The sequence below is a fragment of the Aquarana catesbeiana genome, linkage group LG03 (genome assembly GCF_042186555.1).
Source record: "Aquarana catesbeiana isolate 2022-GZ linkage group LG03, ASM4218655v1, whole genome shotgun sequence".
NCBI lineage: Eukaryota > Metazoa > Chordata > Amphibia > Anura > Ranidae > Aquarana > Aquarana catesbeiana.
In genome coordinates, this window is record NC_133326.1 from 606,090,867 (window position 1) to 606,229,066 (window position 138,200).

Consider the following 138,200-nt stretch of genomic DNA (forward strand, 5'->3'; position numbering starts at 1 on the left):
TCACTGATAATAGCCAACATGACATGTAATGAACTGGTGCAGATCGTATAAAACAGCTTGTCAGGCTACAATATGTTACAAAAAAATGGCAACCAATCACATACAGGATGCCGGCTCACTGTGACCAAAACTAAACCAGTAATCTAAGACGGCTTCAGCTCTGCTCTTCACCCGCGTGGAAGGTCCCTCAGCCAAGTTTCACCCCCTAGTGGGCTTAAGTGTTGAGGCCTTAACAATTAATCACCCCTGCCAGTGTTAAGTGAATTAACTCAATCACGTAAATTATTACATTGTGCTGGAGAGTTTGTACTGTGAAAAATGATAAACTTGCTGGCCAGATCACCAGATAAAAAAAAAGAAGAAAGCTAAAAAAGGAACTAAAAAGATAATGTCTACCCCCCTAGTGACGCCACTGCAGTTAAGTTTGTTCTTCAAATAATCAGAGGAACCATCGACTGCTTCCAATATTTGGCTATAGTTATCCTCGCTGCCAAAAACATATATGTAATTAGTTTCACTGATTTTTTGGGGACCTCGTCAGGAAATTTTTGAAAAGGGGCTAGTTCTGGGGATCTATGGATATTGACTTCCATCACTGAATACATCAGATTAAATATTCAAATTCAAAATTTAGTGACTATGGGACACATGGGGGATGCAGACGGGTGCTATTAAATACCAACATAGGAGGGTTTTGTAGTTGGCTTCAGAGTGGTGTTAATAGATATTATAGATAAAGCATAGGCAATGTCTTTTGCTGTCTATGTGTAGTTCAAAAGTGGTATTCAAGTCCTGTTCCCATTGATTCATGTAAGGAAACTTAGTGGTCAGGTCAGGAAGGGTAGCATACACCATAGATACCAGTCCCCATAAGAAGCCCTTCGTTTGACAAGATAATTCACAAGTTGTGAGTGGAAGGGGTTCAGCTAACCAATGAAGTTTGGATCGTACAAAAGAAATACGTTGATTAAAAACCTAAACATTTCCCCGGAAGTCATCTGTAATGTTTCCTTGAAATATTTAAAGGAGTACGGTTGCTCTCTGTTGAGGTGGACATCCTTTTACTAATTATGTGACTTCTGAAGGTAATTGGTTGCACCGGAGCTTTTTATGGGCTTCATAACAAAGGGGGTGAATACATACGCATATTCCAATTATCAGTTTTTATTTCTGAAAATTAGTTTTATGTATATATTTTTCTAATTTTACTTCACCAACTTAGACTATTGCGTTCTGATCCATCACATATAATTCAGATTAAAAAAACATTGAACTAGGCTGTAATGTAACAAAATGGGTAAAAAGGGGGGTGAATACTTTTGCAAGGCACTGTATTTTAATTACCACTAGGGGGAAAACAGAAATCCAGTTCAGACAGGAGCCCCATATTATACATACCATACAAGAAAAAACACACACAATCAATGTCTACAACAAGTGTGTTGTGACACAATATAACAAATCTTCTATATGGTGAAAAATAAAAATCAAGTTTTTGAACTGTCTTCCAAAATTCGAATTTCAAAAAGAATAAATTTTAATAAAATTGTTTAGAATAGAATAGAAAAGAATAGAATAAAATAGAAAGAATATAACGGTCTTCCGAAATTCAAATTTTGACTAGAATACATTTGAACGCTGATTCCTGAATTCAGTCAAATTGAATTCAACCTGACCAAATTTGGAAAATTCTAATCAAATTCGAAAACGAATAAACGAAACATAACTAATTCAGAAAAAGAATAAAACTAATTTACCTAAAAAAAAAATATTTAAATAACGATACGAACCAAAACGAATTTGTTCGTTCTGCACATGTCTAGTTAAAGAGGTACCTGCTTCAATAGGAAAGAAATTTCATCGAGATTGAGCTTGAACTTTATTCTATGAGAAATGACTTGGCCACGGGGAGCATTGCTGATTTTAGAAATGTCTGGTCTGTATGTCCATTTGATTTCGGCGAGTGTAATCAGGCTCTTTGTGTCTGCATAACCTTTGTGAGTCAACATTTTCAAACATATATAATAAAAAATACCGCGCTGGAGCAATAGAATAGAGCAGCAGTAAACAGTGCGACAACACAAATCAACAATATTAAAAATAAACTGCGCTAAATGTCCTTTAGTGGATATTGACATAAATATGGAGTATAAATGGTATAGTCCAAATATCGCTTAGAGTGAGAGAAAACTCCCCAGATCCTCCAAGTGGTACAACTTGCGTGGGAATATTTAATAATCCAAAAAGATCACAACCATAAATTGCCCTTACCAGAGCGCAAAGTATATTAAGCAGACGGAACTTCAGATCGGATCTGAAGTTCCAGCACAGTAACCTGGACCTTCAAAGCGCATGTGACACTGACAGCGGTGGCTGCATGCAAGGTGAATATCTCATAAACAGTACAGGTTTAAGGGATATTCATTTTACCTACAGGATTTCCTAACAGCTACCAATCTCTCAGTGATATACAGCTCAATGAATACTAAAGCCTGAGAGTTGGTAAGCACAAACTACAGCTGTGGTGGTGGGTTATCACCTTTATCCCATATGCACAATAGGGTGTTGGTTTCAGGTGCATGCTTAACTTGATTGCAAACAATATTATACTATGGCAATCATTTTTGTTTCTCTTTCGGTGATGAACTGAGGGAATTACGCCTGAACTCTGACAGATCTGATCGGTCCTTGTCCCTAAAGGCCCTGGCTGGGTTTAAGCCGTCTGCTTAATATACTTTGCGCTCTGGTAAGGGCAATTTATGGTTGTGATCTTTTTGGATTATTAATTATTCCCACGCAAGTTGTACCACTTGGAGGATCTGGGGAGTTTTCTCTCACTCTAAGCGATATTTGGACTATACCATTTATACTCCATATTTATGTCAATATCCACTAAAGGACATTTAGCGCAGTTTATTTTTAATATTTTCAAACATATCACAGCAAAAAGTATCCCACAAGGAGTTCAAAAAGTCCTTTTTTATTAAAAATAGCTCTTTTATTTTCTCATCAACAAAGTAGCAGCACAGCATAAAATCTGAAAAAAGTTGATGTTTCGAGCCCACACTAGTTCTTATTTAAAGGGTTTGTAAACCCTGTTTTTTTTTTTTTTTTTAAATAACAAACATATCATACTTACCTCCACTGTGCAGTTCATTTTGCACAGAGTGGCCCCGGTCCTCCTCTTCTTGGGTTCGCTGGCGGCTCACGCGGCTCCTTCTCACATGGGTAAACCCCCTGGGAGAAGTGCTCTCCCGGGGGGGTTACCTTGCGGGCGCGCTCCCAAGTCCAGCATTTGCGTCTACAGTCACAGAATGCTGGACTCAGCCCCGCCCTCCGGTGCCTGCGTCATTGGATTTGATTGACAGCAGTGGGAGCCAATGGCTGCGCTACTATCAATCTATCCAATCAAGAGCCGAGAACCCCGGGCAGAGGGGAAGAGCGCATCTCAGCCGAGGGGTCCAAGGGTTTAGGTAAGTAAAACGGGGGTGGGGGGGTCACTGTCAGAAGTTTTTTCACCTTAATGAATAGGATGCATTAAGGTGAAAAAAGACAAAGGTTTACAACCCCTTTAAGCTGAACAGGTTCCAAATTGTCAGACATGAACCTTTATCAAGAACAAATACAGGAGCAATTGGACGGATGACTATCTAGACCAGTGATGGTGAACCTTAGCACCCCAGATGTTTTGGAACTACATTTCCCATGATGCTCATGCACCCTGCAGTGTTGTGGAGCATCATGGGAAATGTAGTTCCAAAACATCTGGGGTGCCAAGGCTCACCATCACTGCCCTAGACTCTTGCATCAGATTTGAATGCCAAGTTTTTCACTGAAACTTAAAATATTTTCATAGTGACATTTGTATTGTGTTTTTCTAAGTTTTCTTCAAACCTGCCTTACTTTTTGAGGTGGCACTGAAAGCAGAATTCCGGCCAAAAATGTTTTTTCCATATCCTTGTTGCTGATCTCCTACCTTCACCAACTTTGCCATCCATGTTCTTCTGAGCTCTGTAGTTCCTCTGTAATAGGCTGCTGAACTTGCTGAAAAACTGTTATTGCCCTTTGACTTCCTGTTTGTAAGACCGCTGGCTTCTATCAGCCAGCGGTCTGGCACGCCCCCTTATAGTCCTCTGAAAGTGCAGGGAGGAAGCAGACATGTTGTGGGCAGAGAGGGTCTCTCATAGCCCACGGTCTGTGCCGCCCATGGAGGAGGTGTCCTCCTTCTCCTCTGTTCCTGCCAGTCACTGGCCCTCCGCCCCCCTCCACTCTATCCCCACCGTACCGCTCCCCCGCACCGCTCTGCCCCCCCCCCCCGCCTGCTATCTCCGTGCAGAGCGAGGATCACTATCATCAGGAATCTCCCACTGTGTCAGGTATAGTATACGAGAAGGCCGATTGCTGTTGTCCCCCCCCCCCCCCGTTATCGGCACAGTGAGCTGTCAATCATAATAACAGCGGGTTGCAGGGCATCAGCGCTCGGCGTTCTCTTATACAATACCTGACACTGCGGGAGATCCTGATGTGTAATACAAGGGATTATTGATGATAATCATCCCTGCTCTGCACTGGTGGTCCCTGACATGCTGGTTCTATGGTGGCCCTATAGTGGTCCCCGACATGCTGGTCCCATGCTGCTCCTATGGTGGTCCCTGACATGGTGGTCCCTGATGAGCAGCACTGGTGGTCCCTGACATGGTGGTCCCTGACATTCGGCACTGGTGGTCCCTAACATGGTGGTCCCTGACGAGCGGCACTGGTGGTCCCTGACATGGTGGTCCCTGACATTCGGCACTGGTGGTCCCTGACATGGTGGTCCCTGACTGGTGGTCCCTGACATTCGGCACTGGTGGACACTGATAAGCTGCACTGGTTTGCATTTACAGTCAGGTCCATAAATATTGGGACATCGACACAATTCTAATCTTTTTGGCTCTATACACCACCACAATGGATTTGAAATGAAACAAACATGATGTGTTTTAACTGCAGACTTTCAGCTTTAATCTGAGAGTATTTACATCCAAATCAGGTGAACGGTGTAGGAATTACAACTGTTTTGTATATGTGCCTCCCATTTTTTAAGGGACCAAAAGTAATGGGACAGATTAACAATCATCCATCAAACTTTCACTCTTTAATACTTGGTTGCAAATCCTTTGCAGTCAATTACAGCCTGAAGTCTGGAATGCATAGACATCACCAGACGCTGGGTTTCATCCCTGATGATGCTCTGCCAGGCCTCTACCGCAACTGTATTCAGTTCCTGCTTGTTCTTGGGGCATTTTCCCTTCAGTTTTGTCTTCAGCAAGTAAAAAGCATGCTCAATCGGATTCAGGTCAGGTGATTGACTTGGCCATTGCATAACATTCCACTTCTTTCCCTTAAAACACTCGTTGGTTGCTTTCGCAGTATGCTTCGGGTCATTGTCCATCTGCACTGGTGGTAGTAGTGTCATGGCATGGGCATGTATGGCTGCCAATGGAACTGGTTCTCTTGTATTTATTGATGATGTGACTGCTGACAAAAGCAGCAGGATGAATTCTGAAGTGTTTTGGGCAATATTATCTTCTCATATTCAGCAAAATGCTTCAGAACTCATTGGAAGGCGCTTCACAGTGCAGAAGAAAGAACGGCAATCTGCCTTGTTTACACATGTAATCACAGTGTGATCACATGTGATCACAGCGGTAGTGGGCAGCCGGCGGCGTGCGTGCACACCCAAGACCCGGAAGTGTCTGGCACAGAGAGGCCGCCCTGCCGTAGTATATGTATGGTAGGTGGTCTGCAACTAGTTAACCACTTAAGGACCGGAAGGGTTTTCCCTTTAATGTAAGAAAGATAGGGGGCGCTAGATACCATAATATTCAAGTGCTCCAAAAAAAATATATATATATCTCCTGCATTGCCAAAAAAATGGAAATGTAAGAAAGCTAGGGGGCGCTAGATACCATACTATTCAAGTGCTCTAAATAAATATATCTCCTGTGTTACCAAAAAAATGAAAATCATAATATTGACAAATCATAGTTAGATTACACATTGAAGTGCCCACATTAGTGAAAACATATATAGTGATTGATTGTCCACATAAAAAAGTGATTGAAGTAGTTGAAGTGATATCTTTCAATATTATCCCAATCTTGTTGCTGTAAACAAAAAGTTTTCCATCACCAAAGAAACAAAAGAAAAGGAAAACACCTCGAAGTAGTAGATATCTGCTTACCAGATACCAATGACTCCTTTAGTTAAAAAGAGAGTCACTAGCGCTTGTGCAGGGTTGTGCCTGCTCACATGGATGGCCGGGCTGTGGTTGGTATTATAGGCATGGATCATTCCCGTCAGGCTCATTCAAGATAGGATAAGGATACATAGGAAACAAAAACAGTCTCCATAGCGTAAAACCATTTATTAAAAAAGTAAACAAATTAAAAAGCCAAATGGCCGCTTACATTGGTGGGTGCCTACCCGGCACTGGGGCTGCTTGCATGTCAGGGTGACTTCGCAGTCAGAAAAAGCCTTTCATGTCTCCTCCACGCTGGCGTGCGTTCCAGCTTACACAGGGGGGCAGCCAAAGGATCCGGATGTTGTTGGATGATAGGACATGTGACCACGTACCGCTCCGACGTATGTTTCGTAGTGAACGTCTTCACCAGGCCATTGATACGTCACTGCGTCGCTTTAACTGACAATTGCGTGGTCGTGCAATGCTGTACCCAAATAAAATTTATGTCCTTTTTTTCCCCACAAAGAGAGCTTTCTTTTGGTGGTATTTGATCACCTCTGCGTTTTTATTTTTTTGCGCTATAAACAAAAAAATAGCGCCAATTTTGAAAAAAAAAAGCAATATTTTTAACTTTTTGCTATAATAAATATCCCCCCCCCCCCCCCAAAAAAAATACAAAATTTCTTCCTCAGTTTAGGCCAATATATATTCTTCTACATATTTTTGGTAAAAAAAAGTGCAATAAGAGTATATTGATTGGTTTACGCATAAGTTTATATATTTATGTCATTTTTATTTATTTTTAAATTTTTTTTACCAGTAATGGCGGTGATCAGCGACAGACAGATCGGACACTTTTTTGGGACCAGTGACACTTATACAACGATCAGTGCTATAAAAATGTACTGATTACTATATAAATGGCACTGGCAGGGAAGGGGTAAGCACAAGGGGGCAATCAAGGGGTTAACTGTGTTCCCTGGGAGGTGTTTCTAACTGTGGGGGGAGTGGACTGACTGGAGGAGGAGAAAGATCGCTGTTTCTGATCACTAGGAACAGAAGATCACTCTCAGCTCCCCTGTCAGAATGGGGATCTGTTTGTTTACATTGACAGATCCCCATTCTGGCTCTACGTTGAGTGTTTGCGGGTGGCCAGCGGACATCGCGGCCACCGGCCACGCGCATCAGCGCCTTCCACGCGCCCACTGTATCTTTTGCACGAACCGACATACAGCTATGGCGATTCAGGCAATACAGCCAACCTGACGCAGTATGAGGGCAGCTGGTTGGCAAGTGGTTAAAGGTCTACAGCCTGTATTATCTGTTGATAGCAGCAGCTGTGCCCCAACATTCTCCTCTTAAATTTATTGTATTCTAAAGAAAAAACCTCTAAATTCTGTAGAAGGCTTTTAGTTACACATTTGGCCCAGTGAACTGCAAAATATGGCATTTGACATGCATGAATTAAGTTTCCGGGTCATTATTAATGCCAGATGGAGCAAGTGTCTACACTAATGGGTTGCTTCACTTGGTGCAAAGACTACAGTGAACTGAGTACAATTGCCCATATATAGTGCATATAGTAAATATGGGCAATGTCAATAATTACCATTTTTTCACCATCATCTATTAGACTCTAGGAAGATCTAATGCTTATTGTAATTATGCTATTACAACACATGTATTTTCACTTAACCCCGAGTATCCTCTCTGTACTGACACATGAACTTCTGAGGTCATAATCGGCTGGAACGGAACTGCAGTAAAGCAGAATTCCATGTGTTTAGCTCATATTTAAAGGGAAACTGACATTAATAAGCCATACGTTGTAATGTATTGTAGACTATTGTTCTGTGTTTTCTAAATTTACTTTTGCATTAATTCCATTCTTAGGAGATATAAAACTGCATGGAATATTTACTGCAAATATATTTACCCTTCTATAAGCTGCAGAACAAGGGTCCGTGTGACAGTACTGGCATTCTTATACCCCGTACACACAATCGAACATTCCGACAACAAAATCCTGGATTTATTTCAGACGGATGTTGGCTCAAACTTGTCTTGCATACACACGGTCACACAAATCTAGTCGGAAATTCTGAACGTCAAGAACGCGGTGACGTACGATGAGCCGAGAAAAATGAAGTTCAATAGCCAGTGCAGCTCTTCTGCTTGATTCCGAGCATGCGTGGAATTTTGTGCGTTGGAATTGTGTACACACGATTGGAATTTCCGACAACGGATTTTGTTGTCGGAAAATTTGAGAACCAGCTCTCAAATTTTTGTCAGAAATTCCGACAACAAAGGTCCGATGGAGCCTACACACGGTTGGAATTTCCGACAACAAGCTCCCATCGAACATTTGTTGTCGGAAATTCCGACCGTGTGTACACGAATTAGGATTCCCACTCCTATCTGCAGAATTGCATTTTGTGCACCGTGTTTCCTGTGCAATGACCAGCATTACCCATTTGTACACCTCCTCTTCCTCCTCTTCTTCATTCCTTAGTTGAATCTTCATGCTTGTTATAGCGTTGGTCCAGTCCTGGATCATCAGAGTGTACATCAGTCTCTTCCAGTCCCTGCGCTACAGGGGTGGAGTGTATGAGGAAGAAGCAGTACAAGGTGCCAATCAGTTAACATTCTAAAAAAACATGCTGATAGGAGGAGAAATCAAAGTGACAGAGAGACAAGCTCATCACTGTGCCGCTTTTCCTTATACTGTCCAGTAACAGACTGGGGGCAGGTCCTGGAAGACCTAGGCTCAGAGGTAGTGGAATGAGTGATGCTGTGCAAAAGACTGAGGACAGTTTGCAGTGGAAGAGAAATTCTGACAGGGAGAGTTCTGGAATAAAAAGTGAATATTGCAACAAAAGCTCCTTTTTATTTTATCTTTTAACGGACTATTAATTTGTATCTTGTTATTTTTGGCAGCAGTTTTGCTTTAACCACTTGCCCTCTGGAAGGTTTTACCCCCTTCATGACCAGGCCATGTTTTGCTACTCAGCACTGTGCTAATTTAATTGGCAATTAACTGACGACAGCAACACTTTACGCAAATTTTTTTTTTTTATGTAATTTTCTTCACACAAATAGAGCTTGCTTTTGGCGTTATTTGAGCACTACAGGTTTTTTTTTTTTTTAATTTCTTGCGCTATAACTGAAAAAAGACCCCCAAAAAAATATTTTTTTCTATCTGCTATAAAACATATCTAATAGAAAATGTAAAAAAATCGAATTTCTTCATGAATTTAGGCCAAAATGTATTCTGCTACATGTCTTTGGTAAAAAAAAAAAAAAAAATCCCAACAAGTTTATATTATTTGGTTTGCGTGAAAGTTATAGTTTACAAACTATCAGATACACTGTATACTGGGATGATTTTTATTTATTTATTTTTACTAGCAATTGCTGTGATCAGCGACTTATATTGGGACTGTGATAATGTTGCAGGCAATCTGACGCTAGCTGGGGGGTTCACTGACTGACCCTGACATCAAAAGTGATTCTAATACAGTGATCAGTGCTAACACTATAAACTGTCACTGTACCAACGACACTGGCTGGGAAGGGGTTAACATCTAGGGGCGATCAAGAGGGTTACCTGGCTGCCTAACAATGTGTAATATGTGTTGCTTTTACTAAGCGATCTTGTTTTTTTCCCCCTGCTTTTCAGGGAATAAAAATGACAGCAAGATTGCCTGTCAGTGTACAGAGCTCTGTGTTGTTTACAACACAGAGATCATCAGCCGGGACCCACTGATTGGCTTGTGCTGTAACAAATCACAGCACAGCCAGGGTGGCAGACGCAAACGCCTTACCCGGAAGCACCGATTACGTACCAGATACATGATCCAGCACACACCGTTCACCCTGCTGCAGTAGATGTACGTGGGGCGGTTGCTAAGCAGTTAGAAACAAATTTAAAGGGGTTGTAAAGTCTCAGCGTTTTTTACCTTAATGCATTCTAGGCATTGAGGTGAAAAACCTTCCGTGCTGCAGCAGCCCCCCCAGAGTCCCCCTTTTACTTACCTGAACCCAGTCTTTCCAGCGACGAGAACGAGCACAGCAGCTCCACCCGCTGTCTCAGGTCCTCATTGGATAGATTGATAGCATCTGGAGCCATTGGCTCTTGCTGCTGTCAATCAAATCCAGTGACACGGGGGGGGGGGGCCGAGTCCTGCTGTCTGTGTCAATGAACCCAGGAGCACTAGAGAGCGCGCCCTCATGAGTGCCCCCATGGAATGCGGCTCTCCGAGGGGGCACTCAAGAAGGAGGAGCCAGGAGCGCCGCTGGTGGGGCCCAGAAGAGTAGTATTGGGGGCCACTCTGTGCAAAACCCTTGCACAGAGCAGATTAAAAAAAAAGGTTATTTAAAAAAAAACAAAAACGAACCTTTAGTATCATTTAAAAAAAAAAAACAAAACAAAAAAACCCTGCACTTATAAAAAAAAACAAGAAACAACTTTCACTGTAAACACTCACCTTCGGCTCCTTTAACCCACTTGTGAGATCCACACCAGGCTGTCATCTGCCTAAGGACAGCTACGTGGACGAAACATGTAGAGGCGGGGCTTTGGCGCTGACGTCATCACACAGTTGCGCTCCCTTGGGTGGCATGCAGATCTGCTGCTAATATACAGGTCTTTCTGTAAGTACAATTCGCACAAACATTTTTTGGTATGTTGAGGTAATGTGCTATAGTTCCTCCATTCCACTTTTGCAGTACAACGGGGCTGGTGCTGGGGCTGGGAGTGGCACGAATTAGCATCCCATACTACTGATTTATGAGTGGTGGAAGAACTGAGGAGCTGGTGGTCCGTGCTGCAGTGTGACCTGGTGGATGTTGGGCTTATCCCACCCTCAAGCTCAGTTGACCATTTTATCATTTGTGGTCTGTGTCTGTGGTAAGCAGATTGAAGTTCATGTATGGTGGAGGAGCACAGGAATAAATAGGATTTTTCCTACAGCTTACCTGTAAAATTCTTTTCTTGGAGTACATCACAGGACACAGAGTTGGTTATTATAATAATAACTACTTGGGTTATACGCCACCTATAGGTGAATGGACACTGATAGATCAAACAGGAAGTCCTCCCCTATATAACCCCTCCTTCACAGGAAGAACATCAGTTTGGTAGCAAGCAATACATTCCCAAAAGAGGAACCTCTGTGTCCTGTGATGTACTCCAAGAAAGGGATTTTACAGGTAATCTGTAGGAAAAATCCTATTTTCTTTATCGTACATTACAGGACACAGAGCCAGTTATTATAACAACTACTTGGGACGTCCCAAAGCAATATCCTTGAGGGGAGGGGGACACCATCATAGAAACTGCTACCAGAGAAGGTCCTACTCTGCTATTTGTAATATGCTGAGGCCAAAGGCAGTATTCTTCTACGTGATTGACATCTACCTGGAAAAAATCCTGTAGATGTACAAACCAAAGACCAAATAGTGGTCTTGTACACCTGGGCCACTAACACGCGATGACGGATGGCCCAAGATACTCCCCCACACCTGGTGGAGAATCTCTCCCCAGAAAAAAAATGGGTTTTTGCCATTTAAACCATAGGCATCATTGATAAACTGGCCGATCCACTGCTAAATATTCAACCTGGATGCCGCCTGCCCTTCCTGGGCTCTTCTGGCAGCACAATGTTGGTTTACCGCTATGCAACCCCTTATGCAAGTATGCAGGTACCCAGGTATGCCATTATGTCAATACCTAGATATGCAAACATGCAGGTGTACAAGTATTACTGCAATTCCTGCATTTATGTAAGCAGTTCAAGGCCAATAAGCACATATGTATGTACCCTCAGGCAAACAAGCATATCTGCATGTAGTCCTAGGCCAGTGATGGCGAACCTTGGCACCCCAGATGTTTTGGAACTACATTTCCCATGATGCTCCACTACACTGCAGAGTGCATGAGCATCATGGGAATTGTAGTTCCAAAACATCTGGGGTGCCAAGGTTCGCCATCACTGTCCTAGGCAAATAAGCACATACTGTATGCATGCAGTCCTAGGCAAATAAGCACATATGTATGTAGTCTTAGGAAAATAAGCACATATGTATACAGCTTAATGTAAATAAACATATACAGTACAAATAAAAACATGCCAGCATGTGTTTAAGCAACATGCATCTATGGAAGCATGCGTTTAAGGAAGCATGTGCTTATGCAACTATGCATTTAGTCAAAACATGAAAGCGTGCGTCCCTGTAAAAACTCATTTATACAATACGTGCCCATGGAAACATGCATTTACGCAACCAGCAAGCATGCGTTTATGAAATGTGTTTATGCAACACACATCTATGCAGACATGTATAAACATGCATCTTTATGCAGACATGTAACTGTGCATTTCAGCAACCATGCGTTTTAGCTAGTTTGCAAGCATGCACCTGCTTAACTGCAGTTGGCCCCATACTAGGCCTGCAGGATTTAGCCAAGCTTATAAGCATCCAATGCAGCCTCTATGCAGTTTCAGAATAGCGAAAAATACCAAACGCACACTATACTGGAGACACAATCCCTTAAAGTGCTCCTATGCCCAATGTCTTTCCAAACGTGTATATTTAACCACTTGCCGACCGCCGCACGGCGATATATGTCAGCACAATGGCAGCGGTGGGCAAATGGGCGTACCTAGTGGGTGCGTGCCCACCGCATACATCGTGACCATGCCCGTGGGACCCGCGGACTCTATGTCCGCCGGTGTCCTGTGATCGTGTCACGGAGCCGCAGAACGAGGAGATGGCTATGTAAACAAGGCATTTCCCCGTTCTGCCTTGTGACATGACAGAGATCACCGCTCCCTGTCATCAGGAGCAGTGATCCCTGTCATGTGAGTGGTAGCCCATCCCCCCCCCCGTTAGAATCACGCCCTAGGACACACTTAACCCCCTGATCGCCCCCTAGTGTTTAACCCCTTCCCTGTCAGTGTCATTTACACAGTAATCAGTGCATTTTTTATAGCACTGATCGCTGTATAAACGACAATGGTCTCAAAATAGTCTCAGAAGTGTCCGATGTGTCCGCCATAATGTTGCAGTCACGATAAAAAAAAAATAAAATAATTCGCAGCTCGCCGCCATTACTAATAAAAAAAAATTAATAATAATAAAAATGCCATAAAACTAGGTTTACTGGTTTACTTATCCTTTAGGCCCCTTTCACACCGGTGGCTGTTCTGCTGCTGTTAAAAGCATGTTTCGTTATTTTGAAATTCAGAGAATCCTGGCACAGCGTTCACTTGCAGTTGTACATTGTGATTACGTGCAGCTGCGTTTAGCTGCATTGGAACATTCTTGTAATTTCTGATGTGCTTGCTGTTGTTTTTCTTTCTTTGTTTCCGCTGCTATCTGCAGGAGAAATAGTACACTGCGATTACCTGCAGTTATGTGCAGATAGCCGCACTAAATTGTTCCTGGACGCAGTCAACTTTTTTTTTTCTATCTGCACAAAACCGCATGTAATGAAACCGTTGCTAAATGCAGTGTGTGAATGGGGCCAAAGGAAAGAATTGTGTGCATTTAGCTGCAGTAGATAACTTCATCTGTCCGCAGCTAAAAGCACAATTCTATCCGCCCGTGTGAAAGGGGCCTTATACTGCAAGTTTGAAAGCCCGAGTCAGATACAGTGCCCCCTCTAGTGGTTAAACATAGAAATAAAAAATAATGCAACAAAATTATGCAATGATCGTAAAAAACAACGAACAAGCATTCAAAATTATGAGCAAGTCATATAAAATATATACTGTATCAAAATGTGTTCAGTGAAACTACACTAAGGGTCCTTTCACATGGGCGGTCCAATCAGGTCCACCTGTCAGTTTTTCAGGCGGACCTGATCGGACGCCCCATTCATCCCTATGGAGCGGCGGATGTCAGTGATGACATGTCCACTGACAAACCGCCGCTATCCGATCCAATCTTGTTTGCCAAATCCAGACGGATGGTGATCCTATCTTCCATCCGTCTGGAGGATTGGATAAGATTGGGTAAAAATGGACAGGCGGTCTGTTTTCACCCGATTTCTCCATGGGGACAGCAGGACTGTCAGTCTCCGCTCTGCACAGTGAGCGGATACGGACCTGTCACCCGCCTGTTCAGTGGGGATCAGCGTGCCCCCATGTCTGGGGAAAGCGATCGTGCCATCGGCCCACTCCCGCTGTATATTATACACAGTGGGAGATGATCAGCAGGTACCGTGGGGACTCAATGTCTGCCGACACCCGCCGATCCTTCTGTACAGTGGGAGAATGGCGGTCTGCCTATGTAAACAAGGCAGAACGCTGTTCTGTCAGTGCAGAAGGCATGGATCTTGTGTTCCTACAAAGCAGGTACATGGATTTATGCCTTACCCTAGTACAAGCACCTCCGTCACAGTAAGAAAACAACAGCTAGGCAAACAGTTAACACTTTGATCGCCCCTGATGTCTAACCCCTTCCCAGCCAGTGTCATTAGTACAATGGCAGTGCATATTTTTTAGCACTGATCACTGTATTAGTGTCACTGGTCCCCAAAAAGTGTCAAAAGTGTCAGTATCCAATTTGTCCGCCGCAGTCCTGCTATAAGTCGCTGATTACTTGTAAAAAATAAATAAATACAAATATCCCATAGTTTGTAGATGCTATAACTTTTGCGCAAACCAATCAATATACGCTTACTGGGATTTGTTTTTACCAAAAATATGTAGCAGAATACATATTGTCCTAAATTGATGAAGAAATTTGATTTTTAAAAAACATTTTTAATAGATGTTTAATAGTAGAAAGTAAAAAATACTGTTTCTTTTCTCTTCAAAATAGCGCAAAAAATAAAAACCACAGGAGGTGATCAAATACCACCAAAAAAAAGCTCTATTTGTGGGAAAAAAAGACATAAATGTTATTTGGGTGCAGCGTTGCACGGCCGCGCAATTGTCAGTTAACCACTTCAGACCCAAACCATTTGGCTGCCAAATGACCAGGTCACTTCTTGCGATTCGGCACTGCGTCGCTTTAACTGACAATTGCGCGGTCGTGCAACGTGGCTCCAAAACAAAATTGATGACCTTTTTTTTCCCACAAATAAAGCTTTCATTTGGTGGTATTTGATCACCTCTGCTGTTTTTATTTTTGGCGATATAAACAAAAATAGAGCGACAATTTTGAAAAAAAAACAATATTTTTTACTATAATAAATATCCACAAAAAAATATATAAAAATTTTTTTTAAACTTTTTTCCTCAGTTTAGGCCGATGCGTATTCTTCTACATATTTTTGATAAAAAAAAAAAAAAAGCGTTTATTGATTGGTTTGCGCAAAAGTTCTAGCGTGAACAAAATAGGGGATACTTTTATGGCATTTTTATTAATAATTTTTTTTTTTTTTTACTAGTAATGGTGGCGATCAGCGATTTTTGTCATGACTACGACATTATGGTGGACACATCGGACAATTTTGACACATTTTTGGGACCATTGGCATTAATATAGTGATCAATGCTATAAAATTGCATTGATTACTGTAAAAATGTCACTGGCAGTGAAGGGGTTGACCACTAGGGGGCAGGGAGGGGTTAAGTGTGTCCTAGGGAGTGATTCTAATTGGAGATGGGCTAGCAGTGACACGACACTGATCACTGCTCCCAATGAGAGGGAGCAGATGATCGGTGCCCTGTCACTAGGCAGAACGGGGAGATGCTGTGTTTACACTGGCATCTCCCCGTTCTTCAGCTCCATGACACGATTGCGGACATCCGGCGGAGTCCGCGGCCCCAGTCATGGAGCTCTCGGCAGGCGGCGCGCGCACGGCGGGAAATTCAAAGGGACGTACAGGTACGTTACTTTGCCCAGCCATGCCATTCTGCTGACGTATATCTACAGGAGGCGGTTGGCAAGCGGTTAAAGTAACGCAGTGCCTTATCACAAAAAATGGCCTGGTTATGGGGGGGACGGGACCTGGAAGCTGATTGATTCTATGCAGAGCTGCACCAGATTTTGCACCCTCCAGTTTTAGTAAATCAACCCACTACATTGTCTCTTTAATGTGCGATTCATACTCCATAATGAGTGAAAACAGGAGAAAAAAAAGGTTTTGTAAGACATTTTATTCTGGGAATGTGTACAAAGCTGCATTCATTTAAAGTAACATGCACAGATTCACTATTGCACATGCACAAATTACATAGCATCATGTTACTATGTCCATGTCCTACAGATCACATACAGCAAGTATTCCAAAATAATTTTACATTTAATTAAAACTCCATAACATTGTTCAAAAAATATTTTCCGGCTTTATGTTAAAAGCTCCTTTTAAACCTAAAATCTGGTCCCAATCCCTCTACCCCAAACAGCTATTTGTATAAAGTGCTTTTCTCTCATCTGCACCAAATAGTGACAGCTTACATTCTGATTGGTGGATTTAGGCTATATAATATTTATCACAAATAAAAAAAATGATACATTGATAAAAGACATTTGTGGCACAAGGGACACTACTGGAAATGTCCTATATTGAGCAGACGACAGGCATATGGTAGAAAGCTGGAGAAATAAATCAGATGGCGATGTTGTCTGCAATAACGAATCAGGTGTTCAATTTCACATTAAACAAGCCTTATGAGCTTTATTTCATTTAGAGATTTTAGGAGAACTGAAATGTAATGAGCCCCATAGCCTATTCCATTTTTGGCTTTACGTCACCTTCCAGCGACAGGAAATGACAATTGAAAGGAGAACACAAAAAATACAGCATATTTGTAACTATAAAACACATTCATTCTATTCACGGAAACACACTTCAAAATGACTGCTGGAATCTGATTGCTGTTGGTAAATACTCAGTTTTCCTTGAATCTTTTTTTCAGGCTTCCTGCCAAAGGAAGAACTGTTCTTGTTGTCCACTAACACCAATCAAATTATTCTCTTCATTTTCCTTCTACAGGTGAAAACTCTTTCAACAGACTGGACACACATACACAAACAACTAATTTTAGGCAACTGTGCCCAACTTTTGAACAATTAAACATGCAAACAACCGCCACTATCTAAAAAAAAACAAAAACAAATGGAAGCCACTGCCACACGTTGGTCATATAGCTGGAGGACTTCCATCTTTGTCCTCACAGCTCAACAGACACAGAACAGATTTTTTATTCTAACCCAGCACAGAAATACAAATCATTTCTGTTGATAACAGTACAGATTATTTTTGACCGATTTTAGCGAGAGTTGTATGTAGGAGGGCACAAAAGAAAAAAAATGGCTGCTCTAGAGAATTTGGCAATGTGTCATCAATATGGAAAAAAGTTTTAGTGCTTCCCAAAAATTAAATCCAGACATAACTCTAAAAAACATTAAAGGATTTAAAAGTAAGCTTAGTAGACTTCATCCTTATGCCACGTACACACGGTCGGATTTTCCGACGGGAAATGTTCGATGGGAGCTTATTGTCGGAAATTCCAACCCTGTGTAGGCTCCATCGGACATTTTCCGTCGGAATTTACGACAAACAAAATTTGAGATCTGGATCTCAAATTTTCCAACAACAAAATCTGTTGTCGGAAATTCTGATTGTGTGTACACAATTCCGACGCACAAAAATTCCACGCATGCTTGGAATCAAGCAGAAGAGCCGCACTGGCTATTGAACTTCATTTTGCTTGGCTCGTTGTATGTGTTGTACGTCACCGCGTTCTTGACGTTCGGAATTTTCGACAAGATTTGTGTGACCGTGTGTATGCAAGACAAGTTTGACATCCGTCGGAAAAAAAACATGGACTTTGTTGTCGGAATGTGCGATCGTGTGTACGCGGCATTAGAAAGGGGTTTTCCAAGATACAATATGGAAATTCCCTTTAGCTGGGCTCTATGCACACCAATGGTGCACAAGCTTGACTCAAACAGATCTAAGATAGAGGTCCTCTGCTGCTGGACACTGCTCACCGGATGGAGGCTCTTTCTATGTTTCAGTAGAAAACAGAGAAACTGTTGCAGAATAATTTCATGAAGTTACAAATGATAGTAGTGCAGTAGGTAGGTGTGATGGATGGTTTACAAATGATAGTAGTGCAGTAGGTAGGTGTGATGGATGGTTTACAAATGATAGTAGTGCAGTAGGTAGGTGTGATGTATGGTTTACAAATGATAGTAGTGCAGTAGGTAGGTGTGATGTATAGTTTACAAATGATAGTAGTGCAGTAGGTAGGTGTGATGTATAGTTTACAAAATGATAGTAGTGCAGTAGGTAGGTGTGATGGATGGTTTACAAATGATAGTAGTGCAGTAGGTAGGTGTGATGGATGGTTTACAAATGATAGTAGTGCAGTAGGTAGGTGTGATGGATGGTTTACAAATGATAGTAGTGCAGTAGGTAGGTGTGATGGATGGTTTACAAATGATAGTAGTGCAGTAGGTAGGTGTGATGTATAGTTTACAAATGATAGTAGTGCAGTAGGTAGGTGTGATGTATAGTTTACAAATGATAGTAGTGCAGTAGGTAGGTGTGATGGATAGTTTACAAATGATAGTAGTGCAGTAGGTAGGTGTGATGTATAGTTTACAAATGATAGTAGTGCAGTAGGTAGGTGTGATGAATAGTTTACAAATGATAGTAGTGCAGTAGGTAGGTGTGATGGATGGTTTACAAATGATAGTAGTGCAGTAGGTAGGTGTGATGGATGGTTTACACAGATCTTTAACAGGGAGAGAGCAGCCAAAACACAGCGGTACTATTATAGCACACTGACTCTGCTGTATAGAAATATCAAGCAACATTGTCAGCCCTGCCTTAGTTCTTCCCTTGGCCTACACGACCCTCCATAACATAAGGGGGAGGTATTCTGAAGTCCAGCAGGGGAGAACTAAGGCAGGACTGACAATCCTGCCTGATATTTCAGTGCAGCAAAGCAGTGTTGCTGGCTTAAGCCAGAGGTTAGGAGCTCACTGGATTTCTGGTGGGATCATCAGGTATTTTGTATGTACTTGCAGCACTAGGAAACAAAACATGAGGGATGTGCATGTATTAGAGGTATACAAAATAAATATTTTTGTTCCTGATTTTCCACTTTAAGCTCCTGAAATTCGCATCTCTGAGTTAATGTACACTTACTTTTCACACACACCTGCTCAGGCCTACAGTGTCAATGAGTAAATTTGGGCCCCTAAACCAGCAAATAGGACATACATTTATTCATACATTCAAGGTTTTCATCAACCCCCAGTTTTACTTTTCTTAAGGGACCTATTAAGTCCACTATAAAGGGGGCTTGCAATTCATTTTTGTTAAATGTGCAAAACAGACAAGCCTAACAGTCCCTCTAATTGTAAATTAGATTCCATTTAAAGAAGAACTCTGGGAATGCTAGATCCCTGGACCAGGGCACAGGCCATAATGATTTGACCTCATCTGAGATAGCTTTGCATGCAAGTTGCAGAGCCAGCAAACTTTTACTGCTTGTGCAGTGCTCTCCATTTAGCCAGAATTAGTTGTTGGCTCTACAGAAGTCTATACAGGATTTTCACAGCAACAGGCTAGCTGTAAATATGAGTGCAAGTAGCAGATGTGCGCCAGCTTGGGATAAAGATAACTAGGCTGCAATGCACATCGCTACCCTCATTGTGCCCAGATGTAGACGTCTGACTCATTCCGGAAGATCTTATTTAACTGGTAGACTTTGTCTTGACTACCGATTTTCCATCTGGACCTGTTTGTTACTCAAATCAAGTCCAAGTTAGGCTTAGGATATTTATACACCAAGGCTAATTAATTATTACAGAAATATACAAAAACTTGTAGCAGTCCTGATAGCATATGTAGCCAAATAATCATCCAAAGAACAAAAAGTACCAGAACTGATTGGCAGACTTGTAAAGTTTGGCTAAAGTTTTGGCCAATTCCCGTTTCCTGCTCATCTCTTGACTAGAGTTAAGTAAGAGTTACTCAAAGCCTAAGGGGAGACCACCTAACATACAATGAACTGTAAATTCGCACAGCAGGTGAAAAGAGGACTTCTAAGGATCCCATCTTTCCTGCACAGTTGATCAAAAGCTCTCATAGGTAGCTCTGTTTATCAGACTGGTCATATACCAACATGGACAGCATTATACTTCTCCAGCATTGACCCTCAACATTTAGCTGGGCCACACATGGGCTCATTTTTAATAAGATCTGAAAATGATTTAACATCTTGACATGAAAAGGATGATCTTTAGTGAACCAACAACAACAATTTGTGATCAGTTTATGTAACTTGTTGTTTTTAATTATCTGCACTGTCAACAGAGCCAGACATCTTAGATTACTTCTGGCTATTCATAACTTTATATACACACAACTGGCACCACATTGCATGCATTGACATGTCTCAAAAACTGCCTGCAGAGAATTGGACAATCGTTTTTATCGACATCCGCTAATAACAAGCTGTGTTACCTGTCCTGACTTCAAATGCATTTTTGGCTTCTTTGCACAACACAGGTAAATGCGTTCTGCACTAAAGCATGACATCATCAGTTACCATGTTAAATGCATGTTTAGGTACACTGCATGTATGTAGGTATGTGCTGCTAGTGTGACTGAGGCTTACTCTGCACTTGTTGTTTTGTAATGACAGGTTTGCTTTATTGAAGCTGTGCCACCCCGCTTTGTACATATTATGCTGTACAGAAGAGGGGGCACCTAGCTGATACCCTAGACACAGAAGAGGGGGCACTCAGCTGATACCCTAGACACAGAAGAGGGGGCACTCAGCTGATACCCTAGACACAGAAGAGGGGGCACTCAGCTGATACCCTAGACACAGAAGAGGGGGCACTCAGCTGATACCCTAGACACAGAAGGGGGGGAACCTAGCTGATACCCTAGACACAGAAGAGGGGGCACTCAGCTGATACCCTAGACACAGAAGAGGGGGCACTCAGATGATACCCTAGACACAGAAGAGGGGGAACCTAGCTGATACCCTAGACACAGAAGAGGGGGAACCTAGCTGCTACCCTAGACACAGAAGAGGGGGCACTCAGCTGATACCCTAGACACAGAAGAGGGGGAACCTAGCTGATACCCTAGACACAGAAGAAGGGGCACCTAGCTGATACCCTAGACACAGAAGAGGGGGCACTCAGCTGATACCCTAGACACAGAAGAGGGGGAACCTAGCTGATACCCTAGACACAGAAGAGGGGGCACTCAGCTGATACCCTAGACACAGAAGGGGGGGAACCTAGCTGATACCCTAGACACAGAAGAGGGGGCACCTAGCTGATACCCTAGACACAGAAGAGGGGGCACTCAGCTGATACCCTAGACACAGAAGAGGGGGCACTCAGATGATACCCTAGACACAGAAGAGGGGGCACTCAGATGATACCCTAGACACAGAAGAGGGGGAACCTAGCTGATACCCTAGACACAGAAGAGGGGGAACCTAGCTGCTACCCTAGACACAGAAGAGGGGGCACTCAGCTGATACCCTAGACACAGAAGAGGGGGAACCTAGCTGATACCCTAGACACAGAAGAGGGGGCACTCAGCTGATACCCTAGACACAGAAGAGGGGGAACCTAGCTGATACCCTAGACACAGAAGAAGGGGCACCTAGCTGATACCCTAGAGTACTGTGTCTTTAATCAAGCTTACATTCCGTCTGTTATAGGATTCTTAACTACAGCTCTAACGAATGCCTGTTGCTTAGAGCTTACAGACAAGAGAACTTGGGTAGCTTAGAATTGGAGTTCAGTAAAATGAAAACAGTACCACCTCCACCAATTATTTTTTGAGTGGTTTGTGCCATTCTGTAACAGGAAGCAAGGGAAGTGTTGCCATGTACAACCCTCTACCTGAATGGCTTGGCTATAGCATGCACCATACCCCAGGAATGCCAGCACACATGGTAGTATGACATGCATGGTCACTGGTTAATGTATTGTAAATGGCCTCAGTATTACTATTCACTGCTTGATCCATCACCACTCTCATATTAGCCTCGCTGCCTACACTATTAGCTTAGTTACTGATCTCCAGCTTCTATAATATATGCTGGCATCCTTGCTGTTTTCTTTGTGCCTAAATGTTGTTTCCATACTGGAATCAGCCTGGGTGATATGCCCTGAGCATATAACGTTAGTCACGTCAGACGTGATCTGCAGCTTAGGTTTTACATGTGGTACACATGAGCTATAAACTAGGCTCTATTTAAGCAGTACACAAATGGTGCTTTTTTATCTGCAGTCCACATTCCTGGCAGTCACACCCAATGCACAACATGGATGGCGCGTGGCTTACATAGCCAACATTGGTGATCACATACACCTTCATGCCTCCAGCATGCTCAGAGGTGGCTTCAAATGAGACGGTCCTCCTGCACCTGTTGCTCACACACCCCGGTGAAACACATCCCCCCAGCCTGTCCGTTACTGCCCTCATGGCTGGAGATCCGCTGCTCCGAGGAGTGCTGGGCCCAGATTTCCAGGGGTAGATCTTTAGGTAAAGGGCGCTCTTTGATATATGCCTCCAGCTGGCGTAAAAGATCTTTAGGTTTTCTCTTGGCAAATGTCTCAAGTTCTACAATAGAGAAAAATAGATGAAATGATAATGATGGTATTTTCTGTATGTACAGTCCTGGCCAAAAATATTGGCACCCCTGCATTTCTGTCAAATAATGCACCTCTTCACCCAGAAAAGTGTTGCAATAACAAATGTTTAGGCATTCTCGTGTTTATTTCTTTTTTTTGTATTGGTACGACACAAAAAAGTGGAGAAACAAACGGCCAAATCTGACACATTCCATGCAAAACTCCAAAAATTGACTGGACAAAATTATTGGCACCTTCTCAAAATGTAAGAAATAATTGCATTCCAAGTTTGTGATGCTCCCGTAATTTGTAATTAAGCTCACATGTATCAAGTAACAAGTGCTGACAATATAGAAATCACCCCGGCAACCAGTTCAAATGGTGAAAAACTGACTCAACCTTTCTGTTGTGTGTGTCTGTGTGCCACACAGAGCATGGAGAAGAGAAAGAGCAGCAAAGAATTGTCTGAGTATTTGAGAACAAAAATTGTGGAAAAGCATGGACAATCTCAAGGTTACAAGTTCATCTCTTAATGTTCCTGTGTCCACTGTGCATAACATTGCCAAGAAGTTTACAGCCCATGGCACTGTAGCTAATCTCCCTGGACGTGGACGAAAGAGAACAATTGATCAAAGATCGCAATGAAGGATTGTTCTAATGGTAAATAAAGAATCTCTATCAACTTCCAGACAAATTCAAGCTGACCTTCAGGTACAGGGTACAACTGTGTCAGGTCCCACTATATGTCGCCATTTGAATGAAAAGGGACGCTATGGTAGGAGACCCAGGAGGACCCCACTGCTCATACAAAAACATGAAAAAGCCAGATTGGAGTTTTGACAAAACTTACCTGAGGAAGCCAAAATCCTTTTGGGAGAATGTGCTGTGGACAGACGAAACAAAAAGACAGCTTTTTGGTAAAGCCCATCATTCTGCTGTTTTCAGAAAAAGAAATGAGGCTTTTAAAGAAAAGAATACAGTCAAACATGGTGGAGGTTCACTGATGCTTTGGGATTGCTTTGCTGCTGCTCCAGGCACTCGATATCTTGGTCGTGTGCATGACATTAGGAAATCTAAAGATTACCATTTTCTAGGGTGCAATATTGGGGACCAGTGTCGGAAAGTTGGGTCTCCATCAGAGGTCATGGGTCTTACAGTAGGACAATGACCCAAAGCACCCAGAAATAGTTTAGAACAAAGCACCGGAGAGTACTGAACTGGTCAGCAAGGAGTCCAGATCTAAATCTCATGGAGCACCTGTGGAGAAGTCTCAAAACAGCAGTTGGGAAAAGGAACCCTTCCAATCGAGAGACCTGGATCAGTTGGTGAAAGAAGAGTGGTCCAAAATTCCAGTAGAGAGGTGTAAGAAACTAATTGATGGTTATAGGAAGCGATTGATTTGAGTTATTTTTTTCCAAGAGGTATGCTACCAAATATTAAAAATTGAGGGTGTCAATAATTTTGTCCAGTCCATTTTTTGGAGTTTTGCATGGAATGTGTAAGGGTTGGCTTTTTGTTTCTCCACTTTTTTGTGTCATACCAATACAAACAAAAGAAATAAACATGAGAATGCCTAAACATTTGTAATTTCAACAATTTTCTTGGTGAAGTGGTGTGTTATCTGACAGAAATGCAGGGGTGTCAATATTATTGGCCATGACTGTAAGTTACATATACAGCAACGATATGGAGGATGAACATGTGTTACACCATTTACATAATCTGGCTTTTTATTTTGAGAACCTAATATACTGTAATATAGCCATACAGTGTTTTTTTGCAAGCAACAGGTTCTCTTGTAAGAACAACCTTCCACTTGGTAATACTCTCCTTTGCTTCACTACTCCATCAGAGTCAGAAGATGTAACTATGTGTAAGCTCCGTATCAGAGGTTACAAAGGATAAAATGACTTCCTCCCTATTCTCACTGTCCTAAAATAGTAATGGGTACATTTGGATAGGATGAAGGTCAGGGTAGGGGTTAATTTACCATGTGCCTACATTACATAGAACCCCAAAACATTATATTTTTTTTAGCAGAGACCCAAGAGAATAAAATGGCAGTCGTGAAAATTTTTTAGTGCGCACGGTATTTACACAGCAATTTTTCAAATGCTTTTTTTTTGAGGAAAAAAAAAAAACAGTTTCATGCTTTAAAAAAAAAAAAAAAAACAGTAAAGTTGGCCCAATTTTTTTTGCATAATGTGAAAGATGTTACAACGAGTAAATAAATACCCAACATGTCACTCTTCAAAATTGCACACGCTTGTGGAATGGCGCCAAACTTTGGTACTTAAAAATCCCCATAGGCGACGCTTTAAAATTTTTTTTACTGGTTACATGTTTTGAGTTACAGAGGTGGTCTAGGGCTAGAATTATTGCTCTCCTTCTAGCGTTCACGGTGATACCTCAAATATATGTGATTTGAACGACGTAACTTATGTAGAAGCGTTTGCTTCCGCGTGCAAGCACACGGGAACAGGGCCCTTTAAATTTTTTTTTTATTGTTAATTTTATTTTTCTAGTTTGACACTTTTTTTTGTATAACTTTTATTCCTATTACAAGGAATGTAAACATCTCTTGTAATAGGGATAAGCATGACAGGTCCTCTTTATAGTGAGATATGGGGTCAATAAGTCCCCACATCTCATCTCTAGGCTGGAAAGCCTGAAATCCCAAAAAAACAAAAAGAAAAAAACGATCTCAGCTTCGAATTCAGAGGCTGGGCGTGACGTTATAATATCGTGCCCGGCCTCCGAAGAACCATAGAGACTCCACCGGAAGTCAGCATCCGGGGCCGGCAGATCCCTTCTCCGGTTCGCCAATGGCAGCGGCGAGCCCGGAGAAGCACCGTAGGGTGGCAGGAAGGGGGGGGGGGGGGGCATTCCCTCTCGCCACCCGGAAGTACGATCAAGCAGCTGAACAGTAGGGAATCGCTGGCTGAAAAAGAAGATATCTGAATAATTTCTGTAACTGCAGACATCATTCAGATATCAACGCTCAAAGTCAAGGACGTCATATGACATGCGGCGGGCGAAAATCGCTTAAAGGATTAATGCTAACAGGGAGGATAGGGTGAGGAGTTATGTGTTCATTTTCAGAAATATTTTACAACTTATCTTAAAGTCCAATAGATCACTTAAGGCTGGGCCCCTTTTGCAGGTATAGCTATATAAAACATTAAAAATAGGTGGCTATACTGTTTAAAATCAGTCTCATCCTGCTCTGCACATGCTCAGTTGCTCTCTATTATTGGCACTGTGCGCAAAACCAGAGCCACTAGAGGCCAATCAGCTGACAGCTTTAAGATTTATTGCTCCTGAATCGGGAAGAAAGCAACAGGAATGACACAGACTATGCTGAGGGAACATAGATAAGGGAGGGAGAAAAGAAAAGCAGGAAAGGGAGCAGAGACAGGACAAACTCTGCTGCCAGGGAGATACAAAAGGGTTAATCGTACAAGGAGAGTGTATCATCTTATCTCCCTAATAGGGTCTCCTTTCACTGTCAGACTTCCTGTCTAACTGAGCCAAGATATACAATCAAGGCTGGAAATGCACACATTTTAATTACAGAAAGTAACATACTTTTTGATACCAAGGAGATTGCTCTGGGTTTCAACAAAATGGCGGCCTCCAGCAAGAAGAACAAGGAGCAATGCTGAAGGCAATTTACAGCACACATTTTGGTAGCATAATTATTAATGTGGAATGTAAGTTCTTTTGTTAAAGAATAATAATTCTTAAACGGTTATGGGTAAACTTCCACTTTTCATCTCTTAAGGAATAATGTCTAGGGCTGACTTAAAACAGAATTATACTCACCTCGGCTCTAGCGATGCAGCATTCCTGAGCTCCCTGCCCGGCCGCTGACATCTTCCAGGTTTCGATTGCCGGCTGCTTTCATTGGCCGGGCGGGGATGACGTCACTCCTGCCCATGCACTTGCTGCCCAATACATTCCACACACTTTCAGGTGCCATTGTAACAAGAAAGTCAATGTTATTCACTTTACCGCTCAGTGTTCATAATAATAATAATAATGTTATGGATGATAAGTGTATATTTTTCTGTAGACACTTACAAACTACACAGACATGTACCCCATCACAGAAAATACAGTACAATAAAACTCTCGTCACCTTTGAGGATGAAGCCGGAGTCACTGATGGTTTTGTTCTGTGTCTTCCACACATGGTAGAGGTGGTAGAAAATGGCCACATAGAGATCATTCAGTACAGCAAAGACTTGTTGTCTCCGGTTGCACTCCCTGTAAAATTAATTTCAGATATTCATACATACAAGTATAGAATGTGCCACACACAGTATCTCACAAAAGTGAGTACACCCCTCACATTTTTGTAAATATTTTATTACATCTTTTCATGTCACAACACTGAGGAAATGACATTTTGCTACAATGTAAAGTAGTGAGTGTACAGCTTGTATAACAGTGTAAATTTGCTGTCCCTTCAAAATAACTCAACACACAGCCATTAATGTCTAAACCACTGGCAACAAAAGTGAGTACACCTCTAAGTGAAAATGTCCAAATTGGGCCCAATTAGCCATTTTCCCTCCCCAGGGTCATGTGACTCGGTGTTACAAGGTTTCAGGTGTGAATGGGGAGCAGGTGTGTTAAATTTGGTGTTATCGCTCTCACTCTCTCATAATAACTGGAAGTTCACTGGAAATTTAACATGGCACCTCATGGTAAAGAACTCTCTGAGGATCTGAAAAAAAGAATTGTTGCTTTACATAAAGATGGCTTAGGCTATAAGAAGATTGCCAAGACCATACAGCGGTTTAACAGGACAGGTTCCACTCAGAACAGGCCTCACCATGGTCGACCAAAGAAGTTGAGTGCATGTGCTCAGCATCATATCCAGAGGTTGTCTTTAGGAAATAGACGTATGAGTGATGCCAGCATTGTTGCAGAGGTTGAAGGGGTGGGGGGGTCAGCCTGTCAATGCTCAGACCATACGCCTCACACTGCATCAAATTGGTCTGCATGGCTGTCATCCCAGAAGGAAGCCTCTTCTAAAGATGATGCACAAGAAAGCCCGCAAACAGTTTGCTGAAGACAAGCAGACTAAGGACATGGATTATTGGAACCATGTCCTGTGGTCTGATGAGACCAAGATAAACTTATTTGGTTCAGATGGTGTCAAGCGTGTGTGGCAGCAACCAGGTGAGGAGTACAAAAAAAGTGTGTCTTGCCTACAGTCAAGCATGGTGGTGGGAGTGTCAGGGTGTGGGGCTGCATGAGTGCTGCAGGCACTGGTGAGCTACAGTTAACAACCCCAAACACACCTCCAAGATGACCACTGCCTTGCTAAAGAAGCTGAGGGTAAAGGTGATGGACTGGTCAAGCATGTCTCCAGACCTAAACCCTATTGAGCATCTGTGGGGCATCCTCAAATGGAAGGTGGAGGAGCACAAGGTCTCTAACATCCACCAGCTCTGTGATGTCATCATGGAGGAGTGGAAGAGGACTCCAGTGGCAACCTGTGAAGCTCTGGTGAACTCCATGCCCAAGAGGGTTAAGCAGTGCTGGAAAATAATGGTGGCCATACAAAATATTAACACTTTGGGCCCAATTTGGACATTTTCTCTTAGGGGTGTACTCACTTTTGTTGCCAGCGGTTTAGACAGTAATGGCTGTGTGTTTAGTTATTTTGAGGGGACAGAAAATTTACACTGTTATACAAGCTGTACACTCACTACTTTACATTGTAGCAAAGTGTCATTTCTTCAGTGTTGTCACATGAAAAGATATAATAAAATATTTACAAAAATGTAAATATAAAAGACATGGTTTGAGGAGTTTGGTGTGGAGGAACTCGAATGGCCTGACTCCAACCCTGTTAAACACCTTTGGGATGTTTTGGAACGTCAATTGTGAGCCAGGTCTTCTCTCGCAACATCAGTACCTGACCTCACAACTGCTCTTTTGGCTGAATGGACACACATTTTTACAGATACACTCAAAAACATTACCAAATGGCCAAAGGCTGTTATAGCTGCATAAGGGGATGGGGGAAAGTTGGGGAGACTCCTTAATAATGCCAATAGTTTTGGAAGGGGGTCCCCACAAGCCCATGAACTGTATAAAGCCCCATTCATACTTGTGAATGGGACCGACACTGATTACATGCGAGAACCCCAATGGGGGTTCCCGGTGAATAGCTGTATGAGGCAGCCTCATTGAAAGCAATGGGAGGCTGCCGGCTTCTGCAGCTAATTGCAGCCACTTGCGTGTAATCGCTCATGGAGTGATCACCTGCGGGTAATCAGCCCTGGAAGCAGACTGTCTGTGTCCAGGGCCAAGCACTCACAGGTGATCACTCCAACATGCGAATGGTCACAATTAGCAGTGGGAGCCAGCAGCCTTCCATTGCTTTCAATAGGTCTGCCTCTCGCAGCTAACCGCCGAAGTTCGCGCATGTAATTGGTGACCGCTCCATCCGCAAGTGTGAATGAAGCCTGATGCACCCATATAAACCTGCTCACCTTGACACCCGCTCCTCTCTCAGGGTCTGTATACATATCCTGGTGATGTTTATGGACATTATACAGAAGGGAAAATTCTGGACAAGAGAGACAAGAGAGTTACACAAATAAGAATCATGTAGTACTAATGCACATTGTGTATTATCATTTTCTACATGATGCAAACATGAGGTGACAGTTGGCCAATCTGCTGTTTTTCTTACCATATGATCTGATATCTACACCACTGATTGACAGTTCACAGAGGAAATAATGACTTGACTGTGAATGCAACTGGTTCTTTAGGGATAAACTTTGCATCTTTAATAACTCAATTTAGCCAATAAAGGGGCTCACTTACACCTCAAACTTTCCGGGGTAAAAATACAAATGTTTAAAAACTGCAGTCAGACAAATGAACGAATAAAAAAACATGACGGTGACATCACGCTAGTAATATAATCAATCTCGTATTGATAACGGTACCTAAGTGCATGAGCATTGTGACCTCCATCTGCATTATTCATCATACTCAGTAACTGGGAACCACAATTCAGTTAGGTGGATCACACAAATCAGTGATCACTGTTCAATAAGATGTGCACAGTGCTATATACCTGCATAGATTTTGCCCCCATAATAAAACTGTGATCCCTCTTGCCATTTATATACACAAATCACTATGGCTTGGATAAAAAGAACAATATGTGAAAGCCCTGCTTTAGTAGTCATAGGCATTAATCAATATCCATGCACAGTAAGGACCATAGAGACCTGTGTGTGGTGCTGCGACAGCCGGAAGATATCATGTGCCAGGGGCAGTGTTTTTGGCTCCATCACCATGTACAGAAGATGCATCAGACCGAGCAGACCTGCAGCTCTTAAGTCTGTTCCAGGATCCATACCTGCAAGGGAAGAGTATGTACATGGTTACAGACTGACTGTTCACAGGAGCACATAGTGATGACATTTTCATAGCACTTCAATTCAAAAATAGCTGCCTAGAACACCTCCTTAATGTAGCGAACGAAAGTTTGTGTACCAAGCCTCCCTTGAAGATAGATTGGGATAACACAGAAAAACTTAATTCTATTGGATTGATTTCACAAATATGTATTCACCAATAGCAGACAATTCCCAGATTGCCCTCTTGCATTATCCACTCATCAACCTGAACTACTGGGTATTCAGTTATGCCAACTATACATTATATCATGGATCTAGAAAGTGTCCCCCCCCCCCTTTTTTTAATTGGGGCACCACTGTCAGAATGCCATAAAGAAGATTCTTATTTATTGGCTCAGAAAGTTGCCTCTCCCTCATCCAGTACAGGTGATTACAAGAGGATGATACCAAGAAAGAATAATAATAAATATATATATATATATACATATACATACATACATACACACACACACACACACACACACATATATATATATACACACATATATACATATATATATATATACACATATATATATATATATATATATATATATATATACACACATATATATACACACACACATATATACATATACACACACACACATATTTCTGTAATTATCTGTGTTTTCTGTAGCTGCATGGAGTTAACATTTATGAGATTTAAAGGACTGAATGGATGTTCAGGCAGTGGTCCATGAGCAGAGTTTCAAGTGTATGCATATGTTGTCATTACAGCCCCTCACTTTGTACAGCTCTACAGAAGACATTACCCCACTATATAAACCAATAAATAGAATAACTGCCGTTTCACCTTGGAATCCTAATTGCTCCCAGTGTGATCCATATAAAGGGCAGTCAAAGCGGGCGCCTGTCATCTTCTTGTATATGGTCTGCAGGACTCTAACATGAACTTGCTGACTGCTGTCCAATGGACCTGAGTAAGAAATTAAACAAATATTGTAAAACATCTGCTTTTCATACAGCCTTAAAGCTCAGGCACACCATGACGTTCACCATGACTAATGTTACAACACGTATTACTGCAATGCATGGTAACACATTGTAGATGTTCGCTGCGATGCACTGCACATTTAATTGCACCCCAACACACATCTAAAATGCTTTGCAACACACCTGCGCTATAACACACTACAACATTTAGATGCATATATTTTATGTATTATGTTGCCCTGTGCATAAAAATCATACAGAATCCATGTTTTGGTGCGTTGCCAGGACATTCCTTTTAAATAGGCTGCCTAATGCAATGGGTCTCAGTGCCCAGAAACGTGACTTGCAGCACACTGGGTTATGATGTGAACGGGTCCTTAAGCTTTGTTTTTCGCAAAATAGATAGCAAGAATTGCTATCTTCCATTAATTATAGCATTGATGTAAACAAAGCAAACCATCAAACATGTTGGCCCTTATGACTATCAGTGCTTGAAGGCTAATAGGATTTTTGTACACAACATCCCTTTTTTTTCCCTTGGAGTTAATTGAAGGACACCAGAAATCTTAAACCAGAACTCTAGGTTTCCAGTTACTTAAAAAAAAAAAAAAAAGTAGCTTGGGCCAGCGTGGCTAAAATGAGTACTTATTATGAGGCATTCTCTGATGGGACCGCCCGCCTCTCCACCTCCATTAATTGAAATGTCTTCTATTCATTGATAAAAATACAAGGTGCTTCCTGAATGGCTGATATACCACATGACCGTCTCTGTTTCTTTCCGGCCACACAAGTGAAGAGTGTGCGACTCGGCCTGGAACAGAGCACAGCTTATTGTATACACAAGCTGCTGCACTGTATTGCAGCATACACAGCAGCTGGACCTTTCGGGCACAGCAAGTAATCACTTCAACCATGCTGGCCAAAACTACATTTTTGAAGTCACTGGAAACATGGGAGTTCTGGTTTAAACCCTCAGGTTATACTGCTGCCTACAGGAAAATTCGACAAACGGCACAAAACAAAAACATAGGCCAGCCCTGGGTATATTTCCTACTACCAGCAAGCCTCAGTTTTACAGCAAAATAATACCGAGAGCATGCTCATAGGCACAGAGTGGTGGAACCTGTATCTATGAATGGACTCCAAGAAAAGGGATTTACAGTAAAGAAATCCTGTTTTTTTTTTTCTTGTCCACTGAAGGACACAGAAGTCTCAAAAACCTTCAGAACTTCGAAAAGTAGTTCAACTGAGGTGTGGGCAATACAGCAAATGCTAGCAGGCCCAGCTGACACAACAGAACTGGGGTTGTCAACTCAAAGGGCCACCTAATGGACCATAAGCTTGTAGCTGGCATCAGTTGAAGCAGAAAAGTCTATGTGATAGAACATAGCGCTTATATGAGCAGAAGACCAGGTGGGGGAACCTAAACCTTAGACCATAAGCTTGAATGATGGTCTATCTGAGCCACCTAGAAATGGAGAAATGACGCAAGGGCGTCCTTCCAGGGACCATCTGAAGTGACAAAAACAAAAAACAAAACAGCCTTTCTGAAAGAAGCAGTGGCTGAGAGATATAGTCCCACACAGCCTGAACCACATCTAGGTGATGAAGGAAAATGTACTTTTCATGAACCGGAGCCAGACAACAGGATGAGAGAACAATGTCCTGGATAAAGTGAAAGGCTGAGACTACCCTAGTACACATGGGCCGAATGTCGGGCGGCATTGGCCAGTTCAATAGAAACCAGCCAACATTCAGCTTGTGTGTACTGGAGTCTGGCTGGCTTCTGTCGAAGGGGCATGACTGAAAAGGGTCTGCCGACCGTCTCCCGATCAGCGCTCTCAGCCAATGGCTGAGAGAGCTGACTGGAGTGTTCTGGCGGAGGGGGTCGTCCCCCTGTCAGAACACAATAGGACAGCAGGGGGACATTGCCGTACTAAAGTCAGATAGTACAGCGGCTCCTCCTGAGCTGTCAGTTTTTTTTCCTTCAGCCCTGCTGGGAGCAGTGGCGGCTGGTGGTTTTTTGTTTGGGTGGGTAACCAACCACTCCCCCCCCGTCTGCCGGTCCACCGGCACTTACCCCAACGGCGGCGGGGATCGGCAGGCACATCGGACATTGGGACAGGCTGCAGCAGGCATCTGGCAGCGTCTCCTGTGCCCTCTGTCCTTCTGAGATCTCCTAGGCATCCAATAGGATCGCCTGCCTGTTCAGCCAATCAGGAAACAGGTAACAGACTCGCGCTTCCTGATTGGTGGAGAGGCGATTCAGTGTTAGAAAAGCGAATATTCATTCGCTTTTCTAACACATCTGGGAGGGCTCCAAACGCAATGCTCTGCGCCACGAGTCCACCCTATTTTGAAGCCTATGGCTCATTTGCTTCAAAAAAACAAAACGAAAAAAAAACACATCCCTGCTTGCTGTAATTCACGGGCCCAGTGCCCTTAAAGGGACCGGACGCATGAATAGGAGGTGGCCGTGGCGGCCATGGATAGATTCATGATATGCATGAACCTCTCCATTAACCATATAGGGGGATAGCGTGGATAGAGACACTGCGACACAAATGAATGACTCGTGTGCAGCTTCTCCCTTCCCCAGCATGAGCTCTGCTGCATAGGGATTGCAATAACCTAATGGCAGGTCAAATTCAGATACTTACACTGGTTGGGGTTTTGCTTTAAAACCTGTTGTTTAAACAGAGTAAGACTGAAAAATCATATACAGGTGCATTTAAAAAAATTAGAACTCAAAGGGCCACCTAATGGACCATATGCTTGTAGCTGGCATCAGTTGAAGCAGAAAAGTCTATGTGATAGAACATAGCGCTTATATGAGCAGAAGACCAGGTGGGGGAACCCAAACCTTAGACCATAGGGGCATTTTATTCTGTCTTTTGAGCTTACATGATCTGCTGTCTGCACAATGCAAGACACAAGTTGGAGACTGAGACGCCACTTATTAGATTTGATGCTCAGCTGTCACATTTGGCTCTCCTGTATTAGTTATACAAGGCATCCTCCCAGTAGGAACCCAGTAGATGCCTGTCTGTACCCTTACTGCAAAGTGCATTTCCCATAAGCTGAAAGCCAAACATAGCATGGTTGATTTACTGAAGGAGTAGAGCATGTTCACTTTACAAAGTGAAAATCTTCACTTAGCCTAATGAATAGGGTGAGACTAACTGAATATTTACTTTGCAAAGAATACCCAATCACATGCAAGAAATATTAAAAAAAAAAAAAAAAAAAAAAAAAGACACCAGCACAGCTTCATTTCATTCATGAAGAGAAGTGAAAATGAACGTTGCAAAGTAAATATGCTCTACTCCTTTAGTAGATGAACCCCCTTACCCCTAACTGGTTCAGTGACGTGTTTCCCTTTCACATAAGTTATCTGAGGGATTTTTTTTTTCCCTACGCCTGGATGGGGAAATCACCAAATGTAACATTTGAAAACTGCACATAAGCAAACAAGCCTATACTAAACACAACACCTACATTGTGCTATTGCCAGCACTAAGTCTCTCTCTGCGTGGAGGTCTCTATTAAGCCGCGGTGGTCCGAACAGAAGGTGAGTGATTGCAGAGAGGCCAGTGCGCCGCACCGTGGGCTGGATCCTTTTCTGGAGGAGGAAATGAACAATTGGTCAGACATACAGGAGACACCACACTGCAAAGAGGAAAGGAAAGGAGCATTTGTAGGTATGATATATTGGTTTCACTTCGTGTAATATTCATTCTTAGACTGTGGCCAGGGAAGTGAGTAACTGCATGCATGGAAGGCACAGTTCTCTATGTACATTATAAACATTGCTGAAAAGTATATAAAAAAAAAAAAAATCACAATATGGGACAACCTATAGTGAGTTTCTCAGTTATTACTAGACGTTAGAGCTAAACTCAAGACAAACAGCTAAAAAAAGGTGAAATATATACAAGTTTCATCTCACAAAGGATCTGTGTTTCTGTCCACTCAGTCCTAAGATTTCCATAGCTTTACAACACAACACAGCCCTATCTGGCAGGACAGATGAACACATGAATTTTCTCTTCCGCCTTGTCCCTCTCACAACCTGTGATTTGACAGTAAAAGGAGAAGCAGCAGACTGAGGAAGTCATCCCCCGGTAACTCTACTCTATCTCCTATATGCATATCCCTTGCTAGCATTTGAGCACTGTGCAGTGGCGGCTGGTGGTTTTTTGTTTGGGTGGGTAACCAACCACTCCCCCCCCCCCCCTCTGTCCGCCGGTCCACCGACACTTACCCCAACGGCGGCGGGGATCGGCAGGTACATCGGACATTGGGACAGGCTGCAGCAGGCATCTGGCAGCATCTCCTGTGCCCTCTTCCCTTCTAAGATCTGCTAGGCATCCAATAGGATCGCCTGCCCGTTCAGCCAATCAGGAAACGGGTAACAGACTTGCGCTTCCTGATTGGCGGAGAGGCGATTCAGTGTTAGAAAAGCGAATATTCATTCGCTTTTCTAACACATCTGGGAGGGCTCCGAGCGCAATGCTCTGCGCCACGAGTCCACCCTATTTTGAAGCCTATGGCTCATTTGCTTAAAAAAAAACAAAAACAAACAAAAAACACACCCCCGCTGCTGTAATTCACGGGCCCAGTGCCCTGAAAGGGACCGGACGCATGAATAGGAGGTGGCCCTGGTGGCCATGGATAGATTCATGATATGCATGAACCTATCCATTAACCATATAGGGGGATAGCGTGGATAGAGGCACTGCGACACAAATGAATGACTCGTGTGCAGCTTCTCCCTTCCCCAGCATGAGCTCTGCTGCATAGGGATTGCAATAACCTAATGGCAGGTCAAATTCAGACACTTACACTGGTTTGGGTTTTGCTTTAAAACCTGTTGTTTAAACAGAGTAAGACTGAACAATCATATACAGGTGCATTTAAATCAAAAAGTTAATTTATTTCAGTAATTCAGATCGAAAAGTGAAACTCATATTATACAGATTAATTACACACAGAGTGATATATTTCAAGCTGTTCTTTCTTTTAATTAATTTTGATGATTATGGCTTACAGCTAGTGAAAACCCAAAATTCCGTATCTTAGGAAATTAGAATGTTACATAAGACCAATAAAAAAAAATAATTTTTAATACAGAAATGTTGGCTTACTGAAAAGTATGTCCATGTACAGTATAGTATGCAATCAATACTTGGTCAAGGCTCCTTTTGTATGAACTACTGCATCAATGCAGTGTGGCATGGAGGCGATCAGCCTTTGGCACTGCTTAGGTGTTATGGATGCCCAGTAACAAAGAGATGGCCCCTGCCCCACCTATAACTGGCCTTCACAGCAAGGAGCACATGGAATGGCAAACGCATAAAAGACAAAACCAGAGAGACTTCCCAGCTCAACTCACAAACCAATCTGCTTACCAACCGAACGAACCTGTCCAACATTATGCGTTAAAAACAGGGGTTTAGTTAGCACACATTTGCAAACGCATGCATAAGCTGCAAGGCCTCTTCACGGCACCCTGTATCACTTACAGTCCTAACCGTCTAAATTTATGAGGGTCTCCACAATGGAAGCACATGTATTCTAATGGATCGATAAGGGGCAGGTGGGCCTGGAGGTAGCCCAATCCTCCTTAAAAAGGCACAGGGGCACATTGGACACCCAGCACATAGCACAATGTCAAAAAAGGTGCCCAGTGTGTCTCCTAACCAAATTTATACCAGTAACAAAGAGATGACCCCTGCCCCCACCTATAACTGGTCTTAACAGCAAGGAGCACATGGAAGAGCAAAGGCATGAAATAATCCATTCATTAGAATGCATGTGCTTCCATTGTGGAGACCCTCGTAAATTTAGAAGGCTAGGACTACAAGTGATACAGGGTGTCGGGAAGAGGCCTTGCAGTTTATGCATGCGTTTGCAAATGTGTTCTAACTAAGCCCCAGTTTTTAACGCATACTGTTGGGACAGGTTAATTCGGTGGGTAAGCAGACTGGTTGGCGAGTTGAGCTGGGAATTTTCTCTGGTTTTGTTATGGAAGCCCAGGTTGCTTTGATAGGGGCCTCCAGCTCGTCTATATTGTTGGGTCTGGTGTCTCTCATCTTCCTCTTGACAATATCCCACAGATTCTCTATGGGGTTTAGGTCAGGCGCGTTTGCTGGCCAATCAAGCACAGTGATACCATGATCATTAAACCAGGTATTGGAACTTTTGGCAGTGTGGGCAGGTGTCAAGTCCTGCTGGAAAATGAAATCAGCATCTCCATAAAGCTGGTCAGCAGAGGGAAGCATGAAGTGCTCTTGAATTTCCAGGCAGAGGGCTGCGCTGACTTTGGACTTGATAAAACACAGTGGACCAACACCAGCAGATGACATGGCGCCCCAAATGATCAACAACTGTGGAAACTTCACACTGAACCTCATGCAACTTGGATTCTGTGCTTCTCCACTCTTCCTCCAGACTCTGGGACCTTGATTTCCAATTGAAATGCAAAATTTACTTTCATCCGAAAAGAGGACTTTGGAACACTGAGCAACAGTCCAGTCCTTTTTCTCCTTAGTCCAGGTAAGATGCTTCTGACATTGTCTCTGGGTCAGGAGTGGCTGGACACAAGGAATGCAACAGTTGTAGACCATGTCCTGGATACGTCTATGTGTGTGGTGGCTCTTGAAGCACTGACACCAGTCATGGTCCACTCCTTTTGAATCTCCCCCAAATTCTTGAATGGCCTTTGTTTCACAATCCTCTCAATGCTGCAGTTATCCCTGTTGGGTGTGTACCTTTTTCTACCACACTTTTTCCTTCCATTCAACTTTCCATTAATATGCTTGGATAAAGCACTCTGTGAACAGGCAGATTCTTTAGCAATGACCTTTTGTGACTTACCCTTCGTGCCAATGACTGTCTTCTGGACAACTGTCAAGTCAGCAGTCTTCCCCATGACTGTGTAACCTAATGAACCAGACTGAGAGACCATTTAAAGGCTCAGGAAACCTTTACAGGTGTTTTGAGTAAATTAGCTGATTAGAGAGTGCGACACCATGAGTGTACAATATTGAACTTTTTCACAATATCTCTCTCTTGCCCCTCCACTTCTTTTTCTCCCCATCTCCTTCTTATTTCTCTTTCTCTCTGTTTCCCTTTTCTCTTACTGGGGCTCTTAGCCCTTTTTGATTGCCAACAGATGCCCAGGATGATTTTAATGCAGAGTTAATGCATATTTGCCCTGGTTATTTCCTGCACTTAATGGGGTTACCCCTAAATATGTATGTTGTGACCGTTTAGATAGGAGGCTTTCCACCTTTGTTTATGTTGTGCTTTTTTTGTCTCCTATGCGCCAGTTCTAGCCCCTGTGTGGGCAGTCTAGGTGCCTTTGACATTGTTGTATGTTTTAATACTATTTCTGCAATAAAAATGTATTGAACCAGAACTTTTTCACAATATTCTCATTTTCTAAGATACTGAATTTTGGGTTTTCACTAGCTGTAAGCTATAATCATCAAAATTAAAAGAAAGAAATGCTTGAAATATATCACTGTGTGTGCAATGAATCTATATAATACATGGAGTTTGACTTTTTGAATTGAATTACTGAAATAAACTAACTTTTTGATGATATTCTAATTTTTTGAGATGCACTTGTAGAATCCCACAAAAGATTAGGATGAATGGAAGGTGGAAAGATAGGAGGATTGGATAACCCGCAGGAAGGCAAGGTAGACAGTGAGTGTGAAGGCAGCAAGGAAAACTTGGAGGGCAACCAAACACTAGAGTAAAGAAAGAAGAAAAAAGTTGCCTCCAGGTCACCTACAGTAACAGATTTTCCCTGTGCAGCTTGGGACAACACAGATTAAAGAGGAAGTAAAGCCTCTTAAAAAAAAAAATACACCCTGCAAGGCAAAGGCATAATTAGCTAGTATGCATAGCTCATTATGAATTACTTACCTGAGATCGAAGCCCCGGCATTGGCCCTCGTTCACCTCCTCCAACGCCGCCATCTAACCCGGAGTGGCTTCCAGGTATCGCGGCTCCGGCGCTGTGACTGGCTGGAGCCGCGATGACGTCACTCCCACGCATGCGCGGTGGTGCCGTCACTAACTGCATGATCAACGTTAGAAATGGCATGCTCATGCGCCGTAGACATCGGTGCCGCTATTCCTGCAAATATCTCCTAAACCTTTCAGGTTTGGGAAATATTTCTTGCACCTACAGGTAAGCCTTAATCTAGGATTACCTGTAGGTTAAAGTGGTTCTAATGGGTTTACAACCACTTTAAAGCTGGCTTATGCACACATTTATTTTTTTCAACTCATAGATTAGGGGTTGGACAGAAAAAATCTAACATGTTTCAGCCTCTATGCCTGAATCTGATTGGATGCAGCTATTTGGCTGATAATTTTACACCTGGCTCCTTTGAACTTTCACTGGCAGAATGGGTGGGTTCCCGACGGGGCCACCCACAAAGTGACTTTTGCTCTGCGGGCGGTCCCCTTCTGCCCAACATCCTTTAAATGAAAAACTGAAGGAGCCAGGTGGAACATTGTGCAGGCACACAGCATGCCTGTATTGGGTAGTTGTTCAGCCACCACATGCCCCAACCTATCACAGCCTGCCTCTGGCACCCGCCCCCCCCCCTCCCCCAAACACATGCTGCATCTTGTCTCAGGCTGAACAGACCACAGAATACAGGCACTCTGTATGTTTGCACAGTGTCCTGTAGCATAGCCCCCACTATCGGGAGGAAGAGCTACTTGGTCATATGACAGAATTTTTTAACTTTGTAAAAAATGTAAGAAAGATCATTCCTGAAACTAAGCAAAAACTGTTTCAGTGTCTGTATAGTTATGACTGTATTAAAGTCTATAACATTGTATGTTCACAACTACTTAACTACTGTAAGGTCGGTCAGGGACTAAATGAAATGGGACACTGCTAGTAAAAGCCCATCAGATACATACCATGTACTCAGATAGGTCTGCTGTCTGGAAATATTGCAATGCTTCATTGAAGGAGATCAAAGGCGTTTGTCCTGGAAGGTCACTCAAAAGTCCTGCTTACGAAAATTAGAAAAATAGGTACATGTCTCAAATATATTTTGGCAGATAAAAGTACATAGGCAAGGTAAGAAAGGCAAATATACAGCTCTCTTATCTACAGTATGATAACGGCACATGTACAACTCTGTGTATTTTTCGAAGGGAAGTGAGGTGCACATTCTGGATAGAGAGGACAACTGGTTCGCAGGGGCATGAGGGAGGCCATCTATGTAAAACTAGAAGAAACATCCTTCAACAGGGGCGGGAGCTTTTGACAGTGTCTGTCTTCCACATATAATGCAGATTTAACACCTCTAACATGGTATTTGGCAGCAATTCACACCTGTAGCCATGTAAAGGATAGGATTATATAACTAGAAAATGTTGGGTCCACAACTTTCAAACCTTCCATACTGTTCTTAGACAACATAATCTGCCTTTCCAAGGTGGCTGGGTTAAAAGTGAAGTGAGGGAATAAAAAAAACAATATACATATTCACCTCACTGTTGCTGCATCAGTCTGATGTTGCAGCTATCCCCACCAGGTCTAAGCCCAAGGACTGAGTGATCATATGACTGATGATCGCTCAGTTCTCGGTCCGTTCGGAGCAGAGTGTGGTAACTGTCAGTCACTGCAAAACTATTGCCCCTTATATAAACTCACTAAAAAGAAAAAAGTTTACACATACCTGATTTTTCACAGTACAGCCCTAAAATAAACAAAAGACACATATCAATACATATAAAATATACAGTAAAAAACAAGGTGGCAGCTGGGCTCTATTTACCATAAATGTACTTGTGGGAAAGAAAAGGGGAGACAGAAGCAAGGTGTAAAATTTTTGTGAGATATTCCTATTTTGTTAGTCTCTTCTGGTCACTTTTGTTTCACAGAAGATTTATAAGGCTTTTTTCAAGTTACAAGAAAATTGTAAACAGGAAGCAGTATAATGGTACAAATGGAGGATCAGAATAAGGCTTGCAAAATGTAAAACACAGTACATGAGCAAAGAACATCAGCTATGATGAATTATGTAAAACAGCAAAGTACCTAGGATTAAGATTTGTATAACGGTCAAGTGCAATATATTATCCAGAAAGAGGAATGCTCTTCGCTGTAAGAACTGAAAGAAGCGTCTTGCTAAAAGGTTAAAAAAAAAAAAGTCCTCTAGCTTTTACAACCTCCAAGGCAAGAAAGGTGGGATGGTATAGGAGAAGTAGGTGCACATATCTCAATGTAAAAGGCTATGGAGGAATTAGAAACAGATAAATATAAAGGTGGGGAAACTTGCCTGGAATAAGAGTGTGGAAGAGGGGAGCCTCACCACTCATACCAATACTATACACTGAGAGCAAATTGCAATCTATATTCATCCGAGCGTTATAATCAATCCAAGGACTCCAGACCTTAAGGTACTAGACGTGTGTCTTCCTGGATAGACATAAGCTTCTCGTGCACTATAATGCCCATGAGTCTCAGTTTTACTTCAGCAAATATAAAGGAAAGGCTGTCTCCACACTCGAGCGAGGGTTTGCCGGGCAGCCAGGAACACAAACCCCACCAGCTTCCACCAATTCCTTGATAAGGATAAGACTGGTTTGTGTAACAGGGCCTCCCAGAGGTTGCGAGCCTAAAAAGCATCAAGAACAGACCGTATCATGGCGTAGACTTGCATCCAGAACAGGAGCACCTTAGGGCAGGTCCAGCAGATGTGGAGGAGAGTGCCCGGTTCCCTACAGCCCCGAAAGCACACCGGGGATGCTGAGGGGGTGAACTTGGAGATGTGATCAGGGGTTATGTACCAGCAGGTAAGTAACTTGTAAGCATTTTTTTGGGCATAGATGTTCCAGGAACATTTAGAAAAGGGCTAGCCAAATCTTGGCCCAAGTCGCATGATCTGAGTTTCTGCTGAGGTCCGCAGCCCATTTGGCTGTATAGGGAAGGGAACCTGAATGAATTGAGTTTGTAAGGGAAGCATATAGATCGGAAACCAAGCCTCTCAGCTGCGGATCCTTCCAGCATTGGTTCTCGAAAGAAGTTAGGTGCTCTGGTGGGTCATCGTGTTATCTAAGCAAGCTACGTATGAATTTGGATATATCAAAAAGACTTGTTCGCAACTGCCAATGTTCTTAAAGGTACTGAAAGGATTTAATGCCATCAAGGGCTAGGAGTTCATATAAATAAACACCCCTTGTGCGCCACCATCTGAATACCAACGGGTTATCATGGGAGGGAACAAATTGGGCGGCGGAGGTTATCAAAATGCCAGAGAGAGGCAAGTGGGAGAAAATCACCCTGTGGGAATATTTTACTGACTTCAGACCACTTTTGGACATCTGTGGCTAAATTCAGCAGAACTACTGTAGAAAGAATAGATGCAGGGGTTATTAGGAGGGGTCGAAAGAATCTCTATAGTTCAAGGAACTTGAAACCATCTTTTCTTTCTCTTGTGTGTTGGTCTGTACAGTTAAAATTAGCCATTACTATAAAGCAGACAGTAGGCTTTCAATTGCATTCTAGGACTTGTTTTTACTTAAATAACTGCAGGACACAAAGGGCAGAGCTAGTGTAAAATAAGTGGCAACATTAAAGCCCAATTGTAAGGAGAAAGCTTAAATCTTAGTGTCTAACTGCTCCCCAACATCTCTGCCTTGGCAGCACACTGCGGAAAGCTGCTATCAGCAAGGAAGCAGCAGTCTCTTTGCAGCAGTCCCATAAGCCCCACCAATGATTGGCAGCTAGAGCTCTCCAATTGGTAGGGGGCATGAATATTCTTTGATTCGCAAACGTAAACTGTAAATCAGTGAGGGCATGTTGGACTGTTGCAGAGAGACAACTAGGTCCTCACAATTAGCAGCAGTCCTCTCTCCCAGGGGACTGACACTGGAGAGCAGTTATACTACCTACCAACAATAAGACACTTAAAATGAAAGCCTCTTGCTCACTATTCAATGTATATGCACTTGAATCAGACTGTATGTTGTGTCTAGGGTCTATGATGTCTAAGCACAGCCCTGGGAGGTAATTGATCAACATACACAACCTTTATTTAGCTTCATTTTGCACTGACTATTACAGAATGTACAGATATATAGAGTATGGAAATAAAAACACTATACCTCAAAAATGTGTATATACAGGTGTATGTATGTATGTATGTATGTATGTATATATATATATATATATATATATATATATATATATATATATATATATATATTTATTTATTTATATGGCGGTATGTTCACCACTTGGTTACTTAGCAATCTACCAATCACCCTGCTGCCAGACTCCCATCTATTAGTTAGGACAATGAACAGTCATTTGCACAGTTTTGTTACGTTGATTGCAGGATACAACTTGGGTGGGAGAAGGGACGATATGAGATGGCCATGCCATAGCATTTAGCATATTAGCATATTGTAAGACGTTATTCAGTGGCCATGGCCTTGCACAACTGGATGCACACCTTGCTTCCCCAGTCTCCTTCCTTTGAATAACTTCTCTGCAGACTATTGCTCCTTCCTTTCTGGTACAAATCCTTCACTGCAAAACTACTGACATACTATTTCTTCACCTCCATTGGAACAAGAAAGAATCACTCTGAAAAATTCCACCTTGCAGACCGTAATGGTATTGCCTCTGCGAATCAAGAACCAGAGGCCTACACAGCCTCTCCCCGATGGCTCAATGAAACAGACAGCCACACAGTCTTTTGGAAGGGATTACCGATGTGTTAACCAGACCAGAGATATCACGGTACCTCCCCCCGTTGGCCTGACACATGGCAATAGGCAAGACTACTGTTCCCAGCCAGTCCTTTACTGTCAATGCTGCGTTCCCCGGCCACAGCATTCTGCACTACTATTGATAGCTTTTTTTTCCTTGTTCAGTTCACACTGACCTGTTGCTACTTGGCAGTTCTGTGACCCCGGTCACAGAACGCTGATCTACTCTCCATCGCTTTACTGCTACTTCCTCCGTACTGATCTTGTCCAGCATATGAGTCCTGTGTTCCCCGGTCACAGCAGCTCAATACCTTTTCAGAGACGAAGATCTTATCTACGGCTCCCTCCTAGCGGTTCCTCCATCCCTCCTCCACGCTCGGCGCATCCCCACGTGGGGATGCCCGGAACAGCAACTCAACACTCAATGCTGTCTTTTCCTGCACTTCAGAACTCCACCCTGGCAGCATGTGACCTCAGCTTATATGGGAGGCCTGCCCCCTGCCAATACCAAAGGGTAATTGGTCAGAGCTCCTCACATGAGCTGCCTGCCACTCAAACCTTAGATCCAACCTCTCTTCCAGAACAATCCTTCTGAAAGCAGGGGAGGCACTTCTGAGTCAGAGCACGGGTGGCCACACCTCCCACTACACCAAACACTCCCAGTCACAAATCAAAACAACCAGGCCCAGCCTAAAGCACAGGCCTGACTAAATTTACCTGTACTTGGATTCTGAGCTATAGAAAAATTAGTCTAGCACCTACCTTCAGGTAGAGGGTGCTACATACATATATATATATCCACTTACCGATCGCCTAAATGGGAAAATACGTCATTTGTTTGACATTAAATACTGGGGTTATGGCTGCAGCTAGATGCCATGATCCCGGTATTTTCTTTTCCCTCAGACGCCGGACTTTCAGATAAAAGTGATCCCTGCGGTGGATTTGCTGCAGGATCACTTTTAGAAACCCAAGCCCGGGAACCACCATGAAGTGGCAGGATGAAGGGCACCGATCACTGAGCTTGGAAAATCATCTGGCGCTGGCAGTGGCTTGGCATAGAGATAAGTGATGGCAAGATGGCGCTGCTCATCTCTATGCACTTGGAGAACTAAGCAACGTCATGATGTCCCTTCCAGTTTTCAGGCCATGTAAACACTGTTTTTTTTTTTTTTTTTTTTTTTTTATCTTTTGCTTTTAAAGGTGGAGGAGCGATTTGGGGTCTTATTGACCCCAGATCTCTTCATAAAGAGGACCTGTCATGCTGTAATGCTATCGGAAGGAATGTTTACATTTCTTGCGTTAGCAATAAAAGTGATTAAAAAAAAAAAAAACTAAAGGAAAAAGTGTAAAAATAAAAATGGAATAAAATCAATAAAATTAAAATAAAGAATTTAAAGCGAACCTGTCCCCACATACGCCTGCGCAGTGGTGAACACATACTTAAGTCACGCCCACATATGGAAACGGTGTTCAAACCACACATGTGAGATATCGCCGCGAACGTCAGAGCAAGAGCAATAATTCTAACACTAGACCTCCTCTGTAAATCTAAACTGGTAACCTGTAAACATTTTTAAAGATTCACCTATGGAGAATTTTAAGTACTGTAGTTTGGCGCCACTCCACAAGGGCGTGCAATTTCAACGCATGACATGTTAGGTATCTATTTGCTCAGCGTAACGTCATCTTTCATATTATACCTTTTAGTTTTCCTTTTTGTCATACCCTAGGCACACTTTAGTTGTTACCTTTTTAAAAACACCCATTATCACATGACCAGAAACTCACCTGTCTGTATATTTTCAAGTGCGTCCCATTCCTGCTCTGCTTTTAACAAATCTTCATTTTCTGTGGACAGAAGAATATGTTGTTTGCAATATTAACTTGGGGTTCCAAACGTTCTATTATATACGTATATTTTTTTGTATATGTTTTCAAGTTGATAGACTAAGTAATTATACTGTATCCCCACAATCAGTAGGTGATGCACACTACAATAATAATACAATAATCACAATAGAAAAGTAAAGTCTATAGCAAAAGTACCACTGGAGAAGGGGTGTTACCACAACCAAGCCTGTTGTGGTGGGACCGAAGATGGGGGGAGAGGCCTGTGGCAAGGTGGGGCCAGTAGAGATGTTGTGGCCGGACAGATGAGGGGAGAGGCCTGTGGCAAGGAGGGACTGGTAAGGGTGTTGTGGCCGGACAAATGAGGGGAAAGGCCAGTGGCAAGGTAGGACAAGGGTGTTGTTGTTGCCAGACAATGGGTGAGGAGGAATGCCTGTGAAAATGTGTGAGAAGGGTAAGGAATACTCTCATCTCCCTATATGAAAGTGGTGATTTCAAGGGATCAATTAATTCAAAATATATATATATATATATATATATAAATAAATATGTTTCAAAGTGTTTTTTGAGTTCTCAAAAAATAAAAAAAGTTTACAGTGCAGAGCATAGAGGTACAGAAGTTACTGTATGTATACATATACAAGCACATAATCTAGATATTGTTCTCCCCATTTTGTATAATTTATATTTAGCAGCTCTCAGTAGTTGAGAGAGAACTTCGCTTTTTTTAGCGCAACATCTTCCACGGCTGTCAAACGTATACATACAGTATGTACTGTACAGAGTATTATTTCTTTATGCTAAATTTGGAACATACCCATCTCTCTGTTCAGTTCCTCTCCTTTGCTCACCAGAGTTTGCAACACACTGTTCTGCTTTACTGCAGAAATCTGCAAAGAAAATATCAGAACAGACCTTATAACTACAATAAGCAATACCACATTTATGCTCACTGACATCTGAAATAAAAATGAAAAGGGGCACACTGTGAAAGGGAACTTTTCTCCCTCTTTCCTTCTTTGGCGACTTTATTTCCAAAGAAATGTTCCTCAAAATTGTGTTTATATCACATAACATTTGAATTGAGGATCTACTTCACACAAAAAACTGGCTATGCCATTCAGCTCATTGAGATGTAAAAGTGGAGCTATAACTAAAATGTACACTTCATATTAATAAAAAGGCAATATCTACACCAGGGGTCTCCAAACTTTCTACATAAAGGGCCAGTTTACTGTCCTTCAGACTTCAGGGGGGCTGGAAATGTGGTCAGTGGAAGAGTGAAAATGCGCCGGCATCAGAGGTAGTCTCAGGCTTGGTGGTCTGTTGGAGTAAATTACATAGCTCCTGTGGTCAGTAAGAGGAATAGTGCCCCGTTATTGATATCAGTGGGAGGAATAGTGCCCCATCATTGATATTTGAGGGAGGAATAGTTCTCCATCATTGATATCAGTGAAAGGAATAGTTTCCCCATCGTTGATATCAGTGAGAGGAATAGTTCCCCCATCGTTGGTATAAGTGGGAGGAATAGTGCCCCATCGTTGGTATAAGTGGGAGGAATAGTGCCCCATCGTTGGTATAAGTGGGAGGAATAGTGCCCCATCGTTGGTATAAGTGGGAGGAATGGTGCCCCATCGTTGGTATAAGTGGGAGGAATGGTGCCCCATCGTTGGTATAAGTGGGAGGAATGGTGCCCCATCGTTGGTATAAGTGGGAGGAATGGTGCCCCATCGTTGGTATAAGTGGGAGGAATAGTGCCCCATCGTTGGTATAAGTGGGAGGAATAGTGCCCTATCGTTGGTATAAGTGGGAGGAATAATGCCCCATCATTGGTATTAGTGGGAGGAATAATGCCCCATCGTTGGTATTAGTGGGAGGAATAGTGCCCCATCACTGGTATTAGTGGGAGGAATAGTTCCCTATCAAATGATATTAGTGGGAGGAATAGTTCTCCATCATTGATATTAGTGGGAGGAATAGTGTCCAATCATTAGTATTGGAGGGAGGAATAGTTCCCCCATCGTTGATATTAGTGGGAGGAATAGTTCTTCATCATTGATATTAGTGGGAGGAATAGTGCCCCATCATTGATATTAGTGGGAGGAATAGTTCTCCATCATTGATATTAGTGGGAGGAATAGTTCTCCATCATTTTGATATTAGTGGGAGGAATAGTGCCCCATCATTGATATTAGTGGGAGGAATAGTGCTCCATCATTGATATTAGTGGGAGGAATAGTTCTCCATCATTGATATTAGTGGGAGGAATAGTTCTCCATCATTGATATTAGTGGGAGGAATAGCGCCCCATCATTGATATTAGTGGGAGGAATAGTTCCCCATCATTGATATTAGTGGGAGGAATAGTTCCCCATCATTGATATTAGTGGGAGGAATAGTGCTCCATCATTGATATCAGTGGGAGGAATAGTATCCTAGCATTGATATTAGTGGAAGGAATAGTTCCCCCATCATTGATATTAGTGAGAGGAATAGTTCCCCCATCATTGATATTAGTGGGAGGAATAGTGCCCTATCATTCAAATTAGTGGGAGGAATAGTGCCCCATCATTGAAATTAGTGGGAGGAATAGTGGGAGGAATAGTGCCCCATAGTTGGTGTTAGTGGAAAAAAATGGTGCTTCACCTTTGGTGTCGGTGGGAGGAATAGTGCTCCATCATTGATATTAGTGGGAGGAATAGTTCTCCATCATTGATATTAGTGGGAGGAATAGTTCTCCATCATTGATATTAGTGGGAGGAATAGTTCTCCATCATTTTGATATTAGTGGGAGGAATAGTGCCCCATCATTGATATTAGTGGGAGGAATAGTGCTCCATCATTGATATTAGTGGGAGGAATAGTTCTCCATCATTGATATTAGTGGGAGGAATAGTTCTCCATCATTGATATTAGTGGGAGGAATAGCGCCCCATCATTGATATTAGTGGGAGGAATAGTTCCCCATCATTGATATTAGTGGGAGGAATAGTTCCCCATCATTGATATTAGTGGGAGGAATAGTTCCCCATCATTGATATCAGTGGGAGGAATAGTATCCTAGCATTGATATTAGTGGAAGGAATAGTTCCCCCATCATTGATATTAGTGAGAGGAATAGTTCCCCCATCATTGATATTAGTGAGAGGAATAGTTCCCCCATCATTGATATTAGTGGGAGGAATAGTGCCCCGTCATTGAAATTAGTGGGAGGAATAGTGGGAGGAATAGTGCCCCATAGTTGGTGTTAGTGGAAAAAATGGTGCTTCACCTTTGGTGTCGGTGGGAGGAATAGTGCTACAACAGATAAAGGCAAGAAATAGGGCCGCATCCGGGCTGCAGGCCAGTTTGGTGACTACTTGTCTACACTATTAAATCATGTTGTTATTTAGAATTATAACATACCTCTTTCCTACCATATATAGAAGAAAACACTGATTCTGAATTTCCTCAGGTGACCTAAAGCCTAGACAGTGTAGCCACTGGCTTCAAAGAACAGTGTGGGCATTTCATGTCATTACAGGCAGCAGAGAGCCTTTTAATCAATCAGATCCTGGTTGGCAGACCTGCACTGCAATAAAGGCCCAGCACCGTGTAATACTAAGAAGGAAGAATAAGGAAACATAAGGAACACATTTGTCTTTCCCACATGCACACACTGTATATAATTACAACATGTACAGAGAAACAAGGTTTTTACTATAAGAACATTAACTGAGACCCAGCATCTGAAATTTTTATTAATAGCATGCATACAAAATCATTGGTCACAATCAGCCATTTTTTACCACTAAGATTACAGTTCTCCCCCTGGCAATGTCTTCATCTTCCTTCCTCACCAGAACATGGATGGTGCCATCATTGTTCAGACATCACCTCCAGAAAGCAGCAAATAGCTACTGTATTTGGGAGTCATGCTTGTAACCGTAAGCCTTGTAATGCCTGATGGGGTTTGTAGTTCCGCAACAACTGGAGGGCCACAGGTTGAGCACTCATGAGCTAGACTATGATGCTGCCCTATGGATGACACAATTATGTAAACTCTGGTGCCCAGTACAGTAGCCTTTGAGTATACACGACTTTTGGCCTACGACCTCCCAATGTAAAAAATCCATCACACGTACATGGCTTAGGCTACTGTCCTCTCTCACCCCACAAGTGTAAAAATCCAATGCTAGTCTCACACAGGTTTAGAAAATCATTTGCCCACCTGCACAGGCTGATATCATTTTCTGAGCAAGATTGGTGGAGTGGGTCTGACATCTCTCAAGGAAGGGTGCAACCCAGTATACGTCTCTTTTGGTCTGGAACACTCACTTAGGCAGCCTAAGTGGTAGACTAGGAGATCATGGCCTTACTGGACATACTGTAACCCTATAGTATCTCATCCTATAGCGTATGCATCTTGCATGTCCATGAAGGGGGTTAATGACCATCTTGGCCTGCATTTCACTCAGGGCTGGACAGTGTGACATAGGGAGGAGGAGAATATTGGATGCGGCCTATCACAGGCCAACTACCTATCATCACACAATGCCACCAAGACCAGCCAAGCTACTTAGTGTGAGAAGTGAGACTGACAAGCATCTGTGACCCACACAATCCCTCTACTGGGACTGACAAGCACCTATGGCTTGCACCTCACCTCCTCCTGACAAACATGTGTGCATCTGCCTGCAACCCTGGTATTGGAAGTGGGTAGAGGAGGACACAGTGACAGAAGACATTGTAATGGGTAGCATCTGTTTAATGCATACTAACCTGCATTCACAGCAATGTGTTCTGTACGATGATGTGTTCTGACAATGCTATCTTCTGACATATCAGATTGACAGCTCCATGACAGCACAGAATGAGGCACACATTTATCATTCCACAATGCCGAAGCTGACTGCACTGCCCCAGGTGTGACATCACCCCAGCCAATGAAAGCAATCTAGACCTTGAAGCCAGCCACCCGAAGATGGCAGGGAGCTCTTGGATGCCGCATCGTTGGATCCAAGGTGAGTATAGTTCCACGTTAAAAACTACACCAACATACATTAAAAAAAAAAAAAAACCTACACCAATATTAAAAAAAGATCCACATCAATGAGGTTTTATATATATTATATACTGTATATACATACAGACAGCATATATAATCACACACAATATATCCATCCTAAAACAGCACTTATGCCTTGCAGCACTGGGGTCACCTGCATGGAGATAGCATGTTCTCCCTGTGCTGGTGTGAGTTTCCTCCGGGTACTCTGGTTTCCCCCCACACTCCAAAGACAAACAGGTAGATTACTTGGCTCCTGGCTAAATTGGTCCTAGAATGTGTATGTATGCGAGTAATGTAGATTGTGAACTCCTTGAGGGTAGAGACTGACGTGACTGTACAATAATGTAAATAAAATTCAATTAGTGCTCCTAAAAATGCATAAATTATTTATATTTACCAGTATATATATATATATATATATATATATATATATATATATAAATATATAGCGCTGTGATATATAAATTCCTGTAATAAATATTAATAAACAAATGTCACTTATTGGGCAAGTATGTAAGATATCAATCACCCCTTCACTACACTTACCGGCATAGACTTCATAGATGTCAGAAAGTCACTGTCAGGTTGGTGAAGATCAGAGGTGACAAACACCCCATTCATTACCTACATAGAAAGCATAAAACCTGTAAACATCTGGATGCTGCACCACACATCTGTCAAAGATCAGACACCAGAAAACATAAATCAATGTCCTGAAATGTACAAAAATAAAGAACTGAGAGTGGGTTATGTGTTCACATGCTGCCCAGATGGGAGTGGAGAACCAAGAGGTCCTCTCCTATCAGAGCAGAGAAGTATGGCCCACCAGCACCATGAACTCTACGATTACCCAGCTGATCTCCATAACAAAACTTTACCTCCTCTGCTGTCAGTGGTCTCCAGCACAGACATCCGAGAGGATGAATAAAGAATGGGGAGCACAGTATTAACATTCTGCCTCCAGTGGTTAGAGATGGCAGGAAATGTCAAGAGGAGATGGCTTTCTATACAGAACACCCCGGGGTGAAGCATTTCATTAACATGAGAAGAATTGCTGATTCACTTTCTTTAAATCTGCCCGAAAATTGGCATAGATCTGATCTGATCTAAGGACAATCTTATACATCCAAAATCCTGGCAACTTGGATTTATGTATTGTACCGTTCTGTACAAATGGTGAATCAAACAAATCAGTAGATCACTGATTTTCATTTATGGTCACTGTTCTGTCCTACTTACATGTGTTTTTATGTGTTGTATTGAACTGCATCAGGTTATTATTGTTCAGTATTATGCTGACATTTAACAGCAGTTTTGCAGCACTATAACCTTTTTACTATGTGATTTTGGTTTCTCCCTCTGGCTGTCCCTCCTGTTTAGTGCTAGTTAGTTCAGTCCTAGCTAGATCTGCCCTGTTCCCTCAGTTAGTGTAAGTACTTTGCAGAGACAAACCTAGGAAGGTCATTGTCTTCTTACACTAAAGAACTGAAAAACATTCTCTGTACTGCAATAATATGTCTTATTGAAGTGCTAAGCTGCCTGTGGATGGTGACAAGTCAGAAGGTGACCATACTCACCGGACAGACTAGCCACTTAAGGACCAGCCTCATTTTGGATTTTAGGTGTTTACATGTTTAAAACAGGTTTTTCTGCTAGAAAATTACTTAGAACCCCCAAACATTATATATGGTTTTTCTTCTAACACCCTAGAGAATACAATGCGGTCATTGCAATACTTTTTTTTGCACCGTATTTGCGCAGCGGTCTTATAAGCGCACTTTTTTTGGAAAAAATTCACTTTTTTGAATAAAAAAATAAAACAACAGTAAAGTTATCCCAATTTTTTTTTATATTGTGAAATATAATGTTACGCCAAGTAAATTGATACCCAACATGTCATGCTTGAAAATTGCGCCCGCCGAATGGCGTCAAACTTTTACCCTCAAAAATCTCCATAGGCGACGTTTAAAAAATTCTACAGGTTGCATATTTTGCGCTACAGAGGAGGTCTAGGGCTAGAATTATTGCTCTCGCTCTACCGGTCGCGGCGATACCTCACATGTGTGGTTTGACCACCGTTTTCATATGCGGGCGCTACTCGCGTATGCGTTCGCTTCTGCGCGCGAGCTCGTCGGTACGGGGGGGTTTTAAAAATTTTTTTTTTATTTTTATTATTTATTTTACAATATTTTATTTATTTTTACACTGTTTAAAAAAAAAAAAAATTGTGTCACTTTTATTCCTATTACAAGGAATGTAAACATCCCTTGTAATAGAAAAAAGCATGGCAGGACCTCTTAAATATGAGATCTGGGGTCAAAAAGACCTCAGATCTAATATTTACACTAAAATGCAATAAAAAAAAAAAAAAAAAGTCATTTAGAAAAATGACATTTGAAAAAATATGCCTTTAAGAGGCGTGGACGGAAGTGACGTTTTGACGTCGCTTCTGCCCAGCAGTGTCATGGAGACGAGTGAGCGCCATCTTGGCCTCACTTGTCTCCAGACAAACCACGGAAGAGGACGCGATCGCCTCCGCTGCTACCGACGGCTCCGGTAAGCGGCGGAGGGCACCGGATCGCGGCGGGAGGGGGCCCCTCTCCCGCCACCGATAAAAGTGATCTCGCGGAGAATCCGCCGCAGGGACCACTTTTATCTGAAAGCCGGCCGCCGCACGAAAACGGGGATACCGGGGTTATGGCAGCTAGCTGCTGCCATAACAACGATATCCCCGTTCAAACTTAGGACGTATATAGTCGTGCGGCGGTCGGGAAGTGGCTAGGGGGGAGATTTACTAAAACTGGAGAAGTGCATATTCTGGTGCAGCTCTACATAGAAATCAATCAGCTTCCAGGTTTTATTGTTAAAGCTTAAGTAAACCCTGATGAGTTTTACTTCCTTTTTTTCCCTCCTGCAAAGTAAAAGCATAATGTGCTAGTATGCATCGCATACTAGCATATTATGTGACACTTACCTGTAAACGAAGCCCGCGCAGTCCCCTCTGCAGGCTGCATCCATGTTCGCCCGTCTTCGTTCCGGGGCCGCAGACTCCAGTTCTGTGACTGGCCAGAGTTGCGTGACATCACATGCGTGTGGGAGCCACCAGTCACAGCACTTGCTATTGAAGAAATGGGACAGGCAGCTGCTTCTTCACAGCGCATGCGCCAATGACATCATCGGCGCAGTGTACAGGAAAAATATCTCCTAAACAGCGAATGTTTAGGAGAGATTTACAGTACCTATAGGTAAGCCTTATTATAGGCTTACCTATAGGTACAACTTACCAATGGAGGTTTACAACCTCTTTAAATGAGCAAGCTGAAGTTAGAAGCCGATTGGCTACCATACACAGCTGCTCCAGATTCTGAGTGCTCCAGTTTAAGTAAATCTCCATGACTGGGTCTAAGGAAGTATGTCAATGCCTAAAGAAGCATTTGAAACACAACAACGTATGAGGACTGTCTTGTTAAACAGTGCTGCAGTGTGATGTGCAACCTGACTCTGTGCACATAAGTACCAGTGCATTAAGTGAATGAAACAAAATCACTGTACTCAACAAATGCCTATGCAAGCTAAAGTTGGTGCTACGGCTGAAGCTCCTGTAAGCAATCAAATCTAGATATAAGGAAGCCGCCACTCGTTCAAGAATTTTATGATGTCATAGTCTTTATTGTAAACATGGTTTAAAATGCCTACATTTAGCCCCTTATTCCTATAAATATATAGGATTAAGGCTATGTATGGCTGAAACACGTCAACAGGTATTCATGCATTTTAAACCATGTTTACAATAAAGACTATCATATTGCAAAGTTTCTGAAAAAAATATTTATATATATTATATTATATACTAGTGGACTATGAGCTTGATGGGGACAGTAAATGTTTCCAGCACATTTGTAGTTAGCAATGTCATCTAATAATTATGCACTATAAAGGACCCGAGCCTGAAGGTAATACTACTGTTAATGACTCACAAAGCCCAATTTCTGCCCACGACATATTCTATGCAAATACAAACAGACCAGTATTTGTATAGGCTTAGGTAAACCCCCTATGACTCCACATGACATTACTAGAACCTACTCATATCACTTAGGCACAGAGCATTGCATTATAAGGTAAGCCTCTGATTGCCGCTGCATCTCCCACGCAGGGGGGGGGGGAATCGCTGCATTCCTGTCCTTCACCCGTGGGGGGGCGGGAATTGCTGCATTCCCGTCAATCTCCCGTGGGTGGGATACCCGCATTCCCATCCATCTCCCGTGGGAGGGTTGTCGTTGGTTTGCCGTCACACCCCCCCTCCAAAATACTGAGCACCTGCCGCCACTGAGCCTAACACTAAAATCCCTGCATCTACAGACACCCACGATCTAACACTAATCTATCTAGCCCTGTAAAGAAGAAATCAGTATAAATACCTTTTTTGAAGCTGATCTGGTCCGGTCTCCAGCAGCGGAAGCTCTGCAGAGGACACAGCCGACAACGGCTGTGAAATGAATGGGAAGTGACGTCACCCATAGCGTTACTATGGGGCTTCCGTTGTTGGCTGTGTCCTCTGCACCCGCCTCCTGACAGCTCAGCATGGGATCGGGTTGGAGCGGCTTCAAAAAAGGTATGTATGCTGATTTCTTCTTTACAGGGCTAAATAGATTAATGTTAGATCGCGGATGTCTGTAGATGCAGGGATTTAAGTGTGAGGGTGGACTTCTACTTTAAAAGCAAAATAAATTTTGAAGGACTTCTGAAAGGCATTTGTCAAGTCATCAAATGTACTGAGAATTTTCGCACAAATATTTGCATGAACGTTTCCTTGAAAATCGACCCTTCATCAAGTAAAGAGTAGCCCAGAAGATAGAGAAATGCACCCTGAGGCTTGCTGAGGATAACAAAGTTTGGGGTTTGCCATACCTCACTTGCCATGCTTAGATGTCAGAGGGGGGGGTGGTATAGAAAGTCTATTTTCCAGCGTTCACTATCTTCTCTGGGTGGCAGTCAAGCCTAGCATGACCCATCTTGTCCAGCATCTTGGAATAAGGCCTCTAGCTGAGTAGTGCAAAATAGTTCTGTGCTTGAGATAGTGCAGGTGCTTCCGAGCTCCATGATTTAACAGTCTTCGTTAGGGATCTCTTCAGGTGTCATGTGGAAGCTGATTGGAAAGAAAAAACAAAAAACACTTTTTTCCCCCCAAAAATTCACCAAACACCTAATACATTATAGGTAATGCAATGCACCCAATCAACATTTTCCATAGTTCAAATATTTCCTGTTCATCTTACCGGCAGTAAACATGTTATGAACCAGAGTAGAACAATGAGATGTCACCAGCACTCTGTTACAAACATAGACACTTGTTTATGAGCACAATGTCAAGTCACTATGTGACCCTGAAACATTGGTTTACTTGACTGATGTGACATTGCACTAATATACGCAACTGTCCCTGATTTCGAGGGACTGTCCCAGATTTGGAGCAATGTCCCTCTGTCCCTCATTCCGGTCTGATCTATATAGTTGTATGTAAAATGCACTATTTATCATTCAAAAAGTGTTTCCCAGTGCTAAACCTTTCATCCAATTTCTAAATTGCTGCTTCTGTACATTTTAAAAGCCAATATAAAGGAATAGTAGTGGTAAAAAAAATACCCTTGTTGATTTAATTAACCTTTTTTTGGTTAATTCTCCTTTAAGGGGGTGTGTCGGGGGCGTGTCCTATGCCTACATACGTTTTCTAGTAGGTGTCCCTCATTCCCATCTAAAAATGTTGGGAGGTATGTATAAGAGCGCATAGGCTTGCAATGGAGTGCTGGGGGCGTCTTATTGTTTTAGCCCCAATTCACATCAGTGCGGCTTTGAAAAAAAGTAGTGCAGGAACCTTTTTCAAAGTCGCGGCGATTTAAACAGTTTCATTACCGGCAATGGAGTGCAACTCATCATGCGATTTGGAACTGTCAAATTGCATGACAAATCGCACTGGTGTGAACGAGGGCTTACTGCGGTTTACATAATACCGTTCGCTACGGTCGCTAAAAGCACCCATCTGTTACTGAGGTCAAACGCTGGAATGCAATAATCGTCCGATTAATGTTATGGACCAGGTCAATTCAAACCGAGTAGAGAATACAAAAGTACAAAAGCAGGAGGTGATCTTCTCAACTGTTCCTGTAAGGGCCCTTTCACACTGGGGCGGTTTGCAGGCTCTATTGCGCTAATAATAGCGCCTGCAAACCGACCCGAAAGTGCCGCTGCTTTGATTCCAGTGTGAAAGCCCCGAGCGCTTTCACACTGGAGCGGTGCACTAGCAGGACGGGAAAAAAAGTCCTGCTAGCAGCATCTTCGGAGCGGTGAAGGAGCGGAGTGTATACCACTTCTGCCCATCAGTCAGTTATAGATTGGACTGTAATGCACTTAACGCTGTAATGTTTCTGAAGTGATTTAAGTAAACTTTAAGTAAACTGTATATTTCCATGTTGCTAATTGTGTTTCTTTTTTTCTCTTTCTCTTTTGTAAATGTCTACAAATTGCTATGATGAAAACCTCAATAAAAATATATTTACAAAAAACAAAAAAAAACTGCTGATCTACTGGGATTTTCATGCACAACCATCTCTGGAGTTTACAGAGAATCATCTAAAAAAGAGAAAATATCCAGTGAGTGGCAGTTGTGTGGATGAAAATACCTTGTTGAGGCCAGAGTAGAATGGGCAGACTGGTTTGAGATGATAGAAAGGCAACAGTGACTCAAATAACCACTCGATACAACCAAGGTATACAGAATACCATCTCCGAATGCACAACACATCAAACCTCGAAACAGATGGGCTACAGCAGCAGAAGACCACACCCGGTGCCACTCCTGTCAGCTAAGAACAGGAAACTGAGGCTACAATTCGCACAGACTCACCCAAATTGGATAATAGAAGATTGGAAAAACGTTGCCTGGTCTGATGAGTCTCGATTTCAGCTGAGACATTCAGATGGTAGGGTCAGACTTTGGCATAAACAACATGAAATCACGGATCCATCACGTAATGTCTTAATTTTGGAAAATGCCTATAAAGTATTGTACAGGTGGTACTACACTCCAGCAAGATTGGCTCGCTTTATTCCAACTTATTCCCCGCTTTGTTTTAGGGGATGCTCCCAGGAGGGCTCCATGGCACATATTTGGTGGTCATGCCCGCGGGCATGCAGACTGTGGGTCAGGGTATACACCCTTCTTGGCAACCTGTTTCAGATTAATCTTAAACAGGGCCCTTATGAAGCTCTCCTTGGTAAGCCTATTGTTGAATTACTACGTCTGGAATGGCAACTAGCCCAACATCTCTTTACTGCAACTAGATTGACGATTGCGAGAGCATGGAAAACCCCTACACTCAGCTTTGAGGCCGTCAAAAACCGCCTGAATGATGTCATGGTTAACGAGAAACTGACGGCTGTTCTTTCTGATCCGCATGACAAGTTTCTCAAGCTCTGGCAACCTTGGATTGCATATCACCACCCTTCAAGATTTGAGGCAGCATTACTATCAATATAGGACTCCTCCAGCTCACACCCCGTGGACCCCCCTACCCTCTTCCTCTCTCTCTTCATCCTCTACCCCCCTTCTCTTTTTGTTCTACTCTTTCACCTTTTCTACTCCTTTATCACCTCTTTCTTTTCAGTCAACTTTTTCTTTTCTCGAGGATGTTAAATTTCAGGTTCTACTGTTGTGTACTGTACACTCATATTACAGGTTTACAAGCAGCCAGGCATGGCCCGGGTTCTGGATCAACTGGTTCCTAGAACTTTTTCATTAGAGTTTACATGGGATCGCAACTCCTGCTTCCATTATGCTGGATACGGCCTCTGGGCCCTGATTTGCTTTGTATATTATATGCTATAATACTCTACTGTAAACCTGTACTGTTGGTTTGTATGACAATAAAACTTTTGTAAATGAAATCATGGATCCATCCTGTCTTGTATCATTGGTTAAGGCTGGGGGTGGTGTAATGGTGTGGGGGATATTTTCTTGGCACACTTTGGGCCCCTTGGTACCAACTGAGCATTGTTTAACCGACACGACCTACCTGAGTATTGCTGCTGACCATATGTATCCCTTTATGACTACAGTGTACACATCTTCTGATGGCTCCTTCCAGCAGGATAATGCACCATGTCACAAAGATCTAATCATCTCACCACTGGTTTCTTGAACATGACAATGAGGTCACTGTACTCCAATGGTCTCCACAGTCACCAGATCTCAATTCAATAGAGAACCTTTGGGATGTGGTGGAACGGGAGATTTGCATCATGGATGTGCAGCCGACAAATCTGCAGCAACTGTGGGATGCCATCATGTCAATATGGACCAAAATCTCTAAAGAATGTTTCCAACACCTTGTTGAATTTATGTCACGAAGCATTGAGGCAGTTCTGAAGGCAAAAGGGGTCCAACCCTGTACTAGCAAGGTGTACCTAATAAAGTGGCCGGTGAGTGTAAATCTCAGGATGCTGCGGGTGATGGATACATCTTCCCAGTTCTGGGCACCAGTCCTCAGGAAGGATGTACTGGAAATGGAGCGAGTACAAAGAAGGGCAACAAAGCTAATAAAGGGTCTGGAGGATCTTAGTTATGAGGAAAGGTTGCAATCACTGAACTTATTCTCTCTGGAGAAGAGACGCTTGAGAGGGGATATGATTTCAATTTACAAATACTGTACTGGTGACCCCACAATAGGGATAAAACAAGACTCGTGGCCACTCATTAAAATTAGAAGAAAAGAGGTTTAACCTTAAACTACAAAGAGGGTTCTTTACTGTAAGAGCAGCAAGGATGTGGAATTCCCTTCCACAGGTGGTGGTCTCAGCGGGGGCATTGATAATTTCAAGAAACTATTAGATAAGCACCTGAACGGCCACAACATACAGGGATATACAATGTAATACTGACATATAATCACACACATAGGATGGACTTGTGTCTTTTTTCAACCTCACCTACTATGTAACTACCGTATGTGAGGAATCTGGAAGTGGGGGGGCACCAACTTAAATCTGAAATACAGATAAGCAAATAATATCTACATACAAGAATTGTGTGTTTTATTAAATCTTGGTGTACTTTGTGCATTTCTTCCAGATCTGTGCAGTAATCCAGTGTGAAACTTTACCTCTGTGTAGGAACTTCCTGTAATAAAGACCAGTCACTGCTGCTCTCTCTCCTTGTGCAGGGTGACTGGTCTTGTCTCCGCCCCCTCCTGTAGATTTCTGCAGGCAGCCTGTAGTGGGTGGAGCCTGATGGGCCCCTCCTACAGCTCTGTTTTCTGCACAGGCTAAGTACAGATTAGCGATGATGTCACCACTACTTTTATAGGTAATATCTGGGTTTGTAAAGGCATTTGATGCACAGAAAGTGGATTTTTATCCTTTGTGGCTATTGAGAAATTTAAATGAAGATTTTTATGCCCAGAGTTCAGCATTCGTTAACAGCTTGCCGACTGTATAACACAGATATACGGCATCAAAGCGGCTCAGCTGCACCAGATCACATACCTAGTACGTGATCTGACATTTCCGGGTAGGGGGTGCACACGCCCCTGGCAACCCAGACATGCTGTGATTAAACACTGCAGATGTTGATCAGGCGGTAATACATTGACCAACACCCAGCGATCATCATGAATTTACACAGGACAGGGCTCTGTCCTGTCAGTGGGGAAGTAATAGATATACTTTCCCTGCAAAGCAGGGAACAAAATCCATCAATTCCCCTAGTAAAAGCACAAAATACAGTACATCAAAACACTGGCTAGGTACACATTTAACCCTTTGATTGCCCTACATGTTAACCCCTTCCCAGCCAGTGTCATTAGTACAGTAACAGTGCATATTTTTAGCACTGATCACTGTATTAGTGTCACTGGTTCCTAAAAAGTGTCAGCATCCAAATGTCCGCCACAATATTGCTATAAGTCACTGATCTCCATCGTTACTAGTAAAAAAAAATAAAGATAAAAATTACAGTATATATATATATATATATATATATATATATATATATATATATATATATATATATATATATATATATATATCATAGTTTGTAGACGCTATAACTTTTAGGCAAACCAATCACTATACTCTTATTGGGATTTTTTTCACCAAAAATATGTAGCAGAATACATATTGGTGTAAACTGATGAAGAAATTTGATTTTTACATTTTTTTTCTTATTGGATATGTTTTATAGCAGAAAGTAAAAAATATTGTTTTTTTAAAAAAAAAAATATATATATCAGTCCTTTTTTGTTTATAGCACAAAAAAAAACAAACAAAAAAAACACACAGAGGTGATCAAATACCACCAAACAAAAGCTCTATTTGTGGGGAAAAAAAGGACATCAATTTTATTTGGATAAGGCCTCTTTCACACGGGGGATCCGTATGTCCGTTTTTCATCCTTCCGTTTTCGGATGAAAAACGGACATGCATGTATCCCTATGGAGCGTCGGATGTCAGCGGTGACATGTCCGCTGACATCCGACCCGCTCCAATCCGAAAAGTGTAACGGAGGAAAAACCTACTTTTCCATCCGTTTTCGGATCGGATCGGGTGACGACGGACACTACGGTCCGTCATCATCCGATCCCCCATAGGGGAGAGCGGCGCTCTGACAGGTCCGTCGCTGCACAGTGTGCAGCGATGCACCTGTCATCTTCCTGCTCAGTGGGGATCGGCGGAGCGATCCCCGCTGAGCCAGCGGATGTTCACGGGGCAGATCATCACTGATCCGCCCCGTGAGAAAGAGGCCTAAGTTTGGCTTTATTTATTATGGCTTCCTGTAATAGAGACCGGTCACTGCTGCCCTCTCTCCTTGTGCTGGGTGACTGGTCTGGTCCCCGCCCCCAATGTCGTTTTCCCCAGGCAGCCTGTAGTGGGTGGGGTCTTCTAAGCCCCTCCCACAACTCTGCTGTCCGCATAGGCCAATATAGAGAATGGATTACGTAATTTCTACTTTTAATTGTCAGTTAAAGTAACGCAGAGCTGTATTGCAAAAAAAAATGGCCTGGTCATAAAGGGGGGTAAATCTTCCAGAGGTAAAGTGGTTAAAGGTATTTAGTAAAAAAAAAAATATATATATATATATACATATTCTCTAATTATAAAGAAGGTAAAGGGGGTGGAGCAAAGGAAGTTGCATTTCTAGCTGACGCTTTAATGCTAACACAGGATAAAAGGCTTCAATCTCAGACATGAACTGTGCAGAGAGGATCCCCATTTCTAGGAAATCAGGCTCTATGGGTGACCCCATTCTTCTTGTGTCACCACATCAGGGTCCCAGAAAATGAGTTGCAGTGATGAAAGCTTCCCATCTCAGGAATACAGACATCTCCTACCTGCAGGACTGTAAGGCATGATGTCATGCAGCAGTAGTACTTGGCATGCAATGTATAACAGCATCCTATACATACAATAGACTATGCCGCGATTCTCCCGGTGCACATCACATCGTTGGTGCAGCAGTGTGCAGGTGTCCCACGTCCAGCCTCCTCCGTGTCCCCCACATACAGATCCCCGCCGCTACTCCCTCCAATCTCAGCGGCCATCAACTTCCCCGAGTCTTGGCAACCAAGCCGCCCATTGCATCCTGGGATTGTAGTCCGACAGAGCCACTCAGGCACGGCCGTGTGCGGGATGCGGACTACATTTCCCAGCAGCCCCCCTGTTACAGCGCCAGCACTAGCAGCTGACACTACCCTAATCTGTGTCTCCGGTCTCAGGAATACACTTCAGTGGAGGTCGCCATTTTGATGAAGCCTGAGACTTTTTGATGAGAAGGGGTGATGTCTGCAAAAATGTCTCCAGCAGTGGGGACAAATCTTGTAACGGGCTCTTTAAACAAAACCTCGGTGAGAAATGATGAAAGGTGTAATCTGTGACAGTATTAAATATGACAGGATAGATACAATACTGCTTTTATGATTAGGAACACTGTGCAGTAAGTTCATATACTGTGCTGTGTAGGTGTATACAGCCAGGATGTGCACTCCAGGAATCCCATTACAGCTTGTCCCCATAGTAACATATCCAATGATGTCAGAAGAGCAGAGCACGTCTCTATTCCCTCCTCACTGTTTAAAGATGTAAAACTAAATGACTTCTATTTTGCCAAACCACTCAAATCAGCCATAAATTATATACCGTTTTCACCCTTTTTTCCACCATTTGTTGCATCTCTGCATTGCTGATCTCCTGCAGCCTCTTTGCAGCCACTTCCCATCTACATGCACTCCAAGGATGGCTGCCTGGTATTGTTCATGGCCAGTTTGTTGATGGTGACAAGTGTGGACCATGCCTAAAATATGTGATTTGTAGTCTCCATCAGAAGTCCATGCTATATTGCCAAATATACTAGATGTAGATTGTTTTAAAATGTAAATACTTTCAGCAATGCAACAAGCACAAAGCTAGAACAGCAACAAAACATTTATGGATGACAGGAAGGGTAAATCTTAAAGTGTTACTTAACCCACAACAGTAAAATCATTCTGTAAAGCATGCTTGTTATACTCACTGTGGAACCTAAAGGGTTAATCTGCCGCATTGTGTAAACTCTCTATTGAAATGAATGGAAAGCGCTTCAAAAGCGCTCAGTGTTTTACTGGCAGTTTAGAAGCACCTCAGTGTGAAAGGGGCCTCATAGGAAAGTCAGGGGAGAATGAAAAAAAAAAACTCCTACAAGTTTTAACCAGACACTGATAGAAGTCACAAGACTGCTATATACTGCCAATGAGAAAAGTTATTTAACAGTTTATATTTACTAAAATGATTGCATTTCCATGTTCTGTGTACTGTGGGAGACCAGATATAGTAAATGCAGGTTCTGGGTTTAGTAACACTAACTCCAGGATCAGAAAATCTTGCCTAAATACATTCATCAGGTGTATTCTTTCTTGAATCTTGGTGAGCTTTGTGTATTTCTTCCAGATCTGTGCAGTAATCCAATAAAGAAACTTTGTCTCTATGCAGGAGCGCCCCATAATAAAGGACGTCACTCTCGCCCTCTCTCCTTGTGCAGGGTGACTGGCCTTGACCCCGACCTCCTCATGTAGTATTCTGTGTCTTCTGAGCCCCTCCTACAGCTCTGCTGTTAATATGCAGCACAGCAATTATGTAACTTCTACTTTTACAAGGTAATAGCGGGGTTTGCAAAGGTATTTGATGCACAAAGTGGATTTATATCATTTGTGGCTATGGAGAAATATATTATCAATTAGTTTTTGTGCCTGGAGTTCAGCTTTATGTTTAACATGTAGAATGGTCATTTTATTGCAAAGTCCATCACATTTCAAAACCTGAGGGCAAATATTCCAAACGAAGGCCTTGTTCACACAGGAATATCAGTGCGAGGGCTGTGCTTACCCACATTGGGATGCATCCAGCCCCACTGATGTCAATTGGGACCCAGCAGCTGCACAGGCACAGCCACTGCTCCCAATCTTACTTTCATGAGGGTGCCCCACCCCGAACGTAAGCAGTGTGGGGACACACACACAGAGTGGGAGCAGCAGCTGTCTGTGCATTTACTGCATCCCATTGGTCATTATTAGGACTGCCTGCACAGAACACCTGTGCATCCCCATGCAGGTAATCATAACCTTTACACGGGGTATGCATTGCCTGTGTGAACAAGGCCTACGGATGGTCCCTGCAAATCAGGACATCTGGAAGTAGCGATGGGTTCGGATCGAACCCACCAGGAAGTCGTCACTGCACACGGCAGCTGCACATACACACTTTGCCTAGGATTGGTGGTGTGCAGTGGTGGCTTTGATCTTAACACACCCAAGCCCATTGTTATTTGGAAGCAACACAACCCACAACACCTTGGCTTAACGTATGTATGTGTAAGCTCTGGTTGGATTTCCGATTGGTGCGGACACTCTCCCTGCTCCCATGTGGCAGCAGTGGGCCAAACACCAAGCATCAGCGACATGGTGTGAGAGTGCCTGATAGCTGAACAGACTGGAGTGCTTGTTAACAGGGATCTAACAAGGACCAAGGGCCAGTTCACACCACATGCAGTCCAGTGTGTTTTTGCTCTGCATCAAAAACGCATGGAAAGTAGGTTATATGGTTTCCTATGGCATAGTTCACACAAGTGCAGTCAGTTCCAGGGCTTTTCAGTTCAAGAAAAAAAAAAAAAAAGTAGAACATGCTGCATTTTTTCTGCAATAAAACGCATAAAAAACACACTGGAACCTAGTACAGTGTAAGAAAAAAAAGCACCTGGAATGCATCCGGAACGCATTAAAAACGCGCATGAAGGAACGGATCTGGAGTGTGTTTTTGTGGTGTGAACTGGCCCTTAAAAACAAACCAAAAGTGCATTGTACATTCATTTTATTTGCATTTGGAGCAGCTTTTCCTGTACCTAGTTATAAATTAGACCAAAAAAAATGACCATTCATTGCTATGGGGTATACAGTGCAGCCCGACAAAGCACATTGTACTGCAGTTTTGCACAGCTGTCTGAATCGCCTCAACCGTCTTCATTTCATTTCCCAGTATCCTCCAAACTAGAAGGAATGCAATAAACTACAATATAAAGGGGATGGACTAAGGCAGCCATAAATGGGTTGCAAAGAGATTCCCCCATTGTCTGCCCCGTCAGCAGTCCCCGCCAGGAGAGACTGATTGCTAGTGGCTATAGCAATATAATCGGAAAAGAATCCAAATCCAGCACACTGGCTATACCCAAGTTGATCGATCATCTTGGTACATTCAGCCTGCCCACTATTAGTTCAAATCGCTGCCGGTTCCTGCTGAACCAGCCGAGATTCGGACCGCGTAGGGCTGGCCTTAAAGCGTAAGTCCAGCATAATACGTAAATTCTTCCCTGCAATCATTAATGTGAGCTAATTTCAGCCTTATGCCTCAAAATGAAACAATCCCAGCCTTTCCACATTTATTTTTGCAGAATCCAGTGCAGTCACATGACTTCAATTCTACTTCGCATCCCCGATGACACCCAACTCTACTTTTGTATCACCGATCAAAAAGACCACTACCAGAGACTAGAAAAATGCCTCACATTCATAGATGACTGGATGACCACAAGCTCCCTCAAACTCAACGGATCCAAAACAGAGCTTCTTCTCCACGCAAACCGTAAAACAAAAACTGAGAAGCCTTGGACACCACCCACCATCCTTGGACAGACCCCCAAGCACCAAAGCCAAAAGTCTCGAAGTCATCTTTGACTCAGAAATGTTGATGGATGCACAAATAGGATCACTAGTCAGTGGATCTCACCATCTCCTCCGCCTGCTACGTAGACTCATTCCCTTCATTCCAGAAGAGGACAAAGCAGCAGTAGTTGGAACAATCATCAATTCCCGGCTCGACTACGCGAACTCCCTCTACATAGGACTACCTAAATACCAGATTGCACACCTACAAGTCATCCAAAACACGGCAGCAAGACTGGTAACAGGAAAAAAACCCTGGGAACTCCCCATATCTGAGAAGCCTACATTGGCTAACCGTAAAGGACCGGATCACTTTCAAGACCCTCTGCCTCACCCACAAATGCACACGAGGAAACGCTCCTCAATATCTATGCGAGAAAATAAAACGCTACACACCTAAGCGCAGTCTTCGATCAACTAACCAAAACCTTCTCCTCATTCCCAAGTCCCGCTACAAAATCAAAGGGAGAATGAAAATTCGCAGTCCAAGGACCACGGTTATGGAATGCTATACTCGCATGGAAGAAAATCATCAGGCCTTAAGAAAAAATGGGTGTTGGGGGTGCACATATACAGTATACACACGGGGGGGGGGGGGGGGGGGAGACGACGACTGTCAGTGTAGCCGGAAGTGCTCTGGGGTTTCAGCTCAGGCTACAATGATCACTATACACTAAAGCAATGATGGTGAACCTTGGCACCCCAGATGCTTTCGAACTACATTTCCCCACGATGCTCAACTACACTGAAGACGGCATGAGCATCATGGGAAATGTAGTTCCAAAACATCTAGGGTGCGAAGGTTCACCATCACTGCACTAAAGGAACAGTACAGGCAACCACACCAAGGCCCAGTTTCCACTAGTGCGTCTTGTCATGCGACTTTGGGCACATAAAGTCGCATGACTAGTCACAGCCCATTTATTTCAATGGCACCCGATCCCATCTATGTGACTTTGAAAATCAAAGACTTTGAAAAGGTACCTGAACTTCTTTGATGCAACTTTGATCCAGAAAGTGTAAGGTTGCACCAAAGCTGCACTCTAAATCATGCAACTTTGGGGTCACAATAGTGAAAGTGTGACTTGTCATGTGACTGTGTCCAAAGTCGCATGACAAGTCACAGCCCATTAATTTTATTGGTACCCGTTCCCATCTATGCGACTACTCTGATGCAACTTAGATCCGGAGAGCGTAAAGTTGGACTCAAAGTCACACTCCAAAGTCGCACTCTAACCCTAGGCTAAGTTTCCACTAGTGCGACTCCAAAGCTGTGCGATTTAGAGTGCAGCTTTGATCCAACTTTACACTCTCTGGATCAACGTTGCATCAAAGTGGTGCAGGTACCTTTTCAAAGTCACATAGATGGGAACGTTTGCCATTGAAATCAATGGGCTGTGACTTGTCATGCGACTTTGTGTGTCATGACAAGTCGCACTAGTGGAAACAGAGCCTTAAACTCATTACTCACATTTAATGAGCAATAGTAATCGATCTGTATCCTTCCAAACTTTCAAAAATGTTTCTTTGTACCTTATTTCTTTCATATTTCTTCTGCAGCTCCCTCCGCTGTTCACAGCAGCTGGACGTGTGCCACACCATGCACACAGTGCCATGCAGAAACAACCACGTGCATCTACACTGTAGAAAATCTGCAGCATGTTGCATTGTAATCTTACAGTTTCTAACAAACAGAACATACTTCCAAAGCCTGCCCTCCCCTCCTCTCTCAGAAGTGGCTGGCCAAAACAAGGCTATGAAGACAGGAGGAGATCATCTTCTGTGAAGGATAGGAGGGATGGGGGCGGGGCTGGGCAGGTCTAGGCGTGCCTGTCTTAGGCCCCTTTCACACTGGGGCGGTGGGGGCGTCGGCAGTAAAACGGCGCTATTTTTAGCGCTGCTTTACTGTCGTTTTAGCTGCGGTATTCGGCCGCTAGCGGTGCGGTTTTAACCCCCGCTGGCAGCCGAAAAAGGGTTAAAACCGCTTGCATAGCGGCGGTATAGCCGCGCTGCCCCATTGATTTCAATGGGCAGGAGCGGTGAATACACCGCTCCTTCACCGCTCCAAAGATGCTGTTTGCAGGAGTTTTTTTTTCTCTCCTGCCAGCGCACCGCTCCAGTGTGAAAGCCCTCGGGCTTTCACACTGAAGAAACAGCAGCGGCAGTTTTAGGTCAGTTTGCAGGCGCTATTTTTAGCGCAATAACGCCTGCAAACCGCCCCAGTGTGAAAGGGGCCTAAGAATGACCACAACCTTTTCAGGAAGTGAAAGACAGCTTAGCAAATTCAGATAAAGGGAGATAGCGTTGTCAGTGAAGGACAGGAAGAAGCATATTGTCTGGCTTAGATAAGACTTTCCAAGCTAAACAATCAGCTATCCAGAAAATGAATAATATCAAAGATAAAAGATATTTAACATACTATTAATAGGAAAAAACATTTTTGACTGGAGTTACCCTTTAAGAATAACGCCATACTAACCGATAAAATACACAGGAGAAATACATATTATGGCCATTCTACCTTCCAAAAAGATTAGTATTTGTCTGTCCAGTCTTGATATTTACACAGCTCTGTCTGGCCAGAGCCCTGATTTCTCTCTTCAGCAGCAACATTTACATATCTATTACTTCTCAAGCTTATGAATGGACAGTGAAATGGGAAGCAGCTCCCTCTGTCGCTCTGTTCTCCCCTCTCATTTTCATGCTACCTGCACTGTAGCACAACAGACTAGCTCCTTGTGGTGCTTCTCCCTCCCCCACTTGAGCTTTGCTGTACAGCAATAGGCTGATAACAAATAATATTCAGGTTTTTACACGGCTTGCATTAAGAAAACCATGCCCAATTATGTATTAATAGCTACAGAGCTGTAATAAAGCCTAAAGCTGACCATAGATGATTCAAACCATCAATGGGCAAGCTGAATGCACCCAAGTCAATCCATCGATCGACTTGGGTACAACCAGTATGTTGGATTTTTGGCATTCGATTCAAGATGCAAGATTTCTACTGAAAGTGAAAGGAGCACATTATACTAACTATGTTATGTCTCTTCTGCTTTTAGTTTTACCTAAACTTATGTTTACATTTTTGGACTTGTGTATCTGATACATGGAGGGCCCCAAAAATAAATCCTGAAATAAAAATAGTCAAATATAAATAAATCAATCCTTAGTCAACCTACATTTGAATAAGAAGTTTAGAACACAAAAAGCCAGTGCACATTATCAAAGACTTTATTTTATATTCTAACGATTTAAAACAAAAAAGGCAAAATAATAAAACCTTCCAACATGATCATAATGTAATTTCACAGAGAATGTCATTGTATTCAATCTCTTACATCAATGTTTTCACAGACAGTGGGATTAGGACAGAGAACATGAAAGACAAGAAAGCAACCAACCGCACCAGAGGACCACTTAAAGGGGAACTCCTTCAAGCACAAGTTTATCCACAATATCCACCAAGAACAGTGATGGTGAACCTTGGCACCCCAGATGTTTTGGAACTACATTTCCCATGATGCTCATGCACTCTGCAGTATAGTTGAGCATCATGGGAAATGTAGTTCCAAAACATCTGGGGTGCCAAGGTTCGCCATCACTGACCTAGAATTTTCCTGAAGGCTGGATTCCCCTTTAAGCTTCCAAAGCAAGCCTTGCAACCCAGCCCACCCCCCGATCATATCTGAATTTTCAGAGGTGAGATATTTATAACTTATTTTTCTGATAGCAGATGAAAGAGTTATAGACTTCAAGTGGGATAAACTGAGCTCCACAGAATAAAAGCGCAATACATCTGTTATACATGTGGTTTAAGGTTAAACAGGATTTCCTGAAAAGGTGCTGGAGGAGAATTATACAGTACAGACGGCTGAATAGAAACAAAAAGAATATTTTAAATGTCTTCATCAAAAGCAAACTGTAATTGATGTCCAAAGCTATGGATGAGACTGTATTGCAGTATGAGAAGCGGGTAGACTCTGGTTGGTTGCAATGGGAAACCAGCTCTACATGCTTTGATCAATGCAATCAAATGTAGAGATGTATAAAACCATACATTCAGGCACAACACATACACTACACCCCATAGCATCTATGCTCACTGTCATTTAACAAGTTAGATAACAAAAGCAAACAGCTGATTGGTTGCTATGGATTGGTGCAGTTTTAGGCAACTTTGTTTTGATACAGATATCTGTGCATACCCAGGGGCTACTTTCACCCAATGTATCCACTTCATATGGTTTCTAGCATAAAACAACACTTGGTTCATTCATATTAACAAACCGTTTAAGCTATCGATAGTCCAAATTTCAGCAGCAATAGGCCGAAATTCGAGCAGTACATGGTGGTCATAATTAAGCAGAAAATTGGTGGACAGTGGACATGAATAACAAAAAAAAAAAAAAGTAGAAGTGCATTTGCAGTATGAATTATGTATTGGCACTTGTCCCTGTAGTTGATATGATGGATTTTCCTTTCCTGAAGATAATCTTGTTTCAAAGAGCATGGACTGCAGTCTCCCTGCTCTGCAGTGAACCACCTGCTGATTCAACCAAATGCAGATGATAGGTTTTACCATCTCCACAGTGCCCCCTACTGGTGGCAGCTTTTTTTTTTTTTATAGCATGGAATAGGGCTCTTAATGTCTTCTTTAAAGGCAATCCCTCATAAATGGCTAATATCCCTAAAAAAATGCCCTCATTCTTTTAGGGCCAGTTCACACCAGATGCAGTTCTGTGCACTTATTTTCTGCACAAAATCCATGTATTCCAATGGCTCTAGTTCACACCATGCAGTCAGTTTCCGGTCAGTTTCTGCACTGAAAACTGACTGCATAGTGTGAACTAGAGCCATTGGAATACATGGAAAACACCGTGCATGCATTTTTAGGGCTAGTTCACACCAGATGCAGTTCCGTGCACTTTTTTTCTGCACTAAAAATGCATGCAAAGTGTTTTCCATGTATTCCAATGGCTCTATTTCACACCATGCAGTCAGTTTCCGGTCAGTTTTCAGTGCAGAAACTGACTGCATGGTGTGAACTAGAGCTATTGGAATACATGGAAAACACTGTGCATGCATTTTGTGCAGAAAAAAGCACACGGAACTGCACAGAACTGCATCTGGAGTGAACTGGCCCTAAGGATAATTCACTATGGGAATAATTCTATCTGGAATCTGTGTGACCAGAATGAAAGAAGTGATAAATCCAAGTCAAATATTCTTCAGTGTATTTCAAAGTGAAAAGTGTTCACTTCAAAAGGCCGCAGACTGCAGTCGACCACAAACTTTTTAAATTTTAAATTCTCATTCATTTTTGCTTATCAAAAAGACTAATTACACAAGTATTTTCAGCTCTTTTATTAGAACTTTATTTATAAAAGCTGAAATTTTGATAGTTAAAACTATGACCACCATATCTATCAAAGAGTCAAACTAGGCTTCAGATCCTTTGGGTCTGTTTGAAAACTCAAACTAAAAAAGAGCCTATACTCCAATATACACAAAGGTAAAAGTCCCATTTTACAACAGGCACCACGAGATAACCGTCCATTGCCACTATTAGCCAGGAACATTTCTTCTGTTGTCCTCTCTAATTTTGCTTTTTCTTGTCATTGGTGACTGACTTCAAGACCAAGTACCGCCAACTGCTATTTTACTGTCCAATAAGACTACCCCAGTGGCCAATAAAGGAATTCTTTTTGGACAGGACGATGACGATTGGTGTAACCCAACCATGACTTCAGAGAAAGCAAGGCTCCAGTATGAAATCTAAATTGGAGAGAGAAAAACTATATGGGATTTTTATGACACCACATCCCAGTTTTTATTTTTAAATAGTTTGCTTTTATTGATAAATGTCCAAAAAAGATCATACAAACATTAATATGGCCTGCATATAGAGGTACATCTATACAAAATAAAAGTATAAAATGTTACATGGTGCAGCCATCAAGGAGAAATATAATCCATGGTGTTATCTCCAATTATGATATATGTAAGGGCTATTGATTGCTTATAGCAGTACCATTGTGATGGAAAACTGAGATTTGTATAGAAGACTATTGTTTCTGATGCATTTTATATTTTCAGAGATGCATTTATTGCTTTCTTCCTGAAGAAGCGGGCAGTTGTCCCATGAAGCACGTTGAAGAAGCTATAAGCAATCAATACCCCTTACCTGTCATTATTGAAGAGAACACCATGGATTAGGTTTCTCCTTGATGGCTGAACTATGTAACTTTTGTACAGATGTACCTCTATATGCAGGGACTTTTAATGTATGCATGATCATTTGGACATGTATCAATAAAAGCATTTTTTTTTTTAAATTGGGTGTTGTACTGTAAAAATCCCATATCGTTTTCTTGTGTTAGGTTTCTTTGTTTTTTAATATTGTATTTAAAAGGGATGTGGTACCAATGAATCCTGGTGGAGGGCCCTACATTAAAAGGTCCCTTCCTCCCAAATCCTCTATTGCGCGTAATAAAAATAGTACCAATTATCTTACGAGACCTGCTCCTAGGAAGGACTTTTACTTTTAAAACACTGAAAATGGAGAAAGGGATCATAATAACATAACAGGGTCACTTTGCATAGTAAACATGCCTGTAATAGAAGAGTCGCTATTACTTACCTTTCCAGTGACTCGTTTTCAGAAATTCAGCTTATCTTCTCTCCAGCCACTGCAGCTATTTCACATGTAGAATATGTGGCTCCCTCCCTCCACATGTTGTGGTTTCTCCTGCTTATATGGTACTACAGGACATATGAACCGGCAAGAGAAACTACTGAGTACAGTGAGGGATTCAGGGTTTCACCTATCCAGGCAGGTAAATACCTGAAGCAGCCAAGGAGAAGCGAAGAAGCAGCAGAACAACAAACATGGTGCTGGAAAGTAAGTATAGTGACTCTTCTATTACAAGTATGCATTATCATACAAAGTGATCTTGGTCTGATAGGGGCACTTTAAAACCATCCACAAGATTAATGTAGTAGCATAAAAAATAAAGTGTACCTGGCCATTACAGTATAAGCAGAATGGATAGCCAAGGAAAGTGCTAGTTTTAAAGAATGAATTGTGAAATGGAATGTTGTATCAATAATAGGAAGTGTCAAACCAACAATCGTCAGACTTTACATTTGTTTTACATATAGGTGAAAAGGCAATGCATGTGTGTATGGAAAGGGAATGACTGGAATGAGGAGAATACACACAGAGGATGTACAGCAGTGGGTGCTGGTAACCAGGATTGCACTTGGGAAGGAAAAGGTTTGTGGAAGAATTTCATGCTTGTCTTAATGGGAAGTTCCATCTTTCTGACAAATCTGATGCTGGAAGATCTGATCTACAGCATTCATTACCTACTGGATTTTGTTCCATTACACCTGAAATATCCACTGTATCTAACAGGGAACATTAAAATCTTGCTGGATGTCATAGGGTCTTTCTATGGTTAAAAGAATCTTTGCATACGGACAATACTTCATTGTGTTCATAATGCCCACATGGCAACAAAGGCAGCTGGATCACTTGCCATTGGGAATAACGAAAACTCTTAAGATCTAAAGATAATGAATGCCATTTACAAAGTTACATTATTGTGTATCCATATTTTAAAATAGATTTGCGAAAGAGGTGGAACTCTACATTAAATGTGGCTGAAGAAATAAAAACACAGCGTTAGGTATAGGCAGGCCTGTCCATATAGACTAGGTCATGGAAAGTAAAGTACCCTAGCCACTGTGATCATAATGGGCAGCCTACTTTGGTCATAATGGTTGGTCCATATTAATTCAGAAACTGAAAAGTGACAAAGTACAAAGCTGGGTGTGATGAATAGTGGAATCAGCCATCTGTGTCACAGTTAAACATAGAGTGTTTCATTAAGTACATTAGGTGTTTTTTGTGGTTACAGCCCATGGTAATATAACTGTATCAGTGCAGTAGGGGCCTCTCTTATTGTAAGGTCTCACTTTCAACCAACAGGGTTCCCAATTGTCTCTCACTCCAGCAGTTCCACATAATTGGCAGGAAACATGCCATAGTTCCCACTAGGACCATATCCACGCCACCATCCATCATCAATCCTCTCGATGTGTGTGATCAGGTCATCCGGATCGAAGGAGATCTCGGTGTCATCCGCTGGATGGAAGAAAGGGACAGATAAAGAGTACCATTAGCCAATACTGTTTTGTGTTAAAGAGGAGATCTACTGTGAAAGTCTAACTGCCCAAAAGTTAAATACAGGCATGTACATATAAAAAGTGTACAAGAAGTTTTCTCATCACCCACAGCAACCAGATTACATATATTGTTTTCAAACAACAGACTCTAGATTGATAGCTGGAAGATGACTGGTTGCTACTAGCAAGAAGAAATGTTCTTATCAGCACACTTTTTATTCATAAGGCCCCAACTGTCTAGCATTTGTCGGGAACTTTATGTCAGCATTTCTTTGCTGTATTTCTAAATGTGGTCTCTTCGTGGTTACGAATGTGACTCACCTCTGGAATCTGCCTATATTAGTTTTATATGATAAAATAGGCTCTGAAAGACTAGCAAACAAACTTTTTTTTATGCTTTTAACAAGTAGAAACTCCTTATACAAAATGTGATCATGTGCTAACAGAATAGCTTATGCATTAAAGTACATAATGTTTTTCCATTTTACATAGTGTTCTAAGATACGCTTCTCACAACATCACACAGTAGTTTGAGGTCCGTTTGGATTAAAACCAACTTCTGCTATTTAGTTTGGACAATGATAACGCAGACACTTAGTCTGGTCCAATTATAATATTCCTGAGGCGTTCTCCTACCAGCAGCTCAACTATGTCATTGCTTAAAGCTAAACTCCTGGAATTAGACCAAATCTACCTTTGCAGTGGTCCCATCAGCCTCCCCCTGCATTTTAATGGTTTAGGTCACCTTTTCAGAAAAAGGTGAACACCGTAAAGCTAGTGCCGGGACAAGGTCATTCAGCGCCCAGGGCAAACATCCCCGCCCCCGGGTTGTGCATGCGTTAAATGCTCATTAATGCTTAGTACACATGATGAGAACATTGGATGAAAACAAGGGCATTTGGAGCGATTGTCTGATAATCTGATCAATAGTACACAGCTTTCAAGAGCGGATTATGCCAGTTCATGTGAAAATATCACAAAATGAGCACAAAAAAATTCTTGTAAGAGAACAGAATGAACGATTTTCGTGTAATTAGCATGGTATTTGCACAAAAAAAATCAGTAAAAAAAATAAAATAAAAAATTAGGAGTTCTGTAATTTCTCAGGTTGCCAGTAAAAAAGGTGTTTCGCCAGTAAATTTCCCATGTTTTGTCAGTAAAAAATGCTGCAGAAGGTTGGCATCCATGGTTTCTGGTCAAAATTCAGCCAAAATTTAAGACCGAAATCAGATCTGAAATGGAGAACAGGGACGCACCGGACCCCTGCTGAGAGCCGCTCCGCACAGCAGTGCGAACCCAGCCTAACAGAATCATCCATCTACACAAGAGAGGTAGATGCATAAATCCCCTTTACCGACACATATTCTGACAGTGGGGTCTGTCAGAATACATTGATCAACGTTGCAGCCGATTGGCTGCAAGCCGCTGGTCGAACAAGGTTTTCCAGCAGTCCCATTCTACAGAAGCTGATCTGATGGGGCGGCTTCTCACAGGCAAGGCCACACATAGATCAAAGTTCAGCTGGTCCCTGCTAAACCGAAAGAATTGTGATCTGTGTGTACCCAGCTTTACCTTATTTCTTGGTCCACTAGGCTCTCCCAGTGCTGTGACTGGTCCTGTGGAGCTCCTGGGTGAATTGTGAGTGGCTGTGGTCACACTCCAGCCTCATCATACCATACATGTTAATGTTCCTGGATGGTATATGATAATGCTGAGGTCTGGGTGGAGGGAGGAGAGCACTGCAGCTGGCTGGAGCAAGTACAAGTTTTCTCCCAGCACTGCAGGGGTGGACTTTTTTACTTTGGGCTGCATTACACCACCTGTTTGTGGTCAAATCTTTCCATAGGTTAGAAATATACTGGGACTTTTCGGGTGCTACATAGATGTATTGCACATACACACTACGTTTTTTTTTAAAATGCATGATTTTCATAAAGATACAGCATGTGTGTGCAATACATCTATGTAGAGCCTGAAAAGTCCCAGTATATTTCTAACCTAGTTATCAACATTTTACTTTTACTTTAGTAAACCTGCACTGCAAGGGTCAATACAGGTTTACAGCACAGCATTGCAAAGTGTGGATAGCAGAACAGGTCTGTATTTACAGTAGGAGAAATCAGTCTGTTATCTGTGACTTTTTATCTTCAGTTGGCCAGAGGAGAGAGGAAAGCTCTGATGTCGGCTGAGCAGAAAGCAGTGATCAGGGCTTCAGTGTTGTGCTGTCTGCTTGCTCCACCCACCTGTACTGGCGCTCTCACTGTCCGATCCAGCAGCCCAGCCTGTCAGGGATCTGTGCCCAGGAGAGTGTCTGTCCTTTCTGGGGAAGCCTGCAGCAGGTAAAGGCACATTCTCGGCTGGACAGAATTAGCATCACAGAGGCTGAGACAAAGCATGATGCTCCAGTGTTTTGGCGCCCCCTCCCACACTCCGCCCAGGGCAGTGGCCCCTCCCGCATCTGCCTTGTACCAGTCCTGCGTACAGCCACTCCCTACACCCCCCCCCAGTCCCTGCTGTACTTACCTCTATGGATGCCGAAATGTCAGTGCCCATGCAGCCTTTTTAGCAGTCCAAGGATTTGAGAACCCCACTATTCTCCCTCTTCTCTCTGCAGCACTTCGGGGATGGATCAGAGCCAAGCTCTATGCCAGTGCTGACCAATCTGATTCACTTTGATCCATCCTGGAAGTGCTGCACAGATATCAGTGGGAATTTAACATCCCTGGATTGCTACATGGGCTGCGTGGGCATGCTTAACACACACACAGGCAAGTACAGCTGGGGCTGAGGAGAATGTACAGTGGCAGTTCTTCTTTTCATTTGTTCTGTAAATGTGAACACTTTAAATGCACATCTAGTCTAAGGACCCCAGCAGTCTTCTCTTCTACCTGAAGCTCCAAGCTATGGCCGGTCCATTGGCATCATCAGGTACAGTGCAGGGCTGTAAACCCGCTGCAATGGTAGATTTAAGAATCTCTCCTAAAGGCCAAAGTGAGGCAAAGTGGAGCTTTAAGAGCGAGTCTGGACTGAGCATTGGTAAAGCTTCCTCCAGAATTACAGCACATGTGCGTACGTAATGAGGTAGGGAGGATTCTGAGCGGTGGCAATTAGTCACTGGGAATTATCCATTTGAAGGAAGGCTGTATAGCGTCTGTCCAGCACCAGAATTTAATTCATAAACAGGGAACAGGCAGGACCAACAGATAATTGCTGTATTATTTTAGGTCCTGTGACTGAGACTATAGGAAAATGTGACACAGGATTTGCAGTTAGGGTAAATCCGATGTTCCAGACTAGTTTCTTGGCAGATAAAGCGTGTATTTGGCTTTCTCCAGATTGTGTAGTTCTGAATCGTAACATTCAATACCATGTCCGGGTTTTGCTAGATGCCTGCAACCTGGCTGAGTACACAGGTGTGCAGGGTCATTACATACTCAGGTCTGGGGATAGCTCAGAGCTTCCAGTTTGGAGACCCCTCCCAGGGTGGGAGATGAAAGGGCAGCAGATCTCCAGGAGTCAGGTCGGTTCCTGTCGGGGTGTCAGGAGAACCCCAATCCATAGGGCAGAGGTGGGTTGTGCAGCAGGGCACTACGACTAAAGGCTAGAGAACCAAGTATCCAGGAGGGCTGGGCAACAGAGTCAGAAACTGAGGTGCAACGTGGTACTGCAGTTGAATCTGAGTGAGTTTCTGAGCCAGGTGGCTCAGTATTTTTCAATGTTTGTATTCTGCTGAAATTTGGGAAGATACCCCGTGTGGGAAACTTTAATTTGGACTGTTTTGCTTTCTGCCATCATAATAAAAGTGAGCTACCAGGCCCTTAAATATAGTTCCTGTCTGCCATGGATTCAATGTATAAATGCCACAAGAGCCAACAATTCCCTAGGTCACTATATATATATATATATATATATATGAGAAATTATGCAAAGAGTGATTTTTCATGTTTGCCTGGGAAACTTAAAGTAAGTGGAAGGGTCTCTTTAAAGTATTAAAGCACAAGGGTCACTAGAACTGGAAATTTTAGAAAAGAGTTCAGCAGTCTCCACATATGGTTATAATAGTGCAAACTTATTTGCAAAGGATAACATAGTGTTCATTTATTTATAGGTTATCCCTCTGAGATCACTGTTCTGTCTGTAACCATACATAAACCATGTTACCTCCAGCATGAGCCAAGTGCTGACATAAAATATTCTCTCTGGGTTGCTGCAACACAGCGCTCACAAAACTGTCAAATAACAAAGCCTTTATTCTTCTTGCCAGTAGGCTTGACAGCACAGTTGTTACCTGACAATTTCGCTTGCATTTTTTTATTTAGCTTTTACACTTTTCTAGTTGATGACGCCTGATCCAAATCTGTGATGACATGTAAAACAATGTCATCTGAATTCTTTACAATTACGGTCTTTCTAATGTGGAAAAAAGGATTGTACAGCTCCTTGTGCTTCTGGGTTCATGAGATGAACCACCTAAAGGCCTGAGCTATCTGATCTGGTCCAATAGGGGAAGTTGCCACATGGAAAAGAGATGCTATTACGTAGCGTTCGCACATTTTAAAAAGCTTGGCAGATGTTAAGTAGACACGTTTTTTTCATTTCTTTTGACTTGGCCTGGTCTATAGAAATGGCACTGAAAATGCAGTTTTTGAAGATATCACCATGAACTGGTCCCACTGAAATGCCAGGTGCACTGACTACTAGGCTAATACTAGGCTATGTCCAGCACTGCTTATACAATAACCACAAATCTTTATTGTCCTATACACCCACCAGCTTGGTAGTCGTAGAGCGCTCGTGCACACAGTCCCTGGTCTTCATCTACTCCTGTTTCATAAACCGGCTCCTCCTGCTCCTGTGAAAAAGGAAAAATGACTCAGCAACTGAATTTTATGCATAAATTACATTGACCACATTTGGTTAGTCTGTGTGCTGTTTAAGACTTAAAGAGGAACTGCAGTCTGCTCACATAATTTGCAATAAAAATAGGATTTTTATAACAGCTTACCTGTAAAATCCTTTTCTTTGAAGTACATCATGGGATACAGAGTCATAGTAGTTACTGTGTGGGTTATAGGCCAACTTCAGGTGATGGACACTGGCACGCCCTAAGACAAAAAGTACACTCCCTATATAACCCCTCTCACTACTGGGAGTACCTCAGTTTTGTAACAAAGCAATACACGTGTATACCAAAGAAGGGACCTCTGTGTCCCGTGATGTACTTCAAAGAAAAGGATTTTATAGGTAAGCTGTTATAAAAATCCTATTTTCTTATCGTATATCACGGGACACAGAGCCATAGTAGTTACTATGTGGGATGTCCCAGAGCAATGCTAACTGAAGGGAGGGAGAAGCAACAAAAGTAGGGCACTAAGAGACTAGAGAACTTATACTGCAGCCTGCAGTATACTGCGCCCAAAAGTGATATCCTCATGTCCTTTTACATCTACTTGATAGAATCTGGTAAATAGGGATGAGCCGAACACTCCCCTGTTCGGTTCGCACCAGAACATGCGAACAGGAAAAAAGTTCGTTCCAACACGCGAACACCGTTAAAGTCTATGGGACACGAACATGAATAATCAAAAGTGCTAATTTTAAAGGCTTATATGCAAGTTATTGTCATAAAAAGTGTTTGTGGACCTGGGTCCTGCCCCAGGGGACATGGATCAATGCAAAAAAAAGTTTTAAAAAACGGCCGTTTTTTCAGGAGCAGTGATTTTAATAATGCTTAAAGTCAAACAATAAAAGTGTAATATCCCTTTAAATTTCGTACCTGGGGGGTGTCTATAGTATGCCTGTAAAGGGGCGCATGTTTCCCGTGTTTAGAACAGTCTGACAGCAAAATGACATTTCAAAGGAAAAAAGTCATTTAAAACTACTCGCGGCTATTGCATTGTCGGTCCGACACATAGAAGTTTATTGATAAAAACGGCATGGGAATTCCCCACAGGGGAACCCCGAACCAAAATTAACAAAAAAAAAAAAAAGGACGTTGGGGTCCCCCTAAATTCCATACCAGGTCCTTCAGGTCTGGTATGGATTTTAAGGGGAACCCCGCGCCAAAATTAAAAAAAAAAAAAAAAAACCGGCATGGAATCCCCCCAAAAATCCATACCAGACCCTTATCCGAGCACGCAACCTGGCAGGCCGCAGGAAAAGAGGGGGGACGAGAGAGCGCCCCCCCCTCCTGAACCGTACCAGGCCACATGCCCTCATGTGGGGGTCTGCGGGCGGGGGGCTTATCGGAATCTGGAAGCCCCCTTTAACAAGGGGACCCCCAGATCCCACCCCCCCCCCGTGTGAAATGGTAAGGAGGTACTTTGTACCCCTACCATTTCACTAAAAAACTGTCAAAAATGTTAAAAATGACAAGAGACAGTTTTTGACAATTCCTTTATTTAAATGCTTCTTCTTTCTTCTATCTTCCTTCATCTTCTTCTGGTTCTTCCTCCGGCGTTCTCGTCCAGCATCTCCTCCACGGCGTCTTCTATCTTCTTCTCCTCGGCCGCTCCGCACCCATGGCATGGGGGGAGGCTCCCGCTCTTCTCTTCATCTTCTTTCTTCATCATCTTCTTCATTTTCTTCTCCGGGCCGCTCCCACCCATGCTGGCATGGAGGGAGGCTCCCGCTGTGTGACGCGTCTCCTCTTCTGAACCCCCACGTCTTTTTTTTATTTTGGCCGGGGTTCCCCTTAATATCCATACCAGACTTGAAGGGCCTGGTATGGAATTTAGAGGGACCCCCACGTCTTTTTTTTTTAAAATTTTGGTTCGGAGTTCCCCTGTGGGGAATTCCCATGCCGTTTTTTTATCAATGAACTTTTATGTGTATTGTCGGACCGGCAATGCAATAGCCGCGAGTAGTTTTAAATGACTTTTTTCCTTTGAAATGTCAATTTGCTGTCAGACTGTTCTAAACACAGGAAACATGCGCCCCTTTACAGGCATACTATAGACACCCCCCAGCTATGAAATTTAAAGGGATATTACACTTTTATTGTTTGACTTTAAGCATTATTAAAATCACTGCTCCTGTTTTTAAAACTTTTTTTTGCATTGATCCATGTCCCCTGGGTGCAGGACCCAGGTCCCCAAACACTTTTTATGACAATAACTTGCATATAAGCCTTTAAAATTAGCACTTTTGATTTCTCCCATAGACTTTTAAAGGGTGTTCCGCGGCCTTCGAATTTGCCGCGAACACCCCAAATTGTTCGCTGTTCGGCGAACAGCCAATGTTCGAGTCCAACATGAGTTCGACTCGAACCCGAAGCTCATCCCTACTGGTAAATGTATGGACTGAAGACCAAGTTGCGGCTTTGCAGATCTGAGCCATGGAGGCTTGGTGATGCACTGCCCAAGAAGCACTAACAGCCCTGGTGGAGTGCGCTTTAAATATGAAAATAAGGAATTTTCTTCTTTAAACCAAAAGCTTGAACAATAACTTGACGAAGCCATTCAGAAATAGTAAATTTCGACGCTGCGTGTCCTCTTTTAGGACCGTCTGGCAACACAAACAAAACATCTGTTTTACAAATCTTTTAAACAGACCTTGACTGCTCTCACCACATCAAGAGAATGTAGTGACCTCTCTTCCACAGAACGAGGTTCTGGAAAAAATGAAGGCAGAATATCCTGGTTTAAATGAAAACCTGACACTACCTTCGGTAGGAATTTAGGATGAGGTCGCAATACAACATTATCCTTATGAATAATCAAATATGGCTCTTTACAAGAAAGAGCAGCCAATTCTGATACTCTTCTTGCAGAAGATATGGCAATAAAGAAAATAATTTTCCTCATCAAGAGGACTAAGGGAATATCTCGTATTGGCTCAAAAGGCTTTTTTTGTAATGCCGACAGGACTAAATTTAAGTCCCAAGGGTTCAGGGGTGACCTCACTGGAGGATTAATCCGTGTTACCCCTGAATAAAGTTACGAACCAGAGAGTGTGAAGCAAGTGGTCGTTGAAAAAACACAGATAAGGCCGACATCCGCCCTTTGAAAGTACACAAGGCCAGCTTCATTTCTAATCCCATCTGTAGGAATTCAAGGATCCTACTTATGACATATTTTCTGGGGTGTCAACCCCTGGATTCACACCAGGAGACATATGCCTTCCAGACTCTATAGTATATGACTCTGGAGGCTGGCTTCCTAGCATTAACCAAAGTAGAAACTACTCAAGCTGACAGCCCACGGTCTTTTAGAATGTGGGTCTCAATAGCCAAGCCATTAAATTTAGTGTTTCTAAGGTAGGATGGAATACCGGACCTTGCGAGAGAAGGTCTGGCCACAGTGGTAGGGTCCCCTACCGCCATCTTTATGATCTCGGCAAACCAAGATCTCCTGGGCCACAAGAATCACCTCCTTCCCTTCTTGCTTGATCCTATGAAGAAGGCGCGGAAGCAGCAGAACAGGAGGGAACGCATAGATCAGTGAAAACTGATTCCATGGAAAAACCAAGGCATCTGTTCTGTATGCCAACAGATCCCTTGATCTTGACACCAAGTTGTCGATCTTGTTGTTGAACCTGGACGCAAACAGATCCACGTCCGGAACCCCCCATCTTTGACATATTGACAGAAAGATGTCGGGGTGAAGGGACCATTCTCACAGGAAAAATTGTTGGCGACTCAAGTAGTTCGCCTGCCAATTCTCTATTCCTGGAATTAAAATTGCTGATAGGCAAGGAATGTAGTTTTCTGCCCAAGATAGAATATGATTCTCTTCTCTCTGGGCCGCACGACTTCTAGTGCCCCCTTGGTGATTGATATAGGCCACTGCTGTGGCACTGTCAGATTGGATCCTGACAGGACAATTGTGTAGTCTGAGCTTCCAGGCCTCTAGGGCCAGGCGTACTGCCCGAATCTCTAGAATATTGATGGGCAAGGTCCTCTCTGATTTGGACCATTTCCCTTGGACAGACGCTTCTTCCAGGACTGCTCCCCAGCCCAGAAGGCTGGCATCTGTTGTTACCACCTTCCAGGTGACTGGTGGAAAGGATTTTCCTTTTTGAAGATTCCTGGATATCAACCATCAATTGAGGCTCTGACGCACTTCGGGGGATAAACGCATTGGGAAGTCTAGAGCTTGGACCTTCTTGTTCCAAGTTGACAGGATACTGTTTTCCAGCAGTCTTTAATGAAACTGCGCATAAGGAACGGCCTCGAAAGAAGCCACCATCTTTCCCAATAACTTCAAGCAAAGTCCAACAGAAGAATTCTTCTTTGTTTTGACCAACTGAATCAGTTCCTTTATGGAATCGATCCTTTCCTGGGGCAAAAACACTTCTTCTGAACTGTATCTATGATGAGCCCCAAGTACCGCAATCTCCTTGATGATGTTAAGGAGGATTTCTCTAGGTTGAAAATCCAACCTAGGGATTCCAGGTAGCTGATTGCGGTGACCAAACTTTGGTTTAAGTGGGCTACCGACTGATCTATCAAGAGTAGATTGTCTAAGTAGGCTAATATCATTATACCTTGAGCCCTTAACCTGGCTAAAGGAGGAGCCAGGACCTTTGTAAATACTCGAGGTGCAGTAGCTAGATCGAAGGGCAGGGCTACAAACTGAAAATGAAGATTTTCTACCTCGAAGCGTACAAATTTCTGGCGAGCGGGGAAAATTGGCACATGGAGATAAGCATCCTTGATGTCGACTGACGCCAGAAATTCTCCCCCTTGTAGGATGGAGACTACTGATCGGATTGACTCCATGCAAAAGGAACAGATATTCAAAATCTGGTTTAGATCTTTGAGATCTAAAATGGGTCTGACATCCCAGTTTGATTTTGGAACCGTGAAAAGGTTTGAATAAAACCTTGGAAAAAAATGTAGCAGCGCTAGGAAAAAACATGAATTGATATAACAAATATTGCTAAGTGTTAACCAAAATATAAAGAAGATTATGCTCAGAGCATAAACAGTGAATATTGAAATTACTATGAAAAAGATCATAAATAATAAAACACAAGTAAATATAGGGTAAATGTTCATCAGTTGTGCAACTGTCCATAGCCCAAAATCCATAAATCAAGTGTATAAATGGAATAAAAAACAGCTACGAATCCTCCACCGCAACCAGAGTGTCAACACCACATGAAATGCGCGCTTACCATATGGCAAGCTAGATACACTTGCGGCCAAATACCCGGCCAGGGCCTTTAGCCAGATATGGTAAATGGTGCCTCAAAACGGTCCAAAGGGTATAGTCAGCAAGCAGCACAAATCCCCCAATCAGGAAGGTTCCAACAGAGTGCTCAGAAAATGCCCAAAATTAGTTGACTATACCCTTTGGACCATTGTGAGGCACCGTTTACCATATCTGGATAAAGGCCCTGGCCGGGTAAGTTATTGTTATATGTGTGTCCCTAGCGTGGTATCTTTCTTTTATTACTTGAATAAAACTCTAATCCTAAGACTTCTTTTTCACTGGATCTCTGGGAACGTTTGATCTGAGAAAACGAGGAGAAGGGAACTCTCCGAACTCTAGTTTGTAACCTAGAGAAATTGAGGAAGCCACCCATCTGTCTTGACATTGTTCCTGCCAGACATCCTTGAAAACTGTAGAAGCCTTCCCCCCACTCGAGCGAGCGGGGGCGCCCCTTCATAAGGAGGCTTTAGTATTTTGTTTTATGGGCTTCCTCCCCCAGGTCCTCTTTTGGCCCTGGGACTGACCCTGAGGTTTACCTCTTGAACCTGATGGTGGAGACCGTCGTGACTGCCTGGAGGCTGATGCCCCTGGCACTGGAGAAGAAGCACATTTAAAAGAAAAATGCTTAAACTTCTTCTTAACCGGTAAAAGGGAACTTTTCCCATTAGATATTCTTTGGATATACTTATCCAGATCGTCTCCAAATAACCGTTCACCATGAAATGGGAAACTGGCCAAGAGCTTTTTGCATGGCGCTTCAGCTGACCAATTTTTCAACCATAGGATTCTATGCACATGTATCAGCCCTAGCTTGAGCCGTGAGGCCTGGAGAATAGAATCTTTCATAGTGTCTACTGTAAAACACAACGCTTCTGATATCCCGGCCAAATCCTGGGCCTGCTGATCAGGAATAACCTTGAGCACCTCTATAAACTGGTCCTTTAAGAACTGAGATACACCGATCGCTGCCAGCGCAGGCTGAACGACTGAAACTGCGAGCGAAAAATAGTTTTTAAAAAGTAATTCCAACTTCTTATCTGTTGGATCCTTTAGCATATGAGCATTGTCTACTGGACAAGTCAGGTTTTTGTTATGGATATAGCAGCGTCAATTGCTGGAATTCCCCATTTCTTATAGAATTCCTCTCAAGAGGAGACTTCAGCCTCTTCCTGGTCCCTTGAGAGAAATTTGTCATCGCTTGCCCCTTGTTCCTCAGCATGAGGGTCCTGCGCAATAGTCCCACTCTGGGATGCGATTATAGCATCAATTTTTTGCTCCAAACCTAAAATGATTGAAGAAAAAACCTCCTTAGTAATATACACAGGGGCTGCAGTGTTAAGAGCAGCTGCAACACTTGGCCCTCCTAATGGCTCACTCTGACCAGCCATATTACTCTCAGGGGAGGATGCCATCCTTTTTGAGATGGTTCTAGGCTTCTGTGTGACTATAGTCTCTCTAGAGCCCTTTTTTGAGGCATTTTTAACCTCCCTTCCGACCATAGCCCGATGCACAAAACAGAGGTACTACCAGAAGGAATGCATCCACTGCTTTAGCAATAGTCCAGCTCTACTGCTGCTATTAATGCTCTGCCTGATGCAGTAGTAAATGTGCCAAAAGGAATGCCTGTGTCACCAAATCTCTTACACGCCACCTTTGCTCCCTCCACAGCTTGCAACAGCAACAATGGTTCATTTTAAAACACCCCTTCACGTGCCGTACGTTGGAGGACGCCAATGCCGTGCTAAGCCCCCCCCCCGCTGTCTACAGTCCTTACTCTTTCTTTCGCAAGAGCAGGCTTCGATCCTATGGGATCACAGAGAGAGAGAGAGAGAGAGAGAGAGAGAGAGAGAGAGAGAGAGGGGAAGACATGGCGAAGGTGGGGATTGGAAGCCGCCGAGAGGCGTGCCGTTCGCGCCCCTTTTTTTTTTTGAAGCGCTCTTTCCTCGAGAAGAGGGGAAGAAAAAAAAAACACAGCACAGGGGGGAGTCTGGTGGGAAGGAAACCCCCCCCCCCCCCCAGACTTAAGGTCTGCTGCCGGCCGGAGAAAGAAAACTGCTGTTTCCTGGACACATTGTGAGCTCTCTGAGAAACACGAGATGGTAAGTGCTCTATACAGCCCCCAGTGGTGACACATAGGCATGACAACATTTACAAAATTAAAGGAGACAGTCATAAGAAAATTTTGAAAATTTCTGAGAAAAATCCACTTACCTTTCCCGCCACAGGGTTTTCTGTGGTAAACCAACAGACCCAATCTTCATCCTTCACGGTGGGTTCCATTAAACCTTCAGGAGCTGGGGATCCTTGGGGAAACCCACAATCCTGGACCTGTATTAGCACCACCACCAGTAAAACTTTATGGCCTTAATACCAAAAAGTACTGGATCCCGGGGGTTCAGCTCTCTAAAAAGAGAAGCGTTACAGGCAAGACCTCGTTTCTTTGGATACGAGGCCCGGGTACCATTCAATTCGGCCAAAAAGACACTTTGAATGGATTCGGCTGCATGGCTAGCCTCCAGAGGAGCTCAACACAGCACATCTTTACTCGTGACCAACACCTTAGATACTGGCGAAAAAACTGAGTTACTACCAGTAGTGGGAGGGGTTATATAGGGAGTGCACTTTTTGTCTTAGGGCGTGCCAGTGTCCATCTGAAGGTAGCCTATAAACCACATAGTAACTACTATGGCTCTGTGTCCCGTGAAGTACGATAAGAAAACATCTTTACCATTCTGAAGCTTCCCTCCAACCACTTTGCATATTATTTTATATGTACTGTGATTCTGTACTTGCCAAATATGCTGCAGAAATCTCCCTCCACCGAGTCTGGCTGCAACCATTTTAACTATGGGCAGCTGAGCTGCTGCCTGTTCACTTCCTGGATTTACACAGAGGCACAGCTCCAGCCCTGTAGCTCTCATTGGCCTTTATGACTCGTCCCCCCCCCCCCCCTCCTGGCAAACTCTCATAAGAGAGCAGGAGCTGTGCATGATGTCATAAGCCTAGGCTTTTTATCAGACAAGAAACAGGAAGTGGGCTGTATAAGGTATTTACTGACAGAAAAAAAAAAGTTTTACTATCCAAAGTTAAAACAAGGGCAGAAGATTTAATAGATGAAAAAATGACTGAAGTTCCACTTTAAGTGCATCAAAATCTGTTTTTGGTGCATTTGGCATTTTCATCAAGGGCTTAGGACCCCAGTGGAAAGAGCCTGTAGCCATAACTTTGGTGCTTTATATCAAGCAGAGTCATAAGTAACCCACAGCTGGATTATCTATTGGAATTTAAAGAGAATCAGGGCATGGCAGCATGTTTTGTCTGCACTGTGGGAGGATGACAGTGATCTTCCTGCCAGGGTTCTGAGAGGAACCAAAAGCCAAAGCCAAAGCCAAAAGATAGTCAGACTCTGCATAATCTATTGTGGATAAACTGAAAGAGGACAAATGTTTTGATAGTAACAGTGCTAAACTGGAGACATTCTGTGGTGCCTGAAAGCACCTGTGCACGCTTTCATATTGATTACTGTGGAGCCCCCTTGGATTCCAGACCCAAGCTGGTCCAACTATTTCCTTCAAGTGCTGCAGTGTCTCCAAATGCTGTATAAACTGCATGAAGCTTCAGTTACATACAGTACACAGTGCTGTATTCCGGCTGTGAGATAGACACTTCCCATCTCATACCCGGCACAAGGCAGTCGGTCTGAGCCGTGCTCAGCCATTCATAGGCAGGTTTGTATTTTGCGAATACAAACCTTTCTTTGATTGGCTGAGTCAAAGGGGCAGGCTGATGAGGTCACACTCTCCGACTTGGCTAATCATAGGCAGCTTTGTATTCATTCACAAAAGACAAAGCTGCCTATGAATGGCTGAGAGCAGTTCAGCCAGGTAAGAGACGGGAAGTCTCTGTCTCACAGCCAGAACCCAGCACTGTATACTGTATGTAGCTAAAGCTTCATGGACCACTTTCACAGTGAGGCGTTTTTCAAGCGCTTTTGGGCTAAAAATAGCACCTGTAAAACACCTCCCCTACAGTCCCAGTGTGAAAGACCAAGTGCTTTCACATTGGGGCGCTGCGCTGGCAGGATGTTAAAAAAAGTCCTGCAAGCAGCATCTTTGGGGTGGTGGAGGAGCGGTGTATACACCGCTCCTACCCATTGAAATGAATAGGCACTGCTGGCGAAAGCGCTTTGGCGCTACACGGGCGCATTTAAACCTTTATTCGGCCGCTATCGGGGATTAAAAGCACCCCACTAGTGGCCGAATAGCACCGCTAAAACAACGGTAGAGCTCCGATAAAACTAGCAGTGTTACACCGTCAACGCCCGCCACAGTGTGAAAGCAGCCTTAGTTCAAACAAACTATCAGCTGCTTTAAAGTTAGGAAAATTGGAGTCAGTTAGTGACTCAAAATATTAAAACAAGACAGGACGGTCAACAGGACAGCCAGGTAATTAGAAAAAAAGAGGAGGTCAGCAGCAAAAGCCCCTATATTGCTTGCAATCAGTGAATTAATTTATGTAGCTAGCTTATTTCCCCAGTTTATAATGTTGTACATAGAATGCTGCCTTGCGCTCTCTTTATATTCATCTGATTCATTTCCCTTTCTCTTTCTGGGCTCATTTGTGCATTGTCATCATTGTTTGCTGTGTATTTATGTCTTTACTTCCTTTGTATTCACTTCCTTATTAAACTTGCTATATTCATATCAGTGTCTCACAGTGCCTCTTGCCTCCTCAGTATGGATACAAACCTCACCTTGCTCAGCAGAGTTCTGTACAACACACTGATACAACGAACTGTCCCAAAACCAAAGCCAGAGACGAGTTGACTCCTATTACACAGAACAAGCCCTACCTCCCACTTACCTGGGGTGCCATTTCATAAACATTATTATCTTCCTGGGGCTCCTGGTATATATCCTCCTCCTGCTGTTGATGAGCAGAGATTTGTTCTGCAATGAAGAAAACAAAACCAGAATAATTATTTCCAGAGCCTAAAAGCTGCCTTATGTCTAGTGCCACTAGTGCTGTTCTCTGTACCTGTTACTTTGACAGTGGGTGCTGCAGGAGGATGAGACACAGGGGAAGGAGGAGACTCTGGGGGTGTCTGTTGATACACAGGTGATGCAGGGGGTTCCTTATCACGATACACAGGTGATGCAGGGGGTTCCTTATGATACACAGGGGATGCAGGGGGTTCCTTATCACGATACACAGGTGATGCAGGGGGTTCCTTATCACGATACACAGGTGATGAAGGGGGTTCCTGAGCCCGTTTTACAGGGGATGATGGAGGAGACTCAGACTGACTGGTCGACTTCTGGAGGAAGGGACTGCGCAGCTTTCCTGGAGACAGACGGCATGAAACAGAAAAGACACGCTGTGTGATGTCACAGAAAACACACAGAATGAGCTTGGAAAGACGCCACAACATACAGCCATTTGAGACTCACCAGGCTGTGCACTCACTGGGGCAGCGTTAGGGAATGCACGTTCCTTCTGCATAAACACCTCTCGGGCATTAACCGTTCGCTGGGCAGCAGAATTCTGGGCAAAAGATTAAAATGTTGAAAGCTTAAATTCTTAAAAAAAAATAAAAATAAAGGTGGTCTTTCCTTAACTCTTTTCCCTGTTCCTCTAGTGTCTTTATTCCAAGCACATTACCGCCATTGGGCTTCCAGCAGTTTCTGCAGTATTCATTAATGTGTCTGCGCTGATCTACATCCTCTCAAATGTTAAGATGGCCATACACTTTTTGAAATTACAATGGTTCAGCGGGGACCAGTCAAATTTCAATCAGTGTTTGGCTCTCCCTGCTCAACAGACAGATTCTTGGATCAACTTATTTCGAAGGGACACAGTTTCTCCCAATGACACCCACGATGGGGCACAGTTTCTCCCAATGACACCCACGATGGGGCACAGTTTCTCCCAATGACACCCACGATGGGGCACAGTTTCTCCCAATGACACCCACGATGGGGCACAGTTTCTCCCAATGACGGGACACAATTACTCCCATTGACACCAACGAAAGGGTTCAAATCCTCCCACTAACACAAATGGGGCACAATTTTTCCCACAGACATCGGGACCTTTTCTACTTCCAATAGCCACAGTTTGGCCCTCCTAAAGACTGAAGGACTGTAAACTGGCCTTTTGTTTAGAAAGTTTGGAGACCCCCTGATTTAAAGGGATGCATTTTCCTGCCACTTTTTTTTAAAATGAAAAACTGATCAAAAACAAAGTTGTGAAAAGGGCCCTTAGATTCCAATTTTTATTTCTTTGGCCATATTCCACAGAGGTCTACTCGCACCTAAGGCCCCCTTTTCACACAGTTGGACCCGATTGGACCATCTATTTCCTTCTATGGAGCGGCGGATGTCTACAGACATGTGTTCGTTGACACCTGCCGACATCCGACTTAATCCAGTCCTCCAAAAACAGACTGATGGGGTATCTGTTCCCCATCCGTCTGGCGGATTGGATCAGATGACCGTTGGGGGAAAGGCGGTCCCGTTTACATCCAACTGCCCATAGAGGGTGGGCTGTGTCCGCTCTGCATCAGCAGAGCCGACTTGGACTTGTCACCCACCTGCTCAGTGGGGATCAGCAGAGAGATCCCCCCGCTGAGCAGGCAGATCTGCTTGCGGAGTCAGCCAGTGTGAAAGAGCCCTAAACTGGTTTATCTCCTTAAAATTTAAGGCTGCTTTCATACCGTTCCACTGCAAATACATGGTAAAAATGCATATGCAAAAAAGGAAGTGACTCAAACTGCACCAAAAACACAAACATGCGTTTTTGATGCGCTTTTGAGTCATTAAAATGGGGAGGTGCATGCAGGAGTTCCATAGGATTTAATGGTCATGCATTTTTCTTATTCTTTTGTTAAGACAAAAACGGAAGAAAAACTGATCAACGTGAAATGGCCCCAATGCGTATAGCAAACAAACCAGAACTACCAAAGTTGTGTTTCCAAAACGTCTTTCAGGACAGCACCCGAGAGATCATGGCTCCTCCTCCCACAGGAAACACCTCATCAATTAAGTCTTTAAATTGGAATCCTCCACGTTGCCTCATCAGTTTTTTGTGTTTCCTCCAGCTGGAGGAATACCTCTGGTGGGAGCCATGATCTCTCAGGTTTATCCTGGGAGACACAGGTTCTCACCTGTTAGGTCTTTTTTTTAGGCCAGGAGAGTGAGCCTCCCACTTGCCTCTTATATGGACGGTCCCGTGGGCTCCCTCTCCCTCTTCCGTGCTCGGGGAGAGCCTGTACGTCCGGGGGTGCTGCCTCAAAATTTTTTGGCCTGACAGGTGGCCGTCCTCTGTTCCCTTCTATATGGAGGAACGAGCGGTGGCGGCCGCCATGTTGCTGGTGGCAGAAGAGCGCTTCAGCCACGTCCAGGCAGCACTTCCGGGTCGGCGCGTGCGTCATTTCCGGCGCAAAGCGCAGTGGGAGAGGGCAGGGTCACCTGGCGCCTTATTTCCGGTTCCAGGTCAGCGCAGCGGCGTTTTCGAATCTGGAACCGGTCGTTTTACCACGCACCGCAGACAGCTATGGATAGCGATGCAGCGGATAAGGGGGCAAGCCAAGGCGCCAGCAAGGCTAAGGTAAGGGACTGTGTCCTCTATTACCCTGGGCCGTTTTCTCCTGTGGGGGGGTTACTCACCCTTTCCCCCCCCCCCCCCTTCCCCCCACCACCCTCTCCCCCCCCCCCTCTCTCAGAAGGTATGTTGCAGTGGCTAGATTTAGTATATCTGCCCTACAACAGGGGATTAGGTGGTGGTGGCTTGCTTGGGCACATGGAAAATGAGATGTTTCTTCCTTAGTGCACCTGGGTGTATTATTTGCGCTGTATTACAGCCTTTTAAGCGTGGTTCCATGTCTCTTTTCTGTTTGTCCAGGCCAAAGGTTCTGCCCAACCAGTCAAGAAAAGGTGCCCTGTCTGCAAAGAAAAATTAAGCGATGCTTGGACCAAAACGCTTTGTGCAGAGTGCATTACAAATTTGGTCAGAGAGGAGACTCCATCCGTTTGTGGCGACTTAGTGTCAACAATAAAGGATGAGCTCCGGGCCACCTTTCAAGCTTTTAGGTCAAACCTAAGAGAGGAGCCAGGTCCCTCTAGGGATCCTCTGGTTCCGCAGCCATCTTCAGAACCCCAGAGTGGTTCTCAAATAATTTTTGGGGGTCCGATATCCCAGGACGTTTCTCAAGGGTCCGTTTCCCTCGCTCCAGATGATACAGATTCTGAGGAGGAGGAAAATGAATCAGATACCGCTTCTAAATACAAATTGTCACTAGAAGAGGTGGGAGGACTCCTGAAGGTAATCCATGCCACTTTGGGGATAGAAGAGGAAAAGAAGGAACTCTCCCTGCATGACCGCATGTATGCTGGTTTAGGAGATTCAAAAGGCCGTTCTTTTCCAGTCCATTCAGTTATCACTGATATGATTAAAAAAGAGTGGCTGGAACCTGAGAAAAAGCCTTTCTTTTCCCGGGCTCATAAGAAGAGATTTCCATTTGAAGAAAATCCAGATTCTATATGGAATAAGGTTCCAAAATTGGACTCTGCCTTTTCTCAGGTCTCTAAGTCTACGGACCTAGCCTTTGAGGATATGGGCACTCTGAAGGAGCCCATGGACAAAAGGATGGACCTGCTTCTTAAAAGAACCTGGCAATCAGTAATGCATAATCTGAAACCAGCAATGGCAACAACCTGTGTTGCAAGGAACTTAGATCACTGGGTTAACCAGTTGAAAGCCCATGTCATAGCAGATTCCTCAAAACAGGAGATTCTAGACTCTTTTTCAACCCTGTCAGCAGCAATATCATATATTGCGGATGCGTCTGCGGAATCTATCCGCATGTCAGCAAGGTCAGCAGCTTTAACAAATTCTGCCAGAAGGGCCTTATGGCTGAAGACGTGGCCAGGGGATGCTGCATCTAAAAATAGACTGTGTGGTATTCCGTTTGCAGGCGATCTGCTATTCGGTTCAGAGCTAGAGTCCATTCTTGACCGCACGGCAGATAAGAAAAAGTCGTTTCCGGTTAAGAAGAAACAGGTGCAAACCCGTAAGCGTTTCTTTCGGCCCCAAAAAGGTCAGCAGGAAGGAAAAACGCAGGGCAAGAGGAAGTCATGGTCTTCTCAGAAGCCCAAAGGTAGGGGTGGAGTGCTCTTCAATCCTCCTGCGGCCTCCGCAAAACCACAATGACTCTGTAAAGGTCGGGGGAAGACTACAGTAGTTTCTTCCTCAGTGGAGAGCCATTTCCTCAAATCAATTCGTTGTAAAGCTGCTCTCCCAGGGGTATGTGATAGAATTTACGGAAGAACCTCCAAGAAGATTCCTGGTGACAAACGTCCCAAGAGACGCAGTCAAGGCTCTCGCCATGAAGTCCCTAATTCAGGAACTGAAAAATCAGAGAGTCATTGTTCCGGTCCCAGCGGGGGAGTTCTTCCAGGGGTTCTACTCACATGTCTTTCTGGTTCAGAAACCTTCAGGAAAGTTCCGTCTTATCCTGAATCTCAAAATGCTGAACAAATCAGTAGAATACAGAAGGTTTCGGATGGATTCAATATTTTCAGTAAGAAACCTCCTGTATCAAGGGTGTTATATGGCATCAATAGATTTACAAGATGCCTACCTCCACATTCCTATTGCCGCCAGGTCGCAGAAATATCTGAGGTTAGCACTGAAAGAAGGGAAGAAGGTGGTACATCTGCAATTCAGAGCACTCCCGTTTGGTCTGTCATCATCCCCAAGGGTCTTCACGAAAATAATGGCCGAAGCTCTGGCGCCTCTGCGTCTAGAGGGGATCTCAGTTATTCCGTATCTAGACGACCTGCTGTTTTTTGCTCAGACCAGAGAAGGTCTTCAAGAAAACTTGCTCAGAGCCCGTGTTCATCTAGAATCCATGGGGTGGATTTTAAACCTTCAAAAATCAAATCTGATTCCCTCACAGGAAGTGTTATTCCTGGGTTTCCGTATCAACTCTTTAGAACAAAAAATTTTTCTTCCAGAGAAAAAACAGGAAAAGTTGGTACAAGTGGTGTCATTACTACAGTCCAATCAAGTTCTGTCCATCAGGAAAGTTATGTCAGCATTGGGAACCCTGACCTCTTCCATTCCGGCCATCCAGTGGGCAAAGCTCCATTTCAGACCTCTGCAAAGTTTCCTGTTAAAAACCTGGAATCACCAGCAGGATTCACTAGATTCATTAGTGAAGATCCCTACTTCAGTAAAAAGAAGTCTGTGGTGGTGGAAGAACCAGACAAGGTACTCAGAGGGGCTGTTATGGTCCTTCCCAACTCAGGTGAGGTTGACAACAGATGCCAGTTCCTGGGGTTGGGGGGCTCATATGAGCGGCCGGTGGGCCCAGGGCTCGTGGGACACAAGAGATGCCCTAAGGTCCTCAAATTGGAGGGAACTAAAAGCTATAGAAATGGCCTTACTGACCTTTGCGAAAGAAGTCCAGGGGCAACATACTCAGATCCTGTCAGACAACGCCACGGCGGTGGCTTACATAAACAGACAGGGGGGAACCAGAAGCAAAGTTCTGCAGAGCTTGGCAAAAGGCATTCTGAGTTGGGCAGAGCTCCATACTCTATCCTTATCCGCGGTCCATTTAAAAGGGACCTTAAACAGAGTAGCGGACTTCCTAAGCAGGAACCAGATTTTAGAGGCAGAGTGGCAATTGAATCCAGAAGTCTTCCAGTTAATAGTGCAGAAATGGGGGCGCCCAAGAGTGGATCTCTTTGCCACCCAGGAAAACTCGCAAATGTCTCGCTTCTTCTCCCTGAACAGGAACGGGGCATCACTGGGAGTGGATGCTGTGGCACAAGATTGGAAGTTTCACCTCTGTTACGCATTCCCTCCGTTTCAGCTTATCCCTCGGGTCATAGCAAAAATCAGGAAGGAGGAGACAACAGTGATCCTCATCACTCCTTTCTGGCCAAAAAGGCCTTGGTTTTCATCCCTTCTTCAGATGCAACAAGAACCTTACTGGCACCTTCCGTTAAGAAAAGACCTTCTGTTACAAGGTCCTCTGTTTCACCAGGAAGTAGCAAAACTAAAGCTCACGGCCTGGCTACTGAGGAGCAGCTCTTAAAGAGGAAAGGTTTCTCGGATAGGTTGGTAGCTACCCTCCTATCCAGTAGAAAGAAGGTTACAAGAGCAATCTATTCCAAAGTCTGGAAAATCTTCAACTCCTGGTGCACAGCATCTGACAGATCTCCAAAACAAATTTCTTCTGTGCTTGAGTTTCTGCAAGAAGGGGCGGACAAGGGCTTAGCGGTCAGCACCCTCAAAGTTCAAGTTGCTGCGCTGGGGGTATTCCTGGAAAAATCCATTTCATCAGAACCCCTAGTAATAAGAGTCTTCAAAGCTCTTACCCGGTCTAGACCAGTGGTAATCAAAAGCTGTCCAGCATGGAACTTATCGGTTGTTCTACAGGCCCTGACCAAGGAACCTTTTGAACCCATTAATTTAGCCTCCCTGAAATTGATTACTTTGAAAACAGTGTTTTTAGTGGCTGTTACAACAGCTCGAAGAGTCAGTGAGCTGCAAGCCTTATCAATCAGGGAACCTTTCTTTTCCATTTTTTCAGACCGAATTGTTCTGAAGACGGATCCTAATTTTTTGCCGAAGGTCGCTTCGATCCAGAATCGAACTCAGGAAATAATACTTCCTACCTTTTGTTCTAATCCATCGGGTAAGAAGGAAGAAGAATTCCATACCCTGGATGTTAAAAGAGCAGTCTTAAGTTACTTGGAAAACACTAAAGACTTTAGATGTTCAGATGCTCTGTTTGTTTTATTTTCCGGTAATAAAAAAGGAAGACAAGCTTCTAGAGGAACCATTGCCAGATGGTTGAGAATGGCTATCTCAGAAGCCTATTCCCTTACAGGTCTGGAGAGTCCATTAAATGTTCGGGCTCATTCTACAAGAGCTTCCGCGGTGAGTTGGGCAGAAAAAGCTGGCGCCACCCCCGAACAAATCTGTAAGGCAGCTACTTGGACAAGTCTGACAACCTTTGCCCGTCATTATAGGTTAGACCTCATGACGGCTGGGGACCAGGCTTTTGGAAGGAAAGTCTTACAGGCTGTTGTCCCACCCTAAATGGAGTAAGTCTCGATTATCCTCTCGGGTGCTGTCCTGAAAGACGTTTTGGAAAATTGCAAGTTAGACTTACCGGTAACTTGTTTTCCAATAGGCTTTCAGGACAGCAGTAACCCGCCCTTTGTTTATGCTAATGCTGTAATACTATGATATAACTGTCGCTTATGTGTTGCAGCTGGGGCTGGAGTTCTCTACAAACAACTGATGAGGCAACGTGGAGGATTCCAATTTAAAGACTTAATTGATGAGGTGTTTCCTGTGGGAGGAGGAGCCATGATCTCTCGGGTGCTGTCCTGAAAGCCTATTGGAAAACAAGTTACCGGTAAGTCTAACTTGCAATTTTCTTGTTTGGATGCAAAGTAGTCTTGTTTATACCCCTTTTGATCCCTCTTTTTCCCAGTAACAGATAAAAACAGAGCATCGGGATCTCACTGGTAAGGTTTAGCACTATACCAAGTAATGAGGAGTGAGAGGTGGGGCACATCCCTTCTTCACATGAACAAATCAATATAGTAACAATGGGAAAAAAAAATAGGAAGGACCGAGAAGTAGTTCAAAAGGTGTGAACAGAATAGGGCAGCCAGTGGTTTCTCCTTGAAAAAAAAATATTGATCAGTATATAGAAGAAATAGACAAAAATTATAATCACAGTTAATAGTCAATAGACAATAATTAAAAGTAGACAACGTTGTCATAATAAAAGACATGCCCGGTTTGTACAGCCACATCCAAAATCAAGCACACTGAAATATCACATAAATCTAGGGTACCGAATATGTCAGCTCAAGAATGAAAAGCAGGGTGTGTGGGGTCTGAATGAGTCCCAGGTAACTGCCGTGGTGTCAGCCCTTACACGGCCGTACAACTCACAGTGGAAATCTGGGTTTCTTAAAGTGATTTAAAAGTCTTTTTATTTTTTATTAAAAACAAAAAAAACATGTTATACTTACCTGCTCTGCTGCAGTGGATTTGCACAGAGCAGCCCAGATCCTCCTCTTCTTGGTTTCCTCTTCGGCTCTCCTAGTCCCTCCCTTCTGTTCAGTGCCCCTACAGCAAGCAGCTTGCTATGGGGAGGCACCCGAGCCAAGTCACAGCTCCCTGTGTCCATTCAGACAGAGCTGCGGCCCTTGGCTGACTGACTGCAATTGACAGCAGCGGGAGCCAATGGCACTGCGCTGCAGTCTCAGCCAATGAGGAGGAGAGTCCCGGATGGCTGAGACATTCCTACAACATCGCTGGAGGGTCCTCAGGTAAGTGTTAGGGGGGCTGTTGCACACAGAAGGCTATTTATCTTAATGCATAGAATGCATTAAGATAAAAAACCTGCCTTTACAATCACTTTAATTCCCCAAATGGACTGGATCAGCCGCACAGGGGACTGTATGTCACAGCATACACTGATGTTCCTGCAAATTTCAGATATAATGCATGGAAAGCGTGGGTAGCAGCTAAGATGAACCAGATCTAACGGCTATAAACCGATAATGCAAGTCACCAGTCTAGTTTATAGGTCTGGCTTATGACAGTCTATGTTTGTACATGTAGACACATTCAAATCCTGTCTATTTATGAATTTATGTATGACAATGTTGTGGACTTTCAATTGTCTATTGCCTATTAACTGTGATTACAATTTGTTTATTTTTTCTAAATACTGATCAATAAAGTTTTCCAAGGAGAAACCGCTGGCTGCCCTATTTCCTGTTCACACCTTTTGAACTACTTATAGGTCCTTCTTATTTTTTCCCTGTTTTCCCCTACTATGAAATTGTGACCCTTTTATAAGTCCGTCTCACCCGTACCTTGATTCTGCCACATATTTCTGTATGATATTGTATGTGTATAAAGTGTTAACATGCCCCCCCAAAAAAAATAAAAAATAAAAAAAGATAAAAGTATCTGTTGTAAGAAATGTCTTTATTGGGCCACAACAGTTGGATTCTAACCCACATTCTCCAGCTGGGGAACTTTTCAGCTCCAAACGTTTCCTTTATCACCTGGCCAGGCCATAGTATTTTTATCAGGTGCATTCACACGGATTAGCCATAAATTATGACGACTGACAGGTTAAGTCTTATGCCCCGTACACACGATAGGATTTTCCGATGGAAAATGTGTGATAGGACCTTGTTGTCAGAAATTCCGATCGTGTGTACACAAATCCAACGCACAAAGTGCCACGCATGCTCAAAATAAATTAAGAGATGAAAGCTATTGGCCACTGCCCCGTTTATAGTCCCAGCGTACATGTTTTACGTCACCGCGTTCAGAACGATCGAATTTTCCGACAACTTTGTGTGACCGTGTGTATGCAAGACAAGTTTGAGCCAACATCCGTCTGAAAAAAATCCATGGATTTTGTTGTCGGAATGTCTGATCAATGTCCGACCGTGTGTACAGGGCATTACAATGGCATTTGAAAGCGAGTGGGATATTTTAGGCAGCAAGTAAACATGTTGCCCCTGAGGTTGATGTATTGAAAGCAGAAAAAAAATGGGCATCGCAGTTTGTTGTGTATGGCGTTGAATAACTGCAAACGGGTCAGGATGCTCATGCTAACCTGTGTCCTCAGCCAAAAACACCTACAATGGGCATGTGTGCATCAGAACCGGACCACAGTCAATGGAAGAAGGTGGCCTGGTCTGATAAATCAGGTTCTCTTTTACATTATGTGGATTGGCTGGGTGCGTATGCGTCACTTACCTGAGAAAGAGATGGCAACAAAAAGCAGTTTGAGAAGAAGGCAAGCTGGAGGAGGCAGTGTGATGTTTTGGGAAATGTTCTGCTGGAAATCCTTGGGTCCTGTCATTCATGTTGCTTGACATGTGCCACCTACCTAAACATTGTTGCTTACCAAGTACACTCCTTCATGGAATAAGTATTCCCTGATGACAGTGACCTCTCTTATCAGGATAATGCTCCCTGACACAATGCCAAAATGGTTCAAGAATGATTGGAGGAACACAACAATGAGTCCAAGGTGTTGACTTGGCCTCCAAATTCTTCAGATCCCAATCTGATTGAGCATCTGTGGGACGTGGTGGAAAAATAAGTCAGATCTATGGAGGCCCACCTTGCAACTTACAGGACTTAAGGGATCTGCTATTGATGGCTTGGGGCCAGATACAACAGCACACCTTCGGAGGTCTAGTGGTGTCCATGCCTCTATTGGCTGTTTTGGCATAAAGTGTTGTTTTTGTGGCAAAAGTGGGATCTGCTCAATATTAGGTGAATTGTCATATTTGTTCCTTATTAACTCCTACCCTAACACCAACCCTCCTGTACAATATATGTGATCGCAATAATATAGCAACCTTGAAGTTGTGTGCCTAGACATTATTCCCTTCTACTCACCCGATCTGGTTTTTCTGACTCCTGTTGTGCCCTCCTGTAGGAAAAGAAAGCAGTTAGAACAGATTCATTGGCTAGAATGCTACTCTGAATCTAGATAGGGTATAGGTACTTTTATGTGCAACTTGTCACTGAAAACCATCTCATCTCTGGCTTCACTTACCTATGAGCATCTATTTCCCCGGCCCTCGCTTTGAACCGTTTCTCCCTCTCCTCAGCTTCTTTCTGCTCTCTCTCTTTACGCTCCCTCTCTAGCCGATCCTTCTCTGAGGATGCCTTCTTTTGTTCGTCTAATCTGCGCTCCTCCTCATCTTTCTGTAAACAGAGAAAGTTTTATTATAAGGACAGATGTTGATTTTTTTATTTTTCAGCTTTCAATTGTAGCTCAATGAACATAAAAAAAAAAAAAAAAAAAGGTTTTGGGCTTGACAATTTTTATTCATTTTTTTTCTTAATTTTGATTGGAGATCTGCTGCATTTATGTCCAAATGGATAATGCAGCGGGTCCTCATAACCTCTGAGCTGAATTTGTTACTTGTCTTGGATGTTGAGCACCTGATGATTTCTGTTAGAACGGTAGGTTTACCATTTCAGCAGCAGTATAAGGCCATGCTACAAATTGTTGTTTTAGTTGTATTTTTTTGGGGAATAGGAGTAGAACCCCTGTCTGATTTTTACTGCTATCCGGGGTCTATTAGAGAGATTTCCTCTGACTTCCTGCCAAAATGTTTATTTCTGTTTGTACTGTAGGATACGCCCCTCTCTGTTTATAAAACATTGTGTGCAGGCAGGACAGGAACTAATGGGAAAGCGCTCTGTGGATAACGGTAAGATAGGGGTTATAATGCTTCCCGCACCCACTAATAAAAAAAAAAAAAAAAAAAAATGTATTTTTGGCTTAAAATGCACCTTTTTAAAATAACTTTTTATTTGCATTCTTTACAAATTAAAACATCCCAATCCTACCACTCACTCCTCTTACAGCATGGGATAATCTGGTAACAAGTTTTAAACAGAATGAAGGATAACAAAGCCAATAAAGTATAACTAAAGGGAAAACTTTTTTCTTTATTTTTGTATAGAGTGGAGATTAATTAAAACCCCGTCAGTTTTTATTGCTGTCTGTACCCCTATTACGGAGATTCACCCTATTTTTCTTATTTGCCATTAGCATTGAAAGTAAAAGAAAATCCTAACTTTTGGGTTGTCCCCAGAAAAGTAATACAGAGGAAATCTTCTAATGGGGGGCACTAGTTCTGGTGGCCTGAGGGGTCCCCAAGGAATTCCCTTCATTTGCTGGGATTTCCTCACTTCCTGGTAAATCTCCCCATTGGTGCACAGATGGCAAACAAAAATAAACAGGGGTTATGACCCTCCCTTACTTTATCCAAAATAAAAAGTTCTACTTTAATAAATGCAGCTGAAAGCCAGTATAAAAGGGCTGCAGGTTATGCAAGAATATTGAGGGTACAACTGGAATGCACATTGATTCTGGAAACACCACCATAGTTTACATGCCCATTGTCAACAGCTTGCAAACACGGTAATCCAATGATTTCAGTTCTGTGATGCTGCTCATCATATTACTGGACAACATCCTCATCATAGTAAGCGACACATTTGGCTAATTACTGAGTATACAACTTTCTAGTCAACTGTTTCTTCACTGTCATATACACTTACCAGCCACTTTTTTTTTTAGGTACACCTGTTCAATTACTTGGTAACACAATTTGCTAATCAGCCAATCACATGGCAGCAACGCAATGCATTTAGGCATCTAGATGTGGTGAAGACAACTTAAATGACTGGAAAGATGATTTTGAACGTGGCATGATTGTTGGTGCCAGACGGGCTGATCTGAGTATTTCAAGAACTGCTGATCTATTGGGATTTTCACGCACAACAATCTCTAGGGTTTACAGAGAATGGTCCGAAAACAAGAAAATATCCAGTGAGTGACAGTTGTGTGGATGAAAATGCCTTGATGTCAGATGAGAATGGGCAGACTGGTTTGAGATAGAAAGCCAACAGTGACTCAAATAACCACTCGATACAGCCAAGGTATGCAGTATACCATCTCTGAATTCACAATACATCAAACCTTGAAGCAGATGGGCTACAGCAGCAGAAGACCACACTGGGTGCCACTCCTGTCATCTGAGAACAGGAAACTGAGACTACAATTCGCACAGGCTTACCAAAATTGGACAATAGAAGATTGGAAAAACATTGCCTAGTCTGATGTGTCTCGATTTCAGCTGGTAGGGTCAGAATTTGGTGTAGACAGGAAGGCATGGATCCAGCCTGCCTTGTGTCAATGGTTCAGGCTGGTGGTGGTGTAATGGTGTGGGGAATACATTTTCTCGGCACACTTTGGACCCCTTAGTACCAACTGAGCATAGTTTCAACATCATGGCCTACCTGAGTATTGTTGCTGACCATGTCCATCCCTTTATGACTACAGTGTACACATCTTCTGATGACACCTTCCAGCAGGATAATGCACCATGTCACAAAGCTCAAATCATCTCGCCACTGGTTTCTTGAACATGACATTGAGGTCACTGTACTCCAATGGCCTCCACAGTCCTCAGATCTCAATGCAATAGAGCACCTTTGGGATGTGGTGGAACGGGAGATTTGCATTATGGACATACAGCAGACAAATCTGCAGCAACTGCGTGATGCTATCATGTCAATATGGACCAAAATCTCGGAAGAATGTTTTCAACACCTTGTTGAATTTATGCCACGAAGAATTAAGCCAGTTCTGAAGGCAAAAGGGGGCCCAACCCTGTACAAGCAAGGTGTACCTACTCCCAGGCTGCTTAAGACATTTCAGGACTCTCTTAAGCAGGGGAAACTTGCTGACTATGAATGAAGCACTCACTGTTGTCATACCCAAACCCGGCAAGGATAAGCTACAATGTGGGTCCTATCGTCCCATATCTCTCCTGAACAATGATGCAAAGATTCTCGCCCTCAGACTTCAGACGGTTATTCTATCTCTAATACATTGCCGGACCAATCCGGTTTTATGCCTGGCAGGAGCACCTTTGATAACATTCGTAGGCTATTTCTACATGTCCATAGTGCATCACTTGCGAAACATGGCGGGTTGGTTCTCTCTTTAGATGAGTTAAAAGCCTTTGACACTGTGAGTTGGTCCTTCTTGTGGGAAACTATGGCACGGATGGGTTTTGGTTTGCACTTTGTTCAGTGGGTTCGGCTATTATATGCTGACCCGCGGGCCGGAGTCCGCTCCAACAAAGATATTTCCGGGTCATTTTCCTTGCAGAGGGGTACCAGGCAGGGGTGCCTTCTCTCGCCACTTCTGTTCCCACTGGCCATTGAGCCTTTGGCCCTGACGGTGCGGCAGACGTCAGAGATAGGGCGCATCCGCTCTGGTCCAATTGAGCAGAAGATCTCTCTCTACGCAGACGATGCCCTTATATACCTGGACGGTAGAGAGCTCATTTACTAAGCTGTTGCATGTGGTGGAGGAGTTTGGAGCTGTTTCAGGGCTTCAGGTGGGTTGGGAAAAATCTCTGGCATTTCCCATAGGCCCTCCTATTCCCACTGAATATCTCCAGAGGTCACGTCTGCAGTTAACGTCATCCTTTAAATACCTAGGCATCCAAATACATGGTGATCTCTCTAAATATGAAGAGCTCAATGTCACTCCTATAGTCAAACTGATGATGGACAGGCTTCATACCCCTCAATTTAATTGGTTGCATAAATATCTTTAAAATGATTTTCCTACCAAAATTTTTATATATTATATTTTCGTGCTGTCCCAGTTTTTCTCCCAAAATTCTTTTTTTGCACAAGTGGACTCCACCCTTTCTTCATTTTTCTGGAATGGTTGCCAGCCTCGTATAGCCAAGTCCTCATTACAGGCGGCTAAGGCTGCGGGAGGCCTGGCATGTCCAAACCTCAGGAATTATTTTATTGCTTCCCAACTCACCTACGTCCATGCTTGGTGACCCCCAGACTCCCTCCACAGCGCTTTTTTGTCTTTGGCCCCTCCACCTCTCTCAGGGATGAGTTACATAGGTCAAGGAGATCCGGTGGCTCCAGATTTTCTCCTGTTGATGTTAGTTTTGTGGCTTGGAGGGAGGGGGGAAAAATTCTGACACAAGCCTCTCTGGGTATGTTGCCACAGACCACACTTGTGGAACAATCTTAATCTCCCTGATCTCTTTGGTCACCTGGACTCGCCATGGTGGGGTCGAGTTGGAGTTACTCATCTCTCTCATGTAGTTGAGGACAATACCTTGGCACACTTAGACATAAATATGGCCTTGAAAATAAGTTCTTCTTTAAAAAATCTTTTACTATGACATGCCATTCGGGCACAGTTTGGGTCTTTGACCATTGAGCTCATGGAATCTTCTATAGGAGGACCTCCTATCGTTTCCGGAGATCTCCAAGTTGGTGATGACCTTTTATGGTCGCCTCCAGTTGGTGGGGGCTGATCCTTTCCAGAACTCTCATCGCAAATGGCTGCTGTCAATGCCTGAGCTGACAAGGACTGGGAAGAGGCAACCAAGATATGCTTTCAGGATATAATCAGCACTGCTGACATATTGATCCAATTTAAGTTCATACATCACTTATACTACACACCAGCTCAGGATGGTTCGGATGGGACTGGGTCAGGATATTGCATGTTCTAGATACAATTTAATTGCTGCCAATTTTTTTCATATGTTTTGAAGCTGTCCTGGACTCTCGACCTATTGGAAGGATCCATTTGCCTTTTTTGACCACAAGCTTCATCTGCCAATACCTCATACCCCAGAGGTTGGACTCTTAGGAGTGCTTAATGATTATGTTCCTCGTACACATGCTAGGACTTTGTTACGTATACTGTTATTTTATGCACGTAAAACCATTTTATTGCATTGGAAGGATGTGGGCCCTCTTTCGGCCCACACCTTCTTTCATAGTGTTCATGGGGTTCTCCCCAAATTTAAATTGATATATAAAAGTAGGGCATGTCCTACTTTTATAAGAAATTCACCAAAATATGGCACTCATGGCAGGATGTCTGAGGATTTCTGGGGGGGGGGGGGGGGTGTCCTTTCATCACAACTTACTAAGTCTCTATCCATTAATGTAGCTTTGGAACAGTGATCTGATGATTGGCTACACATTGGCCTGGGATTGTTTTATGTGGAACTCCCCGCTACATAGGGGGACCCTGAAAATGTACCGGTGATACGAGGTTGTATGCGGTGTAGGCTTGAATCTGTGTGTGGGAATGTTTTTGGGGTTTTCTTTGTTCTCTCCACGGACTACCTGCTTTTTGTCCATTAATGAATACTTGTCTTGGTATATCCATAAGTGCCTTACGTGCCTGTAAGGTGAGTCCGTTTCTTTTGTATTTTTTGTTGTAAAACTAAAATAAACACCTTTCAAAAGAAAAAAAAAAAAGTGTACCTAAAAGTAGCTGGTGAGTGTATATTGTGGATCTTATTCCCTAACCACATCAACGTAGTAATCAGCTGAATCTTGAGTATGGCAAACCACGGAAATAGTTTTATTATTCTGCCTGATCCTTAACAGACTACTGTTAGTTTTAGTGTACTTCAGTGAGCAGAAATTTAGAGTTAGGCTCCTTTCACACGGAGTGTATTCTGATCCGATCAGCAGTGGATCCATTAGCAGATCCCCAGATGAATCATAGCTGAAATAGTCTGTTTTTTGTACATGCCCACCAAATCAGTTTGTGCCCGGTGGACACGGGTCAGCCCACGCAAGCTGGAAGGACTTGGAGGTAGAGGAGTATAAATGGACACAAGTCCGTTTACAACAGCCACACATGCATGGAGCATACGATCAGGTCCACCTGAAAAAATGACAGGCGGACCCGATCAGAATGCCCGTGTGAAAGGCCACAATGATTGTAGTGTTTACCCTAAAATATTTGATTGAAAATGAAAATTAATAATGATTGAAAAAGGCTGTATATTGCCTTTAAGCTAGCCATAATACAGCCTGATATCTACATGAGATGAGACCAATTTGAACATTGTGACTGATCTATAAAAAAGAAGAATATAAAATAGGTTTATCAGCAGGGTCAGACAACTAGGAATTGTTTCTTTTAAGTCATCTTCGCTATGAATGGAACGCGCTCACTGCCCATATTTCGTTATAACAATCTGACCATGGATGGTTGTCCAGCTCTGCGTTCCATATGTCACAATGACATATTCATTTTGCCGCTAAGAGAATAAGCTCACCTCTGCCCTTGCCCAAAAGTTTTCTTTTCCACCGCGTTTAATTTCAGACATTGCGTTTGTTTTCTGATAAACAGAGCCCTGTGAAAAGAAAAAAGGTACAGGTTTAGCTCAATATGCACCACTTTGTTTTTACTAGAATTATCTGGGTCAATAGAAGCTTGTAAAGTGTCCATACAGAGGCAGATCTGGTACTTGGTATAAAACAAGCCAAAAGATTCGTAAGACTTGCATACACACTGAGACACTATTTGGAGAATTTGAAATTTTGGGGAGGGGGGGGGGGGGGGTAGCACTTCCAAAAGCCTCATGTATCCAAACCTGTGACACTACAGATGGTTTTTGCCTTGACCGAGACACAATATCTATAAGTAGTAGAATATGCTGACAAAAAATTCTAAACAAAAATACTTGGAGAAAAATAGAAGGGTAACGCTCTCTAGCATCTGCACAGTTATGAAAACCTGACAGACATCCTAACACTTGAACCAAAAGAAAGAAGAAAAAAAGAAACGCTTGTAGGTATAGGTACATGTCAGGCTAACATTTACAATTTACCAATACCTGTGCTGACAGCATATTGCCATATGGATTAGAACAGGCTTACAGCAGCACCCCAGAATCAAGCTTTTGTGCCTCTTTGGAGTCACAACCCTGTGTCTACCAAATGTCCTTTTCAATACCAAAACTTACCACAGGGCCCTGAGGAGCATCACTGCCTCTGCTACTCTCTTTATGGAAGTTATAGTTGGCTCCAGAGGCTTTGGCCACCTTCTCCATAATAGTTTCTGGTTCTACATCCTCATCAGCACGGGCATTGATTGTGACATGGGCTCCCTTAGGGAAAAAAAATGAAAATGTAGAGATTAAAAAAAAAAAAAAAAAAGACAGCGTCCCTGCAATGTACCATGTGTGAAGCGCCTATCTGATTATCAGAATACGTGTATGTTGCTGTTGTGAACTTTCTATGTCATTATTCTCTGACATTAGACAATACTCTTGTATGGACTCTCTGGAGCTTTGTGGTTATTTGTTTGGTTTGTTGATTACTCAAACTTTTTCCCTGATTAAAAAAATAAAACAAACACACAGCAAGTGCAATTATGAAAATTCTTTGTGAACCTACCTAGCTGAACCTGGCTGGAAAACATGACCGAAAGACAGGCCTAAAATGACGTAAAATAAAATAAATGCAATATGTTTAAAAGAGAAGTATGGTTTTTTTTTTGGGCTAATCATACTAATCATACTTACCTAGGTGGATGGAGCATTAGTCCTAGGCTGCATCCCTCCCCCGCCGTCTCTGCACGGAGAACCGAGCCACCGAACATCGCCGATGGCTCAGTTCTCAATCCTCCCCGAGCAGAGAGATGCCGACTGTCAGAATCGATCCTGCTCTGCTCCTCTGCACTCATTGGAGCGCTGAGCTGTGGAGGGGCGGGGAGCGGCCGTGTCAGCGGCTCAATGAGACTGCCATCAATCAAGGCAGCTGGCGGATCCAGACTTGGGAAGACAGGATGACGCGCTGCCTCGACTTTAGACCGCTCTCCGCAGAAAATGGCTCACAGGAGTGCAAAACGAGGAGAAGTACAGCCTAAAAAGCTCAGCCTGGACTTCTCCTTTAAACATAAGTCTGCAAAAGCATTTGATACAGTTCCCCATAAATGCTTAATTTACAAGCTGAGGTCCCCAGGCATGGACCATAAGGTTTGTTCTTGGGTAAAAAACTGGTTACATGGGCGCGTCCCAAAGGGTGGCGATAAATAACGTGTAATCAGATTGGTCTGGACTGGTGGGTGGGGTACCCCAAGGTTCTGTCTTGGGACCAATTCTATTCAGTTTACTCATAAATGATATAGGCGGATGGGATAAATAGCTCAATCTCAGCTTTTGCGGACGACACAAAAATAAGCAGGGCAATAACTTTACATCAGGATATAGAAAATTTATACAAAGACCTGAACAAAATAATGGAGTGGGCAATTACATGGCAAATGAGGTTTAATGTGGAGAAATGTAAAGTAATGCACTTTGGGGCTAAAAACAAATGCAAACTACTCACTGGGGGGAGATCCGCTGGGGGAATCAAGGATGGAGAAAGATCTGGGGGTCCTAGTCTTTATTCAACCTATGTAACTACTATGTAACTATGTAAGTAGAATGTACCTCCCATCTCTCTCTTCCTTTGTTTCATCGCTGAAATGAAAGCTTTTTTTTTTTTTCCTCAGACTTCCTGTTCTAGTATGGCTACATTTGTTCTCCATGCCCCCATTGTGTATATGAACCTTCTCCTGCCCGTCCCCAAGATGGACTACACATCTACGTGACACATTCAGTTCTATGGGAATTGTAGTACGCAATGTGGGTAGCATGTGACCAGAAACAGCGTCCCCGCTGGCTGCTTTACACAAGTATAGGATATCTATGTATATAGTTAGTAAGGATAGGGAGCGTCACAAAAAGAAGCCTGAAATCAATGAGGAAAAAAACCCAAAAAACACAGTTGGGGTATACTTGAGATTTTAGAACAATTGATGTAAAAATATCTGAGTTTAGTTTCACTTTAATAGGAGTCGTAGGGTCAAACTAGGGAAAAACAGTCTTGGAAGTGGGCTTGTAGCAGCTACATTACAGTTTAGAATGACTTTAAAATCTGTCCAAGTTTGGTTTTAGAAATTGTCATGACTGCGCTTCATGCGTTCATACATTATTCTAATATGTACCCAATTTCTCAGAATTTTAGAAGTTTAAATTTAATACATGAATCTGTATGTACAGTTTTTTCCAATACTGACATTTTGAGGGAAAAGTATAAGGCACCTCCACCAATTTTTGGGTGATTTACAGGCAAGCTGGATGACGTACTGGCTTCTTTCATCTCATGGAGGAGATTTTAACAGGGTGATATCCCTGCACTGCACAAAGTCAATAAAAAGTCAAATAATATTATGTGAACACACACAACAAACAAAAATTAAATAGATCTGGTCATGGAGATATTTGAAGGGTAATACAACAAACTGAGTTTACACTAGACTTTAAGCCCTCGTTCACACTGAACACGGCATTGAAATTGTGCAACTTCATCCGAACTCACACAATTTCAAAGCCACATTTCAGTCCGACTTCGGGGACGACGTGAAAGACATCTGTGCGGGTTCATGCACAGATCTCTATTGAAGTTGCCAGAAGTAGTGCAGGAACTACTTTTGAAAATCGGTGCGGCACCACAAAGTTGGCGTCACAACGATTGGGACAGTGCCATTGGCGGCAATAGGCTGCGATTTGACTTGTCGAATTGCACCGATGTGATGTGAACTGGGGATTAATAGCAGTACTGGCTGGAATTCCAAGATTGCTCCTTAGACCATACATGCCCTGTTGTTTCCCCTAAGGAAGTCTCCAAACCACAATGGCCAGAAACTGTGTGTCCTTTTCAGCGGCCATAACTATACAAACAGGGGATCCAATGTACAGATCACCCATAGTAGCCAGCAGAACTAGGACCATTGTGAAGGTTCAAATGAACGTAACAATGTAAAGAAGGAAATTAAAGAAATGAAAGTAGGTGAAAATTCACAAACAGCAGGATGTTCAAAGGATGCTCCGTTAAACATCCATTCACAAAAGGCAATAGCTTCTTCATGCAGTGACCATAAGGTTTCTTTCACTCTATATCAGTGGTCTCCAAACTGTGGCCGGATGCGGCCCTTTGCTTGTCTTTATCCAGGCCTTAAATAAAATCCAGGCCTTCCTCTCAATGACACCAACAATGGGGCACCATTCCTCCAACTGATACCAATAATGGGATGCTATTCCTCCCTCTGATATCAACAGTGGGGCACTATTACTCTCATTTGAACCAATAATAGGGTATTGCTTACTCCTATTGATAGCATGGAATTTTCTACTCCCACCACCCACAGTCCAGGTCCCCCTGAAGCACAGTAAACTGGACATTGGTTTGGAAAGTTTGGAGACCCCCCTGGTCTATATACTTAAAATTGTAAATGTTCTAAAGAGCTGCAAGTTTTTATTACTTGGATTACTTCTTTTCTGTTAGGAACATGGCAGGTCTGATTCTGCACTAGGTTTAGAAGGTGGTCAGTTCCTGAACTATCTGCTTTAAAATACAAGTATCCATGAAAATGAAAAATCCAGAAAGCATTTTACAGGTAGAAATATAAAGCATGTAAAGTCGTTTCTCAGATGACTCAACAAGGAGGAGCTGTGAATGAGGAAGATTAAAGTCTTCACTTCCTAGAACATCCATAGCTTGTGTGGAAGGAAATATGAATCTCTGAGGACAATCAAAAGGGGAGGCAAAGAAGGGCAGAGCTCAGAGAAATTAAAAGATAAAATGCGGAAAATAAAACTGGTCTAAGCATCACGAGACAGCCTGAAAAATGACTACAGCACAGGCAGAAAATTAAGAAAAAAAAAAAAGATTCTCAATCAACTATAACTGCTCCAATATAACAAACATTCAGTCAAGAAACGGAACAATTTAGCTTCATAAATTCTCTATTAACTGGAAGAACACTCCATAACCACTGGTGCCTCAGAGTACCCAGCCGCTTTCACTTCTTGCCAATCTGTGGCATAAGGTCATTTGGACAAGTCTAAATGCACTGCTTTATAGGCAGTCTTCTAATACACTAGCCTGCTCTTGTCAGTTTTGCCATGTAATGCATAGGATCTCAAAAGAACATGAGATGCTTTGCATGTGCTCAGGACAATTGCAATGGCATCCGCACACAGCAGTAGCAGTGCTTGTAGAATTTAGTGAACAGCACCAATGCAGGGAAGTCGGAGATGGTCCCTTCAATATAGAGACCACTACTATGGGATCAGCATACTCAAATATTTAATAAAGTACAAATTACCTAACCGATTAAAAAAAAAAAATGATGGGGCCAATGGAAAGTGAATACTGACTAAAACTAACATGCTTTAGAAGCACATTAAAAACGGAACTTCACTTTCTCAATCAGCATTGACCGTTTTTAATCCTTATGCTGCTAGCATTAGTAAATAGATAAGTAAATATGATATACTTTCCTGTTGTAAACTTTTTAATTTTTTTTTTTTTTACTTTTACATTTCTTCAGTTACTTCCTGGTTTCCAGGCCTGGGGAAAATATGTCATACATCCCAGGAGTCTTCAGGATGGGAGAAGGGCGTTTCTTAGCTAAGCACTCTCCCCTGCCTGCACGCCTAGGCTAAGGGCAGATGGATTCCAGGAAGTAAATGCTTCATGAATTGTCTGTCCTTGCTCAAGATGGCCATGGCCAGAAATGCTATGGGGTGTATTTCAAAGTGATTTCTAAGCAAAATAAAGCAGAGAGACATGGATGGATGAGGGAAGTTTGCTTTGATAATTAAAAATTTAAATAAAAATAGCATTTTCAGTTTGTAGTGTCCAGGTGCATAGTAGTTCACCTTTAAGGCTTGATTTACACCATTAATGCAATAATACACACATCTGTGCATTTTGAAAAGGCTGCCAAATTCAGCTCACCAATTTTATTACACAGAACAAAAGAAACATAGTAGTGCATTACTGAGCTTTGTAGTGCACTGCAACACAGGTGTGTATTGCTTTCAAAAGCAAATACCACTACAGCACATCAACACACAGAAAAGGGTGTTTGCTGTGTGTTGGTGTGAATCCTGCCTAAAGAATAACTCGGCTATACACTAGTTGCATATTATCTGCCCAAATAAGCTGAACAACAAACAGCGCGGGTGCAGCATAATACACTAAAAACACATTTATTGGCGCTTTTTGTTGTTTTGATTGTTGCAGAGATCTCTTCACATCTCTTAGGAGCTGCCTTCCGAGTGCTGCTTCTGTCCCTGTGACTACTGTTGCTGGGACAAACATGTTATGCCCGGTGGATGCAGCGATCACCCACCTCTTGCGCCATCTATACCAATGTACTGTCAAATAACAAAGCCTGCTGTGCAAAAGGAAAAAAGTTCTGGTTTCCATGGGGTCTGTTAGGCCCAAGAGGAAGAATTAAAACACTTAAGACCTATGAATGGTCTGCCTTCCTCCTAACATGTCAAAGCAGCAAGGCTGAATCAGGGAACCCAAATCTGACCCCATGATGCAACAGAAGTATCCCTTTTCATCTGTATGATGCCAAACGTGTGTCTGGACAGTTTCTAGCAGTATGTGTTTTGTTTTATTACATCTTTGATAAGGGGGGACATTAACATTAGTAACATTTTACGGAGAGTTTGAGCCACAGCACTGAAGAGCCTGTACAGATACACAACTAAAAAATGCTTTTTAGGGTTCATTCACAAGGGTGTTCAACGTAGGCTTGGTGCAGCCATTTCACTGGCAGAATTCTTCCCCATCTGATTCCTTTGCAAGCAATTTCTCTGGCATCCAAACATTTGCAAACATTACTGAACCCTAATGAAGGGGGAGCATGTTTTGCCCCTTAACACATTTTTACGATATCGTGTGAATCATTAAAAGCACTTTTGGACTCCTTTATGTATTTGTTCGGGCACTTCTTATGGTTTGGGCTCCGAGTGACATTCCTGGGTGCTCACTGGAGGGTAGCCCTGGTTACACGTGAGCTGTCTTTACTACTCTATCAATAAGTATTGGATTTTCAGTGACTCTTGGATGTATCCTTTCAACAAATTAAAGTTGTAAAGGCACAAAGTTTTTTACCTTCATGCATTCTATACAGAAGGTAAGCAGTCTTAGCTCTGAGGAAGGGGGTACACCCCCGAAACACGTCAGCTTTATATCCCTTGATGAGACAGGTTTATATGTGTCCGCACTGCTCAGTATTGTGTGGTTCTAAGGCTCATTGATAGTTGCCATTTTGTTAGTACCCATTTTTATCGATTTTATCATTTGATAAATGTTTTTTCGGTAATGAACTAGGTGCGTGCAACTTCCATTTTGTTTGTTTTTGTGCATTCTATGCATGAAGGTAAAGCGGCAGCCCCCCTAATACTTACCTGAACTCCCTCTCGATCCAGCGATGTCCAGGAGAGCCTTGCCTCTTCAGCGACTCGCACTCCTGATTAACAGCAGCGGGAGCTAATGGCAAGAGCCAAACACAGCCAGTGAGCCAATCACGAGATGGAACATGTGAGACTGGACACACACACAGCAGCGGCTCAGCTTGGGTGCCCCCATAGCAAGCTGCCTGCTGTGGGGACACCCAGCAGGAGGGAGGGGCCAGGAGCACCGGCTTAGGATCCCAGAAGAGGAGGATCCAGGCTGTTCTGTGCAAAACAATTGCACAGAGCAGGGTATGTATACCAGGTTTGGTATTTTTTTTTTTTTTTTAAACGGAAAACCAAGACTTTAATAGCTCTTTAGCTTTAAACTAACAATCAAAGTCGATGAAAAGCGTGTCTAGTTTTGCTACTTTGTTTTATAAAAGTCAATATCACCAAAAGAAAGCCGCCTTATATCCTAAAAATAAAAACTGTATATGTATTATTTTTTTTAATTTAAAGTAGGAACTATAGACAAAACTTTTTATTTTTCATTTGGGATAGAGCAAGGGAGGGTTTTAACTCCAAACAGATTTTTTTCGTCATCTTTGTCCAATTGCAGAGATTTTCCTTCACTTCCTGTCCCATAGCCAAACAATTAAGGGAATTTCATGGGGACCCCCGGGTCACCAGATCTAGTGTCCCCATGGGAAGATTTCCCCTCTATTACTTTTCTGGGGACAACCCAAAAATTGGGACTTTCTTTTACTTTCAATAATAATGGTAAAACAGGAAAAATAGATATTGGTTCCCCCCATTAAGGAAATTTACACTAGCAATAAAAACAGACAAGCATTCTAATCCTTCTCCACTCTATCCAAAACTTAAAAAAAAGTTTTGCCTTCAGTTATACTATAAGGAATGACAAAATTTTAGCTAAATAAATAGGCCCACAGCAGAAATATAAAAAGGTTTCTGGTCCACAACGGTATACAGGTGTGAGAGCTGAACTGGTTAATTAAAACAATGTTGTACGTGGCTGACAATATGCAGAAATCATCCACACATACACAGACAAAATGATGGCTAATCAATTCCTCAAGGATGACAATCCAGAAGTGATTTTACTGGGTTGAATGGTCTGACATTTATTGGAATTATTTATTTTTGATGTCCGGCACTGCACCAGCTCTAATACAATCCTTATGTGTGTCTAAATTAACAGTTCCTGTCTAGGTCACACATTTCTACATTCTGCATTCACGTGGGGCTGGCTGCTCTGGTTACCATCAGGTGGCTGTAAGCAACATAGACAATCCTTTACATATCTCCCTCCATAAGGAATGATGCAAATCCCAGGATGCGCTTAATTCTCTAGTAGGATGCCCTGTAATCTATGATGATGGCTCACCAAGTTTGATAGCATATGCTTGTACAAAAGTTTGCCAAATCCAGCCTGAAATGGTAGCAGGCAATGCTGCAAGGTCCCTTTGTGGAACCTCTGAAGCCACGAACAAGGAATCTGACTTGCAAAACAGGAATTGCCACTCAAATACAACTGAAGTAACTTCCTTAGGGTAGACTGGCTTGGGGCAAAGCAACTGGTCTTCACTCAAGTAAAAAAAAAAAAGTCAGTAACTCTTGGGCAAAAAGGGGGATTATAGAATACAGAATGGCCTTATCCTTATTAAGAAACACATTTTTTTTTAAATTTACCTGTAAATCCTTTTCTTGGAGTATATCGCAGGGCACAGTACCTGCATATCCATTACAATAGGGTTACGCTGCCACATTCATTCAGATTCACATTCAAACAAGGAGCAGTATCCCTGCGTCCCGTGATGTACTCCAAGAAAAGTATTTTACAGGTAAGCCAAAAATCCCAATTTTCTTTCCAAAAGGTTGCGTCTGCAAAGGCCCGAACGTCCACCTGGTAAAATGAATATCCAAAGAGCAGGCGAGAGCCTTACAAACTTGAGCTATCAAAGTCTGACGTTGACTAGCTCAGGAAGCACCAGCACTCCTGACTGAATGAGCAGTCACCAAGAACAGCAGAATTTTGCCTTTCAGACCACAATCATGAAAAATAAGCCGACAGATTCAATGAGAAGATGGTAGATTTGGAATTCGCAAGACCCTTTCTTGGACCTTTAGAAAACACAAGGTGGGAATCCGATTAACAAATTGCAGCAGTCAACTTCAGGTAAATGTCCTCCACCATCTGAGGCTTAGAACAGAAAAGTAACATAATGTGCTTGTTAAGATAGAACAAAGATCACCTTATGAAAAAAGGGTAGCTGAAACCACCTTGTCACAATGGATTTCTAGGAATGGTTCCTTATAGGCAAGAACAGCCAATTCTAAAACTCTACAAGCTGAGGTAATGGCAGCCAGAAAAATTACATTATACCAGGGGAATGTCCCAGATGGGAACAAATGGACCTGTTTGCAATACAGAAAGTACCAAGTTAAGGTCCCAAAGAGTCAACAGAGTCCTGACTGTTGTACAGTATGCCTGACCCCTTTGACCCCTTGTACAAAGACACACTCCAAGGAATGCGAAGCCATGGAAGTGAACTGCCAAGGTCGAAATCTGACCCTTGAGTGTGCTCAAAACCAGACCCCGGTCAACTCCTAATTAAAGAGATACCAGAATGCAGCCCACATCATACTTGAAGTGATGGTCAAGGCAGAAGGTTTTTTATCTTAATGCATTAAGAGAAAAAGCCTTCTGTGTGCAGCAGCCCCTCTAATACTTACCTGAGCCCCATTGAGATCCAGTAAGGTTGTAGGAATGTCTCGGCTGCCCGTGACCCCCCTCATTGGCTGAGACAGCAGCATGGCACCACTGGCTCCCGTCGATCAAAGTCAGTCAGCCAATAAGGAGAGAGAGGGGGTGGGGCCAGGCCACAGCTCCGTGTCTGAATGGACACAGGGGGCTGTGGCTCAGCTCTGGTGCCCCCATAGCAAGCTGCTTGCTGTGGGGGCACTGAACAGGAGGGAGGGGCCAGGAGAGCCGAAGAGGGACCCGAGAAGAGGAGGATCCAGGCTGCTCTGTGCAAATCCACTGCACAGGGCAGGTAAAGTATATTTTTTTTTATTAAAAATAACAAACAACAACAAGAAAATACAATCACTGAACCTCACACCCTGAAAAATAAGTCTGATGATAAATCTTCCACAAAGCCATCTTCCTAGCCTCAAGAAGGGTAGGGGATAACCGAATAGGATAGACACCTGTTGCTCAAGACCCTGGCTTCAATAAACATGCTGTTATGGCCACTAACCATAAAGAAGGATGAAAGACTGTGCCTTGCAACAGGAAGTTGTGTCAAACTAGCAGGGTCCATGATTTGCCCACCAATAAGTTTATAACATTGAATGAACACAGTCTCCTGGGTGGGACTAGGGTAACTGGAATTGCTGAAATGCCTTCCACCCAAATACTGTGAAACAGACAAGGTAGAAGCTGTAGAAAGGCATTCATTATGGAAACCAGATCCCACAGTGTTACCAGAGCATTCATTACGAATGATTGAGGGTCCCTAGTCCTGGATAAGAACCCATCCCATTTTGCGCTGAATCTAGATGCCAGAAGATCGACATCTGGGGTTTTCCGTATCCAACAAAGCTCCTCCAAAGCCAGCTTTTCACTGAGAAAATCCGCCTGGCAGTATTCCACACTGGGAATGTGGACAGTGGACAAGGCAGAAACATGAACTTTGACCCAAGACAGAATGAGATCCATCTCCTCCTGAACGGCCAGACTTCTGGTGCCCCTCTGATGTTTATTCATGCCCCCGCCATGGCATTGTCTGAATGCACCCTTACAGGGAGACCTGTCAGTCAGCTGCACCAACCAATGCAGTAGAATAAAGTTGAATCGCCCTCAATTCCAGGATGTTGATAGGAAACTTCTTCTCCTGTAGGGATCCACAGATACTGGTATCGGTGTCGATACTGAGTATTTTCACGAGTACTCTTAGTCATGAAAATGCTCCGATACCCGAAATAGATACCTTGCGGTGTGATTTGCGTTTTTACAAAATGAATGGACGCAAATCACACTGCAAAAAATCAAATGCGCTTTTCCCCCACCGCTCCTGTGTGTGTGAACCCAGTATAAAAAAGGGAAGCGCCATCTAGTGCAGCAATGGGCAGCTTATTAAAAAATGTTATAAAGTCTTTTATTAAAGTACATATCTAGTCGAAGCCAAATCTGCATAGTGTCCCCGTCCCGCTGATGACTGAAAACCACCTGGAGGTGATGTATAAGCGGACTGCCCTTCAAGCTGACATCACTTCTGCCCTAGAGCCACAGGGGTCCTGGAACTTCTCCTCCAGCAGCTGTGCTTTTCTATCATCAGCGGGATGGGGACACTATGCAGATTTGGATTTGAGGAGATATGTACTTTTTAATGTGAGTTGTTATACCTTTTTTAATAAACTGCTCATTGCTGCACTAGATGGTGCTTCCCTTTCTATACTGGGTACCCAGGAGCGGTGGGGGGAAATCTCAAAGTTTCGGACAGGAACCGCACTTCTGTTCAAATCGCATTCAATTCTTTGCAGTGCAATTTTAGCCCATTCATTTTGTATGAACGTAAATCACACCGCAAAGTATCGGTACTCAGCATCGGCGAGTACTTGACCGAAAGTATCGGTACTCATACTTGCCGATAAAAAAATGGTATTGGTGCGACTCTACTCTCCAAGACTCCACCCCAGCATACTAGGCTGAAGTCTGTTGTCAGGACCTTCCAGGAGAGAGCAAGGAACATTTTCTCATCTTCAGCATACACGAGGAAAGGATACCAGAAAGCTGTTACTGTAATCCAGCAATAGTGGATGAAAATTTCTCCCTTGACACAAAAAGAATTGGAGGCGGGTGCCCCAGAGGTAATGGCAAGATGCAAGGGGCTGCCCCAAGGTTTCTCCCTGCCCTCATTCCCTTGACCCCCAGCTCTTGTATTGCTGAGACATGGTCTGTTCACAATATATGTGCACTCTAGCTACAAAGAGTAGCCCAAGTCAGCAGAGAGGACAGGTGTGAATAACACCAGAATAAATCCCTACTATCCTAGCAGGAAAGACGGTACCCCAAGGTATAGGAGAAGAAATTAGAACAAAAAAACAAAACACACCCGATAAGAATTTTAATCGCTCCTTTCTCTATCCAAAACTAAGGTTGGCTTTAGAGACACCTTAAATCTTACTGAAGCCATTGATCACACAGCAGAAAAAAGTAGTAAAGCAAACCCATCACTTTTTTATACCTTTTTTTTTTTAATCATTTCATATACGTCGATTAAAAACCATCTGCATATTTTTAAAGCATTTATGGGAGCCGTCATTTCAGATCCATTCAGCAGCATAAGCAGCACCCTATAACAGTTTACTGTAGTAAGGTGTCACTTTTCAGTAACCAATTTGTCTGTATATAGCAGAATAAAATGTCTAAAAGTTACAAAAGTATTTGCTTCATATTTTATATCTCCATTTGTAATTGAATAGCAAATATGAGGGCCCTGACGTGAGATTGTATTCCAGCAGAGCAAAAATAAAGAACAATAGGATGAAGAAGACAATGTGGATCAAATAAGGAGATCAGCAGCATATGACAACATGGATGCAGACAAATGTGGAATACTACATACATCTTCAGCTAAATACAGTTTTATTATCTATATCAGGGGTCTCCAAAATTTTAAAACAAAAAGGGCGAGTTTATTGTCCTTCAGACTTTAGGAGGAGGGCTGAATTGTGGACAGCGTGGGCAGAAAATGTCCCAGGCCCGGCATCAGTGACAATAAATATGGCCCCAGGGTTGGTGGTCAATAGGAGGAAGAGTAGTGCCCTTATTAGTAGGAGGAATAATATCCCATGATTGATATCAGTGGAAGAAATAATGCCCTATTGTAGGTGTCAGTGGGAGGAATAGTGCCCCAAGGGCCAGATAAAGGCTAGCAAAGGGCCATGTCTGGCCATCGAGCCGCAGTTTGGAGACGCCTGATCTAGATGATAATTTTCATCAATGCAATATGGGCATTCGGTAGTCTTGTACCTTTAAGAAGTTTGCAATGGTGCTGACGTGATTGGCACACACTCCTTTCCTGGCATCTTTCACACCCTCCCCTGTCTATAAAAGATAGAACGAAAAACAGAAGCAAGATAAGGACTAGGATAAAATCAATGAATGAGCAAATTAGTGATGTTGTTCTTTTGACTCACCCAATTAATGAGGACATATTTGGGAAGACCTGAGTTGGGGTCCTGCACTCTGCAGAAGGCATACATGACTTTCCCACTGCTCAGGTCATCCACCATTTCTTCCAGACCACCATCTGTGGAATTTTAGAGGGAACATAAAGGGGAAAAGACAGATGATAAATAAGGGAGGACATAGAAGACAAAAAGGCCAACATTATTTATGTAGAAGAAGCAATATGAAACTCAGCTGACTGCAGCTTATACATACACACACGGACGTGGTTAGACCTCTAACTACAGCAGCATAACGATTGAGTATGGAGATTAGTTTAAATAAAAACCACACACCTCCAGTCCCCGCCAGTCTGATGTCATTGCTGTTTCCTTCATATGTGTACAAAGCCCTGAAATGAAATGTTAGATCAGAATCAGACACCTTGAAACAATAGGCTGCGTTACTACGATCAATAGAAGTCTATACAGGCATTCATTAATAAAATCCATACACATTCCCTTTTTCCAATTTAAAAAAAAAAAAAAAAAAAAAACCACAACATAGCCATTATAAGGACTATACTTTTCCCTTAACTACTCTGTGTCAGGGGTCATGGGTCATGTTCACATCTGTGCATTTTCAACCAGTGCATTGTTTTTAGAAGGGGTCTGGGTTTTTTGACCGATGCTTCTAAAAAAGTGAATATCAGCCACACCAATAAATCGGTCAATCCCTATTACTTACTGTTCTTTTGTACAAGTTGTGGGGACAATTAGAAGGTGGAGGTGGGAGGCAAGGGTGGGGTATATTTGTACTGAAAAACATTTTTTAAATAAAATCAGAGGGTCAGGTGAAGGGGCGGGGAAATGGGAAAGGCGTTAGTGGCTTTTATGGTGTCCTTTTAAAGCAGAACTACACTTTGAAAAACACCTCTCTAGTGTTTGACTGTTGCCATCTTGAGTAAAAGGTAGAGGATTCATGTAGCATTTACTTCTTGTAATCCATCTGCCCTTAGCTCAGGCATGCAGGCAGGAGGGCGCGCCTCCCCTCCTGAAGACTCCTGGGCCTAGGCAAGAAACCAGGAAGTAACAAAAAATTAAAAAAATAAACACGTACAAAAAAAAAAAAAAAAAAAAAGTTAAACACAAGTAAATATATTAGATCTTACTATATATTTACTAATGCTAGCAGCAAAAGGATAAAATTAGTCAATGTTGATTAAGAGAGTTAAGTTCCACTTTAAATGAGGGCAAGCAGACAGAAAGTATATGATTTGCATATTAGCAGCCCACCAGTTTCAGAACCAGATATAAACTATTACTAGTTCTATCTAAACAGTTCTGCCATTAGAAACTGTAACTATATGTTCTATGGATCCCCTAACAGAACACTCAGTTTCTACAAGAAATGTCAGGGTAAGTGATGTGATCAATGCTGGCACTTGACGTTCTACAGAACCACTGATTGGCCAGAAGTGATGTAATACCATCTGATTCTGGGACACAACAGGAAGGATGTACAATCATAGAGCAAAGGATGAATGACACAAGTTATAATGTGGTCACCGTCTTTTTAGCACACGTAACAACTGCTGGGAACACTTTACTATGTCACCGCCATCCTAAAGCGTCACCATAGCACTGTATTGTCTCCCATCATATCTCCCCCCCCCCCGTTCGCCCCACCAGTGAGAGTCTGGAACAAAGTGGGTTAAACAAACACTTCCCACTTCTTACTTTGTGCACAGACTTCCTCAATCTGTGAGCTCAGAGCAGAACAAGAAATATGCGCAACTCAACAAGATCATCAGATAATGTCCAACCAAACAATACAGTCAGATAGCCAGCAATGTTTCTAAAGCAGTTATACTTCCATCTCATCCTATGGAATAAACATCTGCCAACCCCTCCACAAAATACTGCGGCACAGATCATTATTATAAAACAAAATATGTTGAATTAATTATAATACTAGAATAAAAGTATAACGCGCTTATAAAGTAAAGATGGTCATACACTATTAGGCTGGATTCACACCTATGCATTTTTAGTGCTTTTTGCATTTTGCAGATTTGCTGTACAGAACGTGTTCCATAGGAAATCATGTTAAATGGACTGTAGTGCAAATCTGCAAAATGCAAAAAGCACTAAAAATGCATAGGTGTGAATCCAGCCTTAGACTGTCTGGTGCAACCAATTTTTGAGGGCCCTTTTTAGATGGATGCAGTTGGGCACATTTTGAACTGCACTCAAACTGCACTGACAGCCCAAAATAAAAAGGTAATCCTATGGGCATAGTTCACATCATTGCAGTGCAGTTTAAAAAAAAAAAAAAAGAGAAGGAGGAGCATGCTGCATTTTTCTGCACCGCAAATGTAGGCAACGTGCTACAAAAACACACTTCAAATGCACTGCACCCCTTTAACCACTTGCCGTCTGTCCACCGTCAATTGACAGCGTAACGGTTCGGCTCTTGTTCTGGAACATCATCATATGACGGCGCCCAGTTTAGCCGTGGCTCTTTGCCCAGGTGGTCAGGCGATCACATATAAATGAAGAGATGCCATTTATTGGCTCTCCTCCCCTCGCATCGATCAGCGGCATCTTCTCACAGGGAAGATGTGTAAAAGGTAATCATAGTACCCTTCATTATAATGCAGCCCCCAGCAGTGCCCATTAGTGACGTCACTCTGTGACGTACCCAGTTATGCCAATCAGTGCTGCCTATCAGTGCCTTCCTTATCAGCGGAGAAAAAATGACTGATTTACAAAATTTTCTGACAGAAACATAGAAAAAAACTTTTTTCTTTGGTATTTTTATGTTTTGTTTTTTTATCAAAAAATGAAAAAATCTCAGCAGTGAATAAATACCACTAAAAAGAAGCTTTATTTGTGTGAAGAAAATGCTAAAAAAAATTAATTTGGGTACAGTGTTGCATGATCGCGCAATTGTCATTAAAAGCTGAAAAATGGCCTGGGCAGGAAGGGGGTGAAAGTGCCCAGTATTGAAGTAGATAAGCCAAGAAAACTATAGGTATAGAAAAGTGCAGTTCTAAATGCAGCACAAAATGCATGCAAAATACATCCAAGCACACATCAAATGCATGTAAACATGCAGTCAAAAACACGCAGTTATGTGCAGTTTCTGGTGTGAATGGATTTTAGAAAAGTACAAAACAAGAAGTCATACACACAAGGTGCAATTACAGGCATATATAAATGAAAGCAACATGTATACACAGCTAATAAATGTTAGTGAAGGTGGGTTCATCCGTGACATAATAATGAACATTTCAAAGAAAGAGCCTGAAATACTGGCCGAGTCGGATGACCCAGGTACGAAAAAACACGTGATAGTAAAAAGTGAAACTGAGCTAAGGAGGAAGATAATGTAGAATAGTAGTACACAGCACAAGAAAGGAGAGACAGGGGGGAAAAAAAAATGGGGGGGGTGGCAGGATCCTGCTGCAGGCTCAGGCAGTAGACAGGTAGCAAGTTACAAATTACCCAAACTGGTGGGGTGTAGCATGGGAAAAGCATAAGGTAGCCAAGGTACCCATATTTTTAGAAATTTGGAATGGGAATTGTGTAAAATGATGGATATCATAGTTACATAGTTGGTAAGGTTGAATAAAGACACCAGTCCAACCTGTGTGCGTGATGTCAAATACCATTTCCATATCCCTGTATGCGGTGTTTGCCAAGATGCCCATCTAAGAGTACTGTATTTTGAATCTATTAATACCTCCCTGACACCACTAAATATCTTTTTGTTGATTATCGTGGTCTAACAATCCTTAACTGCTGTGAATGAAAAAGTGGGTTTTTTCCAGGCCCTGGCTATATTACACTTGGTGGCAAGAAACAGATCAGGGCCAGCTTTTGTTGACAGAATAGAACAGGCCCTGGATAGGGCAGTGTAACAAAGCCAACTTTGCATCCTTACGGACGGGAAAATGGAACAAGGTGTGCAAGAGTCCGAAGGCCCTGGATCAAAATCCGGTCAGGCCCTGGCAAGTCCATCAAATGTCGAGGACATCTTCACATTGGCCGCAGCCCAAGCATCTATTACTATAGGAAGGGTTTGCATGTGCTATACGAGCTGGAGCCCAATACCATCTCATTAAAAGAACCGTATAGGCCGCCTTCAAGGTCACAGCAGTGAAAGAACATTTTGCCATCATAGACCAGACTTTACTCCACTCCTCAGGGTCAATGGAAAAGTGCCAAATCACGCTCCCAAAGAGAAGCATAGATGAATGAGAAAGTGCCAGTAGCGATCAGGGAGGAGTAGATTGCTAAAATTATGCCCAAGGCACCAGCAGAGTGCAAACAAATATGCTCAAAGGCCAGGAAGGTTTTGGAATGGGAAGGTGGAGGTGCATCACAAGGAAATCAGCCAGTGGCAAAGCTGAAGGTATCAGAAGAATTCCAAAAATGTTGCTTCATAAGTCTCTTAAAAAGGAGCGTCAGGATGGGAAAGTACAGGAAGTAAGAAAGCGACAGACATGCATAAGGCCATGGGAGAACCACCTAGAAAACAGTATTGGTTGTTTAAGACAAAGGGGGAAAGAAGGGATTGTTCAGAAGTTCGAAGGAGAGGTAGTAAAGGGGACATTGGGCTACCTGGGTAGCGTACAGAGTCCCAGAGTTGCAAACTGTGCAACATCAAGGGGTTCAGGGAAGGTGGGCGAGACCTATGAGGGAGCCATAGCAAGGCCGAGGCTGGAGTTGGTGCACAGTTAAGGAGTTAAAAAAGCAGCCAAAGTGGAATGTCAGTTGTTGCATTGAGCATGGTGAGCTGGGAGATTTGAGCTGCCAAATAAGGTTTTTCAACATTGGGGACCCCCGGGGCCAGCCCGTAGTCTATGTGTGAGGCGGGTGGGGAACGCAACATTCTAGGGTGTTTGTAGGTCCAAATGAAAGATAGGATTCTGTTCTGTAGTCGACGAAAGTAGGAGGAGGGGACGAGGATGGGCATGGTACGGAAGTATTTTGGGCAAGATTGTCATTTTAACAGCATATGTGTGACCTATCCAAGACATAGTGGGAAACTGCCATGATTGCACAGTGAATTTTCGTACGAACGTTCTTATGAAAAGTCACACTCAACTTGACAAACAGTCATTCGAAATTACTTTAAAATTTCATTGGCTTTTAACATAGGATTTTGAAGTGAATGTACTTTCCTGAACAAAAACCATATACACGGTTAGAAATTAGTTTGTTTTTAAACTAATTTCAATTCTACTCTTCAAATGTTCTCATCTTGTTAAAAAATTCTGCTTGCTGCACTTCTGGTGCAGTTTCCTGCAAACGCTTTTCCAAAGCGATGAAACTCAAACATACAGAATGCAATATAAATGGTGTTCAATGCAACACAAGGGGGTACATTTACTAAAACTGGTGCACTTGGAATCTGGTGCAGCTGTGTATGGTAGCCAATCAGCTTCTAATCTCAGCTTGCTCAATTAAGCTTTGGCAATAAAATCTGAAAGCTGATTGGCTTCTATGCAGAAGTGAGCCTGATTTTTCACTCTTCAGCTTTAGTAAAAAATCACAAAGTGCCAGTCTTTTTTATGATCTCTAAGGTACCTACAAATTTGAGTTGACAAATCTCGATAAAGTCAATAAATCTGTTGCAATTCTGTTATTTATTACACTGCTGCAAGACAGGTTTCTATAGAGCATGGGTCTCCAAACTATGGCCACGAATGTGGACCTTTACTTGCCTTTAATCGGGCCCTTGGGGCACTATTTCTTCCAGTGATACGAGGCATTATTCGTTCCTCTAACACCAAAGACGGGGCACTATTCATTCCACTGACAAGATGGGGAACCAATTCTCCCACTGACACCAATGATGTCATTTTTTTTTACTCCCACTGACCACAAAGCCTATGGCTTTGCTTACTTCTACCCATGCCAGGGCATATTCTATTCCCACTGGCCACAGTCCGGCCCCCTGAAGTTTGAAGGGCAGTAAACTGGCCTTTTGTTTCAAAAGTTTAGAGACCCCTGCTATAGGGCATCGAAAAAAAAAATTGATTTCTAGGGACTGAGTGAAGCCAAGTCTATGGATTCACTGTGACAACCGTGCAAAACTGGCCCCACCTGTAGTACAAACAATCAGAATGGCAAACAGTTCACAGAATAAAACGGAGGACTAATCTGCATAGTATTTGGTGAAAAATTGTTCTAAGAGCAACTTTACTTCTACATACAAAGATTGAGAGGAAAAAAATAAAAACCAAAGCTAAAATCTTTGCTGCATGGACTGAAAAAAATAAATTAAAAAAACCTTGAGTATACACACACACAGGAATACAGGGCAGGCTGGTGACCTCACAATGATATACTTTCATTGTATAATTATATGGGTGGGACCCAGCTTGGGGTTTGCTTCTGTGCCAGATCATAATCTTTACCAGGATCAGTCCTGCCTTACAGCAGGCTGCATGAGAAGCTCGCTATATATGTACATAACCTTATCTGCTCCAGACTGCAAGTCCATGCCTACTATACTGGGAATAGTCTTTCTTCTATAAGACCTTCGATTATCCCCGTGTATTTGCGTTGTCATCGTCTAACCATTCCAGTTATTCCAAATAAAAAAAACATTAAAGGATTATTGTCAACTGATGAAACAGCATTACTGAGAATGAATTAACATTCCGTGTAATTATGTTAATCTCATCTTACTAGATGGGGCACATTTTTTATAGAGCAAATATTTTTTACATAATACAATTTAAAGTAAGCATCTGACATACAATGCCAGAAATAAAGCTGCAGATTAATCCCCCTGCTTGTGAAATTTTACACCAAGACCCCTTTCACACTGGGGCGTTTTTCAGGCACTTTAGCGTTAAAAAAAGCGCCTGAAAGAAGCCTCATCTGCAATCCCAATGTGAAGGCCCGAGCCCTTTCACACAGGTGCTTTTTTTAACGCAAAAGCGCCTGAAAAACGCCCCAATGTGAAAGGGGTCTAAGAATTAAAGAGGCAAATTTTAACATTGCAATGTGTCAGAGGACTTCCATGTCTAATATTATGGCAGCTCTCACAGGAGGCATGCCACAGGTACACAAGCAAAACTGTGCAACGGACTCATTAAAGTCTGTCTGCCACTAAATTCCTGCTATGCTGACCATGGGGTAGGCCACCTTGCTGGCTGGTCTGCCCAACAACCAGCCTGACTCCAAAATTAACATTTGACGTCACTTAATGGTGTAGTCCCCAGAGGTATAGGGGGTGCTACAGAAAGTGGGCCTATGCAAGGACCGCTTAAGCTGCAGCCCTCTAACCTCTGAAAAATGTTCAGTGAAAGCTACAAAAAATAATATATTATATATATATATATATATATATATATATATATATATATATATATATATATATATATATATATATATATATATATATATATATATATATATATATATATATACACATACATACACACACACATAATTACATACACACACTAGCCCTACCCCTTAGCTGGATCTCAAGTCCTATGAGAGGTCATGTTAACATTTCAAGGGAACACATTCTTACAGGATTTGGGATCCTTAACTTTTCCATGATCCCATGAGGTCACCCTTGCCTAGAAGAGCATGCCAAATATCAGCGAGTAGGGTTTTTCTTTAGTGTATTGTTTTATAGCTTTCACTGCAAGTTATTTTAAGGGCCGGGGAGCTGCAACATATGCAGACCTTGCATTCTTCAACACATTTTGGATGCCAATCCTCTTTAGAGCAAACCTGTGATAAGATATAGATAATGTGTTGCTGCCCTGTGAAAATTCTAGCTCTGTGGTTTGAACATAGACAGCCTGAAAAAGGAGGATACAGGTGCATCCCTACAGGAAACCCTATGCATTTTAAACAACCTCTCCATTTATACTGGACTGAAAGTAATCTGGGGGGAGTCTAAAATCCTGCCATTAGAGCCATCAGATCCTTTGGACTAGCTACCTCCTGTTCCACTCCATGGGGTCTCGAAATATATGGGCTTTGAAACAACTAAAGCAGTACTGGTTTTCAGCCCTTTAAATGTCTCCCCTCTTCTTATACGTCCTAAAAACAATTTGAATGCCTGGAAAACCTTGTTATCTCTAAATGCAAAAATAAAGCTCATAAAAATAAAAAAGGTACTCCCTGCTCTTTCCTTAGGAACTTCCACGATGTTTATCTCAGGGCTTCTGTGGAATGGGGGTACACATAGAATGTGTCTAGTCATGTTAGAGTAATCTTGGCTGGAGAGAGAGACTGGTAGTCACAAACCTCTAGACCAGACATATGCAATTAGCGGACCTCCAGCTGTTGCAGAACTACAAGTCCCATGAGGCATAGCAAGACTTTGACAGCCACAAGCATGACACCCAGAGGCAGAGCCATGATGGGACTTGTAGTTTTGCAACAGCTGGAGGTCCGCGAATTGCATATCCCTGCTGTAGACACTGCAGCTGAGGGATTATATAAGGCCTTGCATCACCGACTGCGTCGTGTCCCCAAGTCTTTTCACCCATAAACAATATCTATTAAATCCACTATCATTGCATCACCACCCTTTACACCTACCTCTACTTATTGTATATACTAATATGGAAGCACCCAATGCTTCCACACTTTCTAGACATACCTGACCCAGTAGTGTGGACATCCCAAGATAGATTATCAATATAGTTTTCAGAACTTAAAAGTAGAATTACAGGCACAATTTTTTTTCTTTCACTTTGCATAGAGCAAGAAACAGTTATAAGCCTTGATAGTTTCCTTTTGCCATATGTATTCCATTGGGGAGATTTACCTTCACTTCCTACGTACTAATCCTGATGCACACATTCCTGTTGAAATGGCTGTGTATCTAAGTGGGTGCTGTAGTGACCACCGGCTGGAATTGTTTAAAGTCAAAACACAAAAATGTCACCAGCACACCAGGGATCTCCAAAATGGGTCCAAAATGTATTCACGATCACATTGTTACAGCAGAAAGCAACGTTTCGGAGCCACACAGGATTCTCAGGCACGTGACAAAGTGCAATATAAAACGAAGATATTTAAAGAACCATCCACCAATTATATTTCATGTTTCTATGACGTTATTAACCATTGGAACTTCCTCTTACCTGAAATATGAGAGCGACAATTCCTTAACGCTTCTTTTATTTAAAACTTTAGATATTCTCAAATTATAATTTTATAATTTTCCATCATAGTCTATGTTTAGACATTTTTGCTTTCTTAACACTATAGGAAATGTCTCTCGGAGTTGACAATCTTTTGTTTAAAGTAAGAGACAACTTTATCTTTTGTCATATTATACTGTACCTACCTTACTATTGTATATTCCTGTATTGCTTTTGAACCTGTTACCTGACTTATAAAACTTCAATAAACAAATTTGACAAAGAACCATCCACCAATCAGTGAGCACGAAATGGCCTTAGCCCTGCCCCCTGACGACGAATGGTGTCACATTCCCACCATCTAAATGAACCTTAAAATAAGAATATGACAAGAAAAACGCTTTTTGTCAAAGAACATCAAAATAGCATTCAGGAAATACATGAAACAACTAACCTTGGCCATGGCTCCGAATTGTTGCTTTTTGCTTTAACGATGTGATCGCTAATAAAACTTTCAACACATTTTGGAGAAACCTGGTGTGCTGGTGACATTTTTGTTTTTACCTTCACTTCCTGTCTCATAGCCAAAAACAGTAAGTGAGAGGAAATTCCTGCAAATTAGGGTCCCCTCATGTCGCCAGAACTAGTGTTCCCATTGGAGATTCCCCCTATTTTACTGTTATTGGGGACAATCAAATTTTGGGATTTTCTTTTACTTTCACATTTGATGATAATAGTAAACAAGACAAAGTAAGGGTGAATCTCTCTAAGACCCCTTTCACACTGGGGCGGTTTGCAGGCGTTATTGCGCTAAAAATACCGCCTGCAAACCGACCCAAAACAGCCGCTGCTGTTTGCTTAGTGTGAAAGCCCGAGGGCTTTCACACTGAAGCGGTGCGCTGGCAGGAGAAGAAAAAAACTCCTGCAAACCACATCTTTGGAGCGGTGTATTCACCGCTCCTACCCATTGAAACCAATGGGGCAGCGCGGCAATACCGTGGCTATAGCCGCGCTATGCGAGCGGTTTTAACCCTTTTTCGCCCACCAGCAGGGGTTAAAACCGCACCGCTAGCGGCTGAATACAGCCGCAAAAACAACGGTAAAACAGCGCTAAAAATAGCGCTGTTTTACCGCCGACGCCCCCACCGCCCCAGTGTGAAAGGGGAACGGACAAACTAAAAGCAGTTCTAAGCCATCGCCACTCTGTTGAAAAATAAAAATGTTATTTATACCTTATAAATTACAAATTTCAAAACCACTAACTCTTTAGATACTTACAATGTAGACATGTCTACCAATCCCAATTTGGGACTGGCCAGTTATGGCCTCCTACAAAACGCTGATCTCAACAAACCTTTATCAAGTGTCTACAAGTATGTTATATCTAGATATGGTTAATTATTACAGCCGTGCAGACTGGCATGGGTTGGGAACCTGATTTTTGCTAGGGATCAACTAATGCACTATAAAAATTCTATTCACCTGACACCAGCCAAAACTTGCAGAATCTACCCTTCTTCATCCTCCGCGTGTTCCCCCATGATCAGGAAGATTTCATACACATTGTCTGGAATTGTCCTCATAGTCAAATCTTTTTGTACGATCTGGTTAATTATGCACCTCGGCTTACCGCAATCCAATTTCCCTAAATCTCAAAATCTGCCTCCTGGGGTGGGGGAAGAGAGACACAGAACCTACTATAGCTGATAGAACCTTCTTTAAATTCATTTATTACACTAGAAAAATCTAAATTTTGAATTGAAAGAAGCCTTCTTCACCTACACTGCCGGCCTAGAGACCTAGAAGCCCTAATAAACCCCTCTCTGCCCTTTACAAAGCTACAAATATGTCAAGTATCAAAACTACATGCGCCTGCAAAGTGGCAAAAAACAATGATACCCAAAATTGTTATTCGTCGATGGTTAAACTGCCTTTACAGATAGCTTAGAGTTAAACAGATTATGTCTCTCAGTGTGCGTGGTGATACCCAAAATGTGTTGCACAATTGTTTTTCACATACACGTGTGCTCCCTACGCATTTGTTGAGCTGAGCGTTTCTGGGTTCACAATCTGCAGTGTGAACATCCATTCCCCCGATGTCCTCCCACTTCCTATCCTGAAACCATCTGTCCCCACTGCACATGAATGTACCAATTCCTTTCTAGGAGAACAATGCTGCTGTCAAGAGCCTGCCCACACACTGGTTGGAGGTTGGTGAGGATGTAGTTCTAAGAGCATAGCATATATATATATTATATATCATTTCTAATAAACTCCCCAGCCCTCTCACCTATTCTAAGCTTAAAGGGATATTAAAAAGGTTAAAATTAAAAACTGCCCACAATTAAGATGTCTGCACCAAGGACCCAAAGACAGATGAAGAATCGGTCCGGGTGAGGGCAGCGCTGGATCCTCGGACAGGTAAGTGTCTGTTTATCAATAGCCAGCAGCTAAAGTTTTTGTAGCTGCTGACTTTTAATTTTGGCACATCTGACTGAAGATCCTTTTTACAAGAGTGTATGAATAAAATGCATACCTACTTAATCGTATCCGTTTTTAGTTCTGTGGGAAAAACTGGTGCAAAAGAATGCTTTTGTATGCCACTCAGAGATATACTGTATGTAGTAAGAATTCTGCACTTAGCCTAACTTCCAAAATGTATTAATGCAAAAGCAAAAAACAAAGTTTTCTAACAAGTTTCAGCCCTATACGGCCCTAACCACTTGTCTACCAAGCTTTGGTTATACACATTTTGGTATTTTTCAAGGGTTACTAAAGCCTAGCGTTTTTTTTTTGTTTTTTTTAAAATTACAAACATGTCATACTTACCTCCACTATGCAGTTTGTTCTGCAGAGTGGCCCCAATCCCCTTCTTCGGGGGTCCCTCAGTGGCGCTAGTAGCTCCTCCCCGCATCGAGTGCCCACATCGGAGAAGCGCTCTCCTACGGTGGACACCTGGGCGAGCACGCTCCCGAGTCCTGCTTCTGCGTCCATTGACACAGAATCAGGACTTGGCCTCGGCCCCCACATCATTGGATTTGATTGACAGCAGCGGGAGCCAATGGCTGCACTGCTATCAATCTTACCCAACCAGTACACGAGACACCAGCTAGAGCTGGTGTGCTCATCCCCGGGGAGAAGAAAATCGGGTCAAGGCAGGTAAAATGGGGGCACTGTGGGGCTGCAGCACTACAGATGGTTTTTCACCTTAATGCATACAATGAAAAACCATGGGGGTTTACAACCCCTTTAAAGAGGCAGCCAAGAGCTTGCTATTGGTTTTTTAAAGCTGGTGAAGGGCTTTCAAGTAAAAGTGATCCAGGTGCCACTACAGTGCTGTGAAGGTGGTAGAAATGCTAATTTTAACATGTCTGCGGAAAATTAAAAAAATGCCCCGGTAGACAAGTAGTTAAAGCATTTTTTTTTTTGGGGGGGGGGGGTTTACAAAGGATCCTGTTCCCTTAAAGCATGTTATACAGCACAGTGCTTCTAGAAGTTTCTACCTTCCCCCTGTACTTTGACCACGATATATCAGGGCTACTGAGCCCTGACAGTGTGGTCAGAGTACGTACCTCTGTCATGTGCTGCTATCTGCAGCCCCCCCCCCCCCCCCTTCCCTGCTGCTTCAAAACTATCTGACCTTTATATCATCCACTCTGTCAGATAAAAAGCTGTAGCTGTGTGTATGTGTATATATATATATATATATACACAACCTGTTTTAACAGCATCTCCCAGCGATCACGTGACTCCAGGCTCTCTACTCCTTGGCTGACGTCAGCAGAGAAAAATTGGCCCCCTGGAGCAGGTAGAAAAATTGGCTTTTTTTAAAATAAACGCACAGGCACTAGGATACAGGTTTTTATCTGACATAGGGGATGATATAAAGATGATTACCCCCTGGTTACCCCCTGACATACCACATCTGGCATGTCTTTGGGGGGGGGGGGGGACACACCCATTTTTACAAGCCCCCAGCTCCCACCTCCTCACCTGGCGCCGGAAAGAAGTTCAGCTCTCCTCCCTCCCTCCAATCTTCTGGGACATGTCACAGGTCCCAGAAGATTGCCGGGCCATTCACAGCACAGCTCGGCCACAGTTAGAATGCGGGCACCGCGGGGAGAGGAGAGAGGCTTCGTACGCCCGCATCTCTGGACCGTGGGACATGTAAGTGTCTGATTTAAAAAGTCAGCAGCTACACTTTTTGTAGCTGCTGACTTTTAAATGGGTGGAACTCCACTTTAATCATAGTTATGTGAACTGTAATGTAAAAGACATTGTTTTGCATTGAATGTTATTTTTTTTTTTAAATCTACATAAATAGAAAACAAAGCCACCCTTTGGATGGTCTTATCCAGCAGTAGACAGACTTATCACAAGCAGATTATAAGCGAAGAAATGCTTGGGAGACCTTTTAGAAGAAAGCAATGAAGATGGATCTATAGAAAGAACCCGCACTCTGGAATCCATCCAAATTCTTTATTTGATAATCACCAAGTACAAAGTAACTGCTAATATGTTTTGGCGAAGAGCCTTGTTCACAGCATCAGTTCAAAGCAATGAAGATGCTGGAGGAGTGTGGATAAAGCTAGGTATACATTATCAGTTTTTCCCCCCCTTCAACCCCAGCAGACTAAATAAAACAAATAATAATTAAAAAAAAAAAAAAAACAGAGGAGCTTGTACATTGTAACATTGTATCCAATGTTAGTACAGTGACCTCCCCTCTGAGCTATTGTATTCTGACAGTGGGACTGCCCCCCACCACAACACACTGGTCCTGACCCATGCCGGTCCGCAGATATTTAGCGGTCATGCCCCTTCATCAGAAGCCGGACATTCGGCTGGTGTCTGTCGGACCGGCTACTGTAAACACAGTTGGCCCCTGTGTACAGGGATTAAACCTTTAAATATCCTAGAGACCAACAGAAAAATTCTAAAATGGGAACAATATGAGATTTTGGAACAAATAAAAACCATTCTCAGCCTTTTCTTTGAAAGAAAATCTAAAAATATATTTGTTAAAAACCACTTCAATATTTCGCACTTTCGCCCCTTCCTGCCCAGCACAATTTTGGGCTTTCAGCGCTGTCGCATTTTGAATGACAATTGCGCGGTCATACAACACTGTACCCAAACTAAATTTTTATCATTTTCTTCCCACAAATAGAGCTTTCTTTTGGTGGTATTTGATCACCTCTGTGGTTTTTATTTTTTGCTAAACAAACTAAAAAAGACCGACATTTTTGAAAAAAAAAAAAAAGTTTTTCTTCGTTTCGGTTATAAAATTTTGTTTTCTCCTTCACTGACGGGCACTGATGAGGCAGCACTGATATGTAGAATTGATGGGCACCGATAGGTAGCACTGACAGGCGGTACTGATGGGCATTGACGGACACTAAGATGGCACTGATGGGCAGCACTGATTGGGCAGGTACTGACAGGTATTAATGCTGGGCACTGATTGGCACTGTGGTGGGCTCTGACAGACTTTATTATTGGGGCACTGATTGGCACATATGATGGGGCTGTGCTGATAATCAATGTGCTGATTATCAGCACAGACCCCCCCCCCACCCCCTCCCAGACAGGGAGAGCCACCGATCGGCTCTCCCTGTCAGCATGAACCGAGGAATGCCGTTTACCGGCACTTCCTGGTTCTCGCGATGATTAGCTGTGATTGGTCACAGCTGATCACTTGGTAAGAAGCCTCTGTTATGCCGCACTCACGATTGCAGCGCTGCGTGCCCCCTCGGGCGCACGCCGGCATGTTATCCTGCTGGACATCATATGACGCCCAGTCAGGATAAAAGAACCACTTCCCGGCCGTGATTCTGTTATAGGCCGGGCGGGATGTGGTTAAAAAATGTCTGTTCAGAATTTGAAACAATATTAAGAGAGGAGAAATGGACAATATGCCCAAGGAGGAAAGCAAAACGTTACAAGCACGGCAAGATGACAATTCTGTGACGAGAGACAAAATTGTCCTCTTACATTGGGAATACTACACGATTATGTCATAGACTTCTGCAGAAAGGAGAACCGTAAACAACGATGAGACAAACCAGGAAGATGAAGGCAAACTATCTGCAATTATTATTAAGGCAGATGTAAATGAAAGAATTATTACAAAAGGAGGTAAACTCCTTAATGATGGTACCTGAACCAGTTACACCAGTCTTTTATGTCCTACCTAATTAAACCTCTTGAAGGTCCTCCGGGACACCCTATAATTTCCAGTAGAGGCCCTTTAATGGAAAGGTCTTGTCAATATGTTGACAAGCACAAGAATTTGTCTTCACACATCATTCTTTCATAAAAAGATACAGTGCACCTATTACAGATTTTGGATGGGGTTACAGTGCTATGGAGTTGCCTTTTAATATCTTTATTCCAGCAAACCTCATGATTCAGGTTGGAGAATTTATTGGTGAACAAATATAGATCAGGCACAACATTATGAGTTTCTATTACATTTCTTGGAGTTCATACTGTATCACATATTTTTTGTATAAAGGCAATCCATTACCTTCAGGTAATAGGCATGGCTTTTGCACTGTCCTATGCCAACGCACCTGGAGGGAAGGGAATGCCAGATTTTTGAGAATGATGAGGCTATTGGGTTTCTGGACCATGTGTTAGCATGTCATTGATATACTAATGATTTATAGATTATTTTTTTTTTGTGGACCTGTTCTAATTGCAGAGTTGCAGTCTTTGTGCTGCCTTTTGCAAACTGATTGCGGGGTGTTGCTAACATACACTCCCCAATCAGTTCGCACGGACAGGTTGTGATTGACGCAGTGTGAATTTTCAGCGAATTTGCACCACATCTAGTGTGAACCGGCCCTAAAAGATAATTGAGAAAATATGGAACTTAGTTCTGATTCACACTGGTGCAATTTCTGATGCGAATTGAGTCACACAGAGTGACAAATGAAATCACATTCTTTTCAATGGTGCCCTTTACATCAATGCAACTCTGTGCAGGTTTGAACCAATATCAGTGGAATTTGGCTCCATGGATTAGGCTAAACACATCCAAAGTTGCATCAAATTCGCACTACATATTTGCACTGAAAATCCCATTACAGTATTGCAGTATGAACCGAACCTTACTGGTGGCTCAACCTGGATCCGGACAGGTAGTCCCCACAAACACCAAAGATTTTTTTTTTTTTAAATAGGTAATTAAGGGGTAAGTTGGTTCAAAATAGAAGGAAAAAAAAAACACTTCAAGACTATAGGTGCCCACGAATGTGGACATTGCAGCTATGCAAATCTACATGTGAAAGTCCAGATATTACCCTTAGTGATGGATTAAAGATAAAATCCCATGATTATATAGATCACAGTACTGAGGAGATGCTTTATGTGTTACTTTGCCAGTGCAGTAGCTTCCATATTGGTCAAAGTGCAAGGGCTGTATGATCACTTGTATACTATCCATGTAGAGAATTTACAAATTGCCATATAATAGGGTAATACCTCACTTTAATATAGGAATAAAAATATCCACCACCCTTCTTCTGGAGATCAGGATAGAGATAAAATTATATATATATATATATATATATATATATATATATATATATATATATATATATATACGGGGTCCTTGTAACCCCCTGCTAGCAGCCAAAGGGTTAAATGCACTAGAAAAGTGCAGCTGCGCTTTGAAGATGCTTCGCCAGTGGTGCCCATTCATTTAATGTGCAGGAGCGGTGGAGGGGTATTGTACACACCGCTCCAAAGATGCTGCTTACAGAACTTTTTCTAACGTCTGACTTTTTCTGAGTGTGAAAGCACTTGTGCTCTCACACTGGGGCTGCAGGGGAGGCGTTTTTTGGGCGCTTTACAGGCACTATTTTTAGCCCTTTAGCACCTGAAAAAGGCCTCAGTGTGAAAAGGGGTCTAATAGATATAGGGTGAGGTTTGAGTGATGACATATTAAGGAACACAAAAATATGTTATTTTTTTCTTTAATGCACTTACCTATTTTTGCATTTATATACAGCATTATAGGAGATTCATTCCAGAGTGATAATTGGGTTGTGATGTATAACTCCTAATTAGATATGTGTATCAGCAAAGGACAATTGCATTTAGTTAAACCGATGGATCTCAGCTATTATTCAGTGGTGGCAACCTTTAACAAAAGTACACAAAATCACGAGGCACCCCAGTGTAAAATGTAAAAAAACGTAAATGTTATTTATCGATGGGAAACCAGAGCCCGAGTATCCGTGTCTTTGTGGACCTTGTCTGGTGCACTGGTGTGGGGTTGTTTTTCAGGGGTTGGGCTTGGTCCCAGAGGAGTGAACTCTTAAAGCGTCAGCATAACAAGACATTTTGGACAATTTCATGCTCCCAACTTTGTAGGAACAGTTTGGGGATGGCCCCTTCCTGTTCTAACATGACTGCGCATCCAGTGCACAAAGCAAGGTCCATAAAGACACAGAAGAGTGAGTTTGGGGTGGAGGAACTTGACTGGCTATATATATATATTTAGTAGAGACCCTACAGAATAAAATGGTGGTTGTTGCAATATTTTATGTCACACTCTATTTGCGCAGCAGGCCTTTCAAATGCAATTTTTTTGGAAAAAATTACACTTTACAGTAAAGTTAGACCAATTTTTTCTGTATAATGCAAAAGATTTTACGTCTCGAGAATCATTATCTTTATTCTAAGCAAAAAAAAAATTGTGGTTCTCATTTTGGCCAGAATCGTGCAGCTCTAGCCAATACAGGACAAAATTTAACCTATCGGCATGTCTTTGAAGTGTGGGAGGAAACCAGAGTACCTGGAGGAAATCCACGCAGGCACAGGAAGAACATGCAAACTCTGTGCAAGTAGTACCGTGGTTGGGATTCAAACAAACGACCCTAGTGCTGTTAGGCGGAAGCGCTAACCACTTAGCCATGGTGTTACCCGTAGATTCAACTGATCAGCAGCGTTTGTGTAAATGGCGCTCGTGACAGCGGTAGCAACATAGAATAGAATACGATTTGCACTGGCTCCGTGCACTGCTGTCTGTTGTGTTCAGCTGAACAAAGCTTGTGTGTATTTTTTCCATCCATCAGATCCTATGCATCCATACACCTAAGCCTCGTACACACGGTACAATAGTTGGCAGGGGATTGTCTATTAAAACAGACTGTTGTCCTAAAATCTTACCATTAGTACGCTCCTTCTGACAATTGTCGTCCAACAAATGCTAGTAAATTTTTGCGGACAACGGTTTGACGTTAGATTTTCATATGGTCAGTACACAAATCCGTCACACAAAAGTCCAAAGTACAAACACGCATGCTTGGAATCAATGCTCACCAAACACGACATTAGAAGGCGCCCCCCAAAGGGTGGCGCTCAAGAGCTGAAACTCCTCGTAGTACGTCACTACGTTTGTGTTTGTTGCAGGACAATTGTGTACCGTTAGTATGCAAGACAAGATCCTGACACACACCCTTTTGACAAAAATCAGACGCTCGGTTGGCCAACAATTGTACCGTGTGTATTAGGCTTTAGCGTAGTTTATGACCATATTATGAACATCAATTTGCACATTTTATCATTTAGGTCTTCTGAAGAGTGATTATGTTATTTATGTAGAACTGTGAATGATCAGACATATACTATTTCAGGCCTTTAGGGATTAGTGGTTTGAATCTTTTATTGATTTGAAATGATATAATAAAAAGTTAAATAGTTTATGGTTTC

At 42.8% G+C, this 138,200-nt stretch overlaps 2 protein-coding genes across 3 annotated transcripts; both read right to left on the bottom strand.

The window, feature by feature from the left end:
• Nucleotides 1–16,319: 16,319 nt before the first annotated feature.
• Nucleotides 16,320–62,509, bottom strand: ELMOD3 (ELMO domain containing 3). The gene is made up of 13 exons (XM_073622193.1): nt 62,319–62,509; nt 55,771–56,008; nt 51,406–51,483; nt 46,627–46,699; nt 45,750–45,809; nt 40,919–40,939; nt 40,152–40,243; nt 34,699–34,822; nt 31,061–31,183; nt 30,073–30,203; nt 29,320–29,396; nt 26,949–27,076; nt 16,320–22,796 (listed from the first exon to the last, which is right to left on the bottom strand). Exons 2-13 carry the CDS (start codon nt 55,780–55,782, stop codon nt 22,576–22,578), a joined length of 1,140 nt encoding a protein of 379 aa, XP_073478294.1. The 5' UTR covers nt 55,783–56,008; nt 62,319–62,509; the 3' UTR covers nt 16,320–22,575.
• A 6,807-nt stretch (nt 62,510–69,316) lies between these two features.
• DBNL (drebrin like) lies at nt 69,317–119,757 on the bottom strand. Of its 2 annotated transcripts, XM_073622194.1 has the most exons (12): nt 119,701–119,757; nt 119,374–119,486; nt 119,207–119,281; nt 106,861–107,004; nt 106,171–106,248; nt 100,077–100,228; nt 99,917–99,950; nt 89,899–89,992; nt 89,486–89,791; nt 89,312–89,397; nt 79,062–79,143; nt 69,317–74,250 (listed from the first exon to the last, which is right to left on the bottom strand). In XM_073622194.1, exons 2-12 carry the CDS (start codon nt 119,467–119,469, stop codon nt 74,111–74,113), a joined length of 1,287 nt encoding a protein of 428 aa, XP_073478295.1. In that variant the 5' UTR covers nt 119,470–119,486; nt 119,701–119,757; the 3' UTR covers nt 69,317–74,110. The 2 variants fall into 2 exon arrangements, with proteins under 2 accessions (XP_073478295.1, XP_073478296.1); XM_073622195.1 differs by lacking the exon at nt 89,486–89,791.
• Nucleotides 119,758–138,200: the final 18,443 nt, after the last annotated feature.

Coding starts and splice junctions, on each gene's coding strand:
- ELMOD3 (XM_073622193.1), bottom strand. Junction 45,810..46,626: donor GGAACTGAACAGAGAGATGG/GTATGTTCCAAA, acceptor TTCTGTCCACAG/AAAATGAAGATTTGTTAAAA. Junction 40,940..45,749: donor ACTTGAAAATATACAGACAG/GTGAGTTTCTGG, acceptor TGTTTATTTTAG/GGCTGTACTGTGAAAAATCA.
- DBNL (XM_073622194.1), bottom strand. CDS start 119,469: ATGGTGGATGACCTGAGCAGTGGGAAAGTCATGTATGCCTTCTGCAGA. Junction 100,229..106,170: donor ACTTTTGGGCAAGGGCAGAG/GTGAGCTTATTC, acceptor CTCTGTTTACAG/AAAGATGAGGAGGAGCGCAG. Junction 89,993..99,916: donor AGTCAGAAAAACCAGATCGG/GTGAGTAGAAGG, acceptor TCTTTTGCCCAG/AATTCTGCTGCCCAGCGAAC.